Source organism: Coregonus lavaretus, assembly GCF_964263955.1.
Source record: "Coregonus lavaretus genome assembly, chromosome: 17".
Classification (NCBI taxonomy): Eukaryota; Metazoa; Chordata; class Actinopteri; order Salmoniformes; family Salmonidae; genus Coregonus; species Coregonus lavaretus.
The window spans coordinates 31,281,211-31,425,389 of record NC_140004.1 but is presented as its reverse complement, the minus strand read 5'-3'; the positions used below and the strand labels follow the sequence as shown (position 1 = coordinate 31,425,389).

The following is a 144,179-nucleotide window of genomic DNA, read 5'->3' as shown; positions in this document are numbered from 1 at the left end:
TACACGCATGCACATGCACACACACACACACTTAGTGGACATCTCATCTGTTTCCCTGACCTTTAATGACAAACCACTGGTCAAACAGGCTGGAAGTCTGCTGAGTAATTATTACTTTGACTGGTTTACAACGTTTGTCTGTCTGGGACAAGGACAGGTACACCAGTAGCTCAACAACTTAGCCTGAATTTAGTCTACGTTGTCCATTCAGACATGCTATTTTGAGCACACTAATAGGGGTCCTACCTCCCCCATTGTTTTGTACTAAACAATGACAATGGTATAGCCTGGGTACCAGTCTGTTTAGCTAACATTCCACTCCTTGTACTCTGTGTCATATGCCAAAGATGTTTAGCATGACAGGAGTGGCAAGGAGTGGAATGATAGCTAAACAGACTGGTACCCAGACTAACAATGGTAAGCTGTTACTAGGTAAACATAGGTGAGTTTATGGATAGGTAAGATGAGGTGTATGTGTCATTTGGGTGGACTATTCCTACAGCCAGGCCTTGGGGTGATGCCTGTCCAGACCTGACAACTAAATAATGTCCAGGGTGGATCCAGACAGGGGCTTTAACGTCAGTTTGTCATGACTTAGGTGGTCTGATGAAAACCTAAGACAGCCAGCTACATGCACTTTAAAATATGTCTTTGTCAAACTCAAAAAGACAAGTTTGCTGTTTTTAAAAGAATGTGATTAATCAGTTATGGAACACAAATACATTCCTCCTCTGCTGTGGTACGTCCACATATTATCTGTATACAAAACTAAACCTATAAACCCTTGAATGTTTAAACTGTTAAATTGATATGTGTCATGACATTTACATTTTAGGGCCCTATATCTTAGAGAATAAAGATGTACAACTTCAATGTCCCTCAACCAGCTCCAACCAGTCTCACACTGACCTAGGAGAAATAGCCACTGGGAATATATCATGAAAATGTGTGTTAGTTAGAAGTTTGGTCAGTCATTTCCACTCACCTCCCAGTCCTTCTGTCCCTTCATCTTCAGCTGGTCACATTTACGCAGCTTACAGATCTGCTTCCCAATCTTACGGTTCATACAGTTGCTGCAGGTGCCACAGTTCTCCTTCTGCATACAGGGGCCACACACGCCGCATCGCCTCCTCTTCTTACCCTGGGGGGCCACAAGGTTCTCTCCATGGGTAGGGGGCCCGAGGGAGAAGAGACACCCCTGCTGGTGCTCAGTCTGGATATACTTGTAGTGAGGGGACAGGGGCATTCCCAGGCCCTCCATGGCTTTCCCCGGGCCCCGCAGAAAGGTCTGGGTCCCAGTCTCGTCACCGTCCAGGGAGAATTCATAGATGTCCTGTAAGTGTCGGGGGCCAGGCCCTCCCTTGGCCCTGTGCATGCTGACAGACAGTCCAGTCTAAAGCCTAGCTGCACTGGTGGCAATGTGAGGGATAAAAACAGAACAGCACAGCAACACAGAGTAGTGTAGTCTAATGGTCTGGAGTTCTGGAGTTGGGGAGGTAGTTGTTGTAAGAGCTGAGAAGGGCTAAGGAGTATGTTAGTCCATGCTGTCCTGTCAGTCTCCTGGTTGGGCTGCTGGATGAGATTGGTCGTTGGCATCTTTCCCAGCTACCCAGAGGGATGGACAGGGGTCAGCCATAACCACGACAGGGGAGGAGGTGTCAGAGGAGCCATGGTCTGGTCTCGCCTGTCCAGCAGTAGCCTACCTGGGTGCTGTCTGAAAGTGGGAATAGAAAGCATGGGAGAGAAAGATGGATGAGAACATTTAGGCCTACTTACAATGGACAATTTCAATGTGTCTGTTCATAGCTGCGGGAAGATGTTTTGAGTTGGGGGTGATAGAAAAAAAATCCCTTTTATAATAATGTATTGCATGCATCTATAATCGCATTTGCTGATTACATTTACGTCATTTAGCAGACGCTCTTATCCAGAGCGACTTACAGTTAGTGAGTGCATACATTGTTTATACTGGCCCCCCATGAGAATCGACACCACAACCCTGCCGTTGCAAGCGCCATGCTCTACCAACTGACCTACAGGATGCTATGGCATACAGTTGAGCAGACACATTTTTGGGATTTCCACACACTGGATTTATTTGTTGTTGCATGGTCTGGGAAAAACATGTGCCTTTTATAAACACATTTCTACGTCCATAGCAGAATATGTTTTTACACCACACAAATGGCCAAATGCAGGCTACTGTACAACTCACTATTCAGGTAGGATGCAATATAAAAAACAACAACCTTTTTTTCGTATTTATAATCATTATTATAACAATAATCTTTATTATTATTATTGTATAACATTGTTATTATTGTAAGCCTATTTATTAATTTAAACCAGTTCTCTAAATATGCAAAACGTGTTTAGTTTCATTCTGTTGAGGCATTTTCGTTGGCTAAATTAAGTTTGATCTTTCTTTTTAATTGGGTGCTCTGTATTTAGTTTAAGATAGGCCTTTTATAAATAAATATCATTAGCCTATTGCTGTCATTTGTTGGGTACGGTAGCCACTAGCCTTTCTTGGTAATTGCTGCAATCTAACTTTTGTGAAGGTTTAACCAGTTCGCAAGTGTTTTGTTTCATTCTGTTGAGCCATTTTCTTTGCCAAATGAAGTTCCAACTCTAATATCCTGCTTGTAGTTTCCCTATAAACAATGGCTTGACTTACTTTTGATATTACCCTAACACAATTTAGAAACTTTTATGAAGGTTCGGTGTGGTGTGGCTATCAGCCTATTATACTGCTGACCTATGATATGAAGGCAGTGCGCACCGGCACTCCAACTGACTCCGACAGTTAGGCTAGGCCTAAGCTTCTCTTCCAATATATATATATTTTTTAATATACATTTTTCTAACGGAAACCCTAATATAAATCTAACCAAATCGAATCAAATTGTATTCGTCACATGCTTTGTAAACAACAGGTGTAGACTAACAGTGAAATGCTTACTTATGGGCCGGGCCCTTACCAACAATGCAGAGAGAAAGAAAATAAGAAATAATAGAAAAGTAAAACAGGTAATTATGAAAGTAATAATAAATACACAATGAGTAACGATAACTTGGCTTTATACTCAGGGTACCAGTACTGAGTCGATATGCAGTGGTACGAGGTAATTGAGGTAGATATGTACAGTTGAAGTCGGAAGTTTACATACACTTAGGTTTGAGTCATTAAAACTTGTTTTTCAACCACTCCACAAATTTCTTGTTAACAAACTATAGTTTTGGCAAGTCGGTTAGGACATCTACTTTGTGCATGACACAAGTCATTTTTCCAACAATTGTTTAGAGACAGATTATTTCACTTATAATTCACTGTATAACAATTCCAGTGGGTCAGAAGTTTACATACACTAAGTTGAAAAAAATTTGAACTGTTTGGCCATAATGACCATCGTTGTGTTTGGAGAAAAAAACATCTCAAGACATCAGTCAGGAAGTTAAAGCTTGGTCGCAAATGGGTCTTCCAAATGGACAATGACCCCAAGCATACTTCCAAAGTTGTGGCAAAATGGCTTAAGGTCAACAAAGTCAAGGTATTGGAGTGGCCATCACAAAGCCCTGACCTCAATCCTATAGAACATTTGTGGGCAGAACTGAAAAAGCGTGTGCGAGCAAGGAGGCCTACAAACCTGACTCAGTTACACCAGCTCTGTCAGTAGGAATGGGCCAAAGTTCACCCAACTTATTGTGGGAAGCTTGTGGAAGGCTACCCGAAACGTTTGACCCAAGTTAAACAATTTAAAGGCAATGCTGCCAAATATTAATTGAGTGTATGTAAACTTCTGACCCACTGGGAATGTGATGAAAGAAATTAAAGCTGAAATAAATAATTCTCTCTACTATTATTCTGACATTTCACATTTTTAAAATAAAGTGGTGATCCAAACTGACCTAAGACAGGGAATTTTTACTAGGATTAAATGTCAGGAATTGTGAAAAACTGAGTTTAAATATATTTGGCTAAGGTGTATGTAAACTTCCGACTTCAACTGTACATATAACTAGGAATAAAGTGACAGATAATAAACAATAGCAGCAGCGTATGTGATGAGTCCCAAAAAAAGATAGTCCGGGTAGCTATTTGGTTAACTATTTAACTAACTATATAAACTATATAGTCTTATGGCTTGGTGAGGGTAGAAGCTGTTCAGGGTCCTGTTGGTTCCAGACTTGGTTCATCGGTACCACTTACTGTGTGGTAGCAGAGAGAACAGTCTATGACTTGGGTGGCTTAAGTCTTTGAAAATTTGTAGGGCCTTCCTCTGACACCGCCTGGAATAGAGGTCCTGGATGGCAGGGAGCTCGGCCCCAGTGATGTACTGGGCCGTACAAGTACACTCTGTAGCGCCTTGCGGTCAGATACCAAGCAGTTGCCATACCAAGCGGCGATGCAGCCATTCAAGATGCTCTCAATGGTGCAGCTGTAGAATTCTTTGAGGATCTGAGAGCCAATGCCAAATATTTTCAGCCTCCGAGGGGAAAGAGGCGTTGTCGTGCCCTCTTCACAACTGTGTTGGTGTGTGTGGACCATGATAGATCCTTAGTGATGTGGACACCGAGGAATTTGAAGCTCTCGACCCGCTCCACTACAGCCCTGTTGATGTGAATGGGGGCGTGCTCGGCCCTCTTGTTTCCTGTAGTCCACAATCAGCTCCTTTGTCTTGCTGACATTGAGGGAGAGGTTGTTGTCCTGGCACCACACAGCCAGGTCTCTGACCTCCTCCCTATAGGCTGTCTCATCGTCGTCAATGATCAAGCCTTTCACCGTCATGTAGTCGGCAAACTTAATGATGGTGTTGGAGTCGTGTGCGGCCACGCAGTCGTGGGTGAACAGGGAGTACAGGAGGAGTACTAGGTGGTGTCAGAGGAAGGCCCAAAACATTTTCAAAGACTCCAGTCACCCAAGTCATAGACTGTTCTCTCTGCTACCGCACGGCAAGCGGTACCGGAGCACCAAGTCTAGGTCCAAAAGGCTCCTTAACAGCTTCTACCCCCAAGCCTTAAGACTGCTGAACAATTAATCAAATGGCCACCTGGACTATTTACATTGACCCCTCCTTTGTTTTTACACAGCTGCTACTCGATGTTTAATATCTATGCATAGTCACTTTACCCCTACCTACATGTACAAATTACCTTGACTAACCTGTACCACCGCACATTGAGTCGGTACCGGTATGACCTGTATATAGCCTCGTTATTGTTATTTTATTGTGTTAATTTTTATTAAATTTTTTACTTTAGTTTATTTAGAAAAATATTTTCTTAACTCTACTTCTTCAACTTCAATTGGATTTGATTTTGACTAAGCACGCACCCCTGTGGGGACCCAGTGTTGAGGGTCAGCGTGGCGGATGTGTTGTTGCCTACCCTCAACACCTGGATGCGGCCCGTCAGGAAGTCCAGGATCCAGTTGCAGAGGGAGGTGTTCAATCCCAGGGTCCTTAGCTGAGTTTGGAGGGCACTATGGTGTTGAACGTTGAACAGCATTCTCATATAGGCGTTCGTCTTGTCCAGGTGAGAAAGGGCAGTGTGGAGTGCAATAGAGATCTGAGGATCTGTTGGGGCGGTATACAATATGGAGTGGGTCCAGGGTGTCTGGGATGATGGTGTTGATGTGAGCCATAGCCAGCCTTTGAAAGCATTTCATGGCTACAGATGTGAGTGCTACGAGATGATAGTCATTTAGATAGGTTAGCTTCGTGTTCTTGGGCACAGGGACTATGCTGGTCTTGTTGAAACATGTACACTACCGTTCAAAAGTTTGAGGTCACTTAGAAATGTCCTTGTTTTCCAAAGAAAAGCAAATTTTTTGTCCATTAAAATAACTTCAAATTGATCAGAAATACAGTGTTGACATTGTTAATGTTGTAAATGGCTATTGTAGCTGGAAACGGCTGATTTCTAATGGAATATCTACATAGGCGTACAGAGGCCCATTATCAGCAACCATCACATCAGTACTGTGTTCCAATGGCACGTTGTGTTTGCTAATCCGAGTTTATCATTTTAAAAGGCTAATTGATCATTAGAAAACACTTTTGCAATTATGTTAGCACAGCTGAAAACTGTTGTGCTGATTAAAGAAGTAATACAACTGGCCTTCTTGAGACTAGTTGTGTATCTGGAGCATCAGCAATTGTGGGTTCGATTACAGGCTCAAAATGGCCAGAAACAAATAACTTTCTTCTGAAACTCGTCAGTCTATTCTTGTTCTGAGAAATGAAGGCTATTCCATGCAAGAAATTGCCAAGAAACTGAAGATCTCGTACAACGCTGTGTACTACTCCCTTCACAGAACAGCGCAAACTGGCTCTAACCAGAATAGAAAGAGGAGTGGGAGCCCCCCATGCACAACTGACCAAGATGACAAAATATTAGAGTGTCTAGTTTGAGAAACAGGCGCCTCACAGGTCCTCAACTGGCAGCTTCATTAAATAGTACCCGCAAAACACAAGTCTCAACGTCAACTGTGAAGAGGCGACTCCGGGATGCTGACCTTCTAGGCAGAGTTGCAAAGAAAAAGCCATATCTCAGACTGCCCATCTTAATCTTTTATTTTTATTGGCCAGTCTGAGATATGGCTTTTTCTTTGCAACTCTGCCTAGAATGTCAGCATCCCGGAGTCGCCTCTTCACTGTTGACGTTGAGACTGGTGTTTTGCGGGTCCTATTTAATGAAGCTGCCAGTTGAGGATCTGTGAGGCACCTGTACAGGCCTCCTGTAGCTCAGTTGGTAGAGCATGGCACTTGCAACGCCAGGGTTGTGGGTTCGACTGTCACGATCATCGGATACAGAGGACCAAGGCGCAGCGTGGAAGGTGAACATACTTATTTATTAAATGATTACACGAACAAAACAACAAATCGATACGTGACGTCCAAAGGTGCAAAACACAAACCTACACAGGAACAAGATCCCACAAACACTGTGGGAAAACAGCCTGTCTAAATATGGTTCCCAATCAGAGACAACCAGCAACAGCTGACACTCGTTGCCTCTGATTGAGAACCACTCTGGCCAACATAGATAGACATGAACTAGAATAAACAAAGAACACTCACACCCTGGCTCAAAATACAAGTGTCCCCAGAGCCAGGGCGTGACAGTACCCACCCCCAAAGGCGCGGACTCCGACCGCGCCAACCAAATACCACAGGGGAGGGACCGGGTGGGCACTCAGCCTTGGCAGCGGATCCGGCTCCGGGCATGATTCCCACTCCCTCTCCAACCCCCCAAAGTACCCCTGGTCCGGTCTGGCCCTGCTGGCCGGAGCTGGACTGAACACCGGTGGAGCAGATTTAACACAGTAAATTCATCAGGCTTAAGCCATGTTTCAGTCAGGCCAATCACATCAAGATTATGATCAGTGATTCGTTCATTGACCATAACTGCCTTGGAAGTGAGGGATCTAACATTAAGTAGCCCTATTTTGAGATGTGAGATATCACAATCTTTTTCAATAATGACAGGAATGGAGGAGGTCTTTTTCCAGTGAGATTGCTAAGGCAAACACCGCCATGTTTAGTTTTGCTCAACCTAGATCGAGACACAGACATGGTCTCAATGGGGATAGCTGAGCTGACTACACTGACTATGCTGGTGGCAGACTCCACTAACCTGGCAGGCTGGCTAAAAGCCTGCTGCCTGGCCTGCACCCTGTCTCATTGTGGAACTAGAGGAGTTAGAACCCTGTCTATGTTGGTAGATAAGATGAGAGCACCACTCCAGCTAGGATGGAGTCCGTCACTCCTCAGCAGGCCAGGCTTGGTCCTGTTTGTGGGTGAGTCCCAGAAAGAGTGCCAATTATCTACAAATTCTGTCTTTTGGGAGAGGCAGAAAACAGTTTTGTATGTACGTACGGTCACTTTGGGGATGACGTCGTTGATGCACTTATTAATGAAGCCGGTGACTGATGTAGTAAACTCCTCAATACCATCGGATGAATCACGGAACATATTCCAGTCTGTGCTAGCGAAACAGTCCTGTAGCTTAGCATCCACTTCATCAGACCACTTCCATATTGAGTGCATCACTGGTACTTCCTCTTTGAGTTTTTGATTGTAAGCCGAAATCAGGAAGATAGAGTTGTGGTCAGATTTGCCAAATGGATGGCGAGGGTGAGTTTTGTATGCGTTTCTGTGTGTGGAGTAAAGGTGATCTAGAGTTTTTTCACCTCTAGTTGCACAGGTGGCATGCTGGTAGAAATTAGGTAAAACGGATTTCAGTTTCCCTGCATTAAAATCATTGGCCACTAGGAGTGCCGCTGGATGAGCCTTTTCTTGTTTGCTTATGGCCCTATACAGCTCCTTGAGTGTGGTCTTTTAGTGCCAGCATCGGTTTGTGGTGGTAAATAGACAGCTAAAAAAAAAAGTATGGTCTACCAGCACTCAAATTAAAATCTGGACCTCAACGCCAGGTCCATTGCTTTTTTCATTGTTCCCCTCTAATCACGGACCGATTTAGACCTGGGACACCAGGTGGGTGCAATTAATGATCAGGTAGAACAGAAAACCAGCAGGCTCCAGACCTCGTAGGGTAAGAGTTGAATATCCCTGGTCTACAGCTTATCATATCGTATTCTAACTCAGGCGAGCAGAACCTCGAGACTTCCTTAATATTAGAGATCGTGCACAGGCTGTTGTTAACAAAGAGACACACACTTTCGCCCTTGATTTTACTTGTCGCTGCCGTTCTGTCCTGCCTCTGTGTAGAAAAAACAGCCACGACTCTGAGAAACATAGGATATTACAGTTCTTCAGGTCCCGTTGATAGGATAGTCTCGAACGGAGCTCGTCCAGTTGTTCTCCAGTGATTGTACGATCGCCAATAGAACAGAGGGTATAGGCAGCTGATGTACTCATCAACGTAGTTTTGTCAGGGTGTCCGCACGTCGACCTCTCTTACACCGCTTTCTTCTTTTCAGAGTCTCTGGGATTAGGGCCTGGTCCGGGTTGACAGTATGTTCTGCGCCTCCAACTCGGTGAAGTAGAAATCTTCATCCAAATCGAGGTTAGTGATCGCTGTTCTGATGTCCATGCAATCTCCAATTACAAACATTGGCAATAGAATGGCCTTACTGAAGAGGTCAGTGACTTTCAACGTGGCATGATCATAGGATGCCACCATTCCAACAAGTCAGTTTGTCAAATTTTTGTCCAGCTAGAGCTGCCCCGGTCAACTGTAAGTGCTGTTATTGCGAAGTGGAAATGTCTAGGAGCAACAAAATCTCAGCCGCGAAGTGGTAGGCCACAAACACTCACAGAACGGGACTGCCGAGTGTTGAAAAGCGTAAAAATCGTCTGTCCTTGGTTGCAACACTCACTACCGAGATTCAAACTGCCTCTGGAAGCAAAGTCAGCACAAGAACTGTTCGGCGGGAGCTTCATGAAATGGGTTTCCATGGCTGAGCAGCCGCACACAAGCCTAAGATAACCATGCGCAATGCCAAGCGTCGGCTGGAGTGGTGTAAAGCTTGCCGCCACTGGACTGTAAAGTTTGGTGAAGGAGGAATAGTGGTTTGGGGCTGTCTTTCATGGTTCGGGCTAGGCCTCTTAGTTCCAGTGAAGGGAAATCTTAACGCTACAGCATAAAATGACATTCTAGACGATTCTGTGCTTCCAACTTTGTGGCAACAGTTTGGGGAAGGCCCTTTCCTGTTTCAGCATGACAATGCCCCAATGCACAAAGTGAGGTCCATACAGACATGGTTTGTCGAGATCGGTGTGGAAGAACTTGACTGGCCTGCACAGAGCCCTGACCTCAACCCAATTGAACACCTTTGGGATAAATTGGAACGCCAACTGCGAGCCAGGCCTAATCGCCCAACATCAGTGCCCGACCTCACTAATGCTCTTGTGGCTGAATGGAAGCAAGTCCCCGCAGCAATGTTTCAACTTCTAGTGTAAAGCCTTCTCAGAAGAGAGAAGGGGGGACCAACTCCATATTAATGCCCATGATTTTGGAATCAGATGTTCGACGAGCAGGTGTACACATACTTTTGGTAATGTAGTGGTCGAGTATATACAGTTGAAGTCGGAAGTTTACATACACTTAGGTTGGAGTCTTTAAAACTCGTTTTTCAACCACTCCACAAATTTCTTGTTAACAAACTATAGTTTTGGCCAGTCGGTTAGGACATCTAATTTGTGCATGACACAAGTAATTTTTCCAACAATTGTTTACAGACAGATTATTTCACTTATAATTCACTGTAACACAATTTCAGTGGGTCAGAAGTTTACATACACTAAGTTGACTGTGCCTTTAAACAGCTTGGAAAATTCCAGAAAATGATGTCATGGCTTTAGAAGCATCTGATAGGCTAATTGACATCATTTGAGTCAATTGGAGGTGTACCTGTGGATGTATTTCAAGGCCTACCTTCAAACTCAGTGCCTCTTTGCTTGACATCATGGGAAAATCAAAAGAAATCAGCCAAGACCTCAGAAAAAAATTGTAGACCTCCACAAGTCTGGTTCATCATTGGGAGCAATTTCCAAACGCCTGAAGGTACCACGTTCATCTGTACAAACAATAGTACGCAAGTATAAACACCATGGGACCACACAGCCGTCATACCGCTCAGGAAGGAGACGCGTTTTGTGTCCTAGAGATGAATGTACTTTGGTGCGAAATGTGCAAATCAATCCCAGAACAACAGCAAATGACCTTGTGAAGATGCTGGAGGAAACAGGTACAAAAGTATCTATATCCACAGTAAAACGAGTCCTATATCGACATAACCTGAAAGGCAGCTCAGCAAGGAAGAAGCCACTGCTCCAAAACCGCCATAAAAAAGCCAGACTACGGTTTGCAACTGCACATGGGGACAAAGATCGTACTTTTTGGAGAAATGTCCTCTGGTCTGATGAAACAAAAATAGAACTGTTTGGCCATAATGACCATCGTTATGTTTGGAGGAAAAAGGGGGGCTTGCAAGCCGAAAAACACCATCCCAACCGTGAAGCACGGGGGTGGCAGTATCATGCTGTGGGGGTGCTTTGCTGCAGGAGGGACTGGTGCACTTCACAAAATAGATGGCATCATGAGGAAGGAAAATTATGTGGATATATTGAAGCAACATCTCAAGACATCAGTCAGGAAGTTAAAGCTTGGTCGCAAATGGGTCTTCCAAATGGACAATGACCCCAAGCATACTTCCAAAGTTGTGGCAAAATGGTTTAAGGACAACAAAGTCAAGGTATTGGAGTGGCCAACACAAAACCCTGACCTCAATCCTATAGAACATTTGTGGGCAGAACTGAAAAAGCGTGTGCGAGCAAGGAGGCCTACAAACCTGACTCAGTTACACCAGCTCTGTCAGGAGGAATGGGCCAAAGTTCTCCCAACTTATTGTGGGAAGCTTGTGGAAGGCTACCCGAAACGTTTGACCCAAGTTAAACAATTTAAAGGCAATGCTACCAAATACTAATTGAGTGTATGTAAACTTCTGACCCACTGGGAATGTGATGAAATAAATAAAATAAATCATTCTCTCTACTACTATGCTGACATTTCACATTCTTAAAATAAAGTGGTGATCCTAACTGACCTAAGACAGGGAATTTTTACTAGGATTAAATGTCAGGAATTGTGAAAAACTGAGTTTAAATGTATTTGGCTAAGGTGTATGTAAACTTCCGACTTCAACTGTATAAATATATATATATACTATCAGTCAAAAGGTTTGGACACACCTACTCATTCCAGGGTTTTTCTTTATTTTTACTATTTCCTACATTGTAGAATAATAGTGGCTCAGCTGGTAGCTCAGCTGGTAGAGCACGGTGCTTGTAACGCCAAGGTAGTGGGTTCGATCCCCGGGACCACACATACACAAAAATGTATGCACGCATGACTGTAAGTCGCTTTGGATAAAAGCGTCTGCTAAATGGCATATTATATTATTTATGAAATAACACATATGGAATCATGTAGTAACCAAAAAAGTGTTAAACAAAGGGGAGGTATACAGAAGATAGCCTATTTGGTAAAATACCAAGTCCATATTATGGCAAGAACTCAAATAAGCAAAGAGAAACGACAGTCCATCATTACTTTAAGACATGAAGGTCAGTCAATACGGAAATGTTCAAGAACTTTGAACGTTTCTTCAAGTGCAGTCGCAAAAACCATCAAGCGCTATGATTAAACTGGCTCTCATGAGGACTGCTGTCAAGGGTGTTGAAATGGTGTGGTGTGGAATCAGGCGCAGAAGCAGAGGTACAGTCCAACAAGACTTTACTTGAGCAAAATAATCCAAAAGGCGGCCTGAGGCCAAACAGACGCTCACAGGCGTCACACACGAGCGCACAAAACACAGAGCGCAAAACTCTCCTCAACCGAGGAGGAAGCTAATAGATTAGGCGTACCGAAAACACAGGTTACGCACATACACCTGACACGAAACAATTACACACAACACTATACACACAAACAGGGAACTAAATAGGGTGCATAATGATACCTAACACAAAACAGGTGTGGCTGACAGACAAAACTAATCAAACAGGAAACACAGAACATAGAACGGTGGCAGCTAGAATTCCGGAGACGACGAACGCCGAAGCCTGCCCGAACAAGGGAGAGAGGCCGCCTCGGCCGAAACCGTGACAGTACCCCCCCCTTGACGCGCGGCTCCAGACGCGCGCCGACTCCGGCCTTGGGGACGACCCGGAGGCCGCGGCGCAGGGCGCGTCGGATACCCCCGATGGAATTCCGTCAGGAGCGACGGGTCCAAAATGTCTCTCCTCGGCACCCAGCACCGCTCCTCCGGACCGTACCCCTCCCACTCCACTAGATACTGAAGACCCCCCCTCCGACGTCTAGAATCCAGGATGGATCTTACAGTGTACGCCGGTGCCCCCTCGATGTCCAACGGGGGCGGGGGAGTCTCCAAGATCTCATGTTCTTGAAGTGGGCCCGCTACCACCGGCCTGAGAAGGGACACATGGAACGAGGGGTTAATACATTTATACTCCACTGGCAACTGTAATCTATAACAAACCTCGTTCAACCTTCTCAGGACTTTAAATGGCCCTACAAACCGCCGACCCAGTTTCCGACAGGGCAGGCGGAGGGGCAGGTTTCTGGCAGAGAGCCAGACTCGATCTCCAGGTGCGTACACAGGCCCCTCACTGCGGTGTAGGTCGGCGCTCGTCTTCTGTCGACGTATGGCACGCTGCAGATGGACGTGTGCAGCGTTCCACGTCTCCTCCGAGCGCCGCACCCACTCATCCACAGCGGGGGCCTCGATCTGGCTCTCATGCCATGGTGCCAGAACCGGCTGGTACCCTAAAACACACTGAAAAGGGGTTAGTTGGGTGGAGGAGTGGCGGAGAGAGTTCTGTGCCATCTCGGCCCAGGGCACATATCTCGCCCACTCCTCCGGCCGGTCCCGGCAGTATGTTCTGAGAAACCTGCCCACATCCTGGTTTACGCGTTCCACCTGCCCATTACTCTCCGGGTGGTAACCCGAGGTGAGACTCACCGAGACCCCCAACCGCTCCATAAAAGCTCTCCAGACTCTGGAGGTGAATTGGGGACCCCGGTCAGCCACAATGTCCTCGGGCACCCCGTAGTGCCGGAACACATGAGTGAATAGTGCTTCGGCGGTCTGTAGGGCAGTAGGAAGACCCGGCATGGGGAGCAAACGACAGGCCTTAGAGAACCGGTCCACAACGACCAGGAGTGTAGTATTCCCTTGAGAGAGGGGAAGGTCAGTTATAAAATCCACCGAGAGGTGGGACCATGGTCGTTGTGGAACGGGCAGGGGCAGTAACTTACCCCTAGGCAGATGTCTAGGCGCCTTACACTGGGCGCACACCGAGCAGGAGGAAACATAAACCCTCACATCCCTGGCCAACGTGGGCCACCAATATTTAGCACTAAGACAGTGCACTGTCCGGCCGATACCCGGATGTCCAGAGGAGGGTGACGTGTGAGCCCAATAGATCAATCGATCCCGACACTCGAGCGGAACATACTTCCGACCCTCCGGGCATTGTGGTGGACTAGGGTCGGTGCGTAATGCCCGCTCGAGTTCAGAATCGAGCTCCCACACCACCGGTGCCACTAGACACGACTCCGGCAGTATGGGAGTGGGCTCCACGGACCTCTCCTCCCCGTCATACCGCCGAGACAGCGCATCTGCCTTACCGTTTTGTGACCCAGGGATGTAGGTGATCTTAAAAGAGAAACGGGTCAAAAACATACTCCATCTAGCCTGTCGAGGGTTCAGCCTCCTCGCTGCCCGGATGTACTCCAGGTTACGGTGGTCCGTCAAAATGAGGAAAGGGTGTTGAGCCCCCTCAAGCCAGTGCCTCCACACCTTAAGGGCTTGTACCACAGCTAACAGCTCCCTGTCCCCTACGTCATAATTTCGCTCCGCCGGGCTGAGCTTCTTGGAATAGAAGGCACAGGGGCGGAGTTTAGGTGGCGCGCCTGACCGTTGGGACAGCACGGCGCCAATACCGGCTTCCGACGCGTCCACCTCTACCTGAAATGGTAAAGAGGGATCCGGATGCGCCAGCACCGGAGCCGAGGTGAACAGGTCCTTCAGCTTCTCAAACGCCCTGTCCGCCTCGACTGACCACTGCAGACGCACCGGGCCCCCCTTTAAGAGAGACGTGATGGGAGCTGCCACCTGTCCAAAACCCCGGATAAACCTCCGGTAGTAATTCGCAAACCCCAAAAACTGCTGCACCTCTTTCACAGTGGTTGGTGTTTGCCAATTACGCACGGCTGACACTCGGTCTACCTCCATCTTCACCCCTGACGCAGACAACTGATACCCCAAAAAGGAAATCGACTCCTGGAAAAACAGACACTTCTCTGCCTTCACATACAGGTCGTGCTCCACCAGCCTCCGCAACACCCTGCGCACCAGGGCCACATGCTCGACACGGGTAGGTGAGTACACGAGAATGTCATCTATGTACACCACGACTCCCTGTCCCTGCATGTCCCTGAAGATCTCATCCACGAATGATTGGAAAACTGACGGAGCATTCATCAACCCGTATGGCATGACTAGATACTCGTAATGGCCCGAGGTGGTACTAAAGGCTGTTTTCCATTCATCATCCTTCCTGATGCGCACCAAGTTGTACGCGCTCCTGAGATCTAATTTCGTGAAGAAACGCGCCCCATGCAACGACTCAGTCATGGTCGCAATCAGCGGGAGTGGATAACTATACTTCACCGTAATCTGATTGAGACCACGGTAATCGATGCACGGACGCAACCCCCCATCCTTCTTCTTCACGAAAAAGAAACTCGAGGACGCGGGGGAAGTGGACGGCCGTATGTATCCTTGTCTCAGTGATTCGTCTATGTAAACCTCCATAGCTTTCTTCTCCTCCTGAGACAGAGGATACACATGACTCCGTGGGAGCGCAGCTCCTGCCTGAAGGTCTATCGCACAATCCCCCTGCCTATGGGGTGGCAACCGCGTCGCCCTCGCCTTACTAAAAGCGATAGCCAGATCCCCATACTCAGGTGGAATGTGCAATGCGGGCACCTGGTTTGGACTTTCCACCGAGGTAGCCCCTAAGGAAACGCCCAAACATCTACCCACACACTGAGCAGACCACTCCATCAGAGCCCTCTCCTGCCACGAAATAACGGGGTTATGGGTACTTAACCAGGGCATGCCCAGCACCACCGGATACGCAGGAGAGTCAATCAGAAACAGTTGAATTATCTCCTGATGACTCCCCTGCGCACACATCCTAAGTGGCGCCGTGACCTCCCTGATTAAGCCCGTACCCAACGGACGACTATCTAGGGCGTGAACGGGAAAAGGAACTTCCACAGGGAGAAGGGGAAACCCTAACTCTAAACAAAACTTCTTATCAATGAAATTCCCAGCCGCGCCTGAATCTACCAGCGCCTTATACTGGGAATGAGGTGCCACCTGCGGGAAACACACAGGCATACAAAAATGGGCAACAGTGAGCTCTGGGTGAGTGGGGCGCCTACTCACCTGGAGGGAATCCCCAGTGCGGGACCTGTCGTCATCTCCCCGAGGAGGCCATCCCCAGCACCTAGCCGCGGTGTGTCCTCCCCGACCACAGTTGGTGCAGTGGATGGACCCCCTCACCTGCCGACTCCTCCTACCTCTAGCGCCAGCGCCCCCGAGCTCCATGGGACACGGCTCGGATGCGCTGGAGGGTGAAATGGACGGACCCCCCTCAGGACGTCCGCGGGTGGCCAATAGGTTATCTAACCTGATTGACATGTCGACCAGCTGGTCGAAAGAGAGACTGGTGTCCCTACAGGCCAGCTCCCTACGGACGTCCTCCCTTAGGCTACATCGATATATATCGACGAGGGCCCGCTCATTCCACCCTGCGTCAGCCGCTAGAGTACGGAATTCAAGCGCGAACTCCTGAGCACTCCTCCTCCCCTGCCGGAGGAAGACCAAACGCTCCCCCGCCGCTTTCCCCTCCGGGGGATGGTCGAACACCGCCCTAAAGCGACGGGAGAACTCGTCGTAGGTGATACTCGCGACGTCGATCTTCCTCCACTCCGCGTTGGCCCATTCCAACGCCTTCCCGGACAGGCAGGATATCAGGGCAGACACGCTCTCATGCCCCGAGGGGGCCGGGTGTACGGTGGCCAGGTACAACTCCACCTGGAGGAGGAATCCCTGACACCCAGCCGCAGTTCCGTCGTAGGCCCTCGGGAGAGCGAGTCGGATACCTCGGTGTTCTGGCGCTGGAATGGGCAGGCTGGCCGATGGTGCTGGCTGGGCTGGCGGTGAGGAAGGTGGTGGAGGTGCGCCCCAGCCTCGGAGCGTGGTGATTACCTCCTGCAGGGCGGTACCCATCTGGAGGATCTGTTCCTGTTGCTCCCGAACCTGGACCTCCAGTCTCGTCGGCGCTGCTTCGGCTCCCGCTGATTCCATGTTTAAGGTGTGTAATTCTGTCAAGGGTGTTGAAATGGTGTGGTGTGGAATCAGGCGCAGAAGCAGAGGTACAGTCCAACAAGACTTTACTTGAGCAAAATAATCCAAAAGGCGGCCTGAGGCCAAACAGACGCTCACAGGCGTCACACACGAGCGCACAAAACACAGAGCGCAAAACTCTCCTCAACCGAGGAGGAAGCTAATAGATTAGGCGTACCGAAAACACAGGTTACGCACATACACCTGACACGAAACAATTACACACAACACTATACACACAAACAGGGAACTAAATAGGGTGCATAATGATACCTAACACAAAACAGGTGTGGCTGACAGACAAAACTAATCAAACAGGAAACACAGAACATAGAACGGTGGCAGCTAGAATTCCGGAGACGACGAACGCCGAAGCCTGCCCGAACAAGGGAGAGAGGCCGCCTCGGCCGAAACCGTGACAACTGCGACAGGAATGGAAGACCCAGAGTTACCTCTGCTGCAGAGGATAAGTTCATTAGAGTTACCAGCCTCAGAAATTGCAGCCCAAATAAATGCTTCACAGAGTTCAAGTAACAGACACATCTCAACATCAACTGTTCAGAGGGGACTGTGTGAATCAGGCCATCATGGTCGAATTGCTGCAAATAAACCACTTCTAAAGGACACCAATAAGAAGAAGAGACCTGCTTGGGCCAAGAAACACGAGCAATGGACATTAGACCGATGGAAATGTGTCCTTTGGCACACTTAACCAGCATGGCTACCACAGTATTCTACAGCGATATGCCATCCCATCTGGTTTGGGCTTAGTGGGGCTATCATTTGTTTTTCAACAGGACAATGACCCAACACACCTCCAGGCTGTGTAATGGCTATTTTACCAAGAAGGAGAGTGATGGAGACACTTTTTTGTTTACTACATGATTCCATATGTGTTATTTCATAGTTTTAATGTCGTCACTATTATTCTACAATGTAAAATATAGTAAAAAATAAAGAAAAACCCTGGAATGAGTAGGTGTGTCCAAACGTTTGACTGGTAGTGTGCCTAATACAGTGCATTCGAAAAGTATTCAGACCCCTTGACTTTTTCCACATTTTGTTATGTTACAGCCTTATTCTAAAATGGATTAAATCGTTGTTTTTTTTCATCATCAATCTACACACAAATTTTGAAATGTTTGCAAATGTATAAAAATTAAAAATAAACTGAAATATCACATTTACGTAACTCCTGAGTGACGCAGTGGTCTAAGGCACTGCATCACATTGCTAGCTGTGCCACTAGAGATCCTGGTTCGAATCCGGCTGCGACCTGGAGACCCATGCGGCGGCGCACTATTGGCCCAGCGTCGTCCAGGGTAGGGGAGGGAATGGCCGGCAGGGATGTAGCTCAGTTGGTAGAGCATGGTGTTTGCAACGCCAGGGTTGTGGGTTCGATTCCCACGGGGGCCGGTATAAAAAAATAATAATTATGCACTCATTAACTGTAAGTCGCTCTGGATAAGAGTGTCTACTAAATGACTAAAATGTCATAGTTTTAATGTCGTCACTATTATTCTACAATGTAAAATATAGTAAAAAATAAAGAAAAACCCTGGAATGAGTAGGTGTGTCCAAACGTTTGACTGGTAGTGTATATATACAGTGCATTCAAAAAGTATTCAGACCCCTTGACTTTTTCCACATTTTGTTATGTTACAGCCTTATTCTAAAGTGGATTAAATCGTTGTTTTTTTTTATCATTAATCTACACACAAATTTAGAAATGTTTGCAAATTTATTAAAAATAAAAAAAACTGAAATATCACATTTACATAACTATTCAGACCCTTTACTCAGTACTTTGTTGAAAACACCTTTGGCAGAGATTACATCCTCCAGTGTTCTTGGGTATGACACTACTAGCTTGGCACACCTGTATTTGGGGAGTTTCTCCCATTCTTCTCTGCAGATCCTCTCAAGCTCTGTCAGGTTGGATGGGGAGCATCTCTGCACCGCTATTTTCAGGTCTCTCCAGAGATGTTCGACCGGGTTCAATCTGGGCTCTGGCTGAGCCACTCAAGGACATTAAGAGACTTGTCCCGAAGCCACTCCTGCGTTGTCTTGGCTGTGTGTTTAGGGTCGTTGTCCTGTTGGAAGGTGAACCTTTGCTCCAGTCTGAGATCCTGAACGCTCTGGAGCAGGTTTTCATCAAGGATCTCTCTGTACTTTGCTCCGTTCATCTTTCCCTCGATCCTGTCTAGTCTCCCAGTGCCTGCCGCTGAACAACATCCCCACAGCATGATGCTTCCACCACCATGCTTCACCGTAGGGATAGTGTCAGGTTTCCTCCAGACGTGTAACTTGGCACTCAGGCAAAATAATCTTGTTTCTCATGGTCTGAGAGTCCTTTAGGTGCCTTTTGGCAAACTCCAAGTGGGCTGTCATGTGCCTTTTACTGAGGATTGGTTTCCGTCTGGCCACTCTAGCATAAAGGCCTGGTTGGTGGAGTGCTGCAGAGATGGTTGTCCTTCTGGAAGGTTCTCCCATCTCCATAGAGGCACTCTGGAGCTATTTCTGAGTGACTATCGGGTTCTTGGTCACGTCCCTGACCAAGGCCCTTCTTCCCCGATTGCTCAGTTTGGCTGGGCGTCCAGCTCTAGGAAGAGTCTTGGTGGTTCCAAACTTCTTCCATTTAGGAATGATGGAGGTAACCGTGTTCTTGGGGACCTTCAATGCTGCAAAAAAATGTTGGTACCCTTCCCCAGATCTGTGGCTCGACACAATCCTGTCTCAAAGCTTTACAGACTATTCCTTCGACCTCATAGCTTGGTTTTTGCTCTGACATGCACTGTCAACTGTGGGACCTTATATAGACAGGTGTGTGCCTTTCCAAATCATGTCCAATCAATTGAATTTACCACAGGTGGAAGTTGTAGAAACATCTCAAGGATGATCAATAGAAACAGGATCAATTTCGAGTCTCATAGCAAAGGGTCTGAATACTAATTTAAATAAGGTATTTGTCATTATGGGGTATTGTGTGTAGATTGATGAGGAGGGAAAAAATAATTTAATACATTTTAGAATAAGGCTGTAGCGTAACAAAATGTGGAAAAATGTAAGGGGTCTGAGAGGGAAGGGGTCTGAATACTTTCCAAATGCACTGTATTAGGCGCGCATGCTGCCCAAATTGTGTCCTTCCCAACAAGTGCTTGTGATTCAACTTTTTTTCAAAGCTATTGATCCTCTGTAGCTAAATTAGGAGTAATATCATTTTTTTGGGGGGGGGGGGGCTAAATTTGGCAAAATTATTTCAATTTATCAGCACACCTACTTCCCGTGTCTGTTCCATTTATGCCTATACATTCTGGGAAAATATGTCAAGCCATAATAACAATACAAATTCACCTGTCATTTCCCCCCACAAATCTTAATCAACAACTGCTTTATTGGGAAAGACATGAATCTCACCTAATGACAGTTATTAGTAGTCTAGACCTGTCATCACAAATGGCTGGGTCTGGGGATGCCAGACAGATGTCATGCACATGGGTCGATATGGGAATATGCTGAGTTCTATAATGGCGAGTCCTCCCACGAGGAGGGGGCTTTGTTTTCCCTCTCTCTATGAATGAGAAAGTGGGTCTCGTTGATCCTACGACGGCGCTCTTTGTATCGCAGTCAGAGACTCCAGTCAGCTGTCAAATAACTAATATGTTGTTTTAACTGTGCGGATAAACCCGCCGTAGCCAACTTGTTTCCCCATGGCAGCTGCTGTGCATATATAAAAGACAGGCTACACTTAGAGATACAAAGATACACTGAAATATGTATCATCAGACTTTCTAATTGAATGAGCTCTAACGACTGATAAAGCCTAGTTATTATTAGGCTCACTAATATTCTGTATACTGTCAACGTGTCTGAAATTCGACTGACATGAAGAAGATGCTTTTTATGCTTCGTAAATCGTAAAGGTTTCAGTTGTGCAAATCGCCATAGAGAACCGACAATTTACTTTCTTACTTTATTATTGCAATATTGTCAATCTGCCCAAACATTGTTTTTAAAGTCGTTATTTTTGCTACTTACTTTCTTAGTAAAGTCTTGCGCAGAATCAGTCAGATGCAATGAAACGTTTCCACAATGTAACCACGCTCAGCTACCCTTCCCAAATAAGCACGTGGCTTATTTAACTATTTATAACAGGTCCTTTAGCTGGCGGCAACGCTACGGCTGCACAAGACTGTTACAGTCCCGTTATTACATAAGTATAAAACCATTTTTATATAGTTTACAGAAGTGTCCGGTAAAGGGGGGGGTCTATTAAAGAAGCCCCCCTAGACTTTCAAAACATCACCCCAGCAAGCAAAATAGACAAGAATAATTATTAAAGGATAAAAGTGAGAAAAACATCAGATAAAACAATACACAATTAGATGGGATCATCACATTTACTCACCCTATTATCTGTCAGATAGAACACGTTATAAATCTGTTAGGGCATGTGTTAAGTCACACAACTAATAATGGAGTTTATCAGTGGCCCCAATGTGTATTTGACTAATTGCTTTACTGGTGAGAAACTACTCACTTTCACTAGGCGAAATAGCCTACACATCCAGATTTCTTTTGACAACAAGCTCTTAGGCTGTTAGAAAGGCTGATGGTCATAGAAAGTAAAGGAAATAGAGAAATATCTCGAGAGATTTGATACATACCACGTTTGGTGGGTGGTTCTTTAAATGCCTCGACTTTCAAATGTGAGAAAAATAAAACAGCAAAAACTCCCTCATCAAAGACTTAGCAAATGTCTAGATACTAATATTGAAATGTTATTCGAAGGTGAATTATCATAATGAGAAAAGTTATACAAAATTGCAATGGACAAGTAACTTAAAAAGCAACTCAACTCAAGTCCCAGAATAAAAACAAAACAACCAATAACCCAATAAGTGCTCAGATGAAGAAAACAATTAGAGATTGTCTTAAAATTATTTTAAACACTATTTCCCTTATGACTCGTCGAAAGTCTGAGGTCTGGTTAGAGTTAAAAGAAGAAGAGGAGGAGGAAGAAAAAATTAGAAGAAAACGTTGTGTAGAGGTTAAAGTGATCAGCAAATTACGGAATGGAGTTCGATAAACGCAGTGGAACAACAGGGTTAACTCTTCGCCCTCTGGGACGACGTCATTCTCATCTTAGACAGGACACATTTTTAACGTTTTACACAAACCTTCAATAAAATTCAAACATGAAATGGCATCAGTTATAAATCATGGCATTAGTTTTCAGATGCTAATTTAACAAATATGAGATGGGCTATGTCCTCCTGATCAAATGTATGAAAATGTTAATCAAATAAAAATAAGTATTTGCCATGATGGCATTATTCATAGATGGCCTAGTATTAGTAATTGGCGTGGGCCATTTGTCTAATGTTAAGACAATAATTTGAGAGTAATGTTCATTGTAGCCTATGCAGGGGTGAACGTAGATTTCATTTCTTACGGGTACAGGACACCCAAGTGTGCGCACGCGTTTTCTTTAATACTACAACAATTACAGGGTAGCCTACTCTGCTGACACTGACAAACAGGTCAATAAAAACGATGTTGTCTGATCCATATAATTGGCTTTCAAAAAGGGGAGTCACAAATACAACATGACTTCCATATAACCTGGAGGAGGACATTATTGTCCTAAAATAAACAAAAGTTACTGATCCAGGGATATGGCCGATGTTCTCAGCTGGTGCCAATAGTCTACTGTTCGCTCAATTAAGCAGTGGTGGAAAAAGTATAGCTAGGGGCACACTCCAACACTCAGACATCATTTACAAATGAAGAATTTATGTTTAGTGAGTCCGCTAGATAAGAGGCAGTATGGATGACCAGGGATGTTCTCTTGAGTGTGTGAATTGAACCATTTTCCTGTCCTGCTAAGCATTCAAAATGTAACAAGTAATTTTGGGTGTCAGGGAAAATGTATGGTGTAAAAAGTACATACTTTTATTTTGGAATGTAGTGAAGTAAAAGTAAAAGTTGTCAAAAATATGAATAGTATGGTAAAGTACAGATACTTCAAAAAACTACCTAAGTAGTATTTTCAAGTATTTTTACTTAAGTACTTTAGACCACTGCAATTACGTTTTGATAACTCAAAGACAGATTGGAGTCTTTTCATTGTCATCTCTTTACAGCAATAGCCATTTGCTTTCCAAATAGTTTTTCCGCGATTGTATTTTTAAATATTGCGATATGCTGGATGGGTCTCCGCTTTTCATTGACCAACACAATCTCAATTTAAACAATCATCTATTTGGTATTTGCAGCGCGCGCTGCCTAAATTACGGGCCCTTCCGACTGTAGGCTATGCGATTTAAAACAATCCACAGCTTTTTTTAAAGAAGCTAATGATCCTCTGTGGCCAAATCATGCTTTCTGGTGTAGTAGCCTATTTTGAATGATTTTTCTTTCTTTCTGTATAGACAGGACTAAGCTAATTAGGCAAATTAATATTGGCAATTTAATTCAATTTACTTTAAGGAAAGCCTTATGGACACGCCATCCATGCCTTTTAATGTGGCATAAACACAACCAGTCATGATGTTTTCATCTGATTGTCAAACAATCACTTAACAAAGGCGCTCCTGTAGGCTAGCTGCGCACATTCGTTCATTCACAAAATAATTTCAGCATCCAAACCCCAATAGTGCACTGTGCACCTGCAATTTGATGAATGGAAAGAGACATCAGTTACAAAACCACTACACTTGTAGCTAGCCTGAATTGATGCATCCACTGTTGTCCACGCGCGCCTCGGTGTCAGCCACTCGTCTCTGCCTTGACAAAATGTATATGTTCTCAAACCGTAATTTGGAGCGTATACCACCCGGTTTCCAGTCAATTTGCTAATTTGTCATGCGGCTGACATGCAGTAATGTTAAATAATGGTGTAATAGTTTTTTGGTCATGTTGTATTAATTGTGATAGCCTCACGTTTTACCAGTACGGCGTACCCCCACTATTTATTTAACCTGGATGCAGTACCTGACCATGCCACCTTACTTTCACCCCTGAGTCTATGATGTGCGGTAGAAAAGAAACAGCTATAGCATATGGCCGGCCAGCCAGTAGTGGTCCACCGGGCGTTTTGCTCATCGTTTTTCCAGCGGACCACCAGCGGCAGCCGCCACTTTTCCGACAGAGGTCTGCTACTAGTACATAGTAGTATTTGTTGGCGGTCCATGATCTGTACACCGTATCAGTATCTCTACACACAGTAATGAATTCAAAATAATGTACACCACTCTAAAAAATCGTTGCAAATTTATTGTAAAACACATTACAATATAAAAATATCTACATTAAATACATGGTAACGATGAATATGCATTTTATATATGATATAATTAAAAACAATAAGTATTATACAATTAGTAATAGTAATAAAATAAATAAATAAATACATAAATATATATATATATATATATATATATATATATATATATATATATATATATATATATATTAGGCTTTCTAATTGTTATTACACAAAATCATGTCCTGGACTATGAAATAATGAGCATGTACAGTACAATACAATAAACACAGACAAACAGAAAATTGTTTCTTGAGCCTCCTCAATTTGCCTGTCTTTCTTTCCTACCCCCTTCACTGTCAGCAGCTCCCTTCAGACATTTTGCGACCACCTATTGGAGGTTCCTCTCTGTTGCCTCTTTTGTAGAGGGGTTCTTTCTTATTGCTCCTGAAACAACAGAAAAATTCTTATCAATATTTGTTCTTCATGAGCGAACAAGGTCAAGAACTATTTAAACACATCATGTTTCAGATTCAAAACTGTCCCCAGGTTTAATCAAAGATATCTATATTACCAGAAAGTGAATTCATATACTAATAAAAACGTACTGTAAACAATGCTTTTTAAAGCTAGCTGCCTGAAAGAGATCTTATGTCCCAAGCCAGTCCAGTTACAAAGCCTGAACAGGTCGTTGGAGAAAAGGCAGGCAAACATCCTCCTCACTGAGTCTTAGACGGACTTGCCCCCTTTAGCAGCCAAAAACCTAACCTGTAAAATAAATTGTCCATTGTTAGTGGTCTAAAGAGCAGTGAACCATACAGAAACTACAGGTCTAAAGTCCCTCCAAAGAAACGCAGTTGGGAGCTCCTCCGAGTCACAGACTTCATAAGCACCCAATTACTTAACATGTACAATACCCCAAGAGTCTTTACTTTATTTAATCCCATAGACAGAGCCCTAACGATGATAAAAAGTGTCGCTACCCAAAAACCTCTGGTGTTAACTGTATGTAGTGTGATAACATATTCTTGCCAATTACCAATTTCTCCTGAAGCTCCTCATTCCCAGCAAGCCGATGTTCAAACTCCTCCAGCATCACCTAGCTAGCAGTGAACTTTCCCAGTTGGACAACGTTTTGATTGCAAGGATTCCCTTTCAACAACTTGCTAGCAAAGGTAATGAACACTTTCCATTAACGTTACATTTTCTGTCACATTTCTCCGTTATTTCTATATCCTACTTGTAAAAATTTTTGGGGAATTAAATCTAACTAATGGTTTGTGTTGATAATCGTTGCATGAAAGCAATAATTATAGTGAAACACACCCGTGGTAACTTGCTGACATAAGATGTGTGTTTTATTTATTTATTCAAGATTAACATTGTAGAGCATTTCTCCCTTTACACCTCGGATAATATGATGGGCAAGATCAGGTACCTTCAGATTGGTGAGCAGCTAGCCCCCGTGACGAAGAGGACTGAGGACCTGTTCAGATCAAAGTTAAGCATAGTTATTTGTTCTATACATCTGAGTTCACAGCCAAACTATTTCAGCATTCCTTCAAAAAACACATTATAACATTATTAGTTCTTAAGCATAATGTTATGTGATATACTTAATTACATTCAGTACGTAAGAGGCACTTACCCCCAGCAGAGAGTGACAAAGAGGGTCTAGAAGATACTGTTGCAAATTGTGCAAATGAAATGCAGGTTGTGAAAATTAGACTTATACTTTGTATGAACAATTCATTGCCAAGAAATGAAATCTTGCATATACTTTTTTTGTGTGTGGAATCATCCCTTTTTTGGGTGAATTTGGGGGTCTTTGGTGCTGGTGGGTGCTGGTTATGATCAGCGGCAGACTCCTCAGTCGGTCTGATGAAATTTTGGATTTCGCCTGTGAATGACAGCAAGCATGAAGTTTTTAGAGTAGTAGTGTAGTGTTTAGATTCCTTTAATTTCAAACACTAAATCTTACCTTCTCTTTCTTTGGTGAGACTCTGGCTCTGTTTCCAGGCTTGAGCCTTTTTCTGCCCGAACCAGGCACTCATGGGCTTTCTCATATGAATCTGAAAACATCACGAAACAGGAACTTATCAGTTCATCTGTAAATGTCTGCAAACAAGACATTTAGTATCTTAATATTCAGTTAAAGTACTCACTCTTTGTCTTCAGTAATTGAATTGAATACACCTCCCATGTATCAATGTCCGGCCGTTCATGCGACATCACTGCCTTCCTTGACCTCTCTTGGCTCTTCTATGGAGGCCAATAACATTTGTCCTTGGTGCAGCAGGTTTTTGAGATGACAGCTAAACTGTCATCTTCGTTCAGGAAATTAACCACAGCTAACATGGTACTGTGAACAAAAAAGCAAATAAGGGCACTCAATTAGATTAGTTTACTCAAACATTTCACAATAGTAACATCTAATTGTAGGAGTTGAAGAAAATCCCTTCAAGTAAATAATTAATTTTCTGTAATGTATTTACTGACAATTTACCTTGAAAGGAGATACCGGGAAAACAGAAAAAAATAATATTGGTGCTTTGTATCCTACAAATGGAGTAATGGCATCCCAGCAAAGCCCTCTTTGCACGGGAGTAGAACAAACTTCTGTAGCACATTTGTGGCTTGAGTGAAAATAAGTTCATCCTTCAATCCAGAGAGATGGAAAATTTCAAGCAGTGATGATGACACAGACTTGTTTTGCTAGCACAGACTTGTTTTGCTAGCACAGACTGGAATATGTTCTGGGATTCTTCCGATAGCATTGAGGAGTACACCACATCAGTCACTGGCTTCATCAATAAGTGCATCGATGACGTTGTTCCCACAGTGACTGTACGTACATACCCCAACCAGAAGCCATGGATTACAGGCAACATCCGCACTGAGCTAAAGGGTAGAGCTGCCGCTTTCAAGGAGCGGGACTCTAACCCGGAAGCTTATAAGAAATCCTGCTATGCCCTCCGACGAACCATCAAACAGGCAAAGCGTCAATACAGGACTAAGATCGAATCGTACTACACCGGCTCCAACACTCGTCGGATAGGGCAGGGCTTGCAAACTATTACAGACTACAAAGGGAAACACAGCCGCGAGCTGCCCAGTGACACGAGCCTACCAGACGAGCTAAATTACTTCTATGCTCGCTTCGAGGCAATTAACACTGAAACATGCATGAGAGCATCAGCTGTTCCGGATGACTGTGTGATCACGCTCTCCGTAGCCGATGTGAGTAAGACCTTTAAACAGGTCAACATTCACAAGGCCGCAGGGCCAGACGGATTACCAGGACGTGTACTCCGAGCATGCGCTGACCAACTGGCAAGTGTCTTCACTGACATTTTCAACCTCTCCCTGTCTGAGTCTGTAATACCAACATGTTTCAAGCAGACCACCATAGTCCCTGTGCCCAAAAACACTAAGGTAACCTGCCTAAATGACTACCGACCCATAGCACTCACGTCTGTAGCCATGAAGTGCTTTGAAAGGCTGGTCATGGCTCACATCAACACCATTATCCCAGAAACCCTAGACCCACTCCAATTTGCATATTGCCCCAACAGATCCACAGATGCTGCAATATTGTCCTTTCACACCTGGACAAAAGGAACACCTATGTGAGAATGCTATTCATTGACTACAGCTCAGCGTTCAACACCATAGGGCCCTCAAAGCTCATCACTAAGCTAAGGACCCTGGGACTAAACACCTCCCTCTGCAACTGGATCCTGGACTTCCTGACAGCCACCCCCAGGTGGTAAGGGTAGGTAACAACACATCCGCCACGCTGATCCGCAACATGGGGGCCCATCAGGCGTGCGTGCTCAGTCCCCTCTTGTACTCCCTGTTCACTCATGACTGCATGGCCAGGCACGACTCCAACACCATCATTAAGTTTGCCGATGACACAACAGTGGTAGGCCTGATCACCGACAATGATGAGACAGCCTATAGGGAGGAGGTCAGAGACCTGGCCGTGTGGTGCCAGGACAACAACCTCTCCCTCAACGTGATCAAGACAAAGGAGATGATTGTGGACTACAGGAAAAAGAAGAGGACTGAGCACGCCCCCATTCTCATCGAAGGGGCTGTAGTGGAACAGGTTGAGAGCTTCGAGTTCCTTGGTGTCCACATCACCAACAAACTAATATGGTCCAAGCACACCAAGACAGTCGTGAAGAGGGCACGACAAAACCTATTCCCCCTAAGGAGACTGAAAAGATTTGGCATGGGACCATCAAAAGGTTCTACAGCTGCACCATCGAGAGCATCCTGACTGGTTGCATCACTGCCTGATATGGCAACTGCTCGGCCTCCGACCGCAAGGCACTACAGAGGGTAGTGCATACGGCCCAGTACATCACTGGGGCCAAGCTTCCTGCCATCCAGGACCTCTATACCAGGCGGTGTCAGAGGAAGGCCCTAAAAATTGTCAAAGACTCCAGCCACCCTAGTCATAGAATGCTCTCTTTGCTACCGCACGGCAAGCGGTACCGGAGCACCAAGTGTAGGTCCAAGAGGCTTCTAAACAGCTTCTACCCCCAAGCCATAAGACTCCTGAACATCTAATCAAATGGCTACCCAGACTATTTGCATTGCCCCCCCACCCCTCTTTTACGCTGCTGCTACTCTCTGTTTATTATCTATGCATATTCACTTTAATAACTCTGTTTACATACACTTAGGTTGGAGTCATTAAAATGTGTTTTTCAACCACTCACACATTTCTTGTTTACAAACTATCGTTTTGGCAAGTCGGTAAGGACATCTACTTTGTGCATGACACAAGTAATTTTTCCAACAATTGTTTACAGACAGATTATTTCACTTATAATTCACTGTATCACAATTCCAGTGGGTCAGAAGTTTACATACACTAAGTTGACTGTGCCTTTAAACAGCTTGGAAAATTCCAGAAAATGATGTCATGGCTTTAGAAGCTTCTGATAGGCTAATTGACATCATTTGAGTCAATTGGATGTGTACCTGTGGATGTATTTCCAGGCCTACTTTCAAACTCAGTGCATCTTTGCTTGACATCATGGGAAAATCAAAGGAAATCAGCCAAGACCTCAGAAAAAAAATTGTAGACCTCCACAAGTCTGGTTCATCGTTGGGAGCAATTTCCAAACGCCTGAAGGTACCACGTTCATCTGTACAAACAATAGTACGCAAGTATAAACACCATGGGACCACGTAGCCGTCATACCGCTCAGGATGGAGACGCGTTCTGTCTCCTAGAGATGAACGTACTTTGGTGTGCGAAAAGTGCAAATCCATCCCAGAACAACAGCAAAGGACCTTGTGAAGATGCTGGAGGAAACAGGTACAAAAGTATCTATATCCACAGTAAAACAAGTCCTATATCGACATAACCTGAAAGGCCGCTCAGCAAGGAAGAAGCCACTGCACCAAAACCGCCATAAAAAAGCCAGACTACGGTTTGCACATGGGGACAAAGATCGTACTTTTTGGAGAAATGTCCTCTGGTCTGATGAAACAAAAATAGAACTGTTTGGCCATAATGACCATTGTTATGTTTGGATGAAAAAGGGGGTTGCTTGCAAGCCGAAGAACACCATCCCAACCGTGAAGCACGGGGGTGGCAGCATCATGCTGTGGGGGTGCTTTGCTGCAGGAGGGACTGGTGCACTTCACAAAATAGATGGCATCATGAGGAAGGAAAATTATGTGGATATATTGAAGCAACATCTCAAGACATCAGTCAGGAAGTTAAAGCTTGGTCGCAAATGGGTCTTCCAAATGGACAATGACCCCAAGCATACTTCCAAAGTTGTGGCAAAATGGCTTAAGGACAACAAAGTCAAGGTATTGGAGTGGCCATCACAAAGCCCTGACCTCAATCCTATAGAACATTTATGGGCAGACCTGAAAAAGCTTGTGCGAGCAAGAAGGCCTACAAACCTGACTCAGTTACACCATCTCTGTCAGGAGGAATGGGCCAAAATTCACCCAACTTATTGTGGGAAGCTTGTGGAAGGCTACCCAAAACGTTTGACCCAAGTTAAACAATTTAAAGGCAATGCTACCAAATACTAATTGAGTATATGTAAACTTCTGACCCACTGGGAATGTGATGAAAGAAATTAAAGCTGAAATAAATAATTATCTCTACTATTATTCTGACATTTCACATTTTAAAAATAAAGTGGTGATCCAAACTGACCTAAGACAGGGAATTTTTACTAGGATTAAATGTCAGGAATTGTGAAAAACTGAGATTAAATGTATTTGGCTAAGCTGTTAAACTTCCAACTTCAACTGTACATGTACATATTACCCCTAATTACCTCGACTAACTGGTGACCCCGCACATTGACTCGGTACCGGTACCCCCTGTATATAGCCTCGCAATTGTTATTTTTACTGCTGCTCTTTAATTATTTGTTACTTTTATTTCGTATTATTTTATATTGTATTTTTTTGTGATTTTTCTGGGGGGTATTCTTTTTTTTAACTGCATTGTTGGTTAAGGGCTTGTAAGTAAGCATTTCACTGTTGTATTATGCGCAAGTGAAAAATAAAATGTGATTTGATTTGATTTGAATGTTTTGTACACAATCAAAGTGTTTCCATGTTCCTCCACCAGCAGGGTTTGCACTTGGACAACCTCCTTGTTCCTCAACTGGACACAGTTATTCCCAGTGGACATCTGCACGGAGAAGTGAGTGAACTGCATTTTTTTATACTGCTCTTTCACTGTTAGACCATTTGGGACTGGGCCATTGTCATGCTGCTTTTGTAGTGTTTTCTCTGCATCTGACTGTGTTGCTCTCATGGCCTCTCTTTCTGACAGCCTCCGTATAACCTGCTCTAAAGGCTTGTTTGGTTTTCTTATCATTATTTTTAACTGGCCAAGAAAGTTCTCGAAGGGGAAGCAAGAGATATTGTAAAGAACACCAAATGCTTGATGACTGAGATGGGTAAGGCAATGCATGTTATGTATTCCTTCCCATACATTTAAGTCATTTAGCAGACACTCTTATCCAGAGCGACTTACAGGAGCAATTAGGCTTAAGTGCCTTGCTCAAGGGCACATCGACAGATTTTTCACCTAGTCGGCTCAGGGATTAGAACCAGCGACCTTTCGGTTACTGGCACAACGCTCTTAACCACTAAGCTACCTGCCACCCCAGGCAGCTGTAGTGGTCCACAAACAAAACCAAGAGGTTTCCGGCATAGTCTGCGTGGTCTGCACACAAGGATACATTTAGAAAGATGGTCATGGCAACTGCAAGCAACATGAAGTTCTCATACATCACCCTTGGAATATTCCCTTTTAAACAGACAGCCCAGTATATAAGAGAAATGTACGGAACTCAGTTGCCTTCCAACGGTCAGACTCATTCAGTGATCTGGGTTTTCTGTAGATTTCTGATGGAGTGTGAGGTCAGTCAGCTGTGAAGGTACATTTCTGACAACAGCTGGACCAAACGTGTTTTCAGTGGCCCTTTCTGCCGCCATAGAGTTATCCGTTTCCGTGTAATTCCCAAAAATTCCAGGTGTATGTAGTCAAGAGGAAACGGTGTCACCAAACCAATTGACAATGATCCTAAAGGTGTTGTCCCACTGTAATGCGAGTCATCAGTCAAATCATCAAAAGTGTCGTGGTTGGACCTCAGAGGGGCTATTGTTTCTGGGAAAGTCATATGATTCAGGTAGTAGACTCCCTTTTGATGGCATTTGTCACAGCCATAGTAGCCATTGTGACCATTTCATTTCTGACAAAGGCCCTTGCTGGTGCGTCACAAATAATGGTAGAGATTTGGACTTTAAGATTTCTGTCTCCAAAAAAAAACACCTTCAGTTTCCAGCTGCTGCATTTCCTCAACAAAGTCATGCAAGAAATCAGCCCTAAGATAGGCCAGAATTGAGCGTTTGAGCTCTTGTATAGAGGAAGGCCATCAATATTGATTTGGAGGGACACTGACTCAGACAACCTTGTATGAACAGATGTTGTAAGGTGGGACAGCACACCATGTTTAATGCCAGCGTGGAAATAAGTTCCCCCAGAGACTTCTTTAGTTTCCACCACTGGAAATCTTTTGGTAGGCCTAATTTGGGTATTTTCGTGGATAGAATCTTGAGTAGTTCAGTTAATGATGAATGTGGAATTTGTTTCCTAAGAGCCCAATCCGAAAGTAACTTTCTGATATCATCCTCCTCATCTGTACTTTCATCAATGCTCTCCTCTGTGCTCTCAGTGAAGCTCTCGTTAATCCCACCCTCACTACCACTTAGTGTGCCAACATCAGCTGGCTCAGCCCTACTATGTGACTCCTGCGTTGGAAGAGCCACTTGCATTAAATTGCTTATGCCATTACAATCATGCCTCTCTTCCCTTTCCACAGATCCTGACTTTAGTTTTTGCAAATCTTGTGCAACTCCCCTCTGAATTTTTCTACGTTTACTCCAGTAACTGGACATTTTACCTGGAAACTTTCGGTATATAGACTGGATATCTGCAAAGAAAATCAAATGATACAATCAACGCTGGAATGTTTAACATCACTTTAAGTCAATAACAAAACAATGCAAGATTGGTCACTGGTTATCTAAGAAGGGCAACAACAGGAAAATTACATGTCAATTAATGTAGTTTACACCAATCTCCATGGTATGTTTCTCTGTGTGTGTGTCTAAGGATGGTGGACAATTTTTACTCTGTGCATGCAGATAATACTACACTGAATGTATAGCACCAATACTAGACTGATGTAGTCCTAATTAATGACTAAATATATCATTGAAGTCACATGAGGGCTGAGTATTTCCCAAAAAAATTGCTTTAGTCAGTATATTCACTTTATTGTTGTATACACTTGACAATTGTAAACAAATTAAAATGCATCAGCTGATTTCGTGGACATAATTGTAGCACATCAATTAGTCAAATACTGTATGTAGGTTAGACCTGATGTCACTTGTTTAGTGCATTTTCTCAGAATATGATGTTCCCACAGTTTTGTGGAGCTAAAAAATATATATATTTGACATGAGCTGGCTGATCGCAGAACAGTGTTAAAAATATTTACAGTTAATTCTATTGGTGCGTAAACCGGTGAAATGGCGATTATGATTGGTGCTCATTTTTGTTGACCACATTACCTTTTACTCGGTATTTAAATATGCGTGTCTGAGCGCTACGTTAAAGCGACACGGAAGAGCTATGCTACAATTGTATAAACGTGATGAGCTACAGCTAGCTTTGAGGTAAGTTAGATAAAATAAGGTACATTTGATGAGCGAACATAGCTAGCTAGTTAATTGTAGCAATCATTTTAAGTAACCTAGCTTTAAGGTTGCTCTTTACAATTTAGCAGAGCTAACGTTACAACAAAGCAGTTCCAACGGCCACTCACCCTGCAGCTTGCTAGTAGTTTGTTCTGAAGAACATCTCGCGACCCCGAAGGACGGTTGACTAGCTATTGAAGCTAGATAACTAAGCACATCGCTTTACTATTTTAAAACTTTTAGCTGGTTACTGTTTGTAGCTTGACAATGTTAACTTTCTGGCTCCCTTTATTGTTCTTGTTACCGGACAACTGTAGGGCACTTTTATTGTCCATGTAACGTTAGTTGGCCAAACCTAAAGTTGTCTGCCAACTTAGCGCTAGTCTAACGTTAGCGTCGGTCATCTAACTTGAAGTCCCTAACGTTAACCCTGAAGGCTTATTGACTTATTGACACATGACAGTTCCTAGTGTCCTTGTTAACATTAACCTTAGCCATACTGTTTGTCATGATATAACATATGTCGTAGTAAATATAAACTGTTATAGATTGATCTGAATATATGTTGTGTAAGATGTTGTGCAAGACCTATTAGGGTCAGGAGCTTGTTTTCAATAAATGCTGTTCCTATGCAAGAACAATGGACAGAGGACCATATCTTGTCACCAGGTGGCCAAGGACAACACCCACGCCACAGGCCACAATCACTTGTTGCTTCTCACTAGTTCCCTTGACACACACCAATATTTCATTTGCACGCACACTCATTCTCAGGCCTCACGAGTTCTTTGACACACACAGACATTTCACTGTGGACGCACACTCAAACTCCACTTCCTTCTACTGGTCGGGTGCCAAGGGCAGAGGACTCTGCCGTGCACCAATGGGGCTTCTACTCTGGACAGAGCAGACCCGCCTCCTACGCCTCGGGAACCAATCAAGGGACTAGAAGAAGGACCCCTTCCTTTATGTTACATTGTATAAAATAGTGCCGTAAACTCTGTTTATCCATCCTTCTCAACTGTCTCCATAAGAGGCAATTGATTGGGTCCATGCATGTTAATTAGCAGGATCCCATGCATGTAGCTTGAGCAGTACCAGCTATCTCTGTGTTTAATAAACTGCCTTTTGCTTAAGCAAATTCCTCTCTGTCTAGCGTCGTTGGTTTTGTACTCCCTCTCCTAATTATGTGTTCACCAACACATATCAAACAATTACCATAACTTAACAAACGTACTTTAATTTCTCATAACTTGCATGAATTTTGAGGTAACATCAACTGACCTCGGCGTTCTACTGGGACCACAGAGACACAGATTGGGTTTTTATAGAGACAGATGCGCGAGCAAGGTGATCCAGATGATGAGCTGTTCTCCAGAGGATTCCACAGGACAACGTTTATGTGGTACCACGCAGCAGGTAAGGCGCGCCTTTTTAATGGTGATTCGCAAACAACACAGAAGGTAAGAGGGTTTTTTAATGGTGATTCATAACCTTTTGAGAATTATGGTGTTGTATACAGTTGGTATGAGTACCTTTACCGCTTGATTCCACGAATATAGAAGTGTAAACACTGTACGACTTAATGTGAAATTCATGTAAAGCCTTATAGTCGTTCCGATACATATTTCGAGATTAGTCTTCAATTGCAGACCTGCACCCTAATTTTCAAAAGGTTATGAATCACCATTAAAAGGCGTCCTTTACCTTCTGTGTGGTTTGCGAATCACCATTAAAAGGTGCCCCTTACCTGTTGTGTGGTACCACAAAGGGGAAAATTCATATGTAAAACAATAATTGTGATGAAAGTCTATGGATCTTTAATTGTGGCATTTCTTCAACAGGACTTCTGTCTGGTTCCTGAAAGATGTTGATGACATCACTCACCCTCAAGCGCCACTAGCACATGAGCCCCTCAACATTAGACATGAAACCCTCCTGTCCATCTTCAATACCTTAAGCAACACACACAATGATATCCCTATAGACACATAGGGTGGTTTGTGCCCATATTCAGTTTAAATGCATTCCCCGGTTGGCATGAATCTTCAGTTAGAACATTTTACTGACTCATCTTCTCTGATCAAGTTATTCCACCAACAATTGAGAAATGTATCTTTTTTTTTTTTACTTGTTTATAACGTTTCCTAATGGAAACTGAAAACTAAGGAAGACTTTACAGAACATATTGCCTAGGGGCCTCTTAAGTCTAGAGCCTGCACTGTTTGTAAGTCTAACATCTATGTAAATACATTACATTGCAGTTTTGTGCTAAAGGTAGTATTGTTAAGCTATACCTAATAGAATAGCTTAATTTGTGTATTGTTGTAAAATAAAGATGCATTTCCTGTCACTTTTGTTCTATATTCACTAAAACTCCTTCACAATGCCCAAGATTAGTGAATAGGTTACTTAAAAGTGAAAGTATGCAAGCTATCTACTTGTAAGAACACACAAAGTAGTGGAACTTGCTATTACATTGAAATTGCATTATGCGATTACAAAATGTGGAACTTCATAATGGGCACTTTCCAGGCAAAGCTGAATGGTAAAGTTCAATTCTTGTCAAATCCGTGTGGTTTGTATTAAATATATATATTGTTTTCAGCAATAGTAGCAGTACTTAATCTATGAGAAGGTGTTACAGCAGGTCGCACGCACGGGGTCCGCATATCGACATGGCGACGTTCCTCCACTGAAGGTCAGACTTCCATCTAGCATTGTGGCTTGCCGCTCAAGAAACGCTAGTGGACCGATGTGCGATTGCCGACTATCCGCCAGCCGATGGTCTGCCACCGGAGTTCCGACCGCATCTAAAAAACGCTGGCGGAAACGACAGGTCATTGTTTGCTGCGAGACCCCATAACATTTGTTTCCAATTTTTGATGATACTGTACTTCAAGATAATTGTATTGAAATCAAGTGAAACTAAAACGGCTGGCATTAACCTTTAATCAAACCTCCCATACATCATCATAAATGGCCTCTTATAATACTCAAGATGATTTTTAGACAAATGTGTTGTTACAGATATGTAGACAAATTAGGTTATTTTTGTTGGTACAGCCACATTGATTAGTGGTTTCCTAGTATCTATCAGAGGGGAAGACAATGGACCGGATAATTCAACATATCACTTAATTCTTTAATGTCATACCATTGTAAAACTAAATTTGAATTCATTTGACAAACACACAAACAAAACAAAAGCTGTAAACCCAAACCTTGAACATTCTTGATAGGGAAACCCAAACAACAGTACCATCAAACTGCAGTATGGAGTCAGTCGGTATAGGGGGGCAGCATGTTTCATGTTATTGGTCTTCATGGTGCTCAAGCCTATGTAGAATTCACTATAGAGTAATAAAGATACATTTGAGCTGCATGATATGAGCTGGGTTATACAGTATACGATTTGGTGCTCGTATCAGGATTACATCATTGATCAATCATTGGTCAATAAATAATAATTAAAAAGGTCATCAGGAGGGATTAAGGTGGATAAAACATCAGGTAGGCCACAGCAAGGTGCTCGACCTGACGCCTTATATGATATAGAAAAAGAGAGAAAAACTAACGTACTGTGTCAAACTCATCCTACAACCGCTACATTGGATTTGGGAATGACATGGTTATGCCTACAGTATTAACTGTTGACAGAAATAGGCATGGTAGTGAATGATTCAGGCGGAGGGATTTCATGTCGCATTCTCAAACTCCAGTGTGTTGACTCCAGAGTTGATAACAGACAGAGACACAGAAATACATTTGGTTAAAGGACCGAAGAGAGAAATTCAGAAAACAGGGAGCATTGGAATAAGTAAAGGGAACAGAGAATTTAGAATAACATGTAATATAGGTAGAGCCAGGAACTTTTCAAGTCCTGACCATATGACCTGAGCAGAAGAAACTCTGGGTTTCCACTAGATAACACAACCACAAAGTCAGAATCTACATTTACATTTACGTCATTTAGAAGACGCTCTTATCCAGAGCGACTTACAGTTAGTGCATACATATATATTTTTTTATACTGGCCCCCCATGGGAATTGAACCCACAACCCTGGCGTTGCAAACGCCATGCTCTACCAACTGAGCTACCTCCCTGCCGGCCATTCCCTCCCCTACCCTAGACGACACTGGGCCAATTGTGTGCCGCCCCATTGGTCTCCCGGTTGTGGCCGGCTACGACAGAGCCTGGATTCGAACCAGGATCTCTAGTGGCACAGCTAGCACTGCGATGCAGTGCCTTAGACCACTGCGCCACTCGGGAGACATGGTTCGAATCCAGGCTCTGTCGTAGCCGGCCGCAACCGGGAGACCAATGGGGCGGCACACAATTGGCCCAGTGTCGTCTAGGGTAGGGGAGGGAATGGCCGGCAGGGAGGTAGCTCAGTTGGTAGAGCCACAAAGTCAGCCACAATGTCAAAATTGGCTGAAAAAAATAAGCTTTTTGGTCTTAATTTAAGGTTAAGCATAAGGTTAGCAGTGTGGTTAGGTTTAGATTTAAAATCAGATTTTAAGAAGATAAATTGTAGAAATGGGCGGGGTTTAGCCATAATTATGACATTGTAGCTGTGTTAACTCGTGATGACCGAAACTCTGGGCCATTGGTTATAAGGAATGGATGGGAGCATGAGGAGACGTACTAGCAGTAGACAGTAGTAGCCCACATTTGAGGGAAGCACACACAAACCGTTTTGCCTGCCATTCTCGCTCACAAAAGGAATTCAAAGGATAGCAACGAGATTGGAAAAGGAACCAGAAATAGCACAACAGAAAGACCAATTCCAGGCTTTAGCTTACTACAAAAGCTGTAGACACGTTTAGACGGATAGCCTCTTATCTCCACCCATTTGACTGTGCAAACAACTTCATTAAATAGGCTTTTGTGTGTCGTGTCACATTCTGTGGTAGCTAGTTCAGTTAGACAGCAGAGCCCACAGTTTGTGTGGATAAATCCTGAAATGCATTTACACTGGGAATGTACCATAGCCACTCCCTTCCTTATATTTTCTGTATTTATTCCCCACCATCTGTAGTAGTATTGGTGCAGAGGCCAGAGAGCGGCGAGCCGAGCCTCTATGTCCGCACCTGGAATTTGCCGGCCTTGGTCATGTACTTGATGCCTTTGAACGGTTTGTATTTCTCCCCGTACATATCCAACCGATTCACCTTCAGTCCTGGAGAAGAACAAGGAAATTAAAGGAGAAAAGGTGTCACATTGCTATTTAAAATGTATTCTACAGAAAGTCATATAAACCATTGGATTTGGACAATTCAAGGGAAGTAGCCTACATCCCTTTTGGAAACAGATGCAAACCTCTGTGGGGGATCAGATAAAACAAATAGAAATGGAGTATCTTGTCTCCATCTAGTGGTAAAAGGTGTCACTGTGAATAAGCTGTGTGGATGTAATGTAGTGTCTGCTGACCATGCTGTGTAATACGGAGTTAGTAGATAGAATATTAATATATGATCTAGGGTTAGATATTTATTTATTCCCTAAATTGATACTAGTTCAACGGCTAAGGAGCAACTGCTACTCTAGAGTGTAATAACCAATTCTGATAAGGTGTGTGTGTGTGTGTGTGTGTTTGTCTTACCTGAGAGGGCCGACTGTTGGATCTTGAACTGGATGTTGATGGTGGGGTTCTCGTCTGGCTTGGAGGCCCCTGCCTGCAGGCTCATAGAGCCCTTTAGACTAGGCAGCTTCTGAGGGTTGATTTTACCCACGTCCCATGACAAGAGCTGCATAGGGACAACACAGTAGCCTCCCACTGTTATTACCACACACAGGAAGAAGGGTATTGTTTTGAACGCAAACAGGTGGGTGGGAGGCGGAATTAACCATCCCTTGAAACGTAAGATTATATACCCTTTTGTATGTTTACAGCATTCACCAAACTGGTCGGATAAGTCCCTGTCTGCATACACACACAGTCGCACGCACACACAGTCGCACATACACACAGTCGCACATACACACACACACAGTCGCACGCACAGATGGACAGACTGTCACTCCGTCTCTCACACTCACACTCCCTTTCCAACCACCTTACCTTAGTGACAGGGTCGAAGGTGTATGTCCCCTGGGAGGGGTTGAGGTTGGTGTTGAGGACTCCTCTGGGTAGCTGGCTGCTGATCAGAACAGCCTCTAACCCCTTCCCCATGGTCTGCTTGGGGCCCAGGGTCAGCTCAAAGCGGCCCTGAGAACTACCCTCCCTAAACGTGATGTTGTGCTTGACGTACACTGGGATGGCCACCAGACTGAGGGGCAGACACAGAGTGTCAGAATAACACAGGTAGGACGGACACAGAGACAGAAACAGCACAGAGCACACTGAACACAAAGTGTGCAAGTAAGTAAGTGAATAATCCTGAAAGTGAATCATTTTCTGCACAGATGTCAGTTTGTTACATTGTTATTACAACTTTCAAACGTGAAACTTCAAACAAAAAATTTTGATAATGTAAACGTCAGGACCATTACCATAGTGGCATTGCTGCAAAATATTGTTTCTGGGTTTTCCCAAGCCAAACCACAAGGGAATAATGATCCAATCTATACCAATAAATGTACAGTACTGACACTATACTATTGTACTTACATCTAATGCTTTGCCAAATGGATGTTTTGTGAATAAAAACATCCATTTAATTATGAATGTAACGTTAAACCAAACACAGGTCTTCATCTAGCTAACGTTTTACAACAACTCTAGTTTTAGTTCGAGCCTAAACTACAATGTAAATTTACTTTGAAATACCTTGTTGACCTTTAATGGGTGGAGACTGAATTAAGACAATGACAAGAAAAAGCAAACATTCAGATACTGTGTGTGTGTGTGTGTTTGAGTTATGCCTTGAGCACATAACATGATGTTTAGCCTCTCTTTGCAGAGGTAAAGAGAGCGCAGTACTGACTTCTGGCAGCTGACGTGGTAGGAGAGCAGCCGGAAGTTTCCGTCTGGAGGGATGAAGGAGAGGATCCTCTCAGCTTCCCAGCGCTTGAACCTCACACACGGGTGGAAGCTCACATCATCCAGCAGACGAGGGTTCTGTGACAGGATCAGACAGGTGTATCAAGACAGAGAGAAAGAGAGGGGAAGAGACAGAAACAGACAGGACAATGTTGACACAGTTATTCAGTACAACAGTTAAAAATCTGGTATCAAGACAGAAGAGAAAGAGGGAGAGAGAGAGAAAGAAAGAGTGAGAGAAATGGACAGGAAGTCTACAGTTATACAACACAGTTCAAAAATATTAAAAATATTAATTATTTCATATGGAGAGGCAGAGAGGGAACGGTTATTTGCACAGGACAAGAGTAGATAAACTATTGGCTAGAGCACAGGTGGGCAAACTACGAATCTGGCCCGCGAGCCCATTCAATGTGTTAAAAAAACACTCCAGGCTACTCTTGAACATCTAAAATGAGATAGAAAGTATGTTGAAATTATAATGGACATATATTTTCAAATAACTGCCCTTTTTCTGGCCATTAAATTGCTTTTGACAAAACAAGTAGGTCTGGAAGAAAGAAAAAAAAATCGTCCATCCGCTGAATTTTGAAATCCCGGTATGGCCCTCGAGCCTAAATTATCGCCCACCCCTGGGCTAGAGAGAGAGAGAAAGAGAGGACTCACCATGAAAGAGAGAGTGAGGTCAGGCATGCCTGTCAGTTTCACACAGGCATCAATCACCCCCTGGATCTCTGCTGTGATAGTGGAGCCTAAGAGTGTGTTAGAGATATATAGAGAGATATAAATATACATATAGAGAGATATAAATATATACACTACCGGTCAAAAGTTTTAGAGCACCTACTCATTCAAGGGTTTTTCTTTATTTTGACTATTTTCTACATTGTAGAATAATAGTGAAGACATAAAAACTATGAAATAACACATATGGAATTATGTAGTAAGCAAAAAAGTGTTAAACAAATCAAAATATATTTTATATTTGAGATTCTTCAAATAACCACCCTTTGCCTTGATGACAGCTTTGCACACTCTTGGCAATCTCTCAACCAGCTTCATGAGATAGTCACCTGGAATGAATTTCAAGTTAATTTGTGGAATTTCTTTCCTTCTTAATGCGTTTCAGCCAATCAGTTGTGTTGTGACAAGGTAGGGGGGGTATAGTATAGTGCAGTCACAAAAACCATCAAGCGCTATGATAAAACTGGCTCTCATGAGGACCGCGACAGGAATGGAAGACCCAGAGTTAACTCTGCTGCAGAGGATAAGTTCATTAGAGTTACCAGCCTCAGAAATTGCAGCCCAAATAAATGCTTCACATAGTTCAAGTAACAGACATATCTCAACATCAACTGTTCAGAGGAGACTGTGTGAATCAGGCCTTCATTGTCGAATTGCTGCAAAGAAACCACTACTAAAGGACACCAATAAGAAGAAGAGACTTGCTTGGGCCAAAAAACACGAGCAATTTACATTAGACCCGTGAAAATGTGTCCTTTGGTCTGGAGTCCAAATTTCAGATTTTTGGTTCCAACTGTTGTGTCTTTGTGAGACGCGGTGTGGGTGAACGGATGATCTCCGCATGTGTATTTCCCACCATAAAGCATGGAGGAGGAGGTGGCTCTGTCGTAGCCGGCTGCGACCGGGAGACCCATGGGGCGGTGCACAATTGGCCCAGCGTCGTCCAGGGTAGGGGAGGGAATGGCCGGCAGGGATGTAGCTCAGTTGGTAGAGCATGTCGTTTGCAACGCCAGGGTTGTGGGTTCGATTCCCACGAGGGGCCAGTATGAAAAAAAAAAAAATAATGTATGCACTCACTAACTGTAAGTCGCTCTGGATAAGAGCGTCTGCTAAATGACTAAAATGTAAATGTAAATGTGTTATGGTATGGGGGTGCTTTGCTGGTGACAGTCTGATTTATTTAGAATTCAAGGCATACTTAACCAGCATGGCTACCACAGCATTCTGCAGCGATACGCCATCCCATCTGGTTTGGGCTTAGTGGGACTATCATTTGTTTTTCAACAGGACAATGACCCAACACACCTCCAAGGCTGTGTAAGGGCTATTTTACCAAGAAGAAGAGTGATGGAGTGCTGCATCACATGACCTCGCCACCACAATCCCCCGACCTCAACCAAAGTGAGATGGTTTGGGATGAGTCGGAAGGCAGAGTGAAGGAAAAGCAGCCAACAAGTGCTTAGCATATGTGGGAAAAGCATTCCAGGTGAAGGTGCTTTATAGAATGCCAAGAGTGTGCAAAGCTGTCATCAAGGCAAAGGGTGGCTATTTGAAGAATCTCAAATATAAAATATATTTTGATTTGTTTAACATTTTTTTGGTTACTACATGATTCCATATGTGTTATTTCATAGTTTTTATGTCTTCACTATTATTCTACAATGTAGAAAATGAATGAGTAGGTGTTCTAAAACCTTTGACCAGTAGTGTAAATATATAAATATAGAGAGAAAGAGTCAATCAGAATGTCAAGTTCTGTGTTTCTGTTGCTTTTAATGGGTCAGGACAGTTTTACCTGACAGCATGATGGGGCAGTGGGCCAACTATACCTGATTTATCAATGATGGCATCAATCTCCTCCACTACATCAAAGTAGGCCTCGTTGTTGGTGTACTTGACTCCAGTGCGTCGCCATGGCACTACAGACAACTGCCCAGTAGGGAGCTGCTCCCCTACATTGGTGCTGCCTACAGACAACAGAACAGTCAAATATGACACAAACATTATGTACACATTCAGATAGTTGTGTACAGTGACATGGGTCTAAATGCAACGTTTAAAAACATATAGTATCATAGCCAATGCTGCCAATAATGTGTAAATAATTATGATGAATAATTAAGAAATAATGTAAATAATGATGAACACACGTCATGACTAAGGGCCTGTTTTTCCTGGTCAGGTTATGTGGTATAATACTAGGAGGTTGAGGTTTTTAATAGTCAGGAAAAAAGTGATGACATAGTGACCGTGTAGAGGCAGACATGGTAATCTTCAGGTACCTGTGATGGTGTTGACCACTGTGCGCAGGATGGTGGGTGGCTTGATGAGCTCTTTGAGGATGTTGGACTCTGTGGCCAGGGGGAAGCCATTGTCCAGCATCTCCTCTAGCAGCTCATATACTACCACCACATTGTCCTTGATCGCTGCCTCCGTGCACACCCCAAAATAGTCCTGACAACAGGGCGGGATCAGTATATTTTGATCAATGACTTACGACATCCTTTAAAAAGTAAAAACATTTGGTAACTTAACAATAAGACATTCAGTAACTCAGAGAGAGTTAGCAGTTGTAAGACTTTAGACCGCTGGACAGATCACATTGCAAGGTAGACCTAGGTGAAGAAGAGCCTGAACAAGTACAAATGAAAGTGAATGGATGAAAAGTGAGTATACCAAGTCCAAGTACAAACCTGGAATGTATCAACTACCCTGTGTAGGAACTCGATGACAAAGAGCGGCGGCACCTCGCTCTGGATGACTGCCACAAAGTAGATGCGGTGCCTGAGCACGCTGATGAGGTAGTGGTGGGGGGTCGGGATGACGGGGGGCACGTTCTCCGGCTCACTGGCGCGCTCTTGCGCCTCGAAGAAGTAGTCGCACACGGAGCGGCTCACAACGCTCTTCCAGTGTTTCTCAAGGAAAATATCCCCCGAGGAGTTCACGAGGAACAGGCTGTGGATCATTTTGGCTGGAGGCTGAGACAGGAAAATAAGAAGAATTTAGCGACTCTGAAATTGTTTTAGCTATACCATCCCATGCAGTTGGAACAAAATAGACAGTTGGAATAAAATTGAGTCTGAGTTACACAGTTACGCAAAAAAAATATAGACATACATCTATGAGCAGTGACAATGTTTCATGTAAGGTGACACTATTTCATTAAATATTCGGCCTGCTATCAAGTTCCGCAGTGGGCGGCCGTGCTACCCGTAGGTTCCCTGTACGCACACGAAGATATTTTACTTGAAGACAGGCCTGCATCTGTATCCCTACAACATCCGTGCATCAGACCCCCCTCCTCCCCCCACACGGTTGTCTTGTGACAGCAGGCGATCCCCGTCATACAGCGATGATGAATACAGAGAACGGAATTATTCATCCATTGCTCTGAATATTTTACTGCTATTCCGTCTTTTTAGAAAGTGTAATTACTTACCGAAGACAATCTATTGATGTTTTTGTCTCGCCTTTTCTCAATGAAAGATTAGAAAAGGCCGTCGCTTCTTCTCCGTTAGCTGGAACGGAATGAGGAGGAAGCAAACTTCAGAGAGGACCAATCGGAGACGAGAAAAAGCAAGAATGCCCTCCTCTCCCAAATAGTGATTGGTCCATAGAGCGGATGTTTGGGAACGTCAGACTCGGAACTAGATTGTAATTGGACAGTGTACAGGTGAACGCCAGATGAACATGCACCTTGATTGGCTCACCAACACGGTCGTGTCTGACATTTTGTGTCAAGACATCGTCCACGGATCGTATCAGATTTCATCTTGTGGATACATTTTGTGCATACAAAATAGATACATTATATTCATTTGAAATATAATATAAATTAATTTACCTGGTTAAATTGAAACCACCAGTGTATCAGATCTATTAGCCATAGCATAGCCCTGAGAGGGATACATATTTTAGTATTTTAAAATAGTGAAGGCTACTTGAATATATATTACACATAATAGGCCAATAATGTGACAGTTACATATGTGCAATAGAGACAAATAGGCAGTGGTGGAAAAAGTACCCAATTGTCATTATTGAGAAAATGACTCAATAAGAGTGAAATTCACCCAGCAAAATACTACTTGCGTAAAAGTCTAAAAGTATTTGATTTTAAATATACTTAAGTATCAAAAGTAAAAGTATAAATCATTTCACATTCTTTATATTAAGCAAACCAGATGGCACGATTTTCTTTCTTTCTTTCTTTACAGATAGCCGGGGCACACTCCAACACTCAGACTTCTTTACAAATGAAGCATTTTGTGTTTAGTGAGTCAGCCAGATCAGAGGCAGTAGTGATGACCAGGGATGTTCTCTTGAGATGTGCATTAATTGGACAATTTTCCTGTCATGCTAAGCATTCGAAATGTAACAAGTACTTTTGGGTGTCAAGGAAAATGTATGGAGTAAAAAGTACATTATTTTCTTTAGGAATGTAGTGGAGTAAATGTAAAATTTGTCAAAAATATAAATAGTAAAGTACAGATACCCAAAACAACTACTTAAGTAGTCTTTTAAAGTATTTTTACTTAAGTACTTTACACCACCGTAAATAGGCCAACTGTTAAATCAGTATATCATCTGTCAGTTTGATAGTTCCATATGTGAGTCTGTAAATGATACATAGGATAATAGAATCGCTCCCTCTGGCTTATATTGAAGATGTAGCAGGTGTCTTGACAAGTAGAAAGCTGTTTATGGGAGTGACTGGACATTTTCTTCATAGGGTTCCCTTGAATGGAAGCTGAATACTTATTTGCAATCAGTCTGACATTTTGCAGTCTCTTATCCACTCTTCTGTGCACTGGATCGTACAGTGCCTTCGGAAAGTATTCAGCCCCCTTGACTTTTTCCACATTTAGTTACACCCCCCCCCCCCCCCTTTCATTATAGACACAATACCCCATAACGACAAAGCAAAAACTGATTTTTTGATTGTTTAGCAAAAACTTTAAAAAATAACTGAAATATCACATTTATGTAAGTATTCAGACCCTTTACGCAGTACTTTGTTGAAACACCTTTGGCAGCGATTACAGCCTCAAGTCTTCTTGGGTATGACGCTATAAGCTTGGCACACCTGTATTTGTGGAGTTTCTCCTATTCTTCTCTGCAGATCCTCTCAAGCTGTCAGGTTAGATGGGGAGCATCGCTGCACAGCTATTTTCAGGTCTCTCCAGAGATGTTCGATCTGTTACAGGCTCTGGCTGGGCCACTCAAGGACATTCAGAGACTTGTCCCGAAGCCATACCTGCATTGTCTTTGCTGTGTGCTTAGGGTCATTGTCCTGTTGGAAGGTGAACCGTCACCCCAGTCTGAGGTCCTGAGCGCTCTGGAGCAGGTTATCATCAAGGATCTCTGTACTTTGCACTGTTCATTTTTCCCTTGATCCTGACTAGTCTCCCAGTCACTGCCGCTCAAAAACATCCCCACAGCATGATGCTGCCACCACCATGCTTCACCGTAGGGATGGTTCCAGGTTTCCTCCAGACGTGACGCTTGGCATTCAAGCCAAATAGTTCAATCTTGTTTCTCATGTTCTGAGAGTCCTTTAGGTGCCTTTTGGCAAACTCCAAGCGGGCTGTCATGTGCCTTTTACTGAGGAGTGGCTTCTGTCAGGCGACTCTGCCATAAAGGCCTGATTGGTTGAGTGCTGCAGAGATGGTTGTCCTTCTGGAAGGTTCCCCCATCTCCACAGAATAACTCGGGAGCTCTGTCAGTTACTATCGGGTTCTTGGTCACCTCCCTGACCAAGGCCCTTCTCCCCCGATTGCTCAGTTTGGCCGGGTGGCCAGCTCAGAAGAGTCTTGTTGGTTCCAAACTTCTTCCATTTAAGAATGATAGAGGCCACTGTGTTCTTGAGGACCTTCAATGCTGCAGAAATGTTTTGGTACCCTTCACCAATCGTGTCTCGGAGCTCTACGGAAAATTCCTTCGACCTCATGGCTTGGTTTTTGCTCTGACATGCACTGTCAACTGTGGGACCTTATATAGACAGGTGTGTGCCTTTCCAAATAATGTCCAATCAATTGAATTTACCAAAGGTGGGCTCCAATCAAGTAGAAACATCAAGGATGATCAATGGAAACAGGATGCACCTGAGCTCAATTTCAAGTCTCATAGCAAAGGGTCTGAGTACTTATGTAAATAAGTTGTGTTTTTCTATGTTTAATATATTTGCTAAAATTTCTAAAAAACATTTTTCACTTTGTCAATATGGTGTATTGTGTGTAGATTGATGAGGAAAAAATTTAATTTAATCAATTTTAGAATAAGGCTGCAACGTAACAAAATATGGAAAAAGGGGTCTGAATATTTTCCGAATGCACTGTGAGCCCGCTTCGCATAGCAATCTTTACAGGCTTTTTATCTGCAAAGAAGCACAAATAATGTAAGCATAATGAGTTTCTAAATAAAGTGCGAAAATATTATCACTGCAAAGGAGCAGCAATTTTTTTTAATCGGCAGGAGTCAGAACAAGAGATCCATGAAATACCATGACAACATAAATGGCTCAACATAATTTATTTTTGTTTTATGTTAAAATGTACAGAGTTCTTTGAAAGTACTTGCTAAGAAAGAAAAAAAAACTAATAAATGGAAATACATACAGGGACAAAGAAGAGAGACTGAGGCAGCCGGGCACTATCAACCTTCACAGGGCACCCAGCCCGCCCCTCCTCTCTATATCTTGCGCTCTCTCTTAGCTTACAACGCACCATGTACAATTACAAAGGATACAAAAAGGGAAGCGATATAAACAGACAAATATACTGAGCTCATTTTTACATGCCTCTTAAAATGTAAGGAAGTCGTCCTATTCACACACAAAAAAATCCAAACAAAAGAACGGCTAAGTGACCTTTAGATATTTGTTTTTTCCTTTTGTTTTAAAATAGCATTAATATACTAGACAAAGATAGAAAACTCTAGATGAGTGGAATGGAGAGGTTAAAGGCATCTTAAATTCACTAAAAGTGAGTGGTATTTTTTTTTTTAGTTTTGAATTTCTTAATAATATTACCTCAAGAGTCGAGCTAAAAAATATGTATTGTTTTTTTTTCCTGAAACTGAAGTGAAAAAAATGACAGTACCAATATCAACGTCAGAATTTCTTTTTTATATTATAGAAAAAACATTCCCTACAATAGGTTCTAAAGTCAAAAAGAGTCAGCTTGTGTCATAAAAGAAAGCTGCCCAGTCTGAGAAAATTCAGAGAAAATAAAACGAACAAACTAAAAACAATACACACAAATAATATATGAAACGTCAGGTCTAAGAAAAGTATCCTCATTTTGACTTTGAATACTGGAACACTGAGACAACTGGGTAAATTCCTCCTCCACCCTCCCCAACCTAACACAGTAACCATCCAGATGTCTGCGTGTGTGGTGGGCGTACACAATGCACAGTATTTGGCATTGGCCACCTCTCCGGATGCTGACGGTCCATAGAGCTCAGACATCTCTACTAGTCAATGGGAGTGCACTGTAGACTTGCACATATTAACTTGTTTTAACAGAAAACACCCTTCTGAGAGGATGCCTGTCACTAACACTTAACGAAGCGGCTCAGCTGATATGCAACAGCTGATGTTCCTTAAAGCAGTGAGTTCGACCTCAAATCTCTGTGTATTTATTTATTCCATAGAAGGTAAACTGCATGGGGCTGACAGACGTACAAGGCCTAATGGGTAAAAAGGCCTAATAATAGCTTTCTGTGGAGTGTGATGAAAAATGTGCGAATGCTGCAATGTCTTCAGCCTGCCACAGAGGGGAGACTGACGGACTGTGCTGTGAATCAACAGGAAGTACCAGAATATTTACATCTAAACATTTCAGAACAAACAGCTACAGCATCCCGTGGGTGATGCTGAGGACACTACTGGTTTGTTTATTTATTTATGGACATACTAATGGACAGTGACCCCTCGTCTCTCCTCCATCACTGTATTCTTCTGTTCTGGCCTGATACACACCGCCCTACCAGGAAGACCCTCCAGACACTTGTTACTATGTTGTGCTCCACTGGGGCCCCATATCTGAGACTGAAATGCCACGGCTCACAAAGAGGCAATGGAGTGTGTGTGCACTTGAGCGTGTGTGTGAGAGAGTATGTATTGGAGCTAGAGGGTGAACCACCATTCCAGTATGCCACATAAAGACCAAAGCATAGAAAGGTTGGACTGCACAAGTTACTTTCAACGGCTGTCAAAATAAAAACAAAACGAAAGTACTCAAAATTATATAAAAAAAACAAAAACAAGAGTCCATCTACAATTCTAATCATCGTCTCTTTTTTTAAATGTAAGGCTTCCTATGTCAATTAAAAGATTGTGTGCATGGTTTCATATATTTAGTTAACCACTTTTTGTTTTTCCCTTTCTCAGTTTTGACAATGTAAGGTCCTCCAAAGTCCATCTCTCAGCCCATCTTCCTCTTCCACCTCCTCCACTCTGCCAGGTAAACAGTGGAGAGGAGCCTTCCGTTAGCGTAGAAACTGTGCCAAAGAGGAGCATGTCGTTTAGGTCTGACTAGACTAGAGCAGTCTGCCATACAGTACCAGAGGACCATTTAGACGTTATGTATCGCCCCAGCTCTGCCAGCTCACTCCCTACACAGCCAGCTTGGGGGGAAATGAGTCCAACTGAACGGAACAAAATGACAACATACAAAACAGGAAAACATAGTCCTCCCTCTCTCTCCTCACGCTCTCCCTTTGCGCTCGCTCGTTCTGGCTTTGGAGAGGGTGGATACAACAGTAAGTCATTCAGTAAAGAGAGGCAACAGCAGAGTCCCTCCCTCCATCAGCGAGTGTCAGGTCAGGTTGGAGAGTGTTCCTCCCATCTCTGTCTCTCTAGAGCTGCGGTGTTGTTCTTCCACGCTCTGCTCATCTGCTCATGTAAGGCGACTGTTTGGGGACGCCGGCGTAGCTGTGGTGGGTGGGGCCCGTGTACATCATGTTGCCGTGGTGATTGGGCTGCATAGGCTGCTGTGGGTACCCCTGTCCCCCCATCATGCCCATCTGCATCTGCATGGGGTACTGGGCGGGCTGGTTCATGTAAGGGGGGTTCCCGTGGTAACCGCTGTTCATCATGGGCTGTGGCATGCGGTAGCCGGCCGACATGGCGTTGAGCTGGTTCATGTTCATGGTGTTGTAGCTGGCTGGCGTGGGCATGAGGTTGGGCATCATGCCACGCTGTACGGCCAGGGTGCGGGGCGAGCCTTGCATGGCCACGGCCCCAGAGCTGCGGCTGTACAACTGCTGCTGGTGCGGGGAGGGAGCGGGGGCCAGCTGGGCCTTGGAGCGGATGGAGATGTGGCCCTTCACTGTGGCCATCTGGCCCTGCAGCCGCTGGGTGTGGGGCGGGGGAGGAAGGCCGATGTTGCTGGTGGGCATGTTGCACTGCAGCGAGCCCAGGTTCATGGAGCCAGAGCTCAGTTGGGGAGGTGGGGTCATGGTGGCCTGGCCCTGGGCTAAGGGAGGGTGTGGGGAGGGGGAGAGCTGGGCCAGACCGGGGTTAGACAGAGAAACACTGGTGGCGTAGGATGTGACGGAGGCCGAGTGAGAGTAGGGCATGGCGTGGGGGTCCATGATGGTGTTGGTGAGCTGCTGCAGCTTAGCCAGGCTGAACGTGGCCGAGGGCTGGGGGTAACCCCCTGCACCAAAGTCCTGGCCCATCCGCTCGTACAGGCTGCGGCCCCCTCCCTGGGAGGCACTCTCAGGGATCTCCATGATCATAGGCGTGGAGCCAAAGCCATTCCCCATACTGCACTGGGACAGAGGTTGCTGCTGCTGGGACGGGTGGGGGGTTGGAGGGGCCGAGGGCAGGGGGTGGGGAGCCTGCTGCTGCTGCTGAGGGGGCTGATGCTGCACCTTTTTCTGGGACTGCTGGCTGGCGCTGGGCGACCTCTCGATCACACAGCTCTGAGGGGACTTGATGCCTTGGTGGTTGTTGGCAGACGGGGGACGGGGTGGCGGTGGGGGAACGCTGTTGTTGCCACCCGGCCCGTTATTGGGCCCTGGTCCAGTTTGTTGGATGAGACTGCAGCTGCCCATGGCGAGTTGTGATGTCACTGTGCCGCTGGAAGACGTGAGGCCGGGCGCAGGGATGAAAGAGCAGCTGTTGCCCTGTGAGGAGGGTGTGGCCGAGCTGGAGGAAGAGGAGGAGCCCGTCGACGACGAGGAAGAGGCGGCCGCAGTCACCACTGCATGGTTACCGCCATTGTTCCCTCCCCCGTTGCCCCCGCCACCCATGGTGGAGTCGTAGCTGCTGGGATTGTCGTAGTTCTCTGTGGTGCTCTCGATGCTGCCCAGGTCGCTGAAGCCACTGTCCACCACCTGCTGGGAGTGGTCCGACACCGACGGAACGTCCATCATGGGACTGGTCTCCATGTTCTGCTGGGACGGGGCCGACAAGGAACTGGGGTGCTCAGGAGTAATCTGGGTGTACCCCCCTCCTCCTCCTCCTCCCGTTGCCCCTGTTCCCCCAGTAGGGCCTGGTGTGCCCCCTCTTTGCTGCCCCAGCCCAGACTCCATCATGCCTGCTGGGCTGTTGATGGAATGGACTGACTGGCTGGGTAACGGGGGCATGGGGGGGTTGGTGTGGGGCAGGGGGCTGCTGTGTTGGGAGGCTCCACACTCCTCCACCAGGGCCAGGTGTGTAGCCTCCTCCTCTGCTTCCCCGGCGTGGCTGTAGCTCTGCAGGGTGCGGCAGGCAGCCAGCGTCTCTTCACAGTCCTGGTAGGCTCCGTGGGAGACCCCGTGGCTCTCTGGCTCCTCGTCCTGGACCTCTCCCTGGGTCAGAGACTGGACCGCCTGCACCGTCTCCAGGTCCAGCTCGTTGCTGTGGTGATGCTGACCGTGGTGGGACCCGTGGTGGTGGCTCAGCTCCTCCTTGAAGGAGTCGGGGTGCAGGTTGGGTTGAGGGTGTGGGTGCTGGGGCTCCATCAGCAGCGTGACAGCCTTGTCCTCGGGGTGCAGCAGCTGCAGCTCCAGGGGCTCAGATGGGACTGAGATGGCTGTCACCGTCTCCACCGCCGCGGCCGCTGCTGCTGACTCCTCTGCCTCCCGCCGCCTTCTCTCGTCCTGTGCCGCGTCCAGAGGCCGGCACTTCACCTCCTGCAGCTCCTCCGCCTCTTCGTCCTCCTCCTGCTTGCTGACGTAGGAGTCTCTGGCCTGCACACTGCCCTGCATGTCTAAAAAACCTTCCCCGCCCTGGGGTTCCTCTTTGACAGGTGGAGAGCAGGTGGGGGAGGCAGGTTCTTCCTCGTCGTCTTCATCCTCCTCCTCCTCCTCCTCCTCTGAGTCCTGGCTCTTCTTCTTTTTGCAGCTACTGTTACTCTTGTCCTCCAGGTGTCCGTCTCCTTCATCGTCTGCATCGTGGTCGTCGCTGCGTCTGCTGCCCGAGCCTGGCGTGGCCGCCGTCCTTCTACTGCTGGTGTCCAGGATGGCACACTCTTCATCCTCCCTCTCCTCGTCTTCCTCATCCCTGTCAGCCATGACTCTGTCCGTGTCTGGCCTACTGGGCTGGGGGGCCCTGGGGCCTCCGGTAGAGGACGGAGAGAGCAGGGAACGGGACGGTTGGCGGCTGGGCTTGTCCTCTACCCAGCCCCTCTCTGTCTCCTCCTCCTCTTCTGGCTCTGAGACAGTGGGCTGCTTTGGGACGGGTTGTTGTAGCAAGGCTGGGTTTTTGGGAGGTCTCCCCCGCCTCTTGGGGATTCTCTGCTCCACGGGCTTGGGGAGGTAGTCATCCTCTTCATCAGAGTCTTTGCGTTTGTCGTTGTCGGTAGCTGCGGCTCTGGAGGCCCTCTTGCATGCTCGGTCCTCTAGCTGCTGGGGGGGCTTGTCTAGCTGCTGCCCCCCTCCCAGACCCAGCCTCTGTCTCTCTGCCTCCTGCCTCTTGGCCTCCTCCTGGGCCCGCTGTAGGTACCAGCTCTGGGGCTTGCGGCCTGGCTTCATCTTGATCTTGGGGGGTGGAGGGTCCCCTGAGTTGGTCAGACTGGTGTCCCCTGCGTTCTGCTTGGCTCCGCCCGGCCGTTTCTTCCAGTGCATGGGCTTACGGGGCTTGCCCTTGGGCCAGCCTTTCTTCTTCTTGATGGGGGCCTCCGTGTTGGCCGCCGGGCTCTCTGCTGAGGCCGTGGGCTCTGGGTTCCGTAGGAAGGACGCTGGCTTCAGAACAGGAGTGGGTTCTGTACAAGAACAGAGAAGGGGAGAGAAATCCATTGTTACACATGCATATCTACTCAAGCAAGTACTGTATATCAACGCCTAGCGAACATACAGCTCTGCTCCAACATTTACTATACACCAACACCTTGGTATATAAATAACTGCTCTGTTAGCCCTAAGGACTCCTGTGGCCTCACCATCCTCCTCTGACTCTGTGAGGTTGGCTCGTTGGGCTCTCTTGGGCGGTGTCTCTGTGTGTCGTAGGACGGAGCGGGCCGGGGGGTAGCACCTCAGGGGGTGTCCCAGGGGGCTCTCCTCCTCCAGCCGGGGCATGGGCCTCTCAGAGTCAGAGTCTACGAAGGGCTCGTCCAGCACCTCGGTGGTTTCAGAGATGGTTTCTGTCACCACGCTGCTGTGAGCGTGGCTATGGCTGCGCTGACGCATGCGCCTCTTCCTCAACGGCTTCTGGGGAGATATGGGAAAAGCTATTGAAATATAATGCAGACACATTTTGTAAACAAGCAGTAAGTGGTAAGAAAAAAAAAGAAGATCCTTATCCTTTCCTCTCACCTTGCATTTGAGCCCTAGGGTGGGCTTTGTGAGGATGGGTGGTGAGTGAGCCCCCCTCTCCTCGTCATCATCATCCTCCTCCTCTTCCTCGCTGCTTTCACTGAAGCAGCTCCGTCTGACTGGAGGCGGGTCGCTGAGTCTGGGCGCCAGGGGCAGCTGGGGCAAGGCTTCCCCGGGACCCTCACTCAGCCTGCGCTTGGGGCCCTTCTTCTTCCTGGGAGGGCGCCCTCTGCTGCGTGGGGGTGTGACAGTGGCGTGCCTGCCAAGCATCTCTAGGGGCCTGAAGGTGCCTGTAGACTCAGCCAGCTGTCTGTCTAAAGAGAAGAGGGAGGGTGGGCTGCTGCCGGAGGTGGGGCTGACTTTAGTGCCCTCAGCCCTGTCCTCATCCTGCACCTCCACCCGTATCTTTGGAGGTCGTCCCGGTCCCAGCCTCCTCTCGGCCCGTGGCCTGTCCTTCACCTTGCCCCAGGGCCAGTTCTTCGGCGGGCGGCCCCTGCCCCTGCGCTCTCCGTTGGCGGGGGGAGGGGACCGGTGTTCGGGGACGGGCGGGGGGCAGTGGACTGGGGAGGAGGCCGGAGAGCTTTGGCTGGTTGGGAACCCCGGGAAGCACTTTATCATCATCTCCTCCTCCTCCTCCTCCTCTTCCCCCTCTTCTCCTCGGACGAGCCAGGAGAGTGGAGACACCTTGTGGCTAGGCTTGATCTGTAAAAAAAAATTACTCCATTTACCACTAATCCATTCAAGTCATTGTTATGTCTTTCTTCTGAAATCTAAAATAAACTGAAGCATCATTGTCTGCACCTTCTTGCAGGTGTCCTCTCCCTCCTCCTCCTCCTCCTCCTCCTCCTCCGACACCACGGTGTTGGTGACGATGACGGGGGTCCAGCGGAGACAGTCCGGGTCCACCTCTAGCAGCCGGGGCCTCGCGGTGAGACGAGCCATGTGGGTGGAAACCAGCATCTCCTTACGCACCAGGACTAGCCTACAGGACAGGGGGACAGAGAAGGTCAGAGTGTGGTGTTCAGACAGTTCAGTTATCCCTACAGGGAGGGAAGAACTACTCTGAACAAATGACGGCTGCCAAACAGACATGTTCTATGCTGTAGAATCGTTTCATCAGCTTTCAATGGCCTTGTAGTCAGCATGCTGTTGCTAATTTCTGCATCGTTGAATTTGTGTTGTCATCCTGATTATGCCTCTGTGTGTGCATGTCTCACCGCTCCTCTCTCTGCTCCAGCATGTTGAGGTGGTGCAGCGTGGCGGTGATGTCCTGGGGGCAAATGCCAGTGATCTTGCTGAGGCGTCGGATGGTGAGCTGGCGGTCGCGGACCTCATGGAGACACTCCAGCACCACACTGCGCCAGTAGGCCATGTAGGACAGACGACCCAGGTCTGACAGGGGCTTCTCTGGGGAGCCAGGCTGGCCCTCCTGCTTGGACAGCAGGTAGCCTGGAAGGGAAGGGAGAGAGAGGGGAGCGGGGTGAGAACAAGGTCAATTGTAAATCGGTAGGATATACAAGGTGCATTTACATTGGTGGGCAATTTAGCCTATGACTGTTGGTGTACACAATTCAGTCGGACTGTGCATTATAAATAAATGCTACTATTTCTACCACAACCTGTTCTACTACTACATGTTAGTGGTTCAGCTCCCTCAAAATAACCTCCACCTTCTAAAGCATCCAATTCAAACAGCTAAGCAGAGTAGGAAGGGGTCAATGCAGTTTCAGTTCTTCAACTCAACAAGGAATTGGACCGGACATTATACATTACAGCCACTTTGAATCAGATCCCAACGCATTGCTAGTTCAATTCAATGGGATTGACTGCTATTCTGTTGGCATTGATCCAAAACCCTACAGCAGCTTAGAGCCACCAGCACAGCATCAAAGAGGTCTGGGAAGCGGAGGTAAAGCTGAGCCTGAGAGGAGCTCCTTACTGAAGTCGATGAGGAAGCGACCGTAGCCCTTGCGCTGGTACTGGGGAAGAATCATGATGCAGGACACGTTGTACTTCTGTTGACAATGCTTCTCCTGGAGAGGGAAAGAGAGAGAGAGTGTGAGAGAGAGAGAGAGAGAGAGAGAGAGAAAGATTCCAATGAGGGGGGAAAAGGCATGGAAATGTACTCGGAGCAAGACTGTACTAGCACAGTAGGAGTCTCTGTGTGTGTGTGTGAAGATCATTGCTGTGTTTTGGCAGCCAGTCTGTATGTTAATAAGAACACCTGCATCCGTACAGGCAGACAGGGGTGAGACAGAGCATCAAAGCAGCAGAGGTTTCTCTGCATACTGAGGGATTCACTAGAGCATAATGAAGGTACGTCCAGACACTGATCTAAAGACAGCTTTGTGCAATTCCACGCTAATGGTTAAGGTTAGGATTTAGGGAGGGTAAGCTGATCCTAGATCTGTCCGTAAAGGCAACTTTAGGGTTTAACCGGATGTGCTTATTTACAGATGTGTTAATTTGGATGATTTGGTGGTTAGATGTACCTTGGAGAAGTAGCCCACCAGGTGGCAGCCCTTGCTGTCGTTCTGTGTGAGGACATAGAAGAGGAAGGGCTCCACGTCGTAGTACAGAGTCTTGTGGTCCAGGAACAGCTTGGCCAACAGACATAGGTTCTGACAGTAGATTGTGCTCACGTTCCCATCCACCTGTGAAAACAACACACAAACACACCATGAATAAATTAAATGAATGAAAACCCGAAAGGAATTTGATTTACACGTCATGAGCACAGAGAGCAACCACCAAGCTGCCGAGGCAAACGTGCATTTGAATATAACAAATACAAGTATTACACATGAGTTTGACTACAATGATCCAAGTTCAAAAGGGCAGTCTTGACAGAACCATTCAGCCTGTTTCCGAACCTTAAAATCAGTAACTATGAGACAGACACATGTGGGATATGGGAGGAGGTGAGTTGTCTCAGACCATAATGCCAATGATGTGAGCCATGGCATCTCTGGTGTCCCTGGCTGGGAGAGAGAGAGGCTCCCTGGCACACAGCCAGACATCCCAGCTATTCCACTCTGCTGCTGAGTGAGGACAGGAAGGGACGAGTCAGGACGGGACGGGCTGCAGAGGCAGTGAAACCAGAGCTGCAGACACCATCCTACCAGACAGACGGACTGCCCCTCAATTAGGATGCGTTTACACAGGCAGCCCAATTCTGATCTTTTTTCCACTAATTGGTCTTTTGACCAATCACATCAGATCTTTTCACATCAGTTATTTTTCAGTGCCGATCTGATTGGTCAAAAGTCCAATTAGTGAAATAAATATCAGAATTGGGCTGCCTGTGTAAACGCAGCCTCTGAGGCTTACAGTATGTAGCTTACTGGTGCAGTGGTTCTCAATTCTCAGCCTTCAGTCCACAGAGAGTCTTTGTGACACTGACACTGAGCACAGGATGTGGCAGGAGCGGTGTGGCAGGGCGGTGGCCTCCGTCTGCTTCTCTCTATCTCTCTCTTTCCAACTTTCTCTGTTTGTATCCCTCTGTCTCTCAGCCTGTCTCACCTCGAACACGGAGACGCCATCCTTCCTGTAGATCTCATTGGCTGGAGGGTGGAACCAGGCACACTTTCTCATGTGCTGGAAGAGGATGCTGCGACTCTTCATGTAGCGCAGGCAGAACTCACACAGGTAGAGCTTAGGCAGTCTGGGACAGGGAGAGGAGATTGAGGAAAATTGAAGAGGACCAGACAAGAGCAAAACTGACTTTAAATCATTAACATAAATTATACAAACATAAACTAACAGTGGACTGACTCGGAGTGGAGCGTGTGAAATGTTTGCGTTTGTTTACCTGCTGTACTCTTGTGGGTACGGAGAGGAGTACCAAGTCTGGATCTCAAACTTGCCAAACTCGATGACAGACGGGCAGCGCATTTGGGGATCTGGAGGGCCGGTCACCCCCACTTTCTGCACACAGACAGACAGACAGATAGATAGACAGACAGAGAGAGAGACAGAGCGAGAGAAGAGAAGGGGGGTTCAGGTTTGTAGCTCCAGTATAAAGTGAAGGCCATGTTTTCCAACAGGGAATTAAGAAAATAACCTGGATCAGACTGAGATTACACACCAGGGATTACTGGGCCTCTGACTGACCCCTGCCTAACCCAGCACGGTATGCCCGACACACACACTAAGGCCTGGCACGCACCGGCACTCAAACACACCATACACACACACACACTCAGTGACAGAAAGACATACACACACCAAGGCACACCCACACAGGCACAGTAAAACAAACAAGCGCACACACACACACACCGGCTCCTGTGCAGCTGGCACCCTGACGCCTGCTTACATGATTATTATCAGCTCTCTGGTCTGTCTTGAGTGGAAACTCTAGGCATCTGCCATTGGGTTCTGTTGACATGCGCTGGTAACCACACACTCCGAAACACACACACCTAAGGCCCCTCACCCCTGCCTACAGAGTCAGATCTGAGTTTAATTTTTTTCACTGACTGCCGTGAGAGGAGAGGATCAACTCTCAGAGGAACACAAGCAGTTCAACAATGTGTCTAGTCTACACTGTAATTGTAAACAAACCACAAGGCAACAGGAAACCATCAAACGCTGTGCTTGTACCTCTACTTTTCACCAGCCTTTCCTATTCTCCTACTGACCAAGACTAGAGAAAACTCAGTGACAAAATGTCAAGACAAGCATAAAACCCAGCGTTGGCATAGAGTGTTTCTCCTGTGATATATGGCAGTGATCTGAAGCTCTGCTCTGTCTGTGCCAGTGAGGGATTGCAACAGAATAGACACAGATAGATCAGCTCTGCTCCGACAACGCACTGAACCACAGTGCCCCCCTCACACACACACACACAGAGACAAACACTTTCTTTCTTTGTCTCAGTCTTCGTGGTTACCTGTAGTGCCAGCTCCTGGATGTGCCTGAAGAGTTCCACATCTTTCTCCGTCAGGTTCTCGTGTCCTGGCAGCTTGTCCTCGTCCTCACGCCAGTCACTACTGTCCTGATTATCTGTGGAGGACAGAGACAGAGGAGGACAGTAGTCAGTGGGACACTTAGAGAAAGGGGACAGTACATTCACATTTGAAGGTTCTGACTGTGTGGCCAGTGGGCCAGTTCTCAAAGACCAACAACCACTATGCAGGTGTTGAGTCTGTCTGAAGGACATAGTATGAAGTGCAGCTTTTGACTGATACAAATACAGCCACTACAGCCTCTCGTTCACCCTCAGTATTCAATGCATTATTCAGCCTACCCTCCTCACCTGTCCTGTCGTCCCCCTCTCCCTTGCGTATGGCCTTCTTGCGGATGCGGTATTGCTGGGAATAGTCCACCTCGTGCTGGGCCTTGCGTCCGTCGGGCGAGGGCGTGAAGAACTTTGTGAGGGCGTCAATCAGGCCCTTGGTCTTCTTGTTGAAGCGAAGGCCGCCCTGCTCCGACGAGTCCTCCCGCAGGGAGAACAGCAGCCGGTCGTCGCCAGGGTAACCCTCGCAGGACGAGCTGGACGACGAGTGCGGTGAGGAGGAGCCCTGCGAGCGACGGCCCCCCTTCCGCCTGCCACGCCCACCCGGCCCTCGCAGCTTCTTGAATGGCCTGCCCGGTCTGCAACGGGAGATGGGATTATTCAGACACCCACCAGCTAATAGCAACACACTATATAGACTAAGGCCTGGTTATTTGGAAGCAATTTACATAGCAACAAGAGCCACTGAAGACAGCCAAAACAAAACAGATAAATTAACAATAGTTTGTACAGATTGGCATTTGTGTTTCCAATGATCAAGTAGTGTCAACAAAAGACATCAAGGCTAGGTCCCCCACTCCCCACATTAAACAGCTCCATTTGGTTGATCAGTGAGTTTCAAATCAAATCAAATGTTATTTGTCACATACACATGTTTAGCAGATGTTATTGAGGGTGTAGCGAAATGCTTGTGTTTCTAAATCCAACAGTGCAGTATATCTAACAATTCACAACAATACACACAACCTAAAAGTAAAAGAATGGAATATTAGGATGAGGAATGTCAGAGTGGCTTTGACTAAAATACAGTAGAATAGAATACAGTATATACATATGAGATGAGTAAAGCAAAAATATGTAAACATTATTAGAGAGACTAGTGTTCCATTTTTAAAGTGGCCAGTGATTCCATGTCTATGTATATTGGGCAGCAGCCTCTAAGCATAACCCTGCACCTTAGAGCTAGATTCTATAGCTAGATTCTATGCTCCAAAGAAGCGTAATTTATGGCATGAAACTCTGGTATTTTTATCCTAATAGGCAGTCATTAAAAACAGTCTGTAGTCATTAGAAATAGTCTGACTGGCCAGTGAAACTCTAGTGGGGCTGATCTGAAGTGACCCACTGTGTTTTACAGGTCTAGCACCGTGCCGTGCTGAGCTGCTAGCTCCCAGACGATGCTGCCAAGCAGCCGCTCTCTCCATGTTGTTACCAACCTGTTCTTGGGTCGTCCCAGTGGTGCGTTGTAGCGCCGTTTGATTTGTGCTGCCTTTTCATGCAAGAGCTTTCTTCCCTTTTTCCTGGGCTGACAGATCTGACAGATCCACATGCCTGGTGGGAGAGCAGAACAGAACAGATCAGAGCAGAAGAGATCAGAGGAGTGTATTAGCTTAGCTGGCCTGAAATCGCTTCTTCAGTTCTACCACCATTCACTGACATGCACTACACAGTACCACCAGCATTAGAACCACAATAAAGATCCATTTCATTACACTGGGGGAAAGAGGTCTCTTCTTGGTTTGTGGTCCTTCGGAGCTTTGTCATTTGTTCTCAATTACCTCATGGCCATAGTCGTTTAGATGTACAGTGGATCCATTTACTGCACAGAGGCAGGTATTTCCCAGGACAGTGTATGTTTAAGTGGATTTTATTGGGTACATTAGGAGGGTCAGGGGTAGGAGAGGGAGAGAGGAGAAGTAGTGGAGCGGGGGTTACCTTTTGGCATCCGCATCAGTGGGGGGTCACAGCACTCCATGTGGAAACCCCGGTCACAGGAGTCACAGAACAACATGTTCTCCTGCACGCACACACACACAGACATCAGTAAACGTTTGGTCACTCCCTGCCGTCAAGTTTACATAGTTGACATTTCCACCATTTGCATATTTCCCTCCAACCAGAACTGTACTTGGCAGGTCTGAGGAGAAAGAGATAACTATCTGCAGCAGCTGTCTAAAATAGTTATGTTTGTTGAAAAACAACAGATCTGATTCCTACGTACTGAGCTGAAGTACAGGCAGGCACACTGGCTGACACAGAGATACACAGAGACAAACACTCACCGCGTTTTTGCCTTGATCTTGACAGTTGCTGCAGGTCTTGCATTCGATGCACTGCCACCACAGAGCTTTGACTCGTACAGTGAGCTCTGGTGAGAACTTTAGACAGGAGGGGTGGCCTAGGGGACACAGATCAACAGCGTCACACACACTCACAATCCAGACAACCAAATGACAACACCACCTCACAATAGAAAAAAGTGCCACTCAAAAAGCCATATAGATCCAAAATCAACCATGACAACAAACTGACAAATTCAGACATCTACGAGAACTAACAAATCAACCTGTCACATTATAACTTTAGTTTGACAAATCAAAACAAATAACCTAGTATTCAAATGAAACCTAAGACAAGTCCAATAGAACAAGGTGCAGGCAGAAGTAGCAGGCAACGCAGCCTTGACGTCTCAGCGTATAGAAACTGTGCTGCCACTGTGCGACTCACCGCTGTTGCCACAGTCTGCACAGGAGATGAGCTCCTCTGGCTTCTTGTCTCGGTTCGACTCCTTGGTGCCCAGGCAGAAGCTGCAGATAGGGATGGGCTCTGCCACAGGCTGAGAGATAGAGAGAGGGAGAGCGAGAGAGAGCGAGCGAGCGAGCGAAGAGGGACACAGAGGGAGAGTCACTTATTAACAGCTCCATTCAACTGATCCATTGTACCAGACAGAGGGGTAAAAAAACAACAAGAGCATCGTTGTGTCCACATTCAGATCATGGTCAATGAGCCTGCTGTGAGAAGGTTTGAACCAGCCACAGAGACAACAGTTACAGTTCAATCAGACAGGAATTGAATACAGTAAATTTGTCAGTGAGATTAAGTGAATGGCAGAGGCAGCAGACTCTTCCCTGGTGAGGATGTTGTGATCTAACAGATGACCATTAAAGGCTATGATGATGATGATGAGAGCCTGCCTATACTACAGAAGATCAGGGCCCATATTATTCATAAAGTGTCTCAGAGTAAGACTGAGGACCTAGGATCAGTTTAGCCTTTTAGATTATAATGAACGGACACGGGGGACCTGATCCTAGATCAGCACTCCAACTCCAACATAGGTAATAGTTACTACAGTACCCAGAGGTCTTGGTTCTGCTCCTGACTGACTGCTTGATCAGATCAGATCTGATACTAGAGCATATCGCATGACCTGAATGAACCGTCCCTCCCTTGACTCAGCTTGGATGGCTGCTTAACATTCCCATTTAATTTCCAGAGCAGAGCAGCACTGCGCTGTGCAGTGTGAGTAGGGCCGGGACGATACCACCAGTATCGCGTTACTTGTTAGTATTGTGGCAAGGAAACAAAACACGAAGCAGATTCAACTTCTTTAGGAAAACAGCCCTAATGTTGGAAACACCATTATGTTGTCATCCAGAGTCACATGTATTTATTTTCAAAACTATAGCACACAATATTTTATATACAGCAGGTTTTTAAAAGGACCAAAGAGTAAGGTCTGCTTCGTGATTTCATTTCTGACATGGAAAAAAATATTGTAATACTGGTATCGTCCCAGCCCTAAGTGTGAGAGCCACTAAAGGCCATGTTCTGTTTTGATGCTTATACTGTAGCACGCAATCTGACATGTGCTTCTGGGATGCCATAAATCATTCAGCATGAGCGGGAGAAGAGGAGAGCCACCCAGGACCCTTTCTCTGAGAGACACACACACACACACACATCCTCACACATTCATATCAACAGACACAGGGCAGCTACACAGAGTGAGTCACACACAATTGTCTTCCCTGCACATACAGAGGGGATAGAAACAGGAAGAGGGATGGGATGGTTCTCCTTCAATGTACCTGGAGCCTTGGAGCCCAAGGGAGTAGTCAGTGGTGGAGGGAGGCTGATGACTAAAGCCCAGGGGGCTGGGAGGTAGGGAGCCTGGACTGGGGTCGGGGTTAGGATATAGGGCTGGCGGAAAGGGTTGGGTCTAGGGTAGGGTGCTGGGGTAGGGGGCTGTGGCGAAGGGGTGAAGGCCAAATTTCCCTCCCCAAAATATCATTTGGATAATAATGCATTTTATTCATTGATGGAAAAAGTTGATGTGCTCCAACGTAAATATATTTCATAGGCTAATACATCCTCAAGCTGCTGGGAAATTACTGTCGCGTGTCTCTTTCTATTTTGACTCAAGCAAAAGACAAGTGAGTGTACGCCGACTGGGCAAAATTGGCAAAGATTATGTTGATTATCCCCGTTTCCAGTGCGCCCGCCAAGAGGGGATTCTTTCTACAAAACATAGTAAAAGACGGCCTCAAGATTGCGCCTTCTTGAGGACAAAGTAACGAGGCTGATGCACATCTCAAGCTGCTCCAAGGAGTTGGACCATTTTGACTTCCCAACAGCAGCGGCTCACTTTGAGCAGGTCAAGGTCTGCCGCAAACTCAAGCAAATTAGAGGCATATTATTGTGTTCGTCAGGCCCGGTCTTAGAAGTTCCGCTGCCGCCCTAAGCAAGATCAACATATGCAGCCCGTGTCATGTATAGTATAAAGATTTGTAATGGATAGACTAGAGTAGAGTAATAATGTGTATCATGCACAATTGGTGCATTTCAGTTGAGCTTATTCCGTAGCACTTGGAAACGACACATCGTTGAAAACTATTCATGTCAGAGAGTTACAATGTTGCAATCACTAGGCAGCCAACTGCCTATAGTAGGAAACAGAGTTATCAATAAGCCATTATCACATGACGCGAGTCACGACCCCACGATAGTTCAAATTACAATAAACATAATATTTATTAACATCATCCAGTAGAGAAAAAAAGTGTAAAAAGTGCTTTCATAAATGCATGACACAGGCCTCCTTTCACAGGAGCATTGTAAAAATAAGCTTTCTCTCAATGAACCAGCCTTAACGAATAGTTTATTTACATATTGAATTTGATTGTCCAACACCAGTTTTATCATTTCTTCATTTTGTGGCCTCTTTCCACTGCTGTGGTGCTGAATGGCAGCGGGAATGGGAAGTGGGGCGGGCCGGCCCTGGTGTTCGTAGACAGCCATGTTTTGTTATTAGGCTAATTAAAATGTTAATGCCCGGGCTAAATTAAATTAGAGAGGCCTCGATTGTATATGAAAACATCTGTGTTTTGTTATTTATTAATTAAAATATTCATACAAATAGCCTATAGGACAGGTCGTTCGCAAATTATATTATACAAATATATTTTGAAGTTGTGTTTTATTACTGTGTAGGCAACTTGTTCAAGGCTAAATGTTTTTTTTCTTCTTTTTTTAAATGTTAATGTAAATATTAATTTATGATTTATAGCAGGAATGAATACAACCTGTCATGTTGGTATAAGAACATCGTTCTACTGTATTTTACTACAACTTTACAGGCAAATTTATATTTGTTAAGATGAATTACAATAATCTAAATGTCATTTTGAGCACCGTGGGTGGACGCCCTAATGCGGTACGCACCCAATGCATATGGATGTCCGGTAAATTTCTCAACTGTCCGGTAAATTAAAATATTGCCAGTCACGTGGTCTGGCGCCAAATTTTACTAACGGAAACCCTGCTGGGTAGGATAAGGCTGGGGGCTAGGGGCTGGGGCAGGTGCAAAGACATTCCTGGCTGACTGCACATAGCTCCACGCAGGGAGGGAAGAAGCAGGTCCAAGCAGGGGAGAGAGGAGAAGAGACAGGCTGAAGAGCTTGATTTATTGGGTTCATTTCCCTCTTACTCAGGCTCCTGCTTGCATGCAGGGACACCTCACATTGAGACACAGAGAGAGCTAGAGACAGAGGGGGGGGGGGAGAAAGCGAGAGATGGGGGAGAAAGCGAGAGATGGGGAGAGAGCGAGAGATGGGGGAGAAAGCGAGAGGGGGGAGAGAGAGAGAGAGAAAATAGAGAAGAAAAGAAATAGGAAAAGAGAAGGAGGGAAAATAAGGCAGCAGTCCTTTGTGCAGCCTCCCAGAGACCAACACCTCAATCATTCCTGCCAGTTAACACCTTCCCTCCCAGTGGAAGTTTCCCTGTGTGTGTGCTCACTCACTCGCATGCTCTCTCCACACTCGAGCAGCTAGCGCAGGCAGAGCACAGTCATCAGGTTTCATACATACACATTACAGTGTGGGGTTTCATTTGTGATATGACTCAATTACTGACACTAAAGAGCTAAATCAATTTCCAAGACAATGTGTGTGGGAGAAATGGAATACATGTCCCTGATATTCCTCATGGAGGCATGCCTTCTTTTTTAAAAGCCAAACTTTTTTTATGGTCACATACACCAGATAGGTGCAGTGAAATGTGTTGTTTTACAGGGTTGTTTTTATAGTAGTACAGCGCCCCTGGAGCAAATTAGGGTGAAGTGCCTTGCTCAAGGACACATACTGATTTTTTACCTTGTCGGCTCGGGTATTCGACCCAACGATCTTTCGGTTAATGGCCCAACTATCTAACTGCTAGGCTACCTACCGCCCTAACCTTCTGTAAGGTTAGCCATACATTTCCCTCAAGAGATAGTATTTTCTACTTCATTAGGCATAAACTTACTGACTGGTGAGTCAGTCACGTGGTTGGCAGACGGTGACATTCTAGTCCAGGATTCCCACAAATGTGTTGTTGACCTGTATGCTACTATGTACACACTAAATAAGAAAGCAGGAAACGTTAGTCACAACATAGACACACCTATAACTCATCTCACCATGTCAACACAACAGCAGCGTAATCTCTACATGCTTGAACAGACAGAGTCCAGACCAAAACATGTCCTTCAGGTTAGAGAGAGGGCTCAGGCCCTTTAAATGGAGACAGAGAGGGAGAGTAACCCTATCCCTACTCTGTCCTGACATCTAGCCCTCTGTCTTACTAAGGCCAACACTTGAGCAAAAACAGAGCCTAGTTAATAAGGATTTATAGCACAGGCCTAGATTTTCCACGTCCCATTATGAAAGATACACTAGCTCATGCTACGGTACCTTGAAATAGGTTGTCTCAGTTGCGATCCAATATTCGCATTGCGATTTTTTTTTGTTGCCAAAATGCAATCTGAAAAACTATGTTTAATGCTGTATTGATAGTAAATGTACCAATTATATGATAAGGGAACAACAGTCCCACCATTTTCATTGTCAATAATTTCATTTTGCCAATATTGTTGATGCAGAATGTTAAGCTCACTGGTTTGAGACCACAAAATCAACCAAATCCGCTAAATAGCGCTGCTAATAATTCTATATTGAAAATACTGTGATTGAAGATGTTTTTTAAAACTCCATGAAATATAAAAAATATAGGTTCATTATCATTTCTACACACTTTCTACCTGGTTTTAGATGTTTAAGATAAATCGCGAACCATTCAAAACCTCCTGCGACCCAAATTTGGGACGCGACCCACCAGTTGAGAATCGCTGGTGTACAATACACTAGCTGAGAGACGCGCTGTGAGAGTGGCCTTGTTTCTCCTTGTCCATTTGCAATGGCACTGGGTGTAATAGAGAAGGGACAAGTGAATGAGAGAGGACAGAGGAGGAGAATGAAAGAGAGAACAATGAAGAGGACGAAAGGATAAGGATGTAAGGAGGGGGGGAAATAGGATAAGAGAGAGAAAGAGAGGGACAGGGAGAGAGAGGGAGAGAGAGAGAAAGAGAGAGGGAGAGAGAGAAAGAGAGAGGGAGAGAGAAAGAGGGAAAAGATGCCCTGTTGTCCTTGTCTCCTCTCAAGTCAAGGTTCTCATTAACATGTGAAACCCATTTTACCATCCAACCACCAGGCAGCGCTGGGCTGCCCCCCCCCCTCCCCAATACAGACCCAGCCCCCTCACCACAACCTCATTGATCACCGTTACAGGCCGCTCGCTCCGCAGCACACGCTCGGCCGCTCGCACACTTTCGTCACGAGGAACACACACAAAACACATGACCTCCAGGCCATAGCAGGAATATGGAGTGGGAGTGGATGACTTAACATAGGGGGTGGAGCTAGATATACATCTTCCGATGGCTCAAATGGTTGGAGAATGGTGTTCGGAACACCCGAGCAGTGGGTTTGACTCCTGTATGGGCCAGTGGACCACATATCCTGAATAGCTGTATTACTGGCTTTAAATCCATTTGTATAATAGCATTACCTAAATGACCGTATTATTACATGCGTTGGGGTTTCAGTTCAAATAGACGTGCTTCCTGCCGGTCTAGCTGTTAGAAGCAGTGAAGCATCGTACAGTAGGGAGGTTAAAGAGGTAACAAGGCTGAATCAGTAATCACTATATCAAAAAGGTACAAGTTGGCTGTGTGTGTGCCAGCTAAAGACTTCCCAGATGGAGAACACATTGGCCCCATTTGCTGGGTTATGGTTCTACATAGCCCTGCAGTCATTCTACGCCAACAATCATTTTCATCACTCTCTCCCTCCGTAGCCACCTTAACCCCAGTCAGCCTGATAATGGCAATCCACCAGACTACTGTCCAGATACTGTCTATGTCTCGTGTGTGGTGTGTGTGTGACTCATACACCTCTGGTGTCACTAGGGCAAATGGGAACACCTGGCCAGTGAAATATGAGCTCTGTTAGATTTCATTAGTGACACACCAACATTAACAACCTGTTCACAATACAGCCCTATTTAAAAGGCCAAGCGTAGGCTGAATACGTCCATAACCTGAGTGAAGTATAGGTCAATGGACGAGGCCTTTGAGCACAGAGTAGAAGCAAATTCAAATGATGTCTCCTATCTAATGACTCCAGGTGATGCATTGGGTTAAATGTAAACAATAGCTGCCACCAATTCAAATCTACCTGAACTTTCCCAGACTCCACACTTCACTATAAGATGGTTTAGTCTACTAACAAATAATCAGCCCTGTATTGTCCGTCAATACTTTCCTAAACCCTACTTGATCCATTGGTTTAGCAGACTGCTAACAGATATCTGCTCTCTCTACTGCAAACCTGATACTCAACGGGCTTCAAAGACATTGTCATCATGACTCTGGGATATGGCCCTCTCTCTGGACCCCAGTGGTGTCCACTGTCCACTACTGAGATAAATGTCTCACTCCTCCGTCCAGACACCTCTCTAACCTGGCCAGCGCCTCTCTACGGTCACAGAGACACTGCAGACACACACAGAGCAGATGATGCAGTGGTGGGGGAGACTGCACTGATGATGCAGTGGTGGGGGAGACTGCACTGATGATGCAGTGGTGGGGGAGACTGCACTGATGATGCAGTGGTGGGGGAGACTGCACTGATGATGCAGTGGTGGGGGAGACTGCACTGATGATGCAGTGGTGGGGGAGACTGCACTGATGATGCAGTGCAGTCTCCCCCACCACTGCATCATCAGTGCAGTCTCCCCCACCACTGCATCATCAGTGCAGTCAAAAAGAAAAAATGTATGCACGCATGACTGTAAGTCGCTTTGGATAAAAGCGTCTGCTAAATGGCATATTATTATTATTATTATTATTATGCCTTTACTTAGCAGATAAAAAAAAAAAAAAAACACTAGAGGGTTGTAATGTTAGCTAAAAGGCGAGGGGGAGCTAATATCTATGTGAGAAGTTTCAGTAACTAGCCTACACAGGGTGAGCGGTACATGCGTATGCCATTACGGTTTGAAAGTGACCGGGATAAAAATACAATTAGGTTCCAATTAGGCCTACAACTCATTCATAAGCAGACAACCAACCTGCTAGAACACTGAACAGAACTAATCAGGTCAGTGAGAACACTACACGGTCACCCCAATCCAAGCAGTTCAGTTGCTAATATTTTCTCACATCCCTCCCCTGACACAGCAACATCAGTGAGGAGAACTCTGCTTCACCCGGGTCCAGCTGCTGTGAAAAGGGCAAGCACAGGGCCACGATCGCTCTTCACCTCACCTCCCCGACGCCACAACAATACCCATCCTATCCCCGTCCCCATCCCCTAGCCTCCTAATGGCCCACTAGGCTCATAACTACGGCTGGCTCCGGGTGGCTCAGCTCAGGAAAAAGCTCAGGAAAAGCAATGAGGTTTGCTATCTATACATCTGTGACCCTTGTATGACTCCACACCCCCCTTGCCTCCCCCAATATGGCCCAGTAGTGACCCCCTGTTAGGGGGAGAGAGTGGGTCTGCAGTAATGTTTGAATGGAGCTGTGTGACACAGTCATTCGGTGTCGAGTACACAAATCTCCCCTGCAATGGGGTCAAAGCCGGTGCTTGTCCATTTGTTTTGCTTTTTCCCCCCCCCTCCCCTTCCACCTCTCCCCTCACCCACCGCTCCCTTTCTAAATCACAACCACTAGCAATCATGAAGCCAATATGGCACTGATGAGCCTTCGCCTGAGTGAGAGAGAGAGAGAGAGAGGGAAGAGGGAAGCGTGAGCGTCACACCCCACCAGTCACACACACACACACACATAAACACAGTGGGGCTTGCTAGAGGACAGGAGGCTGAGAGAGGCTCTATGGCAGAGACATGGTGAGGCAGCTACTTTAATACTGCAAATAGCAGCATAAGAGGAACAGAGTTGTCTGGTCTGGAGGTTGCCTGAATGCCAAAGAGAAACATTCAAATAACTCCCAGCCAGCAAGGAAGCTGCTTTAGTAGCAGTACACCCAGAGTTCACCATGCAACGCCTCCAAACAACAAATGAACACCACTACACTACTACGAATGAGCCTGTTTACTCACTATGAACGGCATTGAACTAAGTCAAAGAGGGATCACCGTCTTAAAAGGATAATTCACACCACTAATTCCTACGATTAACAATGTTAAATAACACTAATTAGGACTGGGAATTGCCAGGGACCTCACGATATGATATTATCACGATACTTAGGTGCCAATACAATATGTATTGCGATTCTCACCATTCTATATGTATTGAGCTTTCGATACTGTGATTTTATTGAGATTCGATGTTCCAAACATATTGCTCACCATATGTTTGCTGCAGAAGGCCAAGAAAGCCATGAGAAAATTAGTTTTGATCAGTCATGGAAATAAAAGTGCTGGGCCGAGTTATAAAAGTTGGCTGTCAGAAGTATTACAATGTAAATGTACTTTTAATCCGTCTGTCTGCATATTCTAAGACATGGCATATGGGGGTGCAGTGAGACACTGTTTTCATCAATCATCTTGACAAAACGTATACTTAACTTGAAAATCAACCAATCCACTGTCGTTAACACAACGAAAAGTTCAAATGCTTTATTATCTAAATGTTGAAATTGCGTGGGCAACGGAGAGAAACAAAATGGTGCAGTTTGAGGCCATGTGGCGGAGAGAGATGCAGGCGCCGTGGGTCTGGGCAGGTGTGATGTAGTTGACGTTTGTGTGATGTCGTTTGTACAGTGCATTTGGAAAGTATTGAGACCCATTCCTTTTTCCACATATTGTTACGTTACAGCCTTATTCTTAAATGGATTAAATAAAAAATCCTCATCAATCTACACACAATACCCCATAATGACATAGCGAAAACAGGTTTAGAAATGTTTGCAAATGTATGAAAAATACAAAACATAAATACCTTATTTACGTAAGTATTCAGACCCTTTGCATTGTGCCGAGGCACAGATCTGGGGACGGGTACCAAAAAATGTCTACAGCATTGAAGATCTCCAAGAAAACCGTAGCCTCCATCATTCTTAACTGGAAGATGTTTGGAACCACCAAGACTCTTGCTAGAGCTGGCCGCCCTGCCAAACTGAGCAATTGGGGGAGAAGGGCCTTGGTCAGGGAGGTGACCAAGAACCCGATGGTCACTCTGACAGAGCTCCAGTTCCTCTGTGGAGATGGGAGAACCTTCCAGAAGGACAACCATCTTTGCAGCACTCCACCAAATCAAGCCTTTATGATAAAGTGGCCAGAGGGAAGCCACTCCTCAGTAAAAAGGCACATGACAGCCCGCTTGGAGTTTGCCAAAAGGCACCTAAAGGACTCTCAGACCATGAGAAACAACATTCTCTGGTCTGATGAAATCAAGACTGAACTCTTTGGCCTGAATGCCAAGCGTCACGTCTGGATGAAACCTGGCACCATCCCTACGGTGAAGCATGGTGGTGGCAGCATCATGCTGTGGGGATGTTTTTCAGCAGCAGGGACTGGGAGACTAGTCAGGATCGAGGGAAAGATAAACAGAGAAAAGTACAGAGAGATCCTTGATGAAAACCTGCTCCAGAGCGCAGAGGACCTCAGACTGGGGCAAAGGTTCACCTTCCAACAGGACAACGACCCTAAGCACACAGCCAAGACAACGCAGGAGTGGCTTCGGGACAAGTTTCTGAATGTCCTTGAGTGGCCCAGACAGAGCCCGGACTTGAACCCGATCTAACATCTCTGGAGAGACCTGAAAATAGCTGTGCAGCGACACTCCCCATCCAACCTGACATAGCTTGAGAGGATCTGCAGAGAGGAATGGGAGAAACTCCCCAAATACAGGTGTGCCAAGCGTATTGTAGCGTCATACCGAAGAAGACTCAAGGCCGTAACCGCTGCCAAAGGTGCTTCAACAAAGTACTGAATAAAGGGTCTGAATACTTATTTAAAACTGTATCGATTCCCCCCCCCCATCACTAACACTAATATGTGAAAACAATATTTTTGGTGAACAAATGTTTCATTTTGTAGTTAGAACAAGGTTCATGTGAAAATCGTTGTGGAAATCGGTTGCAGCTCAAGTCGACTACAAAATCGCTAATGCAATGGCAGCTACCAACAAACGTAGCTACACACAATAATACCAAAGTCAATATCAGCATGTGAAGTACAGTAGCTAGCTACCTGTAAAATCTCCTAAACAAACTGCACTATAAATTTAAGAGTCTCACCAAGTTCAACTTGCAGTTCCTCTCTGCCCAGAGTGCAGAGTACATTGCTATGGCAACAATGGCCCACAAGACGCATTGCGAGATGGTATTTGAAAGAGAAACTGAATTTAATCATTGGGTACACTGTTTAGATTGAGCACATCTAAGCAAAATATATACTTTGTCATGACGATTTAAATGGATGTGTTCTAGACTAGTATGCCCATACCATCTATTGGCTGATTTGGTGATCTGGAGCGCAGGTAATTGTTTTAAAAGCATTATGAAATGTGATAGTGTGTTATCCCCTATCTCCAGTGAGGAGAACCATGTACAGTAGCTATGATGCATTCCTACTCGACTTCCTGATTTTACATATGGACCACATAAAAGTTAAATCATGGGGAATGTTTTTATTTTACCCACTGAACATAGGCTTTCACCAAATGACAGTAGTTTCATATTTTTTATTTCTGGGGGTGGATTATCCCTTTAAGTGGTGGCCATCTGGGCCAGTAGTGTGTTAGCCTACATACCCAACCCTCCAGCCGGTCAGTCAGTCAGCCAGCCAGGCAAGCATGTGACTCCTGGCTGCTCCCACCACTCAGCAGTGCTTATCCTAGTGTATGTCCCAAATGGCACCCTATTCCCTATATAGTGCACTACTTTTGACCAGGGCCCTTAGGTCTCTGATCAAAAGTAGTGCACTATGTAGGGAATAGGGTGACATTTGGGACACATCCCTGCAGTATGAATGGAAAGCCTCACAAGACAAGCCCCCTTGTACGGCAGAGAAGAGTAGAGTAGAGATGTACTACTCACCCAGTCACAACAGTCTGGCTGGAAGGATCTCTCTCTCTTTCTCTCTCTCCCCCCATCCCATCCTCCCATCACCTCCCTTCCTCCCATCTCCCGACAGGGAGCAGCCCTGCAGCTGGTCACCAGTCTCTCTCTCGTCCTGGCAGGACACTCACTGGGCGCCACGTGACTCTTCCCTCTCCTCCTCCTCCTTCTTCTTTTTCCTCTCTTTCTCCTCCTACTGCAGGCCTGAGACAGAGGGCTGGAGAGCAGCACTTGCCCTTGGCAGCTGCCCACAGAGCACTAAGCTCACCGCTTGGTACAGCGCTCCGCTCACCCTGCTGCCTCCTGGAGTACACACCACCACTACACCCAGACCCGGCACCCTGAAAGAGACACTGAAAACCCTGGTACTCTGTCCCCAAGCCAGGGCTCCGAACACACACACGGGTCAAATGGACACACTGACTGCCACAGCGATGCTACGCTGGTCGTCTCCCCCATGGTGCTACTCTGACCTGTGGACTGACCTGTTCTACCTAGGGTTTCTCTTTCACAGCTCTCCAACTGTCTGTCTGCTGGTCAAAGGCCAATTTGGCTAAAACGTGTTGCTTTAGGTCAGTCATGTAAATCACACAAAGACATGCAACACAGCTTAGATCTCTTTGTCAGCTACGTCCCCTGCTTATATTCACAAGCCAATCTTGAAAATGATTAAACCATTTAAGTGCTCTACACTGACCTTTTTTTTTTTTACAAGGAACGCGTGTGCACCTAAGTTGAAAAATGCAGGCAGACACAAACATTTAGGAACACAAGGAAAAATATTTTACATATTAAAGCTAGAATACTTAATTTTTCTAGACGCGCTGCCGAATAATGTCAATTCACACAGCAAAATATTTAGTTGCATATGCGAGTATAATGGTTGCACTGTAGAGCCCTGCATTTGACAACACTCACTCCAACAAAGACATTATCAATCAAACCACACTATGCAATAAATGTGTAAGTTAATGCCCTGGAAGGAGTGAGAGGGATTTTGTTTGTATACTGTGCACGGACTGGTTCAAAATGAAACTCAGTTCAAGGTTTGACATTGTGGCTTGCCAAACTCTAATGCATGGCTGTCCGACCTGTCTACTAATTGCATGTGATAAAGTTCCCTTTTTGGCATTACGTCTTCCCTGGCAGCCCTACAACCACATGGGAAAACACTTTTCAAAAGATCATTCTAGCTCTGCTAACATTGATTGTGTGGTGGTCGTGTGCTGCCTTCAGCCTTCATTGTTTGTTTACTTCTACATGATCGTCACTAGACTTCAACCATCTGCCTGACTACCTTCCTCTGATCAAGCCATGAACTGTCCCTCTCCATCTTTAGAGCATGCATGCACTCAAAGACTTGGCCTCTATTGGTTGACCTAACTATGGCTAGGCTACTCATGATGTATCGCTTGTTTGTTTTTTTTGCTTTTGAAGCACTTTGAGATTTTAATAAAAAGCGCTATAGAAATGTAATTAATTACCACTTATTATTCTTTCCACTGCCACAGGAGACAAAGAAATTACGGATTGCTCTTTTAACAGTTAACCCTTTACACTTACACTGTAGGTTTACAGAGACATTACATTGTGTTTATATTTGAGAAAGAGAATGTAGGTGCATGTATGGTATGGTGTGTGGCTTACCTTGTCCTTCTCGTGTGGCAGCAGGCGGACAGGTGGCAGGGAGTCGAGCGCCACGGTGCCCGTCCCGTCCAACTGGGAGCTGCGGCTGATGAGGTGGAAGAGCGGCCCGTTCTTGGCCACCCTGCCGTGGGCACACGCCCGCTTTAGTGCCACCCTCAGCTGCTGGTGGAACAGCCCAGGCCCCATGGAGCCGCTGCCAGACAGGTAGGCCGCCACGTCCCCCTGGCATTTGAGGAAGCGCTCAACACTCTTTAGGGTGGAGCCCCCTGGCTCATGGAGCCCCTCCAGGGAACGCTTGATCAGCTTGTTCCAGTCCAGCCCTGGTTTCTTCCCAGAGCGATGGTGGCTCCCGCCGTGGCCCACATGCCCATGATGACCACCCCCTCCTCCTACTCCTCCCCCACCACCGCTGCCCAGGCGGGGCTTGGGGAAGGCCAGGCGGCCGGGGTTCTCTGGATCCTTGTAGGAGTTGAGCCCCTTGTTAGAGACTTTGAGGATGGTTCCATCCTTGACACTGAGCTCCAGCTGTTCCAGTACAGTCTTGCGGTCCAGCCCGTGGGACATGGACACAGCGTTGCATATCCTCTCCTCCGACGGCCGCTGCTTCTGCTTCTTCACCTTCTTGATGGCCTCCAGGATCCAGGTGGTGTACATCGGGTTGGCCAGCTTCACCATGACTGCGGCTGGAGGTCGCAATGACGACACACACACACACACACACAAACACGCCCGTAGCGGGCAAAGGGTAAGAGTCCCGCGGCCTACGCCGCCTCCTCCTCCTCCTAGCCCCTCTGTCCGAAGACTATCCTTTGTCCCGGGGCCGCACAGAGCGTCCCTCAGAGCCTGGTCCTGAGCAGCACGGCAGGGAACAGCTCACCATAGCATAGGCCCCCCCCCGCCAACCCCCCCAATAAAGCCTGGTCCACCCACTTCCCTCTCCCGGCAAGTTCAGTTAGCCTGGGGGTGAGCAGTGTCGTGGATTAGCAGGTACTAGACTAACTCTGTGGAGCTGTGGTAGACCCACTCACACTACAACAATAACACTGAGGTTTCTCCCACTACTGCCTGTTGCAAAGGACAGAGGGGCAAACAGATACAACCTGATGATTCAGTCTCCCCTCAATGTAAATAAGAGGCTCTCAATGTGATGTGGAAACCTTGACCGTCATCTTGAGTTGAAGATCAGTTGTAGTGTTTGGGTAGTGTCAGGACAGCGGGGAAAAAACAATGTTTTCTGTAGATTATTGGAATAAACTATTTTGCAGGAGGATGTAAATGTATTTCATCTGCGCGGCTCCACTCCTCTTCCCTCTCTCCTTCTCTCCAGCGGTATCCACTTGTTCTCAGGTCTGGAAGGGGACAGATATCTCACCCCAAGGAGCAGCGAGGGCTGATCACCTTCATGCCTATTAAACTTCAGCAAGAAACGCACCCTGCAGAAACAAAGGACACACACACGGAAGGGTCAGAGAAACAGTGTGCAAGAGGAACAGCAGCAAGACGGTAACATTCTGCAGGCAAAACCGTATTAGAGTTGAGGTAATACTGCCGTTTCAAAACATTTGCTTCCTTTTATGCCTACTGAATGTAACCCTCAGAAGACACATGTACAAAGACACTCCTCAAACAACAGCATCATGTAATCAAAGTCATGCTTGGCCACTAAACACAGACACACAGTTATATAGCACACATCTTGTATGAGATGGATACATGCTGCCTGAAGTATAGATCAACATTACCTGACATGAGCAGCGTTTATAACACTGAACATGACAAAAACATTTAAGATGGGAAGAGAAAACCCTGAGCAGAGGGCATATACCCAGATCTAAACATCATCTTCCTTCACCCAGTTAGCTCAGAAGGACAGTGCCAGACTAACATCAGCCACTGTGATGATCTCTAATGTAGCCAGATCTTTAGTCTGTTCTCTCTTTTTGTGTAAATCCAGATTATTTAAACCACAAAACCAGAGCAACTCTCATAACTGAGTAAACACTAGTGAAGAAAGATCTACCTCCTTTATTTACATGTTATAGTATATTATTTTTATATAGCTAAGATTTTCACAACATGGGCTCATGAATTGGGAAAGAAAACAGACATTGATTAAAAGGTCATACATAACACAACAGCCCAGATTATGGCGAACGGGACACATTCTTGTTGAATTCTTGATATTAGAATTTTGCCAAGCCACATGGTTCTCACTTTGAACAGCAAAACAAATAAACTGAAATAGCTAAATAAACAGAACACCAGCTATCCATGTCTCATGTTTTCAGTGCCTTGATATCAGCAAGCATGCTAACGTTAGATAGCTTTTCTATTCAATGCACAACAAACATGATCTTGGATTAAATTTGTGCATTAGCTGATTAAGATATATCGTTAAAAAAAACACATTTTGTGACCTAAGGTAGCTAGCGGTGTTCGTTATCTGGCTAAACATGTGTCTCGGTACTGGTAGCTAGCTAACTATGTTAACGTTAGCCATTTATTTCAAAACAGATTGGTGTTACTGTAGTGTTAGCACAGTTAACTAACAGTAGTTAACGTTAGCTAGCTATCCAAGCAATAGCCAAGTGTCTCACTTTCTCAACCTACTCTTCTGTTTACTCTCACTGATATGATAGGCAATTAGCTATGTTGCTACAAACCTTCCCGCGAACTGATATAGCTAATTTGCTTGTTAGCAGTAACGAAATAGCTCAGAACAGTAACAACGTGTAGCTAGCTAGCTGTCTGGAAACCAGTGCTTTGACACAATCAACAATGACAGATTCCTACAACGCCCGAGGTTTCAAACAATAACACAGGCAACAATCACAAGGAATAATCTAATTTAGAATGTAATGGATAATATTCACGATGAGATCGCGGACTGCAAATGCACAATGTAAGTTGTAAATGGCCATAACGGCTATCGGGAAAGTGCCAAAATGACGACTTCATAGTGGATAATTTTCCAACGTTACAATATATGTTCTATGGCCGTTCGGCCTCCTTCTCCGCCTCGGCTCTGGGTGAAAATATTTCCCCGCAAGACGCGTCCCTACGGCTACCTATCCCTCACCTTTCCCTACTTCCTTCCTGCATGCATTACCTTTCCCTACTTCCTTCCTGCAACACCCACCCGCCCACATAGTGCCTGCGGACTGCGGTGCCGTGAAGACAAGGCCGTTGGAGCGAAGTAGGCCTCAACTCGCTCGCTCGCTCACCCCCCCTCCCTCCTTCCAACCCCCCCTCGCGATCTTCATCTCCCCGTACCCCGTTCCCTCTACCTCTCGCGGTTTCCAGAAAGCTAGGACTGGTCCAGTTCGGGTTTCAAAGGGAAGCTCGGAGACCTTGTAATATCCTCTCCCCACTAGCCACTACTCACCGGAATTTCGTGTCGAGTTGCCGAGGAGAATGTGCCAAAAATCCTTCGAATCCGAGACAACAACAAGCCAAAAAATGCAGCCAGAGACCAGAGGCTCCAAAGCTGACGCCATCTTTGAGTGAAACAGCAGCTCAGCTAGTGGGGGAGGGGGGAACAGTCGGGGCCAGGGACCGTCTGCATCGTTCAAACTGCAAAGCCGAGTGGACAGGAAAACTCACTGCAAGGGGAGAGGGGGGACAACGGAGTTGTAGCTGTGAGGGGTGGATAGCGTTTGAACACATGAAATGGAAGAAAGGGAGGGACAGATGGTGGAGCAGAAAAAAGGATAGAAAGGTGTTCTTGCTTTCGCCACTGGGCGCGCGCGCACACGGATAGTGTCATTTAGGGAACGTCTGAATGTATTAATTTTACAGCTGGCTCGTGAGAGAAAAATCAAAGCAACGGAGTGTGGTTTTAAATGAGAGGGTATTTAAAGATCAAAGCGAGAGCCCTCTCTCTACACAGCCGGGTAGGTTCTGCAATCTATTGTAGCGGCTCAGTTATCTGTTAGAGCAGGAGAATGAAACAGCAAAGATACAGTGCCTGAAATAAATATCGGAGCTTTGTTACTATGTATCCGACTACGCTAGGATCACTCGACAAAGTTTATCTGTTTATGTTGATCGCTGGTTCCCCGGCAGTCAGATTACGATAGCTAATATTATCCTCCCACAAAAAACGATTATGTTAATTGAGCGCAATGACGAGCAACAGAGAACCACACCGGCAGAAACAACCATAAATTGGAATTGACAGGTGAACCTTGTAACACCTTTTCCCGCTCATTAATGTTCTGCATTTCAGAAAGGGAGCTGTTATCAAACAATATGGTATTTTGACATTTAGGCAACATTTCTTGATATCTCACTACACGATCTCTGAATCTACAAGTGCCACATTAATTATGTGCTAAGTGCATTATGTCTTGTAGGGATACATCATGCATGGATCAGTTTAATGTCACATCAGTGAGTGATCCTATTTATACGATTTCATTTGATCATATCAACAATGTATAATACATGAAAACTGTTTTACATATTAAATCTGTCAATCACATCCCACTGGGCACAGAGGTCAATTCAACGTCTTTTCCACGTTGGTTCAACATAATTTCATTGAAAGAACGTTGATTCAACCAGTGTGTGCCCAGTGGGATGGAACTGAAGAAATGAATTACATTCTTTAGTTTCCTCTTTGTTGAATAAAAAACAACACCACCTGCCTGTATATCAACCAGAGACCATCCCTCCCTATTAGAACTCCCTATTCATGATGATCTTATGATCTCCCTGGATGCTAAATTAAATTATGTGAAGCTTTGTTTAAAATGATTAGCACCCTGCAGTCCTCAGAGAGGGATTATCAAGTCATAAAGGGAGCAATTAGATCATAGGAGGTTTTCCCTGGTTAGAAAAACCATATGAGACAAAGCATATGCACATTGAAGTAGCTACCCGTATGACACGGTAGGTAGGCAGGCAGGCTATGGTAGTAGCTTTTGACAAAAGATAAATAAAGAAGATAAATATGAGTTCAAAAAACATTCTAAGCCAGCATGAAACTACCATCATCACATCACATCAAATCAAATTATTTATGCATAGTCACTTTAACTCTACCCACATGTACATATTACTTCAACTAGCCGGTGCCCCCGCACATTGACTCTGCACCGGTACCCCCCTGTATATATAGCCTCCCTACTGTTATTTTATTTTATTTCTGCTCTTTTTTTCTCAACACTTTTTTTGTTGTTGTTTTATTTTACTTTTTTATTTAAAAAATAAATGCACTGTTGGTTAAGGGCTGTAAGTAAGCACTTCACTGTAATGTCTGCACCTGTTGTATTCGGCCAATAACATTTGATTTGATTTGATTTTAAATTGTATTGGTCACATACACATATTTAACAGATGTTATTGCAGGTGTAGCGAAATACTTGTAAATGGCATACATCTTAAAATATTAGAAAATGGTATCTCTCAAATATTTCAGTGATTATAAAATGAAACTGAACATAAGTTTGTTGAGATATGTATTGAGAACATAACCCCCCAAGTGCACAACATAAACATAAATATATAGCAATCAACATCAATTAATAATGCCATGCACTATGACAGAGATCTATGACAGAGATCATATCAAATAATGCAGAAGTCTGGTTGAACAAAAACAGTGGAAACACCCCCTGGATGTGAGTAAAAGGAAGTATGGTTTTCTGCCAGACAGATCAACAGTTTTGGTCCATGCTGCTGTTTACACACTGGCCTATGAGGGGTTCAGAGAGGGCATTATATATTCCGGACTCTGACATTGCTCGTTCTGATATTTCTTAATTTCTTTCTTTTAACTTTTTGGATTATGTGCGTATTGTTTTGTAAAAAAAAAAATCCTAGGTATTATTACTACACTGTTGGAGCTACAAACACAAGCATTTCACTGCACCTGCTATAACATCTGCAAATCTGTGTACGTGACCAATAAACTTCGATTTGATTTGATCTTTACAGACAGGCAGGGTACACAGACAGGAGGAGAGGCACTAACCACTAACTGTTGAATGTTAAGAGGGAATGGAAGAAAAGCCTTGGCAGCTATAAAGACGGTCAGACAACTGGATTTTGAGCAGTAGAGAAAGACAATATCACAGAGTATAAAATAACGAATGAAAACATAAGGGAACTTGAAAAGAAAATCCTATGCCTGTTGCATTTAGTCAAAGTGTATACTTTGTAAACACAATGAAGACAAACACTGCTGACATTAAATACATGCATTCATGTGTAAAAAGGATTGAATAGTCAGTGCAGCTGTGAGTAACTGACTGCAGTCAATCGGTGCAGTGGTGCAACCAGACCCATATAACTGTGCAAAGTTCCTGTTTTGGGGGTTGGGTGAGTGAGGGCTGTTGAGTCCTGCACAGATAACTAGGCAGTGGCCAGGACTGCTTTTGTCTATGTGAACTAGCAAGCTTCCTGCTGTGGCTGGCTCCTAGCCAAGTCCCAAAAACCCACAGCTCACACCCCTCCCATCCTGGAATGGGCTGCTGAAACATAAAAAGGAAATTTCCAGGCCTGTCCGGCAAGAGCATGCCCCCACCCATCCCAACCCCAATGCCCCCACCCATCCCAACCCTCATGGCCCCCACCTATCCCAACCCCCATGGCCCCCACCCATCCCAACCCCCATGGCCCCACCCATCCCATCCCAACCCCCATGCCCCCACCCATCCCCACCCCCATGGCCCCTATTCCCTCCCCTCCCTCAATCCAAAGGGGACAGAGAGCAGCTGGAAGGTAAAGTGCAGCTTGTTGGAAACCCAGAGCCAGGGCCCCGCCTGACATGACACACTCCAGGAATTGAGGGTTGAATTTAAAGTCAAGCCAGACACCTCTCACACACTCACAAAGTGGTGGAAAACTCTTTGCACTCTTTCCTTTTTCTGAAATTCAGCTGAAAACACAAACTCCTCTGCTAGTAACTTAAAGTACTTTTAAAGTGCCTTGAAGTACACTTCTCTGTCATAGACATTGCCCAATTGAAAGATAAAGGAAGCGATTGTTTGAAAACTCAGAGGTTTGACAAATCAATTGTCTTGCTGACTGTGCCTTGCAATCCTTTCAGTGTGAGTACATTTAGAGCTGTGCCGCTGACAAGGTAATTTACATTAACAACTCATTCTGACTCTAATATAATTAATCCTAAGTGGAGGAGTTCTGTATTCAGTAACAATGACAGACAAAAGATCTACAGTACTGACATATCTATGACAAAGAGCTTTGTCAACTGTAACAAATCCGCAGGAACCTGTTGGTTAAAAACAGGAAGATTACTCTGTCATAATGTGAGGCATTACTGTGAGATACTCATTGTTGTACAGGCAATTTGGGTCCCTATGGTACTGCTACCATAGCCAAACCCTGTTGGAGAGAATCCATTGGCCAAGGCACCATTCCAAACCACTGCCAGTTTGCCATACCACAAAATCACAGAATTCTCAGACAAGTCTAGACCTTACAGCGGGATGCATGTCATAATTTAACGCCTCCCTTTTCATGTGTTAAGAGAGGAGCATTATTGAAGGTGGTAAAACACATTTGGTGGTTTAACTCTGGCTTAGCTCCATTTCTGCCATAGGCATGTTCCTAGGGGGATAAACAGCCCCCAGTCCATTCAGTGTGTCGTTGGACCCCCTATGTCTTTCCCAGACACAAACTGGGTTAAGGCTAGGACCCTCCCCTGGGGCTATAGTCCCTGATACACAGTCGTACCACATGCTGCTCTGCCTGAGAGGAGTCAGCCAAGGGATATCGAGGCCCCAAGTTGTCTTTATCCGGAAGGTTCTGCATACAGAGAAGAATGCTGCAATATCCTGGATGATCAGTGTTTCTGTAGCCATTTACATATTTATTTAGATTATTTCAGAAGAAAAAACAAACATTACACACAGACAAAGTTACGAGATTGGTGTACCCCACGTGATTTATGTCTTCTACAGTATGTCTTGTTCCTAGAAAAAGAAGCTTGAGTATTCCCATGGACCAGTCAGTATATAGACCTTGAGTTGTAATGTGGAGTCTCATACACTGAGTAGGATCCACCTCAGACAACAATGCCCCCTCCAAGACCCTTTCGCATTCCTGTGGGCCCTATTGGCGGGCTGGGGACTTAACCTCTGGAGCTCATTGTCTGCACTGCTTCTCTGCAGAGTCCCGTAGTATATCCCTATTTTCTCCCGCAACTCAATAATCTCCTTCACATAGGCCTTCTCAAGAACTAGTATCACCACTGCTTCTGCTTTATTAGCTTCATTATGAGTTGGGATGAATGACTACTGGGGGCATGTGGGTTTGTCAATTAATTAACCTATAGGTAATGGAGAGTTCTTTGATATCTTAAGTGTTCTGTGGATATGCCTCTCTCCTTGAATACTCCCGGTTAATATCATTGATACGTATTCAAGATTATGACCCATATGACATTTCGACATGGATTACTTTTAAGTTGAGCCCTTCCTTATGTCATAGATCGAATTAAACACATGATGTAAGTCCTTGATAAGTATTCTTTGATCCTCAATATTCATTGAGCCATTCAAGATAGCACATAATTAGGATCAGGTTTGTGTACAGATCAGTATGTTTGTCTCCCTCCTGTGTCGACCAGGGGAAACTAGAAAGATCGGGGGGAAATATGTTTAGAGCATACTTTTCCCATAAGATGCATTAACGTCTTCCATAATGTACTATAACCATGATGTCAAAGATAGTATAATTGTTCAAATAAACATGAAATTGGCATGAAAAAGCTAATCTACAGGCTCTCTGTCCGCTGCCACATGCCCATAGAAGACCATTGCCTGTACTTCCTCTATAAGGTCATCAGCCCGCCACAACTTAACCTTTCTACATCACAGACACAATTTACCTCCAGGCTAAGTCCCACTCCCTCCCGACCCCTTGGAATCACAACAACCCCTTTTACTGCAGACAGCCAGCCAAGGCCTGGAAGTCCTCACTGATACCACCGCAAACAGAGAACGCTTTAAGGTCATCAATAATGACTCCATTTTCTTAACACCGACTCAAACACCTGCTAATTTATCATGGTTGACGTCTGTCATGAACAGAGTCAGACCATTTCTCACAGTCACAACCCCACAGTTCATTTCTACAGATTCAGATCAGGGGCATATTCATTATGGCACACAGTAGCAAAAACTAATGCAACAGATAACCAAAATGAGCGTTTGTTATTGGACAAATTCACGTAGTCCATCCATCTCTGTTTCAGACTGTTTTCTTCTGTTTGGTGCCTAAGGAATACGACCCCAGGACATTTTTTTTGCAAGCCTTCCTGGGTAGCCTACTTCTATTATCTCTTCAAGGTCACACAGCGTCTAGTTAGTATCATCCCTGTGGTGGGTTAGTCATCTCTGATATGGAGACTTGTCCAGTGTCATGTTTATATTGACATTTTAGCCATTTAGCAGATGCTCTTATCCAGAGTGACTTACAATTAGTGCATTCATCTTCATTAGTGCATTCATATGGTTCTGAACCACAGGAGGCTGGTGAGGGGAGGACAGCTCAAAATAATGGCTGGAATGGAGTGAACGGAATGGTATTGAACACATGGAAACCATGTGTGATGTGTTTGATACCATTCCATTCCAGCCATTACTATGAGCCTGTCCTCCTCAATTAAGGTGCCACCAGCCGCCTGTATTCTGAACCATGATTAAGTTCTCCTCTAGGTTCTCCACATCTAAAACCTTATGCTAAACTCTGCAAAAAAATAAATGTCCTCTCACTGTCAACTGCATTTATTTTCAGCAAACTTAACATTTGTAAATATTTGTATGAACATAACAAGATTCAACAACTGAGACATAAACTGACCAAGTTCCACAGACATGTGACTAACAGAAATTGAATAATGTGTCCCTGAACAAAAGTAACAGTCAGTATCTGGTGTGGCCACCAGCTGCATTAAGTACTGCAGTGCATCTCCTCCTCATGGACTGCACCAGATTTGCCAGTTCTTGCTGTGAGATGTTACCCCACTCTTCCACCAAGGCACCTGCAAGTTCCCTGACATTTCTGGGGGGAATGGCCCTAGCCCTCACCCTCCGATCCAACAGGTCCCAGACGTGCTCAATGGGATTGAGATCCGGGCTCTTCGCTGGCCATGGCAGAACACTGACATTCCTGTCTTGCAGGAAATCACGCACAGAACGAGCAGTATGGCTGGTGGCATTGTCATGCTGGAGGGTCATGTCAGGATGAGCCTGCAGGAAGGGTACCACATGAGGGAGGAGGATGTCTTCCCTGTAACGCACAGCGTTGAGATTGCCTGCAATGACAACAAGCTCAGTCCGATGATGATGTGACACACCGCCCCAGACCATGACGGACTCTCCACCTTCAAATCGATCCCACTCCAGAGTACAGGCCTCTGTGTAACGCTCATTCCTTCGACGATAAATGCAAATCCGACCATCACCCCTGGTGAGACAAAACCGCTACTCGTCAGTGAAGAGCACTTTTTGCCAGTCCTGTCTGGTCCAGCGACGGTGGGTTTGTGGCCATAGTCAACGTTGTTGCCGGTGATGTCTGGTGAGGACCTGCCTTACAACAGGCCTACAAGTCCTCAGTCCAGCCTCTCTCAGCCTATTGCGGACAGTCTGAGCACTGATGGAGGGATTGTGCATTCCTGGTGTAACTCGGGCAGTTGTTGTTACCATCCTGTACCTGTCCCGCAGGTTTGATGTTCAGATGTACCGATCCTGTGCAGGTGTTGTTACACGTGGTCTGCCACTGCGAGGATGATCAGCTGTCCGTCCTCTCTCCCTGTAGCGCTGTCTTAGGCGTCTCACAGTACGGACATTGTAATTTATTGCCCTGCCCACATCTGCAGTCCTCATGCCTCCTTGCAGCATGCCTAAGGCACGTTCACGCAGATGAGCAGGGACACTGGGCATCTTTCTTTTGGTGTTTTTCAGAGTCAGTAGAAAGGCCTCTTTAGTGTCCTAAGTTTTCATAACTGTGACCTTAATTGCGTACCGTCTGTAAGCTGTTAGTGTCTTAACGACCGTTCTACAGGTGCATGTTCATTAATTGTTTATGGTTCAACCAGGGTATGTTCTTCACCTCATCCCAAAGACACACCTTGTCAGATTGCGTCTCATCTAGTCCAGACCTCTTCCCTTATACAGTGAGGGAAAAAAGTATTTGATCCCCTGCTGATTTTGTACGTTTGCCCACTGAAAAAGAAATGATCAGTCTATAATTTTAAATGGTAGGTTTATTTGAACAGTGAGAGACAGAATAACAAAACAAAAAATCCAGAAAAACGCATGTCAAAAATGTTATAAATTGATTTGCATTTTAATGAGGGAAATAAGTATTTGACCCCTCTGCAAAACATGACTTAGCACTTGGTGGCAAAACCCTTGTTGGCAATCACAGAGGTCAGACGTTTCTTGTAGTTGGCCACCAGGTTTGCACACATCTCAGGAGGGATTTTGTCCCACTCCTCTTTGCAGATGTTCTCCAAGTCATTAAGGTTTCGAGGCTGACGTTTGGCAACTTGAACCTTCAGCTCCCTCCACAGATTTTCTATGGGATTAAGGTCTGGAGACTGCCTAGGCCACTCCAGGACCTTAATGTGCTTCTCTTGAGCCACTCCTTTGTTTTTGTGTTTTGGGTCATTGTCATGCTGGAATACCCATCCACGACCCATTTTCAATGCCCTGGCTGAGGGAAGGAGGTTCTCACCCAAGATTTGACGGTACATGGCCCCGTCCATCGTCCCTTTGATGCGGTGAAGTTGTCCTTTCCCCTTAGCAGAAAAACACCCCCAAAGCATAATGTTTCCACCTCCATGTATGACGGTGGGGATGGTGTTCTTGGGGTCATAGGCAGCATTCCTCCTCCTCCAAACACGGCGAGCTGAGTTGATGCCAAAGAGCTCGATTTTGGTCTCATCTGACCACAACACTTTCACCCAGTTCTCCTCTGAATCATTCATATGTTCATTGGCAAACTTCAGACGGGCATGTATATGTGCTTTCTTGAGCAGGGGGACCTTGCGGGCGCTGCAGGATTTCAGTCCTTCACGGCGTAGTGTGTTACCCATTGTTTTCTTGGTGACTATGGTCCCAGCTGCCTTGAGATCATTGACAATATCCTCCGTGTAGTTCTGGGCTGATTCCTAACTGTTCTCATGATCATTGCAACTCCACGAGGTGAGATCTTGCATGGAGCCCCAGGCCGAGGGAGATTGACAGTTATTTTGTGTTTCTTCCATTTGCGAATAATCGCACCAACTGTTGTCACCTTCTCACCAAGCTGCTTGGCGATGGTCTTGTAGCCCATTCCAGCCTTGTGTAGGTCTACAATCTTGTCCCTGACATCCTTGGAGAGCTCTTTGGTCTTGGCCATGGTGGAGAGTTTGGAATCTGATTGATTGATTGCTTCTGTGGACAGGTGTCTTTTATACAGGTAACAAGCTGAGATTAGGAGCATTCCCTTTAAGAGTGTGCTCCTAATCTCAGCTCGTTACCTGTATAAAAGACACCTTGGAGCCAGAAATCTTTCTGATTGAGAGGGGGTAAAATACTTATTTCCCTCATTAAAATGCAAATCAATTTATAACATTTTTGACATGTGTTTTTCTGGATTTTTGTTGTTGTTATTCTGTCTCTCACTGTTTAAATAAACCTACCATTAAAATTATAGACTGATCATTTCTTTGTCAGTGGGCAAACGTACAAAATCAGCAGGGGATCAAATACTTTTTTCCCTCACTGTAGGTGTTCTATATACTTCAACTGGGAAGCAGCACAGCTCTTCAGTTTAATGCCTGTCCCTCACTCAGAACATATTGTTTGTTGGTTTGGCTTGTTAACATACCTCAAGTCACTTGTCAATCAAGTGACCACAACAACTCTATTATACTTAACCTTCTATTCAAATTAGACTTGTATTTTATTTACTAATAAGAGCCCTGGGGCAAGTCACCTGCCAGCTAACACCACTACAGCCATAGCAGCAGGACAGATCAGGAGAAAAACACAAATAGATTGGACGAAACCCACTGAGCCAGACGTCAATTCAATGTCTATTCTACGTTGGTTCAACGTCATTGTATTGACATGAAGTGGAAACAACGTTGATTCAACCAGTGTGTGCCCAGTGGGAGGGGCCCTAGGAGCCTTTGGTGTTGCAGTAGTCCCCTCCACTCTTTGTTGCCCTCATCCTTCTGCTGTACTTAGCTTTATAGGAAACCCATGCAGAGCTGAGGGAGAGTGACACCACGGAGCATGAATAATAGAGCACAGATCCTCATCCTACTATAACACTAAGGTCCCGAGGAGCAGATAGGAACAAAACTGTTAACACCATTCACCTCCTTAGAAGAGAAGGGATGTGTTGTGTAGAATGTATGTAACATTACATAAATCAAGTGTTATCTTGTTATTAAGGAAAGTTTTCTTTTGTTGGAGTAGCTTTTGCACAATGTGTAAAAACAGATGTACTGTAAGATCTTGTAAATCACTCATAAGTATCAATGACCCTATTGGTGAATGTCATTGTTCCATGAGCAGCAAAGAACAATTGTGTGAATTATCACCTGGTGTCACATTCACTTTTTATTCATAAGGATAGGTCGGCCAGCCAGGCCTATACAGTATATTAAAACCTGAGATCATAAAGTGGACCTATCCAGCAACAGTATAACATATAGGCCTACTACACACACAAACATACACGTTGATGATTGAGAGAGGGAATGATAGAGTAGACAAGGAGAGGTTCAGTGGAAAGAATGGACTCCATTTTTGTAACTCTCCCGCTCCAGCTGTCAGCCTGCTCGCTATCCCATGGGGGGTTGCCACGGTGACAGGAGGCCACATGTCTTGGGGGCGTCTTTTTTGGTCAAAGGACTCCATTGTTCTTGTGTTAAGCCGTATTCTCTATGCCCGTCTGCCAGGCCCAGGGACAGGGGCTTCACACCCCGACACTCACACCACACACCACACACACAGCCCCACTGAACCCATTAAGTAGTAGGAGGCCACACATTCAGCCCTATACTGCAACACATATCACTTTTATAGACAGAAATGAAGGAATGAAGCCATTTATATGAGTCCAACTACAAGGATAGAACGAAGACAAATTGGTCAATGACTCAGATTCTATGAATAATGATCTTATGCAAGAAAGACAAACTTATAACAAATAAGAATGTGTGTTGTAGTATTTCTTAGAGTGTCTTTAAAATGGCAAATTATTCCACATAGTAGTACAAGGGCAAAATATCCAACGATGCATTGAACGTCAAGTAGTTGAGTAGGCGTGATGAATTGTTTGATGTGTGTATTGTCCTACTGGCTCCACCAGATGGTGACATGTACCCACCTAACCAAAAAAACAAGCGGGATCTTGAAATGAAATAATAGGTAGAAAAATCACTGCTTTACCCTTAGTTTACACACTTGACATAGCCATAAACTATATTTGTCCTGTAATACAGGAAACGGAGGAGCGAGCACGCCCCCATTCACATCGATGGGGCTGTAGTGGAGTGGGTCGAGAGCTTTAAGTTTCTCTGTGTCCACGTCACTAAGGAATTAACATGGTCCAGACACACCCACACAGTTGTGAAGAGGGCACGACAGCACCTCTTTCCCCTCAGAAGGCTGAAGATTTGGCACGGGCCCTCAGATCCTCAAAAAGTTAAACAGCTGCACCATTGACTGGCTGCATCACCGCTTGGTACGGCAACTGCAAGGCACCTGACCTCAAGGCGCTATAGAGAGTGGTGAGTACGGCCCGGTGCATCACTGGGGCCGAGCTCCCTGCCATCACTGGGGCCGAGCTCCCTGCCATCCAGGACCTCTATACCAGAAGGTGTCAGAGGAAGGCCCAAAACATTTTCAAAGACTCCAGCCCCCCAGGCCATAGATTGTTCTTTCTGCTACCGCACGACAAGCAGTACCAGTGCACAAAGTCTGGAACCAACACGACCCTGAACAGCGTATACCCCCAAGCCATGACAGCTAAATCAAATGGCTACCCAGACTATATGCATTTACCCTTTTTGCACTTACTCTCCTGCACTGACTCTACCCACACACTCAAACATATTTACACTGACTACCCAACACCCATACAACATATGCCCACACATAACACGAGCACACATGCATACTGACGCCACACACACTTTCACACTCACCACATACGCTGCTGCTACTGTCTATTATCTATCCTGTTGCCTAGTCACTTTACCCCTACCTATATGTACATACAGTGTGGAGAACAAGTATTTGATACACTGCCGATTTTGCAGGTTTTCCTACTTACAAAGCATGTAGAGGTCTGTAATTTTTATCATAGGTACACTACCAAAAATCCAGAAAATCACATTGTATGATTTTTAAGTAATTCATTTGCATTTTATTGCATGACATAAGTATTTGATACATCAGAAAAGCAGAACTTAATATTTGGTACAGAAACCTTTGTTTGCAATTACAGAGATCATATGTTTCCTGTAGGTCTTGACCAGGTTTGCACACACTGCAGCAGGGATTTTGGCCAACTCCTCCATACAGACCTTCTCCAGATCCTTCAGGTTTCGGGGCTGTCGCTGGGCAATACGGACTTTCAGCTCCCTCCAAAGATTTTCTATTGGGTTCAGGTCTGGAGACTGGCTAGGCCACTCCAGGACCTTGAGATGCTTCTTACGGAGCCACTCCTTAGTTGCCCTGGCTGTGTGTTTCGGGTCGTTGTCATGCTGGAAGACCCAGCCACGACCCATCTTCAATGCTCTTACTGAGGGAAGGAGGTTGTTGGCCAAGATCTCGCGATACATGGCCCCATCCATCCTCCCCTCAATACGATGCAGTCGTCCTGTCCCCTTTGCAGAAAAGCATCCCCAAAGAATGATGTTTCCACCTCCATGCTTCACGGTTGGGATGGTGTTCTTGGGGTTGTACTCATCCTTCTTCTTCCTCCAAACACGGCGAGTGGAGTTTAGACCAAAAAGCTCTATTTTTGTCTAATCAGACCACATGACCTTCTCCCATTCCTCCTCTGGATCATCCAGATGGTCATTGGCAAACTTCAGACGGGCCTGGACATGCGCTGGCTTGAGCGGGGGGACCTTGCGTGCGATGCAGGATTTTAATCCATGACGGCGTAGTGTGTTACTAATGGTTTTCTTTGAGACTGTGGTCCCAGCTCTCTTCAGGTCATTGACCAGGTCCTGCCGTGTAGTTCTGGGCTGATCCCTCACCTTCCTCATGATCATTGATGCCCCACGAGGTGAGATCTTGCATGGAGCCCCAGACCGAGGGTGATTGACCGTCATCTTGAACTTCTTCCATTTTCTAATAATTGCCCCAACAGTTGTTGCCTTCCCACCAAGCTGCTTGCCTATTGTCCTGTAGCCCATCCCAGCCTTGTGCAGGTCTACAATTTTATCCCTGATGTCCTTACACAGCTCTCTGGTCTTGGCCATTGTGGAGAGGTTGGAGTCTGTTTGATTGAGTGTGTGGACAGGTGTCTTTTATACAGGTAACGAGTTCAAACAGGTGCAGTTAATACAGGTAATGAGTGGAGAACAGGAGTGCTTCTTAAAGAAAAACTAACAGGTCTGCGAGAGCCGGAATTCTTACTGGTTGGTAGGTGATCAAATACTTATGTCATGCAATAAAATGCAAATTAATTACTTAAAAATCATACAATGTGAAGTGTACCTATGATAAAAATTACAGACCTCTACATGCTTTGTAAGTAGAAAAACCTGCAAAATCGGCAGTGTATCAAATACTTGTTCTCCCCACTGTAGCTACCTCAATTACCTCGTACCCCTGTACATCAACTCGGTACTGGTACTCCCTGTATATAGCCATGTTATTTTTACTCATTACAATTTGTAAGTCGCTCTGGATAAGAGCGTCTGCTAAATGACTTAAATGTAAATAATTCACTGTGTATTTATTCCTTGTCACTATTTCTATATTTTTTTAAATATTTACCTTTAACTCTGCATTGTTGGAAAAGGACCTGTAAGTAAGCATTTCACTGTTAGTCTACACCTGTTTACATATGACAAATAACATTTGATTTTATTATTATTGGATGGGTTAGATAGATGTAGCCAGAGCCATATATTAATTTAGAAATACATACATGGCTCTGGATGTAGCCAGTTATATCCCTCTACATAATTATATGGTCACCTCACCCAGTTTTAAAAATATGGATTTCTCCAAAAGTTCTTTCATGTACATACAAGGCCAATATTCAATCTACATTTCTGTGGTTCTGTATTTTGTTGTCACTGCACTTGTCTTTGGGATTTAGATGAGGGGAGAGGGACCTCTACTGGCCAACTATCAACATACAGCATTAACTATTAAAATGCAATACATGACCAAAAGTATGTGGGCACCTGCTCATCGACCATCTCATTCCAAAATCATGGGCATTAACATGGAGTTGGTCCCCCCTTTACTGCTATAACAGCCTCCACTCTCCTGGAAAGGCTTTCCACTAGATGTTGGAACATTGCGGCGGGGACTTGCTTCCATTCAGCCACAAGAGCGTTAGTGAAGTCGTGCACTGATGTTGGGCGATTAGGCCTGGCTCACAGTCGGCGTTCCAATTCATCCCAAAGGTGTTCGATGGGGTTGAGGAGGTCAGGGCTCTGTGCAGGCCAGTCAAGTTCTTCCACAACGATCTCGGACCTCGCTTTGTGCATGGGGGCAATGTCATGCTGAAACAGGAAAGTGCCTTCCCCAAACAGTTGCCACAAAGTTGGAAGCACAGAATAGTCTAGAATGTCATTGTATGCTGTAGAGTTAATATTTCCCTTCACTGGAACTAAGGGGCCTAGCCCGAACCATGAAAAACAGCCCCAGACCATTATTCCTCCTCCATCAAAATGTGCAGTTGGCACTATGCATTGGGGCAGGTAGCGTTCTCCTGGCATCTGCCAAACCCAGATTTGTCAGTCAGACTGCCAGAAAGTGTGATTCATCACCCCAGAGAACACATTTCCACTGCTCCAGAGTCCAATGGCAGCGAGCTTTACATCACTCCAGCCGACACTTGGCATTGCACATGGTGATCTTAGACTTGTGTGCGGCTACTCAGCCATGGAAACCCATTTCACGAAGCTTCCGCCTAACAGTTCTTGTGCTGATGTTGCTTCCAGAGGCAGTTTGGAACTTGGTAGTGAGTGTTGCAACCAAGGACAGACGATTTCTACGCGCTACGTGCTTCAGCGGTCCCGTTCTGTGAGCTTGTGTGGCCTACCACTTCGTGGCTGAGCCGTTGTTGCACCTAGACGTTTCCACTTCACAATAACAGCACTTACAGTTGACCAGGGCAGCTCTAGCAGGGCAGAAATTTGGCGAACTGACTTGTTGGAAAGGTGGCATCCTATGACGGTGCCATGTTGAAAGTCACTGAGCTTTTCAGTAAGGCCAGTCAACTGCCAATGTTTGTCTATAGAGATTGCATGGCGGTGTGCTCGATTTTATACACTTGTCAGCAACGGGTGGCTGAAATAGCCGAATCCACTACTTTCGTCCACATATTTTTGTATATATAGTGTATATGACCCCTGGAAGACTATCTTTTAAATCGCATACATTAGTCGCCTGCTATTTTATTTATTTCTGCATTTACCGTATCTTGTGTATCCATATGTAGAGCGCAATGTTTTCCTTTCCATTAGCTAAAACATCCATTCCATAACTATACATATTAGGGTGAAAAAGCATGATTCAGTTTAGGCTCTCTGTAATAGCCAAATTAGAGTCAAGGAAAAACATGTCCTGGCCAAAGGGGAAATTAATACCAGTAAGACTAAATACAGTGGTATTTAATGTTGACATTTAATATTCACTGTGACTACCAATTGAGTGAGTTAGTATTAATTGGTAGGTCAGTAGATAGTGTTTATATTGAGTAGCTTGGTTCGGGAAACCAGCTACAGATCACTGCAGTCTAATCTATTGTAGGAAATAACTAGAATAAAAAATATATATATTTCATAATTTAACTTTTTAGACATGTTAGTAATACATTTGTATTTCAAGAGAGGCCTGTATAATGTTGACAATTAATAGTTTGGAAGATCCCCATTTTATTTAATGAATACAGGAGGTATACATTCGAAGAGTAAAACATGCACTGTCTGTACATCTCCAACTCCCATGAGCCTTGGCAAATTACAAATTAACTGCCAAACTGTTAAATCACATTAAAAGGAAGATCTTATTCTATTTACACTACTTAATTACTAAAAACCAAAACAGTGCTTTATAAAACTCGAATAGCTTTTCTAACAGAGTATCAAAGGCAGGCGTGCATCCGAAAATGGCACCCTATTCACTATAAAATGGCCAACCCTGGTCAAAAAAGTAAACGACCTACGTAACGAATAGGGTGCCATTTCATTCACAGCCAGAGTGTCCAGGTAGCGGACAGGCTAGCATTAGTGAGTGGCTCATAGGTCAACGTGGTCCACTTCCTCCAGGGGAGGGTGTAGTAGAGCCTGGATGGAGCTGCGCCTGCCCCTGGTCTTCCTGCGGACGGCCCTGAGGGAGTCCGGAGAGGTGTGGGGCAGCCAGGCCAGGCCGGAACCGCTGTCCTCCAGGGTGCTGCTCTGGCTCTGGTTCCTCAGACTGCGGCGGACAGAACGATGCCCCCTGCGAGGGAGAGGCCGCAGCACGTCATCGATGCTGAACTCTTCCTGTGCCCAGGGGGGTAGGAGGGAGTCTGGGTAGGAGGTGGAGGCCTGTTCTGTAATGTTACCCAGCTCCATCTCTGACCCGTGGTTATCGTTCTCTACTTCCTGCCCTCTCTCCTCCACTGCCTCTGGCCCATTTGACTGGGGTGCCTGCTCCTCCTCTATGACTGAGCTGGTGTATATAGAGCTCCTTCTACCCCTGGAGCGGCCCAGGCCCCGAGCTGCTCCTCTCTGCCCGCCTTTGTTTGGACTCTGTTCTACATGGCTCACTGCCTCCTGCTCTGAGGGAGCCACTGTGGTACTAACCTCATCTGGAGGAGGGCAGGGTGTAGTAGCATCAGTGTCTGCTCTAGCCGGACTATCCCCACTCCTACCTGCATCTGGTAGTGTGCCAGTGCATTGATCTGTATCTGTATCTACACGGGCTGAGGTACAGTGTGTATTAGGTTCACCCTCTCTGTTACCAGGTACTGTGTGTTTGGCTGGGCTGGACACTGAAAACTGAGTTGTTTCCGTTAGGTCTTGTTCTGCATCAGTGTTCTCTACCTCCTCCTCTGTCTCTTCACTGAGACAGTCATCAACAGGAACACTCACCTTCCTGCCCTTCCCTCTACCTCCTCTGCCTACTCTAATAATACTCTGCTCTTTGGTTCTGGAGGTCTTTGTTGGACCTGGCCGTCTTCTCCTGACCTGTGCTACTCTTCCAGTCCCAGAGCTGTCTGTGGTGGTGGAGCCCACAGGGCTCTGGCTGTCTACTGAAGGCCCATCAGAGGGCTCTGCAGCTGGGGTGGTGTCTTCTGGTGAGTCCTCACTGGCCGCGGGGCAGAAGCAGCTTCGCCTCAGGGCTGCAGCCGTGACCACTCCGGTGATGGGGTCACTGTTAATGTAATCTTCTAATAGGATGGAGTCTTCTTTGGCTGTGGCGGGAGGACACACAACATGGCTTACTACTGAACATGAAATATGTTAGAACGTTAATTAAATACCTTCAAATCACCTATAATTTCCATTCTCAGAACGTTAATAAAACCTCCCAGGAAAACTTTCAGCGAACCATAGTAAAATGTTCTCAGAACCTCCATGCAACCTGAAAAATGAAAGTTCCCAGAACAGGCAACATCTTAAAAGGGCGGCAGATAGGCTAGCAGTTAAGAGCGTTGGGCCAGTAACCAAAAGGTCACTGGTTTGATTCCCCGAGGTGACTAGGTGAAAAATCTGTATTCGTGGGGATACTTGGGAGCAGATTTCCTTAATTGTTGTTGTTTTTGTTGCTGAATTCCTGGTGATTTTAGTCTTTTTAGACCAACAATTAATTCAAAAAAAATTTGTAAAAACTTTGGGGTACCAAAAAAATTGAATCGCTTGCGGGCCGGTTACCGACCCCTGATCTAAAGTATCTTCATAAGTGAGTGTGGGTGTAGTTCCTTGAGGTATACAGTGAACTCAACAGTGGAAGCCTGGCTCTCACCAATCATGTTAGATCAATGATTAGTTCATGGAAGGAATGATTCTTCCTGGGTATTCGAACAGAGCCTAACAGCTGTGTGCTTACCTGTGCGTCTGCAGTTGTGGGGGTGTTGAGGAGAGTGGCTAAGGGAGGACAGGGTCTCCGTGATGGGGCTGAGGGTGGGGTTCTTGGATGCGTAGTCTCTCTTCCCGTACAGAGAACGGTCCACTGACTTCTTCCCAAAGCCACGCTTTGCTGAGTTCTAGAGAAACACAAACACAGTGAACACCCAAGCCGGTTTGTCCCATCCTTACAACCTTGCACCTCTCCTTGTTTACGTTTGTTTATTCATTGTTTTACTGTCATCTCTGAGGAATACAGTTATTACAACAAGTGTAGCTCAGTTGGTAGAGCACGGCACTTGTAAGCCAGGGTAGTGGGTTCAATACCCAGAACCACCCATACGTAAAATGTATGCCCACATAACTAAGTCGCTTTGTATAAAAGCGTCTGTTAAATGGCATATCCATATACTACAGTGCATTCGGAAAGTATTCAGACCCCTTGACTTTTTCCACTTTTTGTTCCGTTACAGCCTTATTCTAAAATGGATTAAATAAAAAATTGTACTTAATCTACCCACAATACCCCATAATGACAAAGTGAAAACAAGTTTAGACATTTTAGCAAATTTATCAAGGACAAAAATACCTTATTTACATAAGTATTCAGACCCTTTGCTATGAGACTCGAAATTGAGCTCAGGTGCATCCTGTTTCCATTGATCATCCTTGAGATGTTTCTACAACTTGATTGGAGTCCACCTGTGGTAAATTCAATTGATTGGACATGATTTGGAAAGGCACACACCTGTCTATATAAAGGTCCCACAGATGACAGTGCATGTCAGAGCAAAACCAAGCCATGAGATCGAAGGAATTGTCCGTAGAGCGCAGAGACAGGATTGTGTCGAGGCACAGATCTGGGGAAGGTAGCAAAAAATGTCTGCAGCATTGAAGGTCCCCAAGAACACAGTGGCCTCAATCATTCTTAAATGGAAGAAGTTTGGAACCACCAAGACTCTTCCTAGAGCTGGCCGCCAGGCCAAACTGAGCAATCGGGAGAAGGGACTTGGTCAGGGAGGTGACCAAGAACCCGATGATCACTCTGACAGAGCTCCAGAGGTCATCTGTGGAGATGGGAGAACCTTCCAGAAGTTAGGGCTGTCCCCGACTAAACAAAAAAATATTTGGTGACCGAAAGTCGTCTGTTCTTAAGACCAATCGACTGCTCAAAAATGTTAACTGTGTATTTTTCTATATATAGGGTGTGTCTATGTGTTTTAATAAAATCAATTATGTGCATTGAGCTTGTCTGACACCTCAAGAGGGCGCCAGAGATCTAGATTACCAGAAGAAAAAAATCTTAACCTGACCCAACTATTCTCCTCCCGCTCCTGCTGGCTTTCGCAGATTCTGCCATTACTCTCCTGAAGTTGCAGGTAATAGGCTACACGAGGAGTCGGCAACCTTTCTCATGTGGAATGCCAATTTATCTTACCATTTCTACCCATCTGCATGCCAGTTAAAGTTTCATATGCACATTTTCGTGAAACAGTTTCATTTAATATCTCAAAATCATTGTCATGTGGTTAATTCGAATTCTATCCAAATTTAAATGAAAATGATACAAACCTAAAAAGTAACTTCTATTGCCATTGCCAAATAGGTAAAAATAGCCTACATAAAGCCAACAAATAAAAACATTGTAGCCTGCTGGTAGAAATTATCCTGATTAAAAATAAATATCCTATGAATCACATTGGCTACACATGGCCCGTCTGCATCGAACTTGAAACATTGTATCAACTATTAACTGGGTCTGGCCCAAAGCTTGAGCTAGTGAACTTGCAATATTGTATAAAATATTCTGGGTCCTCATTTTCCCACACCAGTGAGCTCGGGACAGAGACAGCTGTAGGCTATTTGAGCAAGGGATAAGAAGCAGTGCTTGACTTGGGCAGTAACTCACCGGAGATGAGTACCAGCTCCTCAAATGTTCTACTGCTTGAGTTCCTGTTCCTCTTATAGAATATTAGCTCAAAAGTATTGTGGAGCTCCTGCCCCTATAAACAGTACCAGCACCCAAAATGAGTACCAGAACCTATTTCAGTCCAAGTCAAGCACTGATAAGAAGCCTATTTTATGACGTTTCCACTGGATCAGAGCATGACATTTTCCCCTTTCACGCTGAGTGGTTATCGAAAGGGAGAGAGCTGGAAAGAATTTTCAAATACAGTGAGGAACGATTGTAATTCTCAATGGATGTAAAAACAGACTTAATTTGCTTGCTGTTTGAGGTGAAGAAAACATTACTTTGAGAAGCTCCACAGGTCATTAGAGGTGGTGCGCTAAGCCAATCAGAAATACTATCAGATCCCCAAATGGGTACATTTACAGTTGAAGTCGGAAGTTTACATACACCTTAGCCAAATACATTTAAACTCAGTTTTTCACAATTCCTGACATTTAATCCTAGTAAAAATTCCCTGTCTTAGGTCAGTTAGGATCACCACTTTATTTTAAGAATGTGAAATGTCAGAATAGTAGTAGAGAGAATGATTTATTTTATTTCTTTCATCACATTTTCAGTGGGTCAGAAGTTTACATACACTCAATTAGTATTTGGTAGCATTGCCTTTAAATTGTTTAACTTGGGTCAAACGTTTCGGGTAGCCTTCCACAAGCTTCCCACAATAAGTTGGGAGAACTTTGGCCCATTCCTCCTGACAGAGCTGGTGTAACTGAGTCAGGTTTGTAGGCCTCCTTGCTCGCACACGCTTTTTCAGTTCTGCCCACAAATGTTCTATAGGATTGAGGTCAGGGTTTTGTGTTGGACACTCCAATACCTTGACTTTGTTGTCCTTAAGCCATTTTGCCACAACTTTGGAAGTGGGCTTGGGGTCATTGTCCATTTGGAAGGACCATTTGCGACCAAGCTTTAACTTCCTGACTGATGTCTTGAGATATTGCTTCAATATATCCACATAATTTTCCTTCCTCATGATGCCATCTATTTTGTGAAGTGCACCAGTCCCTCCTGCAGCAAAGCACCCCCACAGCATGATACTGCCACCCCCGTGCTTCACAGTTTGGATAGTGTTCTTCGGCTTGCAAGCAACCCCCTTTTTCCTCCAAACATAACGATGGTCATTATGGCCAAACGGTTCTATTTTTGTTTCATCAGACCAGAGGACATTTCTCCAAAAAGTACGATCTTTGTCCCCATGTGCAGTTGCAAACCGTAGTCTGTGTTTTTTATGGCGGTTTTGGAGCAGTGGCTTCTTCCTTGCTGAGCGTCAATGTCGATATAGGACTTGTTTTACTGTGGATATAGATAATTTTGGACCTGTTTCCTCCAGCAACTTCACAAGGTCCTTTGCTGTTGTTCTGGGATTGATTTGCACTTTTCGCACCAAAGTATGTTCATCTCTAGGAGACAGAACGCGTCTCCTTCCTGAGCGGTATGACGGCTGCGTGGTCCCATGGTGTTTATACTTGCGTACTATTGTTTGTACAGATGAACGTGGTACCTTCAGGCGTTTGGAAATTGCTCCCAAGGATGAACCAGACTTGTGGAGGTCTACCATTTTTTTCAGAGGTCTTGGCTGATTTCTTTTGATTTTCCCATGATGTCAAGCAAAGAGGCACTGAGTTTGAAGGTAGGCCTTGAAATACATCCACAGGTATACCTCCAATTGACTCAAATGATGTCAATTAGCCTATCAGAAGCTTCTAAAGCCATGACATCATTTCCTGGAATTTTCCAAGCTGTTTAAAGGCACAGTGAACTTAGTGTATGTAAACTTCTGACCCACTGGAATTGTGATACAGTGAATTATAAGTGAAATAATCTGTCTGTAAACAATTGTTGGAAAAATTACATGCACAAAGTAGATGTCTTAACCGACTTGCCAAAACTATAGTTTGTTAACAAGAAATTTGTGGAGTGGTTGAAAAACGAGTTTTAATGACTCCAACCTAAGTGTATGTAAACTTCCGACTTCAACTGTATATGCCTACATTTGCGCGCAGGCTAGGTAGCCTATAGGCCTACTTCTATGCGTGCGCGTCCTTTCTCAACATTGACAGGAGCGCTCCAAACAAAATACTAAATTGACAGAACACCTAAATGGAATTAAATACACCAAAACTTGTTTCTCACAAGTGTAGCATACAGTGAGGGAAAAAAGTATTTGATCCCCTGCTGATTTTGTACGTTTGCCCACTGACAAATAAATGATCAGTCTATAATTTTAATGGTAGGTTTATTTGTACAGTGAGAGACAGAATAACAACAAAAAAGTCCAGAAAAAACGCATGTCAAAAATGTTATAAATTGATTTGCATTTTAAATTAGGGAAATAAGTATTTGACCCCCTCTCAATCAGAAAGATTTCTGGCTCCCAGTTGTCTTTTATACAGGTAAAGAGCTGAGATTAGGAGCACACTCTTAAAGGGAGTGCTCCTAATCTCAGCTTGTTACCTGTATAAAAGACACCTGTCCACAGACGCAATCAATCAATCAGATTCCAAACTCTCCACCATGGCCAAGACCAAAGAGCTCTCCAAGGATGTCAGGGACAAGATTGTAGACCTACACAAGGCTGGAATGGGCTACAAGACCATCGCCAAGCAGCTTGGTGAGAAGGTGACAACAGTTGGTGCGATTATTCGCAAATGGAAGAAACACAAAATAACTGTCAATCTCCCTCGACCTGGGGCTCCATGCAAGATCTCACCTCGTGGAGTTGCAATGATCATGAGAACAGTGAGGAATCAGCCCAGAACTACACGGGAGGATATTGTCAATGATCTCAAGGCAGCTGGGTCCATAGTCACCAAGAAAACAATTGGTAACACACTACACCGTGAAGGACTGAAATCGTGCAGCGCCCGCAAGGTTCCCCTGCTCAAGAAAGCACATATACAGGGCTGTCTGAAGTTTGCCAATGAACATCTGAATGATTCAGAGGAGAACTGGGTGAAAGTGTTGTGGTCAGATGAGACCAAAATCGAGCTCTTTGGCATCAACTCAGCTCGCCGTGTTTGGAGGAGGAGGAATGCTGCCTATGACCCCATGAACACCATCAAACATAGAGGTGGAAACATTATGCTTTGGGGGTGTTTTTCTGCTAAGGGGGCAGGACAACTTCACCGCATCAAAGGGACGATGGACGGGGACATGTACCGTCAAATCTTGGGTGAGAACCTCCTTCTCTCAGCCAGGGCATTGAAAATGGGTCGTGGATGGGTATTCCAGCATGACAATGACCCAAAACACACGGCCAAGGCAACAAAGGAGTGGCTCAAGAAGAAGCACATTAAGGTCCTGGAGTGGCCTAGCCAGTTTCCAGACCTTAATCCCATAGAAAATCTGTGGAGGGAGCTGAAGGTTCGAGTTGCCAAACGTCAGCCTCGAAACCTTAATGACTTGGAGAAGATCTGCAAAGAGGAGTGGGACAAAATCCCTCCTGAGATGTGTGCAAACCTGGTGGCGAACTACAAGAAACATCTGACCTCTGTGATTGCCAACAAGGGTTTTGCCACCAAGTACTAAGTCAGGTTTTGCAGAGGGGTCAAATACTTATTTCCCTCATTAAAATGCAAATCAATTCATAACATTTTTGACATGCGTTTTTCTGGATTCTTTGTTGTTATTCTGTCTCTCACTGTTCAAATAAACCTACCATTAAAATTATAGACTGATCATGTCTTTGTCAGTGGGCAAATGTACAAAATCAGCAGGGGATCAAATACTTTTTTCCCCTCACTGTAGGTTGTGCACTCTGCAAACAATGTGTCCACTCCGGCAATGAGAACAGGAAGACTGGAATAATAATATTGAATGCATTAAAATAAATGGCCGTAACCAAAGTAACAAACATATATACAGTGGGGAGAACAAGTATTTGATACACTGCCGATTTTGCAGGTTTTCCTACTTACAAAGCATGTAGAGGTCTGTAATTTTTATCATAGGTACATTTCAACTGTGAGAGACGGAATCTAAAACGAAAATCACATATGATTTTTAAGTAATTAATTTGCATTTTATTGCATGACATAAATATTTGATCACCTACCAACCAGTAAGAATTCCGGCTCTCACAGACCTGTTCGTTTTTCTTTAAGAAGCCCTCCTGTTCTCCACTCATTACCTGTATTAACTGCACCTGTTTGAACTCGTTACCTGTATAAAAGACACCTGTCCACACACTCAATCAAACATACTCCAACCTCTCCACAATGGCCAAGACCAGAGAGCTGTGTAAGGACATCAGGGATAAAATTGTAGACCTGCACAAGGCTGGGATGGGCTACAGGACAATAGGCAAGCAGCTTGGTGAGAAGGCAACAACTGTTGGCGCAATTATTAGAAAATGGAAGAAGTTCAAGATGACGGTCAATCACCCTCGGTCTGGGGCTCCATGCAAGATCTCACCTCGTGGGGCATCAATGATCATGAGGAAGGTGAGGGATCAGCCCACTAAGCAGGTAGCTTAGTGGTTAAGAGCGTTGTGCCAGTAATCTAAAGGTCGCTGGTTCTAATCCCCGAGCAGACTAGGTGAAAAATCTGTCAATGTGCCCTTGAGCAAGGCACTTAACCCTAATTGCTCCTGTAAGTCGCTCTGGATAAGAGCGTCTACTAAATGGGGGAAAAAAAAAATAAAAATAAAATAAAAAGCAGGACCTGGTCAATGACCTGAAGAGAGCTGGGACCACAGTCTCAAAGAAAACCATTAGTAACACACTACGCCGTCATGGATTAAAATCCTGCAGCGCACGCAAGGTCCCCCTGCTCAAGCCAGCGCATGTCCAGGCCCGTCTGAAGTTTGCCAATGACCATCTGGATGATCCAGAGGAGGAATGGGAGAAGGTCATGTGGTCTGATGAGATAAAATTTGAGCTTTTTGGTCTAAACTCCACTTGCCGGGTTTGAAGGAAGAAGGATGAGTACAACCCCAAGAACACCATCCCAACCGTGAAGCATGGAGGTGGAAAAATCATTCTTTGGGGATGCTTTTCTGCAAAGGGGACAGGACGACTGCACCGTATTGAGGGGAGGATGGATGGGGCCATGTATCGCGAGATCTTGGCCAACAACCTCCTTCCCTCAGTAAGAGCATTGAAGATGGGTCGTGGCTGGGTCTTCCAGCATGACAACGACCCGAAACACACAGCCAGGGCAACTAAGGAGTGGTTCCGTAAGAAGCATCTCAAGGTCCTGGAGTGGCCTAGCCAGTCTCCAGACCTGAACCCAATAGAAAATCTTTGGAGGGAGCTGAAAGTCCGTATTGCCCAGCGACAGCCCCGAAACCTGAAGGATCTGGAGAAGGTCTGTATGGAGGAGTGGGCCAAAATCCCTGCTGCAGTGTGTGCAAACCTGGTCAAGACCTACAGGAAACGTATGATCTCTGTAATTGCAAACAAAGGTTTCTGTACCAAATATTAAGTTCTGCTTTTCTGATGTATCAAATACTTATGTTATGCAATAACATGCAAATTAATTACTTAAAAATCATACAATGTGATTTTCTGGATTTTTGTTTTAGATTCCGTCTCTCACAGTTGAAGTGTACCTATGATAAAAATTACAGACCTCTACATGCTTTGTAAGTAGGAAAACCTGAAAAATCGGCAGTGTATCAAATACTTGTTCTCCCCACTGTGTGTGTGTGTGTATATATATATATATATTTTTTTTTTTGTTACTGCTCGACTAAAACAAATCTGGGTCGACCAACAGCGTAACGACCAAACAATCGACCAGTCGACTAATTGGGGTCAGTCCTACCAGAAGGACAACCATCTCTGCAGCACTCCACCAATCAGGCCTTTATGGTAGAGTGGCCAGACGGAAGCCACTCCTCAGTAAAAGGCACAAGACAGCCCGCTTGGAGTTTGCCAAAAGGCACCTAAAGGACTCTCAGACCATGAGAAACAAGATTATCTGGTCTGATGAAACGAAGATTGAACTCTTTGGCCTGAATGCCAAGCGTCACGTCTGGAGGAAACCTGGCACCACCCCTACGGTGAAGTATGGTGGTGGCAGCATCATGCTGTGGGGATGTTTTTCAGCGGCAGGGACTGGAAAGACTAGTCAGGATCGAGGGAAAGATGAACGGAGCAAAGTACAGAGAGATCCTTGATGGAAACCTGCTTCAGAGCGCTCAGGACATCAGACTGGGGCGAAGGTTCACTATTCAACAGGACAACGACCCTAAGCACACAGACAAGACAATGCAGGAGTGGCTTCAGGACAAGTCTCTAAATATCCTTGAGTGGCCCAACCAGAGCACAGACTTAAACCTGATCGAACATCTCTGGAGAGACCTGAAAATAGCTTCGCAGCAAAGCTCCCCATCTAGCCTGACAGAGCTTGAGAGGGTCTGCAGAGAAGAATGGGAGAAACTCCCCAAATACAGGTGTGCCAGACTTGTAGCGTCATATCCAATAAGACTCGAGGCTGTAATCACTGCCAAAGGTGCTTCAACAAAGTACTGAGTAAAGGGTCTGAATACTTATGTAAATGTGATATTTCAATTTTTTTTAATACATTTGCAAACATTTCTAAAAACCTGTTTTTGCTTTGTCATTATTGGGTATTGTGTGTAGATTGATGAGGGGGAAAAACAATTTAATCCATTTTAAAATAAGGCTGTAATGTAACAAAATGTGGAAAAAGTCAAGGGGTCTGAATACTTTCCGAATGGACTGTATATATTATTATTATTATAATAACAATCACAGTAGACTAGCTTCTTTGGCCCCTCGAAATGCTAATTCCTGTCCTGTTCAGAACTAAAGCAAATCCCACAAGTACTCCAAACACCACCTTCTTGTAAATGAAGTTCAATTCTTGCAGAAATTTGAATAAAGTAACCACCCTTGAGCGTGAGAAAGGCAGATTGACTGTGGCTTACAATGAGGCAAGTAGCTTGGTGTATGTAATACCTCCCTGAGGCTTAGCTCACTGTACTACCCACAGCCACAGTCTGTAATAGTCTAAGTCTCTGTAGAGAAGGTAAATTGATGAGCAGAGCCCAGACTGACCTTCATCCTCCCACAGGCAGACTTGGCAGCCGTACGAGACGACCTCTTCTTCACAGGCTCACTCTTCTCCTCTGGTTGCTGAAAGAACAGAGATGGAGATAGATAAGAGATAGAGAAAAGTGAGATATATGAAGAGGGAAAAACATGAAGATACATAGATATACAGGTAGATAGAGAGAGAGATAGAGGTGGCATTAGGATAGGATCTATTTGGATACACTCACAAGCTCTTCCATTCATATTAACCCTAGATCATCAGATTAAGATAATATTTTTACTATGATAATATTGGTCCAGAGATAATCTTATCTAATTGATGTGTAAGTGGTGGGAATGAGGATATCCTGTTCAGTGAATGAGTGGTGTTACCAGACCTTTCTCTTTCTGCTGCGAGAGCGGGTTGTGGCGGCTGGTTCTGGCTCCAGGGCAGGAGCAGGCACTGGGGCAGGGTCAGGCACTGGGGCAACATCTACAGCAAACACACCTCCGCTCTCATTTGACCTCACTGACACCCCTGTAAACACTGTAAACCAATGACTTGAGGCTGAGGAGTAGAGGTGCTGTTACATAAGGGGAGAGTGAGAGGTGGGTGGAATAAAATCTGAAGTCTGACCCTGCGTCCCAAATAGCACCCTATTCCCTATATACTGCACTACATAGGAAATAGGGTGTAATTTGAGACGCAGCACAGGTCTGAACTGAAGTAACTAGATCTCACCTGGCATTTCCTCACAAACAGAGTCCTCCTCTTGAAAAGCTGAGGTCAGATCCAGAGATCGATTATCCAGCTCTGGAAATACATACAGCAAGTGACAACAATGTGAAGTTTTACACAGAGCATGACTAGAAACATAGCTTCCTCTCAGCAATGATCACTGTTCAACAACCAACCTGCATTGTCCATCCATGAACTGTCAACATATTCTTCCATTGAAGGGAAAGGGATCTGAGGGCATAGAGAATTACTGCATTATTTCCATGGTCAATAACTAACCCACATGCTGGATTACCAGAAAGAACATTGATTGGTCGTACTCATTAGGGAATGCTGTAGCAAAACGTTTGGCAACGGAAAACAAGCGTTTCTTATTGGAAGTTCAGGTAGTCCCTTCCTGTTTCAGTACCCGTCTGCTTCCATTTGGTGCCTAATGAATACGACCCTGGCCTCATCATTTTGGGGCAGGTCAATCACTGTGTTGGTGAGTGACAGGTACCTTTCCCTGAGTGTGGGTGCTCTCCTGTTCCCCACAGCAGGGCCCCATAGTGAGGGGTGGGGAGGCTCCAGTCAGAGAGGGGCTACTGAAGTCCGGCTGGGCCAGGGTTAGGGGGGTCCTCTGGGGGGTCTTCAGCAGTGACCTCAGCTGGGACCCACCGGCAGATGTTGGGGCGCGGGCCGGGGTTCCCCCCTTCCGTAGAGGGGTGCTGGGTGGCAGGTTCTTGTCAAAGAGCTCAGGTGGCAGCAGGATCCCGAAACGTACCTGCTTCTTCTTCATAGTGGAGTTAACGTTACCACCATCAGCTTCATCTAAAGGACAAATAAATATTGTTTACTCATCAACATCACTTGACCATCATAACAGCTTCATTCAACCTACTGCTTCTCTTACAGAAAAATGTTAGCGGGTGATGAATCATAAACAACAGCCGTTGCTGCTCTCAGAAACAACATTTTTCCTGCCTCAGTTTTTGCTTAGTCAATATTATCTGTAGTATGCTTAGCTTGCACTGTGCTTCAAAGCTTGATACAGATTAAAGGATAGGTTCCTCTATAACAACACAGAGGGGAGCAGCATATTTACCAGTGGGGTTCATCTCCAGAAGAGATGGCATGGGGAACAGCGGGGGCAGAGTTGTCCTGACTCGTCCTGAATGCAAAACCAGAGGTTGGCTGGGGCTGTGCAGTTCAAATGAGCACTCCTGTGGGGTGAGAGGGAACCAAAGATAATGTTTGAGAGCCAGGCAGGAACCTGGGGTGAGAGTAGCAGTTGTGTTGGCTGCAGAACTGTGAGGGCTTCACAGAGAGAAGAGGAGACTCGGGCCCTGGACCAAAGTGTTTTTTTTTTTTTTTACCCCACACCAGTTAAGTTGACACTACATAGGGAATAGGGTGCCATTTGGAACACAGATTGGTGTGTGTGTGGATGAGGCTAGATGAAATATTACCTGGTCCTGCTCCTCCTTGGTGGGAGTGCAGTGCTGCTGCTTCATAGGAGAGGACTGGGGCTGTGGCTCGCCCTGGGTGATCTGTGACACAGCATCAGTATGCAGGGCTGGTGACTGAGACACACTAGCAGGTTCTACAGTGAGAGCTGGCTGATGGTCCTTGTTCTGGACAACTGCAACCTGAGGAGGTGTTCATTATGGGTTAGTGGTTGTCAGGACATTGTGGTCACATAATAATACATTTAGTTTGGTTAATAATAATACATTTAGTTTATAACGACTTTTCAATATTTCTTACCAGTTGCTCAACATGTACACGCCAAAGTTGCAAAAAACACACCAACAGATTCAGAATGGTTTGCCAAGTTATATTAGTCATTTAACAGACAGAGAAATGTTTTTCCAGTGTGATGAGGTTACCTCCTTGTTCTGTTGCTGCTTCAATGTGGTGGCAGTGCGTTTGAGGACAGGAGTGGTGGCCTCCCTAATCTCTTCCACACACTCCCCCAGAGGGCGTGTTGTGCAGCGCCTCTTACTGGGTGGGGAAGTCAGAGAGGGATGCTGGCTCACTGGGGACTTGTTCTCCTTCCCACCACTGTAACCATCATAGCTCCACCCATCTGAGAGTTAAGACAACACCCATCAACAACTACAGCCCAGAATAGAAAACTCTTACAGAATATACTAAAAGGGTCAATCTGTAGTATCTGGATGAGACATTTTCAGGAGCTCCAAAAACATTACACACGAAAAAGTTTGGTTTCTCCATGCCCTCACAGAAGTATAACGCATACATTAAAACTTAAAAGCTGCTACACATAGGATTTTTATTTTTTGCATTGTAATTTCAGAAAACGTCCTTAATATATCTGCTGCTAATAGTGGAATGATAATGTTTCACAGTATTACTTACCGGCCAGTGTTGTGATTGAGAAAACAAGCACTGAATAGTGTAGACAATCATTGTACCACAAACTGAAATTGAGTGAACAGTGTAGAATTTTAGCAACCAGGAAATGACAGAACAGCTTTCCCAGTTTGACAACCAATTCCGCTCCTTTCGGAGAAATCAATAGGCGAATATCACAGCCAATCACAACACTGGTGGGTAAGTAATACTGAGAAACACTATCATTCCACTATTAGCGCCAGATACTGTATATTATGGACATTTTCTGAAATTACAATGCAAAAAATATTTTACAAATCCTGTGTGTAGCACCTTTAAACATTTTTTTGGGGAAAAAGTCCAGCACAATCACACAACTTTTAAATAGTATACTCAGACAAAGCACCAATTTCAGTTCATGTAATAATAAGTGATTAATAAATGATTTATCCTTTTTCATTGAAGCAGACTCACCACCAGACAGAACATCTCTTGTCTTGATGCATCCCCCTGTGTGATTGTCCTGTTTTGGCACTGCTTCATTCTCCTCCACATTCATAATGCTCTGGAAGATGGCCATCTTCTGCTTTAGAGTAGATGGGCCTCTGGGAAAGAAGGGGATGGCTTGGGTGTCCTACAAAGAGAGAGAAAAGGAGAAATACATGGTAAACACAAATGGTTTCAAATTTTGTGATGCAATTGGTTAACCTCTTTTCAACTACAGATGCATTGTAGCAAGAGAGACAGTTTATAGACTTGTCATAAATGTAATTGGCTCTAACTAGGAGCATTATAGCTCCAACTCAGATTAACACAAACAGTCTGAGTATGATCATGCATGAGCAAACTCATCTCACCTGTGGTGTTGTGGGGGGAGTTTTCCTCCTTCGATGGGCTATGTAGCGGATTAGGGAGTTGGTCTCTGGTGAACTCTGTACCCCAACATTGCACCTCCGCTTCGCCTTCAGCTGAGCCAGACAAGATTTTTCTGGGGAAAGACAATAGATGCACCATTCAACAGGACATTCTTGATTCAGAAAAACAAACAATGGAATTGTGTCTTGACAAAGCAATGTGTAGACCTAGAACATATAGCTAGCTACAGTGCCCAGATAAATATTTGTGTTTAGGGTTATAATAATGAGTTAATTGCAGGGTAAAGTCAGAAATAGCAGTGGACCCAGTGGAATGATGTCAACAGTCAACTAATTTCTTCTGTCTGAATTACCTTTGACGTTAGAAGATAGCGTGAACCTCTGGGTGGAGATACCCAGTTCGGAGGGTGTAAACTGGGAGAAATCCAAGCGTGATGTGATGTTGCTCATAGGAGAAAGACACGAGGCCTCCAGTAGAGTCAACTTTTCAGTTCCCTCAACGTTGTCCATTTTCAGCCCTGAACTTAACGTTAGCTACCTTCAACTGAAATTATTGGAAGCACCTTAAGAGGGATCTGTCATCTGAACCAAGATATCACTCAACTGTTGTCAATAACAGTTGATAAAATTGTGTCGATAATGCAAAAAGCAAGTAGGGTGACAGACCAAGCAACGACTGATGTTCACACAAAAGTTAAAACAAGTGCTTGCGAGCAGAGTTTATGTGACAGGCGTTTGTAGCTTGAAAGTTATTGAAGCTATGCATCCAACAAGCACATATTAAAACGTAGTTAACAAAGCCATTTAACACCTTTATAAACCAACTTTGACGTTAGCGAAATACAAGTTCACATTTACGTTACAAACTGGCAAACTAACAAAGCTAACGTTAGCTCAGAGTTTCTTGGCCAGCTAGCTAGCTAACGTTAACAATACATTCACTGAATCGACAAACATATTACCTTCTATTACGAATGTTTTTTTAAAATGTTATAATATCCACCCTTATGAATCCAACTAGCCCTAGCGAAATAGATCAGCGACCATAATAACAAGCTAGGTAAATGCACACCACTCACAGTAGCCGTGGCACGAATATCCTTCCGCGACTCAAATAAATGCTAAAACCTTGTTGAACGTAAACATGTCCTACAAAATCATTACATGTACGTTTAACAAACTCAAAAACAAACTAAAAAACGTTTGCATTCAAACATATCAAAATACTGAGATAAAGCGATAGTTATTGACATTTGGGGACTATTTCTTATGTCTACAAGAAGGATGTAATTTCATAGGAACTGGCCAATGAATGTGAAAACATATGTCACGTGTCTCTACAATATCCAATGAATCACATTTGATTTAACGCTCCAAAATTAGTCCCTAAGCGCTCTAAAGAAGTATGAACAGCTGAAGTTTTCCAATTTCTTCCCCAAAACAAATCAAAGCTAAAGAAACGTCACGATTGTTCAGAAATACAGTGGTATTTTCATGCACCCTTCTTTGTATTACAACTTAGTCTCACATAGCCTATATAATAACTCTAAAATGTCAAGAAATTGTTATGAAAACTCTGGATTGGTTAGATGAATTGGTCCCTCTCCTGATAGGCCCTACTCTGACTCGTCTGCTGCTACTCATACAGAGTTGTACTGTTTATTTCTCCTCAGTCTGTTCACAGTTGACTTGATAATTGCCTCCTCTAATCTGTCAGCCAGACAAACATCTTTATGCATTTACCTTCTCCAAACAGGGAAGGGAGAGTTTGTGTGCCTATCTCTGTAGTATTTGTCTGTGAGTACAAGACCAAGGAAGTGCAGGATTGTTGGAAGAAAGACTACAGAAAGTCTGATGTACTGTTTTCTTCCTTCCGCTCATTATCTCTCCCTCCGACCCTCCCTCTACAGCATATCTGTTAGATTAATTTGTATTTTAAGAATAATGACTAAAGGATTTCACCCCAAATACAGTATAAATGTGTGAACTGTGTTAGAATTATAATGTATTGTCAACCTACTAACAGAGGGGGGGCGGGACTAAACATTCCAGGGTGAAGGGGACTGAGGAAACAGGTTACAGGTAGCTTAGTGGGTAAGAGCGTTGTGCCAGTAAGCGAAAGGTCGCTGGTTCTAATCCCCGAGCCGACTAGGTGAAAAATCTGTCGATGTGCCCTTAAGCAAGGCACTTAACCCTAATTGCTCCTGTAAGTCGCTCTGGATAAGAGCGTCTGCTAAATGACTAAAATGTAAATGTAAAATGTTACAGGGGGCCTCCTAGAGGTGGGCGGAGCAGGGTGCCTTTGTGTGTCGAGGTATAAAACAGGAGTGAATGTGTTTTGGGCGCCAGAGCTCTCCATGAACAAAGATACAGATAATCCTTGTGGGTTGTGGACCTTGAATCATTTATGATTAAAACCAGAGCCTTACAACCTCTGGTAATGATTCAAGCTTAGGTTGAATTAGAGATAGAAATTCTCGTAACAGTGTGGTCCTTCGAGCCGGATCTTAAATACGTCTTTGTCGTTCTAGAAACACCGAAACCGTGCACGGGCGGATGATTGCATCCGTGGAGAATAGTCCTGGCCTTCGACGTTAAGGTTATAAACAGGCCGGTGATTACTCTTATGAACGATAAAGACGTTAACGAGTTTGAAAAAGCATTTAAATCCAAACTGCAAGGAAAAGGTCAGTAATTTTTATTCATGGATTTTGGTGAAATGATTTGAACTTCTATAAGAATAGTGATTCTTGTGGAGGGCAGAGAATAGTTACCAAAATTGCGAAGGAGAATAATTCTGGGAATTATTACTAAACAAGGAGGGTCCGTAATTGACCCTAGTTAAATAGCTATTACCAAAATAATCTAGTCCGAAATGACACGGGGTGAAAGGCCATCACCAATGTAAACTAGTTTTTATTGAGACTGTACTGGGTACAGTGCTACGATAAACAGGGAAAGGGATGATTTTTGTCGTGTGCTATGGATACATAAAACAGGTCAAAAGTCACGTAAACAACTGGGGATTTGCTAGAACTCTGTCTGTTTCATGAAACTGGAGCAGTTACGACCTCTAGGTTACAAATAGGTTTGGCAAATGATTGTATAATGTTGTGTACGTGTGAGACTTGAATCCATCGGAATACGTGATAATTGTTTCAAGGAAGGAGCTAAAAATAGGTTGCGTGAGAAAAAATGGTTATCTGACTCTTTTCATGAAACCGGAGTTTTAAATAAAAAACTCTGGGTTACGGGTGGATAATTTTAAATGGTTAATTACAAAAGCAGATCATAACATTGGCTCGAGAGACACACTAAAATAATAGCTCCTAGGAGAATAATTCTGGGAATTATTAATAAAGGGGGGGATTTTTTATTTTTCCACCATGGGAAATAAATCGTCTAAAGAGGTCCGAGAATTAACGGGGGATGAAAGATATATGTTAGGAAGAGATCGAAGAAATATGTTTTATGGATCCATTTGGGAGAAGAGGTATGAATTTATTGGGCATCTCGAAGTAAAAAAGTTAGAAGTTATATGATTAGGCAGATGCATGTAAACTGTGGAACGGATTTGAAAAAACTGCGAAAGGAGGGGCTAGAGACAGCGAGGGTTTTTTTAAGCGCGAAGGAGCGAGGAAGTGCTTTAACTGAAACAAAGGAATATTTGGCAAAAGTGTATGGCCCCGTGTAAATACTGTAACAGAACAAGTCATAACCATCGTGACTGCAGGGGTAAAGGAAAGGGCAGTGTCGGAGATAGGACAGTCAATTTTTTGGTTCAACTGGTATATGTTTGAAAAAATGATTCGTGTCGATTAAGAATTGGATAAAAACACCACGAAGCGATTATTTGAGAGGTACCTATAAAATTCCAACGATGCATATGTATGAACTTTCTCACTCAAACGTAGACATACGTCATGAGTGAGAAAGTAGAGAATATTTACATTTGCATTTTTGGTCATTTGGCAGACGCTCTGGTCCGGAGCGACTTGCAGGAGAGGTGGGGGTTGGGTGACTTGCTTGGGGGCACATCGGCGGATTTTTCGCCTGGTCGGCTCGGGAGTTGGAGCCGGCGACATCGGTTACTGAGACGGTGCTGTTGGTTACTGGGCTACCAGCCGGCGGGGATGAGTTTAAGGTTGGGCCGTTGTTTGATTAGGTGATAAGGTTTAATGGGTAATCGGACCATAACTAAAGTGGTTATAGAAGTAATGTATAAATAGTAGAGAGCCAATAGATGGTTCCATTGAACTATTATGTTGTGTTGAGCATTTGAATGGTATAAGGTGAAATATGTGTGTATGAGGGAATTCAACGGCGGGTATGAATGATAACCGGATACTACTTAGTATTTGGTTGGTTAAATGCTGAATAAAATATTTGAGGCGTGGTTATGGGGCAACTAGGAAGACGCACTTATTCGGTGGGGAATTGGTGTAGGGAGAGAGAGTTTTTACGTGTATTAAAAGTTGCATTAGATAGCTTTAGTAATATTCTAGATAGGTCTATGAAAATATGTTACAAGTACGAATGACATTATTTCCTAAGAAGGAAGATTGTAGGGAAGTTTCCCGCGCCTCCCCCATAATGTAGGAAGGAGCAGGAGAAGGGGGGGGGAGAGGTGAGAGACAGTACATAGTTCAGATGGTAGGAATGTCATTAAGTGTATGCTGATCAACGATATCAAGTATTTGTTTTATTGATTGGGGCCGAATCAGAGAGAACGGTTAAAGAGATTGAATAGCGAACTGAAATGGGTTAGCGGGAAAATACAAATAGTTGGACAATTTTAGAACGATAATTTATTTTCGTTATGGGGAAGCAAGTGGCATTGGCTGTTGTGCTGGGGGAATAGCGCCAGCCTGTGGTGGGTTCTGGATTTGTTATAAAGAAATGTATATTTTAAACTAAAGTGATGGAATAGACTACAATTATAACATCAGAAAAAGGGCACAATATAATTCGTAATAGTTATTATAATTATTATTGATAGTTATTGCAGTTATTATCATTGATTCAGTAATGATAGAAGGGTAGAGAGGAAATAGGCAGGTTAAGGGTAGAGTTAGATAGAGAGAAAGAGGCAGGAAGAGCTAGAGAAAGTAAACACAGAGAGTTTAAACACAGGGAGTTGAAGAGATTAGAATACTATAATAAGCCAGGGAAGAGAGAGTGGTTAGATGATGAGGAAGGGGATGACCAGTACCCTTTGATAGCCTTGCCGAACCCAAGGGCTGGGGAGGAGCATGCACCAGACACACTGGATGTATATAGGGCGTGGACACAGCGAGATGTAGTAAGAGCTATAGAGGGTGTAGTGCACCCTAAGAGAGGAGAGGGGTCAGAGGAACCCATTGATACGGGGTGTGAAGTGTTTGAATTGGAAACAATTGAATTGGCTCTGCAGCAAGAACAGAAACCATACCTCACCTTAACAATATTGGGGAAAAATATTAAATTATTGTGTGACACAGGGGCATGTCGAACAGCAATCTGTGTAGCCGACATACCCAAAACAATTAGAATTAATGGGGAAAAAATCATGGTACGCTCGGCCTCGGGCCATCAATTTATAGAGCGATTATCAGCCCCTGTGACTTTACAACATGAAGATTCAGGGGGAGAGGTATGCATACCTGTACTGGTATCAAGCCTGTGTCCAGTCAATTTACTAGGAAGGGATGCCATGACTCAGGTGAACGTAGCTGTGAAGCCTACGCTGAGGGGTATGAAGGCATATGTTGTAAGGGATAATATGGTATTGAGCGGGGAGGGAAAACCATGCTATTGGTATAGCCAGGATCTGCTAAGAGGGGGACTTACAGACATACCGAAAGCACTAATAGACCTAGGAAATGAGTTAGTGATTGGATCAACTAAGATGACAGTAGATGACTTACACTGTACATTATGGTGTAATGAGCACCCAGGCCCTAACCCAGATTATGAGGAAGAATTGGTAAAAACCACAGAAAAAACAATTGGGTTAAAATGGGTTCACTATGATAAAAAATGTGCAGCTGTAGAGGTGGAGTTGGGACCACAGAGCCAGAGGCTGTACAGAGAAAGGTGGAGCCCCCATGTTGCCCTAGTGAAAGAACATTCAGAGGAATGGTTATCACTAGGTAAATGGATAAAACAGGGGAAAAACATTACTGACTGGCAGAATACACCAAATGGGGATCAGTATAGCCACTCCACTGGGAGATATAGAAGAAAGTTGAATTGGAGAGCAAAAACCCAGCCCGGGGTCCACCTGGAGACAAGTTTTAACGGATGACAGGAAGAGATTTTCTTAACTCAGGAACAGGAGGCTGAGTTGGCAACAATTCCGTTCAAATTATGGTCACAAGGACCAGCTGATGTAGGACTAATTAAGGGGGTAGCTCCAGTACAAGTGATTCCTCGATCCGATCATAGACCATACCAAAAGCAATACCCTATGAAACCAGAAGCAATAAAAGGGATAACACCTACATTTGAGAATTTACTTAAGGGAGGGGTGATAATTCCTGGAGATGAGGCACAATGCAACTCTCCAGTATTTCCTGTTAAAAAGGCGGCACCTAGCGCCGACTGGAGGATGATCATGGACTTGCAGGGGGTTAATAGAAATATAATTCCCAGAGCTCCATGTGTACCAGATCCACATACATTGCTGAACCAATTGAAACCAGAGAACTCCTATTTTACAGTGATAGATTTAGCTAATGCTTTCTTTAGTATCCCAGTTCATCCGGATAGTAAGGGGTGGTTTGGCTTTACTTTTCAGGGAAGGAAATGGACTTACGCTAGGATGCCTCAAGGCTACTCGGAAAGTCCTACAATCTTTGCCCAGGCTATAACTAGGAATTTGGGAAAGTTTGAACCTCGGGAAGGAAGCCAAATATTAGTTTATGTAGATGATATTCTATTGGCTAACCCCACTCAGGAGGGATGTAAGAGGGATACAATCCAATTGTTAACCTTCCTGGCAGAACAGGGACACAAAGTGAGCAAAAAGAAACTTCAACTTTGGCAGAGCGAGGTCATTTACCTAGGACACACTATAACTCAGGAGGGGCGAATGTTAAACTCATCCAGGAAAACTGCTATACTTGAAGCGCCAAAACCGTTAAACAAAAAACAAATGATGAGCTTTTTGGTAATGATAAACTGCTGTAAAGCTTGGGTACTCCATTATGTACTGCATACGGGTAAATTAAGTGATCTTATCTATGGGAAGGCAATGGCAGCCCATGGTAAAATCATTTGGAACTCTAAGGAGGCATACATATATCAGGGATGTTATCCAAATGGTAGAGAGTAAAGAGGGATATGACATTGGTCGTGATTTAAAAATGATGAGGTTTTTTTGGTGGGCTATTAGAGATAACTGGGTTAATCACGAACATAGAGGTTTTTATTCTTTGTTGCTAGGCAGAAGACTTAGGTGACCTAAATATGGACTTGTCATGTCCAACAATCAGTCTTCAGGTCAAGCCCGGGAGAGCCTGGGTAGAACAGAGTTTGAACTAAACATACGTGTTTTTACAAGATAAGAGATTGATGACTGGATTACTAATTGATTCTGAACTGGATGAAAGTCGAATTTAGCTGCCATAAAAGACAAAGGAAGTGGGAGGAGCAATAAAGAAGCAAAAGACAATCTCAAAAATGAAAGGCATGGCAATTGGTTGATAAATTACCTAAGGGAATGTTTAGGTAGGTGGTAATATTGACACATGAGCAGAACTATGTGTCAAGAGGGGGGAAGAGGCTAATTGTAGGATTAAATAATATACGGACAAAATACTTTTAAGAAAAAACATTTTTTTAGATACAGTCTAGAAAGAGAATGCAGTCAGAAATTGATAGATTAATCGGAACATGTGTGAAGATAGTTTATTAACCACACCCGTATGTCAGAGGTTTTGTGCCCCACAGGTGAACTAAAGGAGAAGGTGACCCATTATCTAACCAGGTGACTGGTGAGCATCCAGTCACTAGAAGGAAAACTGGAAGCAGGCCTGTTGGGAAGGGCCCTATCAGGTTATGTTGGTCACCGCCTTGGCCATTAGAATAGCAGAGAGAGGAACCTGGGTCCATGTTACCCACTGCAAGAGGTAAGACCACATACAAGCACCACTTAGCACACACAGAGTTGGAGAGCAGAACTAGACCAATAGGGTCCGGGGATCACCTCTGTCAATGAAGATCTCCTACCCCGACCTATCATCACTGTAGTGTGTTCTTAGGGTGTGAGTATGGGGTGGTACCAAGCAGAAGGACTAAAGGCAGGAGAGGGTTGGCGGTTTTTGGGAATATGGGTGACCCTGAGCTGCATCATAGTCTCGGCAATAGTCTTGGTATGTCAAGATCCACCACCACCTCGCACCAATTATGCTATGGCCTTACCATTATTAAGAAATAAAAGGGAAGCGACCCGACATACTGACCGTCAAGGACGAGTGATCTACAAAATAGGAGTCAGAGAAGGGTGGGGAGTAAGATTCAAAATTAGGATTAGGGATCTTATCAGGACGAATAAGCAAGCAACGTGGGATTATAAGATCCCATTGTATTTATGTTCAGCTCCCTCTGCGGATTGTTCCTGGGCTCAGGTATTTAGAGATACTGGGGGACGGAGAGATGAGACGGGGGGGGGGGCTGGACGTCCAGATGGAGGATAAGAAGGTATAACGATATCCCCACAGAGATGGTAGTAACAATAGTAAAGGTCACTAGAGAGGACATGAAAATAACTTACTGGGCTTGCGCGGACGAATACGGATGGGATACTTGTCTAAGATTACATTTGATGGAGTTGAAAGATATGGAGGGCACAGGTACTGTCATTAATAGCAATAGACAGAGTAGATCAGTCAAGGGATGACAGAGTCATTTCGACTAACCCGTCCACTATGAAAGATTTTCTCCTCCAAGAATGGAACCAAGGGGAAGTGGAGGGGGTCTATGATGAGAATCTCGGGTTAAAGTGGATGAAGTACACCGCTAGGGCCTTGGGGGAGACCAATTGTTATGCATGCTCCATTGGGCGACCGACAATGTTGACCGCCCCAATGCCAAAGGCAATGTTTCCCTGTGTATTAGACCTGGGGTCCAATCAAAAAGAGCCAAATTGCACAGGGATTGGGCTGGCAAAATTGACATACTCAGCCAGCCCACCTAGATTCACTTTAACTCCTGGCGAATACCAGTGTTACAGACATAGAAATGGCACCCGTAACTTGGGTGATTTTGATGGCTGTAAGGAGATAATTAATGGGACTGATTTAGATAAGGAAGGGAGGGGAAAAATTAGGAACCGTACCATCCCTCTGACTGATGTGTGGTGGGCATGTACTAACAAAGGGAGCATTCGACAGACATTACCAGAAGGATAGGGGGTACTTGTGCACCAGTATTGTTGGTCCAAACCTGTAAGAATTAGTCATCAAAGACCAGTGACAGGAAGAATAATCAGGAGGAGGAGAAATATAGGTCAGGAAGGAAATAGCCCAATTTGGATAGATGGTATAGGCATCCCCAGGGGTGTTCCAGACGAATACAAAGCAATGAATCAAATATGGGAGGGTTTTACTACAACATTTTTCTGGTGGGTGACAATAAACAAAAATATGGATTGGATAAATTATATCTATTACAACCAACAACGATTCATTGACCAGACTAGAGATGCAGTAAAGGGGATCTCAGAGCGATTATCCGCCATCCCGCTCATAACTTAGTAGAGGTTGGTTCTAGATCAGGCAGAAAGGGCGGTGTCTATAGAATGATAAGCCATTGTTGCACATTTATCCCTAACAACACCACACTGGATGGGACAGTCACCAGAGCTCTTACAGAATTAACTGCACTAAGTGAAGAGTGAGCTGAGAACTCAGAGGTTAGTACATCGTGGATAGGGTGGTTTGAGGAAATATTTGGTAAATGGAAAACCATGGCGGCCACCGTCTTGGGAGCGGTCAGTGTTTGTATGGGTATTCTTGTATTATGTGGTTGTTGTCTTGTTCCCTGTGTCCGAGGATTGGTGAATCAGGCGTTGGTGAGGTGCAGTATCTGAACAATGATGAGAGATGGACTGACTCCGGACTCTGACCAGGGGAATGTGAAAAAAAAAACAATCCTCCAGGCTTGGTGGATGACGAGGATTTGGACCCTGAAAGACCGCAATTGGATGAAATGTTTATTAGTTCTGACGTGATCTCTGAGATTAATCATGCTTGTAAAATACATTTATCCTGAAGGTGAAGATATTTAGTCAAAGGGGTGGATTGTTAGATTAATTTGTATTTTAAGAATAATGACTAAAGGATTTCACCCCAAATACAGTATAAATGTGTGAACTGTGTTAGAATTATAATGTATTGTCAACCTACTAACAGAGGGGGGCGGGACTAAACATTCCAGGGTGAAGGGGACTGAGGAAACGGGTTACAGGGGGCCTCCTAGAGGTGGGCGGAGCAGGGTGCCTTTGTGTGTCGAGGTATAAAACAGGAGTGTATGTGTTGGGCGCCAGAGCTCTCCATGAATAAAGATACAGATAATCCTTGTGGGTTGTGGACCTTGAATCATTTATGATTAAAACCAGAGCCTTACAACCTCTGGTAATGATTCAAGCTTAGGTTGAATTAGAGATAGAAATTCTCGTAACAATATCTACCACCTAATTCACATCTGTAGATCAGTCTGCTTCCCTTCATGTCTTCTCTCTCTCTCTCTCTCGTTCTCTCTCTCTCTCTCTCTCAATTCAATTCAATTTAAGGGCTTTATTGGCATGGGAAACATATGTATACATCGCCAAAGTAAGTGAAATAGATTATAAACAAAAGTGACATAAACAATACAAAAATCAACAGTAAACATTACACTCACAAAAGTTCCAAAATAAAGACGTTTCAAATGTCATATTATGTGCAAATAGTTAAAGTACAAAAGGGAAAATAAATAAACATGAATATGGGTTTTATTTACAATGGTGTTTGTTCTTCACTGGTTGTCCTTTTCTTGTGGCAACAGATCACAAATCTTGCTGCTGTGATGGCACACTGTGGTATTGTCAAGGATGTTGTAAGTGGGTGTGGTGGTGGAATCAGGCGCAGGACGCAGAAGTATAGTTCCAAAGACTTTAGTGATATCTCTAACCGTGCAAGCACTAAATAGCCCGAAGGCGAAACTCCGCGCGCAGGCGAAACAAAACGGGCGCACAAACAGGTGCGACAAAACTCTCCAAACTATGGAGGACAGCTCTACCGAGCAAATAGTCAAATACATCCAGCAACAAAGCACGACAGTGAAAACAATCACACACAACACTAACACAAACCCAAGGAGAACTTATAGGACACTAATACACTAAACGAAAACAGGTGTGACAACAATTAGACAAAAGCAAACGAACATAGAAACATGCAACGGTGGCAGCTAGTATTCCGGAGACAACGAACGCCGAAGCCTGCCCGAGCAAGGAAGAGAGGCAGCCTCGGCCGAAACCGTGACAGTACCCCCCCCTTGACGCGCGGCTCCAGACGTGCGCCGACTCCGGCCTCGGGGACGACCAGGAGGACGCGGAGCAGGATGCGTCGGGTGCCCACGATGGAATTCCGTCAGGAGAGACGGGTCCAAAATGTCCCTCCTTGGCACCCAGCACCGTTCATCCGGGCCGTACCCCTCCCACTCCACTAGATATTGGAGACCCCCCATCCGACGTCTCGAATCCAAGATGGACCGCACGGAGTACGCCGGTGCCCCCTCGATGTCCAATGGGGGCGGAGGAGTCTCCCTGATCTCACTTTCTTGGAGTGGGCCAGCTACCACCGGCCTGAGAAGAGACACATGGAACGAGGGGTTAATACTTTTATATTCAACAGGTAGTTGTAATTTGTAACACACCTCGTTCAACCTTCTCAGGACTTTAAATGGCCCTACAAACCGCCGACCCAGTTTCCGACAGGGCAGGCGGAGGGGCAGGTTTCTGGTAGAGAGCCAGACTCGATCACCAGGTGCGTACACCGGTCCCTCACTGCGGTGGAGATCGGCGCTCGCCTTATGACGCCGTAGGGCCCGCTGCAGGTGGACGTGTGCAGCGTTCCATGTCTCCTCCGAGCGCCGCACCCACTCATCCACCGCAGGAGCCTCGATCTGGCTCTGCTGCCAAGGTGCCAGAACCGGCTGGTAACCTAACACACATTGGAAAGGGGTTAGGTTAGTGGAGGAATGGCGTAGGGAATTCTGGGCCATTTCGGCCCAGGGAACGTACCTTGCCCACTCCTCTGGCCGGTCCTGGCAGTATGTTCTAAGAAACCTACCCACATCCTGGTTCACACGTTACACCTGCCCATTACTCTCCGGGTGGTAACCCGAGGTGAGGCTCACCGAGACCCCCAATCGCTCCATAAAAGCTCTCCAGACTCTGGAGGTAAATTGGGGACCTCGATCAGACACAATATCCTCGGGTACCCCGTAGTGCCGGAACACATGGGTGAATAGTGCTTCGGCGGTTTGCAGGGCAGTAGGAAGGCCCGGCATGGGGAGCAAACGACAGGCCTTAGAAAACCGGTCCACAACGACCAGTATAGTGGTATTCCCCTGTGAAGGAGGAAGGTCAGTTAGGAAATCCACCGAGAGGTGAGACCATGGTCGTTGTGGAACGGGCAGGGGTAGTAACTTACCCCTAGGCAGATGTCTAGGCGCCTTACACTGGGCGCACACCGAGCAGGAGGAAACATAAACCCTCACATCCCTCGCCAACGTGGGCCACCAGTACTTGGCACTAAGACAGTGCACTGTCCGGCCGATACCAGGGTGTCCAGAGGAGGGTGACGTGTGAGCCCAATAGATCAATCGATCCCGAACCTCGAGCGGAACGTACTTCCGACCCTCCGGGCATTGAGGTGGACTAGGGTCGGTGCGTAACGCTCGCTCGAGTTCAGCATCGACCTCCCACACTACCGGTGCCACCAGACACGACTCCGGCAGTATGGGAGTGGGCTCCACGGACCTCTCCTCCGTGTCATACCGCCGAGACAGTGCGTCTGCCTTACCATTCTGTGACCCAGGGATGTACGTGATCTTGAATGTGAACCGGGTCAAAAACATATTCCACCTCGCCTGGCGAGGGTTCAGCCTCCTCGCTGCCCGGATGTACTCCAGGTTACGGTGGTCCGTCAAAATGAGGAAAGGGTGTTGAGCCCCCTCAAGCCAGTGCCTCCACACCTTTAGGGCCTGTACCACGGCTAACAGCTCCCTGTCCCCTACGTCATAGTTTCGCTCCGCCGGACTGAGCTTCTTGGAATAAAAAGCACAGGGGCGGAGTTTAGGTGGCGCGCCGGACCGTTGCGAAAGCACGGCTCCTATACCGGCCTCTGACGCGTCCACCTCTACCTGAAATGGCAAAGAGGGATCCGGATGCGCCAGCACCGGGGCCGAGGTAAACAGGTCCTTCAGCCTCCCAAACGCCCTGTCCGCCTCGGCAGACCACTGCAGACGTACCGGACCCCCCTTCAAAAGAGACGTGATGGGAGCTGCCACCTGTCCAAAACCCCGGATAAACCTCCGGTAGTAATTCGCAAACCCCAAAAACTGCTGCACCTCCTTCACAGTGGTTGGTGTTTGCCAATTACGCACGGCTGACACCTGGTCTACCTCCATCTTCACCCCTGACGCAGACAACTGATACCCCAAAAAGGAGACCGACTCCTGGAAAAACAGACACTTCTCTGCCTTGACATACAGGTCGTGCTCCACCAGCCTCCGCAACACTCTGCGCACCAGGGCCACATGCTCGACTCGGGTAGGCGAGTACACGAGAATGTCATCTATGTACACAACCACCCCCTGCCCCTGCATGTCCCTGAAGATCTCATCCACGAATGATTGGAAAACTGACGGAGCGTTCATCAACCTGTATGGCATGACAAGATACTCGTAATGGCCCGAGGTGGTACTAAAGGCTGTCTTCCATTCATCGCCCTCCCTGATGCGCACCAAGTTGTACGCGCTCCTGAGATCTAATTTAGTGAAGAAACGCTTCCCATGCAATGACTCAGTCATGGTCGCAATCAGCGGGAGTGGATAACTGTACTTCACCGTGATCTGATTGAGACCACGGTAATCGATGCACGGGCGTAACCCACCATCCTTTTTCTTCACAAAAAAGAAACTCGAGGACGCAGGGGAAGTGGAAGGCCGTATGTATCCTTGTCTCAGAGATTCGTCTATGTAAGTCTCCATAGCTTTCTTCTCCTCCTGAGACAGAGGATACACATGGCTCCGTGGGAGCGCAGCTCCTGCCTGGAGGTCTATCGCACAATCTCCCTGCCTATGGGGCTGCAACCGCGTCGCCCTCGACTTACTAAACGCAATAGCCAAATCCCCATACTCAGGGGGAACGTGCAATGCGGGCACCTGGTTTGGACTCTCCACCGAGGTAGCCCCTACGGAAACGCCTAAACATCGACCCACACACTGGGCAGACCACTCCATCAGAGCCCTCTCCTGCCACGAAATAGATGGGTTATGGGTACTCAACCAGGGCATGCCCAGCACCACCGGATACGCAGGCGAGTCGATCAGAAATAGCTGGATCATCTCCTGATGACCCCCCTGCGCACACATCCTAAGTGGTGCTGTAACCTCCCTGATCAAGCCCGCACCCAACGGACGGCTATCTAGGGCATGAACGGGGAAAGGAACGTCAACAGGTAGAAGGGGAATCCCTAAGGCTAAACAAAATTGCTTATCAACAAAATTCCCAGCCGCGCCTGAATCTACCAGCGCCTTATGCTGGGAATGAGGTGCTACCTGTGGAAAACGCACAGGTATACAAAAGTGTGCAACAGAGAGCTCTGGGTGAGTGGGGCGCCTACTCACCTGGAAGGACTCCCCAGTGCGGGACCTGTCGTCTTCCCCCCTAGGAGGCCATCCCCAGTACCTAGCCGCGGTGTGTCCTCCCCGACCACAGTTGGTGCAGGAGATGGACCCCCTCGTATTCCGACCCCTCCTCTCTCTAGCGCCAGCGCCACCGAGCTCCATGGGGCACGGCTCGGAAGCGCTGGAGGGTGAAATGGACGGACCCCCCTCGGGACGTCCGCGGGTAGCTAGCAGGGTATCCAGCCTGATGGACATGTCGACCGACTGGTCGAACGAGAGACTGGTGTCCCTACAGGCCAGCTCCCTACGGACGTCCTCACGTAGACTACATCGATAGTGATCGATGAGGGCCCGCTCATTCCACCCTGCATCCGCCGCTAGAGTGTGGAATTCTAAGGCGAACTCCTGGGCACTCCTCCTCCCCTGCCGGAGGCCGAACAGACGCTCCCCCGCCGCTTTCCCCTCCGGGGGATGGTCAAACACCGCCCTGAAGCGGCGGGAGAACTCGTCGTAGGTGATGGTGTTAGCGTCTATTCTCCTCCACTCTGCGTTGGCCCATTCCAACGCTTTACCGGAAAGGCAGGAGATCAGGGCGGACACGCTCTCGTGCCCCGAGGGCGCCGGGTGCACGGTGGCCAGGTAAAGCTCCACCTGGAGAAGGAATCCCTGACACCCGGCAGCGGTCCCATCGTAGGCCCTCGGGAGCGAGAGTCGAACTCCTCTGGGTTCCGGAGCGGGAAGAGGCTGACTTGCCGATGGCGCGGGCAGGGATGATGGTAGTGGAGGTGTCCCTCGGGTCTCCCAGCCTCTGATGGTGGTGATCACCTCCTGCAGTGCGGACCCCATTCGCAGGATCTGGTCATTTTGCTGGCGGACCCTGTCCTCCAGCGTCGCCTGCGCTGCTTCGGCTCCTGCTGATTCCATTTAAAGGTGTGTGATTCTGTCAAGGATGTTGTAAGTGGGTGTGGTGGTGGAATCAGGCGCAGGACGCAGAAGTATAGTTCCAAAGACTTTAGTGATATCTCTAACCGTGCAAGCACTAAATAGCCCGAAGGCGAAACTCCGCGCGCAGGCGAAACAAAACGGGCGCACAAACAGGTGCGACAAAACTCTCCAAACTATGGAGGACAGCTCTACCGAGCAAATAGTCAAATACATCCAGCAACAAAGCACGACAGTGAAAACAATCACACACAACACTAACACAAACCCAAGGAGAACTTATAGGACACTAATACACTAAACGAAAACAGGTGTGACAACAATTAGACAAAAGCAAACGAACATAGAAACATGCAACGGTGGCAGCTAGTATTCCGGAGACAACGAACGCCGAAGCCTGCCCGAGCAAGGAAGAGAGGCAGCCTCGGCCGAAACCGTGACAGGTATTTCACCCTCTCTCTCTCTCTCTCTCAATTTCTCTCTATCTCTCAATTCGATTCAATTCAAGGGGCTTTATTGGCATGTGAAACATATGTTTACATTGCCAAAGCAAGTGAACTAGATAAGAAACAAAAGTGAAATAAACAATAAAAAGTAAACAGTAAATATTACACTCACATAAGTTCCAAAATAATAGAGACATTTCAAATGTCATATTATGTCTATATACAGTGGTGTAACGATGTGCAAATAGTTAAAGCACAAAAGGGAAAATAAATAAACATAAATATGTGTTGTATTTACAATGGTGTTTATTCTTCACTGGTTGCCCTTTTCTTGTGGCAACAGGTCACACATCTTGCTGCTGTGATTGCACACTGTGGTATTTCATCCAATAGATATGGGAGTTGATCAAAATTGGATATGTTTTAGAATTTTCTGTGGGTCTGTGTAATCTGAGGGAAATACAGAGGGGAGAACAAGTATTTGATACACTGCCGATTTTGCAGGTTTTCCTACTTACAAAGCATGTAGAGGTCTGTAATTTTTATCATAGGTACATTTCAACTGTGAGAGACGGAATCTAAAACAAAAATCCAGAAAATCACATTGTATGATTTTTAAGTAATTAATTTGCATTTTATTGCATGACATAAGTATTTGATCACCTACCAACCAGTAAGAATTCCGGCTCTCACAGACCTGTTACTTTTTCTTTAAGAAGCCCTCCTGTTCTCCACTCATTACTTGTATTAACTGCACCTGTTTGAACTCGTTACCTGTATAAAAGACACCTGTCCACACACTCAATCAAACAGACTCCAACCTCTCCACAATGGCCAAGACCAGAGAGCTGTGTAAGGACATCAGGGATAAAATTGTAGACCTGCACAAGGTTGGGATGGGCTACAGGACAATAGGCAAGCAGCTTGGTGAGAAGGCAACAACTGTTTGCGCAATTATTAGAAAATGGAAGAAGTTCAAGATGACGGTCAATCACCCTCGGTCTGGGGCTCCATGCAAGATCTCACCTCGTGGGGCATCAATGATCATGAGGAAGGTGAGGGATCAGCCCAGAACTACACGGCAGGACCTGGTCAATGACCTGAAGAGAGCTGGGACCACAGTCTCAAAGAAAACCATTAGTAACACACTACGCCGTCATGGATTAAAATCCTGCAGCGCACGCAAGGTCCCCCTGCTCAAGCCAGCGCATGTCCAGGCCCGTCTGAAGTTTGCCAATGACCATCTGGATGATCCAGAGGAGGAATGGGAGAAGGTCATGTGGTCTGATGAGACAAAAAAAGAGCTTTTTGGTCTAAACTCCACTCGCCGTGTTTGGAGGAAGAAGAAGGATGAGTACAACCCCAAGAACACCATCCCAACCGTGTAGCATGGAGATGGAAACATCATTCTTTGGGGATTCTTTTCTGCAAAGGGGACAGGCCGACTGCACCGTATTGAGGGGAGGATGGATGGGGCCATGTATCGCAAGATCTTGGCCAACAACCTCCTTCCCTCAGTAAGAGCATTGAAGATGGGTTGTGGCTGGGTCTTCCAGCATGACAACGACCCGAAACACACAGCCAGGGCAACTAAGGAGTGGCTCCGTAAGAAGCATCTCAAGGTCCTGGAGTGGCCTAGCCAGTCTCCAGACCTGAACCCAATAGAAAATCTTTGGAGGGAGCTGAAAGTCCGTATTGCCCAGCGACAGCCCCGAAACCTGAAGGATCTGGAGAAGGTCTGTATGGAGGAGTGGGCCAAAATCCCTGCTGCAGTGTGTGCAAACCTGGTCAAGACCTACAGGAAACGTATGATCTCTGTAATTGCAAACAAAGGTTTCTGTACCAAATATTATGTTCTGCTTTTCTGATGTATCAAATACTTATGTCATACAATAAAATGCAAATTAATTACTTAAAAATCATACAATGTGATTTTCTGGATTTTTGTTTTAGATTCCGTCTCTCACAGTTGAAGTGTACCTATGATAAAAATTACAGACCTCTACATGCTTTGTAAGTAGGAAAACCTGCAAAATCGGCAGTGTATCAAATACTTGTTCTCCCCACTGTATGTGTCTCTAATATGGTCATACATTTGGCAGGAGGTTAGGAAGTGCAGCTCAGTTTCCACCTCATTTTGTGGGCAGTGTGCACATAGCCTGTCTTCTCTTGAGAGCCAGGTCTGCCTACGGCGACCTTTCTCAATAGCAAGGCTATGCTCACTGACTCTGTACATAGTCAAAGCTTTCCTTAATTTTGGGTCAGTCACAGTGGTCAGGTATTCTGCCACTGTGTACTCTCTGTTTAGGGCCAAATAGCATTCTAGTTTGCTCTGTTTTTTTGTTAATTCTTTACAATGTATCAAGTAATTATCTTTTTGTTTTGTCATGATTTGGTTGGGTCTAATTGTGTTGCTGTCCTGGGGCTCTGTGGGGTCTGTTTGTGTTTTTGAACAGAGCCCCAGGACCAGCTTGCTTAGGGGACTCTTCTCCAGGATAATCTCTCTGTAGGTGATGGCTTTGTTATGGAAGGTTTGGGAATTGCTTCCTTTTAGGTGGTTATAGAATTTAACGTCTCTTTTCTGGATTTTGATCATTAGCGGGTATCGGCCTAATTCTCCTCTGCATGCATTATTTGGTGTTTTACGTTGTACACAGAGGATATTTTTGCAGAATTTTGCATGCAGAGTCTCAATTTGGTGTTTGTCCCATTTTGTGAATTCTTGGTTGGTGAGCGGACCCCAGACCTCACAAGCGTAAAGGGCAATGGGTTCTATAACTGATTCAAGTATTTTTAGCCAGATCTTAATTGGTATGTCACATTTTATGTTCCTTTTGTTGGCATAGTAGGCCCTTCTTGCCTTGTCTATCAGATCGTTCACTCCTTTGTGGAAGTTACCTGTGGCGTTGGTGTTTAGGCTGAGGTATGTATAGTTTTTTGTGTGCTCTAGGGCAACGGTGTCTAGATGGAATTTGTATTTGTGGTCCTGGCAACTGGACCTTTTTTGGAACACAATTATTTTTGTCTTACTGAGATTTACTGTGTTTTTTGCCAATTTTACCCACACACTTGTTGTTTGTGTACATGGATTTTATAATGTCGTATGTTTGTATAGCAGACCCTCATGCCAAATTGAGTCAAAAGCTTTTTTGAAGTCAACAAAGCATGAGAAGACTGTCTTTGTTTTGGCTTGTTTGTTTGTCAATTAGGGTGTGCAGGGTGAATATGTGGGCTGTAGTACGGTAATTTGGTAAAAAGCCAATTTGACGTTTGCTCAGTACATTGTTTTCACTGAGGAGATGTACAAGTCTGCTGTTAATGATAATGCAGAGGATTTTCCCAAGGTTGCTGTTGGATACCATCAACACCACAGGCCTTTTTGGGTTGGAGGGTTTGTATTTTGTCCTGTAGTTCATTCAATGTAATTGGAGAATCCAGTGGGTTCTGATAGTCTTTAATAGCTGATTCTAAGATTTGTAATTGATCATGTATATGTTTTTGCTGTTTGTTCTTTGTTATAGAGCCAAAAAGATTAGAGAAGTGGTTTATCCACACATCTCCATTTTGGATAGATAACTCTTTGTGTTGTTGTTTGTTTAGTGTTCCAATTTTCCCAGAAGTGGTTAGATTCTATGGATTCTTCCATTACATTGAGCTGATTTCTGACGTGCTGTTCCTTCTGTTTCCGTAGTGTATTTCTGTATTGTTTTAGTGATTCACCATAATGAAGGCATATACTCAGGATTTCTGTGTCTCTATGTTTTTGGTTGGATAGGTTTTTCAATTTCTTTCTTAGGTTTTTGCGTTCTTCATCAAACCATTTGTCATTGTTGTTAATTTTCTTAGGTTGTCTGCTTGACATTTTTTGATTTGATAGGGAAGCTGAAAGGTCAAATATACTGTTTAGGCTTTCCACTGCCAAGTTTACACCTTCACTATTGCAGTGAAATGTTTTGTACAGGAAGTTGTCTAAAAGGGATTTAATTTGTTGTTGCCTAATTGTTTATTGGTAGGTTTCTCTACACTACTTTCCTTCCATCTATAGCATTTCTTAATATTGTGCAGTTCTTTTGGCTTTGATGCCTCATGATTGAGTATTGCTCTGTTCAGGTAGACTGTGAGTTTGCTGTGATCTGATAGGGGTGTTAGTGGGCTGACTGTGAACGCTCTGAGAGACTCTGGGTTGAGGTCAGTGATAAAGTAATCTACAGTACTACTGCCAAGGGATGAGCTTGTAGGTGTACCTACCATAGGAGTCTCCTCGAAGCCTACCATTGACTATGTACAGACCCAGCATGCGACAGAGCTGCAGGAGTTGTGACCCATTTTTGTTGGTTGTTTTGTCATAGTTGTGTCTAGGGGGGCATTTTTGGGAGGAAATACAGTCACCTCCAGGTAGGTGTTTGTCTCCCTGTGTGCTGAGAGCGTCAGGTTCTTGTCCAGTTCTGGCATTTAGAACTAGAACCTGTCCCTGGGCCTGGAAATGGTTGATCTCCCTCTCTAGGATGGAGAAGATGTCATCGTTAAAGTATGGGGATTATATTGGGGGGATATAGGTAGCACACATAAGGACACTTTTCTCTGATAATTTCCTTATTAATTTCTAGCCAGATGTAAAATGTTCCTGTTGTGACTAATTTAATAGAGTGGGTTAGGTCTGCTCCATACCAAATTAGCATACCCCCTGAGTCTCTTCCCTGTTTCACACCTGGTAGTTTGGTGGATGGGACTACCAGCTCTCTGTAACCTAGAGGGCAACCAGTGGGTCCGTCTCCTCTATACCATGTTTCTTGTAGGATTATAATGTCTGTATTTCCAATGTATTTGATGAAGTCTGGGTCCCTGCTCTTTAGGCCAAAAGCAGATTACCTCAGACCTTGTATATTCCAGGATGAGATAGTAAAAGCTTTGTGTTCCATAGTGTTGTTTTCATGTGGTTTAGGCCCGGACCATTACAGTAGGTGTGAGCAGAGCATGTTGAGCATCTGATACATACCTCTTAGGTCGCAGGATGGGACTTGCGGGGGTGCATTAGTGGGGGTTGGGCCAGTTGCTCTGCTCACGGCCTGGGCATATGTGCGGCTGTCATGTTCTCTCTCTCTCTTTCTGTCTCTCTCTTGCTCTCTTTATTTCTCTCTCTGTAGCCTGTGTGTGTGTGTGTGCATGTGAGATGAGATGAGTAAGAGCATACATAGCCATAGTTGGTGACCTATAAAGAGGAGATTAAAGCATTCTCTGTGGCCCAGCTGGTTACACTGTGACGTCACACTCCCACCCCTTCCTCACTCCCCACAGCTAGGTCTGTGTGTCTGGCACACTGAGAGCATGTGGCTTCGCTAGCACCAGGCATATGGGTAAGCAGCAGGTACAACCTGAACAGGGAAGAGGAGACTGGATGAATGCTAGACATGGTAATGCAGGCCTTGCATCTGGAGAGAGAATAGGCCTGATAGAATAGATGACTAGGACTTATATCATGCCTAATAAAATAGAATCAGGCCTATTAGAATATAGCCTTGGCTCCCAGGCTTTGCTCAAGGTGAGTTGAAAGCCTATGATAATATAATGACTTGACCTAATATCAGGCCTAATATAATATTATATTGAGCCTAATAGAATAATACAATTAATGACATGTTCAAAAAAGGACTCCAAAAGCACAGGGCCAGTAGGCCTCATTTAAGATGTTAGGGTGGCAGGTAGACTAGTGGTTAAGAGTGTTGGGCCAGTAACTGAAAGGTCACTGGTTTGAATCCCCTAGGTGAAAAATCTGTTGATGTTCCCTTGAGCAACTTAACCCAAATGTTGTGTTACTCTGTATAAGAGTGTCTGCTAAAATTGAAGTGTAATGTTACAAATTGGTTCAGTTTCTTTAGGAAGACCTTATATAACCATTATAATTCCCCTGTGTGATAAAGAATAATCTTTAATGAGGTATCTTACATGAGTTCCTACATGGGTGGGATGTTTGTGTTTCCTGTTAATTATAATTTACCCTTGGTAAAGCTCTTCTTTTCCCATAGCTACTTGTTTTAATTAGTGAGAGTATACGACTAGGCCTACATCCTTTTCACATTCTGCCTCTAATGCACTGAATGCCCAGGCTGTTATCTCACTAATGAGTTGAAGCTCACTCTGATTTTAATTTATAATATAATTTTGTACCCTTGAATGTTGGATAACAGGGATGTTTATGCTTACACCCAGTCTCTTGGTTTGATGGTTCCCATTTGCATGAACCCCCAGCACATACACACACAATTTGAGTAGATCTCTACTTTTATTCATGTATATATACACACATATAAAAAATAAGGACATATGTACAATGATAATAAATAGACATGTTTTTACAAGCAAAATAAGTTACTTAACACCCTTAAAAAAAAAAAAACAGTCAGAGGAACTTTTGCAACTTAAAGCCAAAAAGGAAATTAATAATAATAATAATAATAATGGTAATATAATAATATTATTGAAAAACAGCAGAATATGAAGAGCCTTAGGTGAGAAGATTGTGGAAAGCGTTGTTTTGACAGGCAGAGTATAATAACTAGCCTATGTAGATCCAGAATTGTTACACACAGGTCGCACATGCAGATATCTTTTTTAGATTGAGCCTTACATCACTTTTGTTTGATGGATAATTTTCTTCTAAGACAGTTTTATGACAAAAAATGTAATACATAATTGTAAGACAAATCAGTTAAATATCTATACCAATCTTAACAGCTCCTGTAGCTTGAATGTACAGCAATCTCTTAAGGGTAATGTTAATAGATTGTAAAGTGTCTGAACCAGTGCTTGGTAACATATTCAATCTATACATATTCAATGTATAAATATTTAAGATTTTATATCAAACCTCAGATCATGAAATCACGAGTTATCATTTGGTTAAAAGGAAGTTGCTTTGCTTGGTTGGTCCTATGACGTTCTGATGATTTGTTTACTTTCTCATGTGGTATGAAGTCAGGGATCGGCGTCAGTAGATTACTACTGACATCTAAACAGGATGTTGACCAGCCACAAGCTTGTTGCCTTCTGAAGAAAAAACTCTAAATAAAATATGCAGGAAAGTTCCAGAGATGAGAGTTCTTTGAAGTTTAGTTGGACGGATTGTTGAAACTTAAATATCGAAGTGGAATAATAAAATAATATCAAATAATACCCTTTTCAAAAAAGCAACTGCAGTCTACTTTGGCTTATCCGAAGGTGAAGAGGCACAACAAAAGAAGAAGATGTTAAGAAGATGGATGTATTCATAAAGAAGTCCTTAACAACTCTTAAGCATTAATTCAACTTTTTTTAGTAGAAAACATTAGTATCTGCAAAAGTTTGAAACATTATACACTTCTTTTACAATTCTGATCATGTCATCAGAGATGTGTACAGTACATTTGCAGAGAAGATCATGCAACACTAGGATGAACTAACCACTGATGGCCAAGTAAGTAAGTACCTCTTCAACCCAGGGATCATTACAATATTCTATATCCCCTTCAGCTGTCTCTAGTCTACATTTTGGAGAGAAAGAAATAAACATTGTCCTCCTCTTGTTCCTCCTTTGTGTTGTGTTGTTCTGGTCCCTGCAGATATGTCACAAAGCCACCCCTAGAAGACAAAGCACAGGAAGAGGAACAGGTTAGAGTGGGCACACATAGTGATATATAGTCCCTGGAGCAGTATATTTCATTGTATATGCAACGCTGTAAAACTTGATTGTGGCAGTTATTTTTCTGGCTAGGTCTTTGGGTGTCTCTTAGGCTAGTCCCAGATTTGTTTGTACTGTCTTGCCAACTCCTACGTCATTGTCACGCCAAGTCATAACAATGACCTAGTAGTTGGCATGACAGCACAAACAGATCTGGGATCAGGATAGGTGTCTGTAGGCTTTCAGAGAGCGAGGGAGAGCCATACCTCTGATTGATGAGCCTCTGATCGCTCTCTGGAGCCGTTGGTTCGTCACAGGCCATTCATCTATCTACCATCTGTTGTCTGCTTGTCCATCTAACAGCACAGGCATTGTGGGTTTACAGTTCAGTGTCCATCCTTCTCTCTGAATTCAGGCTTTCCACAGTAGCGCCAGGTCATTCTCTGGACATCGGTAGGTAGGTAGGGAGGTGGGTGGGTATGTGGGTAAGTGGGTGAGGTTTAGGGAAATAAGGGGATATTAAAGGGTGTGTCTAGGACAGGTACAGTGCTATGGCCCCGCCCCCTCCAGGACATACTACTACATCCACCAGGTTTGGCATTCAGGGCAGTGCAGGGGAGAGAGGGCTCCTTTTGGCAGTTCAACCCGCCACCACCCCCACCCATACACATACATATTATAAAGCACTTGTTGAGACATCCACTGCAGTCGCAACAGTTTGGTGAGAGTTTACCTACATTCCCCCGTGCCATCCCTACTACATGGCTGAAAGCAATGCCTTCATTTAATCTCAAATTCTGAATAATAAGTGAATGTGCTGTTGTAGATTCTGTTGTGGGATTATGTCAAACAGACATTTCCATAATCACATCACAAGGAAGTGTATAAGTATCTGAATGGGTTTAACTGAAATTCCCATTAACCACTTGTGTAAATGTATAGTGCAGTTATTGTAAAAGTAGTACTAAAATGTATTTACTAGTGTGGAGGTTATTTGGGGAGATATCTACTTTGTGCAGGGATAGGAGAGGTAGGTACGTGCTTCTCTCACATTCTCATTCACATAGGGGTGCTTTAAAGCCATTGGTCTCCATTTGTCGCTTCCGTAGTCCGTAAGACTTTGAAAAACAACACATAGAAATGTCTTAATTTAAATTGTCACAATATATCAATGTGGCAGGGGTCGAAGACTTTCTCAGAAGAAAGACTGACAACGTGAAAAAAGTACAAATTGAGCCGAGAAAGTCTAATTGAGAGTTTGTCCTTCATGTAAACCCCATGTCTTTCACGCAAAACTTCCTTCATTCTCTCTCTCTCCATCCCTTTCCTTCCCAGGTTTTACCCCCGGAGAGAGGAACGTGATTGTCGTCTTGCTTTTGAGATTAATTTGTCTTTTTATGTGACTCTCTCACTCCCTTTGCTCACAAATACAAAATAGACTCCCATACTCCCATGTTAAGTGCAACAAGCGAAAAAGTCCCCAACAGAACAGAAAAAAGGCAAGCCAGCTCCTCCATCTTTCAGTCAGTCAACTTGTGCTGCTTGACTATTGGATTATTGGTATAGCGCTGAAGCTACAACCTTGTCAGGAGTTCTTGGTCCTCTCTTATCATGAAGCAGTGCTCTCAGGAAACCTCTCCATTTGTTTGACTGACATGCTTGAGGTGTAGGCCCTCTGCGTTCAATTGTCTTTAAATACAGAATTTACACAGCTTGAGATTTGCACAGTGAAAGCAAGTTAAACTGCTGAAGAAGTTAAAATGTGACAGCCAGTGTGGCGTATAATAATAAAAATAATAACAGGAGCGGATGCTGATGTGTGTGTCACATCACATGCTGTGTGTTAAAAACGTCTGCCGCCAGTCACAGAGTCAGCCAAATGAGCATTGGCAGAAAACGAGAGAAAGCATGGAGTGAGAGTGGAGCTGAGAAAGAGTGAGAGGAGTCCTGTAAAGGAGGGAGGTAGGTTAGTTGATGTTCGTTGTCTCTTGTTTTGTTTTTTCATTATGACGGGCGCGTAGAAAGACTACACAGACGACTCTTCAGGGTTGGCATCAGGCAGCACGCTCCTCTGCTGCAGGGTCCGACGCAGCTCCTCCTTGAAAGGGCTGGAGTAGTCGTTCCCGCCCCCGCTAAGCCCCAGCCCTCCTCCCCCAGAACCACCCCCGCTAACCCTCTCCTCCACGGCCGAGCTCAGGTTGAGGCGGATGTAGCCATTGCTGCCGGAACCCCTGATGTTGGTAAGGCTGAGCCGGCTGGGTGAGTGGATGGGCTGGCCGGGGATGGTGCTGGAAGACGCCGTGGGGGTGTGGTGGTGAGACTGGCTGCTGGGGCCCAGGGCGTGGCCCGGAACAATCTTCAGCGAGCCGTCTGAGTAGTAGTAGTTGGCGCCCGTCTCCCAGAAGCGGTCCTCGTCGCTGGGCATTTTGCTGGGCACGAAAGTGGGTGGCTCCTTGGGCAGGGTGATGGGGTAGACCAGGGTGCTCTCCAGAGGCTTCATGTCTGCCCCTTTACCTAGGGCCAGCTTCAGACGTCTCCTCAGATACAGAGCTGCCACCAATAGTAATAAACAGGCGGCCCCCAGGGTGATCACTAACACCCAGAACAGACCCATGCTGCCGTCAGGGGCCCGGGCCGCCATGACCACAGGAGAGCTTGCCACCACCGACACCTGGTAGCGCTGCATCTGAAACTTTACCCCCTGCTCCTCGGAGTAGCACACGTAGCGTCCCGCGTGCACTGGCATGGCGTTAGGGACCACCAGAGCCTTCAGGGCCTGGTCGAAGCGTGGCCCCCCGGCCTCCTCGTCTCCTAGCTGCAGCTCGCGGTCGTTGAGGACCCAGGAGGGCTGGGCCAGGTTAGACACCAGCTGGCAGGGAAGCACCATGTCTGATTCTACCACTACTGTCACATTCCTCAGCCGAGAGTGGTCTGGGAGAGAGAGAGAGAGAGAGAGAGAGAGAGAGAGAGAGAGGTTATGTGTTAGCCAATGTTTAATTCCTGAACTCTAAGTTCAACTCATCTCATCTCAATTCAGTTCAATTCACTTCTACTCTATTAGATTTCATTTATCAACTCTTTGTTCAACTCAACAAAAAAAATGCTCAATTCTAAGTTTAACTTCATTCAACAACTCTATCAAAATTACTACAGCTGTAGTGACCACCTATTGCCACAAGGGGTCACCAGTCCAGTTTCTCTTTCCCACTCACCAGGGCTGGGGATGGCCACAGGCTTGTCAAACTTGGCTTTGCCCCTGCTGAATCTCTCCAGCATCAGATCTTGGGATAGGGAGGAGGTAGACCTGTGGGAACAGAGAGCACAGAGAACAGGTATTAATAACATGTCTTTCTGCTATACTGTCTAAAAGGCCTCCACTGAGCTGCTGCTGGCACAGGAAGACCCAGCCCACTGAGCAGGGGCAGAGGGGAGAGGGGGAGGAGGGAGGGAGGGAGCGAAGGGGGAGGCAGAACCCCTGAGCAGGGGCAGAGGGGAGAGGCAGACATGCTCACCCGCGGTGGAGGTCGATTCGGACACAGGCACGGCCCTCGCTGTCCCAGGCGCAGTAGGGGTCCCGGGACAGAAGGCAGTCTGGCTGTGACTGATAGCGGCTGCAGTTAGCCAAGGGCAGCTGGAGCACCTTTGAACGCGAGCCAATGTATAAGTACTTCTGCAGACATAGACAGAGAAAGAGGGAGAGAGAGGGGGGGAAATAGAAAAATAACAGAGAGGGCAGCGGAGATAATAGGATAATCACTTTAAATTACAATAACATTTTGTTCTGCTAGAGAGAAAAGCTTGTTATGAAATCGCTGGCCATGAAAAGCCTGGTTTAATTAGATAAGGATCTGCATGAGTGTAATGCCAGTCAACATGTGAGTGTAATGTCGTAAAACAGAGGTGATGAGTAGGGCCAGGAGTCACATGGTCATCTGAGGGGATAATGGTGATGAGTAGGGCCAGGAGTCACATGGTCATCTGAGGGGATAATGGTGATGAGTAGGCCAGGAGTCACATGGTCATCTGAGGGGATAATGGTGATGAGTAGGGCCAGGAGTCACATGGTCATCTGAGGGGATAATGGTGATGAGTAGAGCCAGGAGTCACATGGTCAGAGAAGACTCCTGTCTCCAGTGATTGTCTATGTGTAAGTAAGCCTTGTCCAAGCCAGAACGGCCCATAGGGAAGGACCCTATCTCCTGTTTCTGTAGTGTGAGGCAGCTTGATGCACAAGTACACAATGTTGGTCTGTCAATCTGTAAAGCTGGAGAAAACTCCAGACCCTAGAGACAGTCCATGATGGGGTAGAACCAGGGATACCTCCTGGGCCTGGTGACAGTCTACTATATGTAGGGCTGGGGGAAACTCCTATGCCTAGTGTAGGGTTGCAAAATTCCTGGAACCTTCAATAAATTCCCTGGTTTCACCAAAATTATGGTTGGAGTCAGGAGGGAATAAGCAGGAAATCCGAAATCCTCCAACCAGGATTTCTGGAAAACCAGGGAATTTATTGAAACCCTAGCCTAGTGTTGAGTGTTACCTTGGTGTGAGAGATGGTCAGGCTGTCCACTGGCTGGGGAGAATCAAACAGCTGTATCTCTTCAATCACATGGGCCTCCGAGCCTAGGATCACTACCCTCTGTAACCAGCCATCCGCTAGAGGAGGAGAGGAGAGGGGGAGGGGAAAAGGAGATAAAAGAGTGCAATGAAAGAGAGTAGGAGAAGAGAGGAAAGGTAGAGGAGAGAAAAGAGGGTAGGACGATAGGAGAAAACAGATGGAAAGAGAGGAGAGAAAAGAGAAGAGGGGATAAAGAGGAAAGGTAGGAGGAAGGATTAGGTAAGATGAGAGGAGAGAGATATATAATGTCAGAATATTGTACTGTAGTTTTCTATATGGGTAGTATTGTGATCAAGGTTACATCCCCTGCTTTGAAAGGCGATTGAGCTGCTGCTTCCGGCGGTGTGACATTGTGTGTCTGTCTGGGTGTATGAGGCTTTTATGAGCAGAGATGTGCTGTGTGTGCTGCGCCTGCCCTGCCTCCCGCCCTCACCACAGTGGGACTGTTACGGATAATGTGAGGGACTGACCCTGCAACCTACGGGAGCCTGGCACAGAGCAGAGCAACAACACACACACACACACACACACACACACACACATCATGCTCCTGTCTCGTTGTGTCAGGGCATTTCAGCTAATCCCCCAATCCCATCCTCCGTTTCTAAACGCCCTCGCCAGACTCGTTCTCTCCGCATAAGCTATCGTCCTGCTGCAGTTAATAGCTAATCAAGCCGGCAGCCTAACTGGCAGTGTGTACGTCTGCCAAGGGCCCCGTTGAGTTTGTGCTGTGAAGCACATCAGCAGGGGGCCTACCAGGCTACTGAGTCCATCGTCACTCTGACAGTTATGGGCCTCCAACACACCACAGGCACAGTAAGGGAAACACTCTACACTGCATTGCAGTGAGTGGAATTATAAATAGCTAGTAGGCTGCTTAACGGGAAGTACTGTAGTTGGAGTAGGATGAAGTTGTCTTGAAACTGCCTGAACACTGATCTCTTGTAAATTGTGGGTCTTCTTGAGGGTTTTCTTGGGATTAGGGGTAAAGTAAATTGTGGTTCAGGGCAATTTCTCTAGCATATTAGTGAGCATAAAGGTTCATCTGGGCCCTGTCAGAATGTACCATAAACATACCTACTGTATATTCATCATCGGTAGGTACCTACAGAGCATGTTGTATTCCCTGTCAGTGGTTACCTGTTCCTATGAACAGTATATAGTTGTACATAGTTATAGTGCCTTCAGAAAGTATTCATATCCCTTGACTTATTTCACATTTTGTTGTGTTACAGCCTGAATTCCAAATGGATTAAATATATGTTTTTTCTCACCCATCTACACACAATACCACATAATGACAAAATTAAAACATGTTTTTAGAAATGTTTGCAATTTTATTGAAAATGAAATACAGAAATATCAAGTATAAGTATATATAAGTATTCACACCCCTGAGTCAATATATGTTAGAATCACCTTTGGCAGCGATTACAGCTGTGAGTCTTTCTGGGTAAGTCTCTAAGAGCTTTGCACACCTGGATTGTACAATATTTGCACATTATTCTTTAAAAAAATATTTAAGCTTTGTCAAGTTGGTTGCTGATCATTGCTAGGCAGCCATTTTCAGGTCTTACCATAGATTTTCAAGCCGATTTAAGTCAAAACTGTAACTAAGCCCCTCAGGAACATTCAATGTTGTCTTGGTAAACAACTCCAGTGTATATTTGGCCTTGTGTTTTAGGTTATTGTCCTGTTGAAAGGTGAATTAATCTCCCAGTGTCTGGTGGAAAGCAGACTGAACCAGGTTTTCCTCTAAGATTTTGCCTGTGCTTAGCTCCATTCCGTTTCTTTTTATCCTGAAAAACTCCCAAGTGCTTAACAATTACAAGCATACCCATAACATGATGCATCCACCACTATGCTTGAAAATATGGAGAGTGGTACTCAGTAATGTGTTGTATTGGATTTGCCCCAAACATAACACTTTGTATTAATTGCTTTGCCACATTTTTTGCAGTATTACTTTAGTGTCTTGTTGCAAAAACAATGCATGTTTTGCAATATTTTTTATTCTGTACAGGCTTCCTTCTTTTCACTCTGTCAATTAAGTTAGTATTGTTGATCCATCCTCAGTTTTCTCCCATCACAGCCATTAAACTCTGTAACTGTTTGAAAGTAACCATTGGCCTCATGGTGAAATCCCTGAGCGGTTTCCTTCCTCTCCGGCAACTGAGTTAGGGAGGATGCCTGTATCTTTGTAGTGACTGGGTGTATTGATACACCATCTAAAGTGTAATTAATAACTTCACCATGCTCAAAGGGATATTCAATGTTTTTTTGTTTTTTGTTGTTGTACCCATTTATCAAGATGTGCCCTTCTTTGCGAGGCATTGGAAAACCTCCCTGTTCTTTGTGGTTGAATCTGTGTTAGAAATTCACTGCTCGACTGAGGGATCTTACAGATAATTGTATGTGTGGGGTACAGAGATGAGGTATTAATTCATAAATCATGTTAAACACTATTATTACACACAGAGTCCATGCAACTTATTATGTGACTTGTTAAGCAATTACGCACATTTCTACTCGCAAACCTATTTAGGCTTTCCATAAAAAATGTGGTTGAATACTTTATTTAGACATTTCAGCTTTTCATTTTTTATTAATTTTTACAATTTTCTAAAAACATAATACCACTTTGACATTATGGGGTATTGTGTGTAGGCCAGTGACTTAAAATAAAAATGTAAGCCATTTTAAATTCAGGCTGTAACACAACAACATTTTGAAAAGGTCAAGGGGTATGAATACTTTCTGAAGGCACTGTATCTGTGCCTATGAACAGTATAGTTGTATAGTTATATAGTTGCATATAGTTAGTTACCTGTGCCGATGAAAAGCATGTTGTATGCACGCTGGTCCAGGGAGCTGACCCGGTCCACTGCCAGGCGGGTGAAGTTGATGCCCTTGGTGAGCAGTAGGGGGCGAGCCTGGGCCTTCTCCTCCATCAGAGGGTGCTTCTTGGCAAAGTTGAGGGTGGCGTCTGGCAGCTGAAGAGAGCTGTTGTAGCCGTTCTCCCTGTGCCAGCTTGTAATGCACTGCACCGTGAAGAAGAAAGGAGAGACGAGACAGAAAGGAGAGAGAGAGGGAACAGAGAGAGGTGAGGGAGAGAGAGGAAGAAACAAGGAACGTTGTTAGTTGTGGGACAGGCTGGCATCGGTTGTTGGCTCTGATCGCTCTCCAGACTCCCTTCTCCCTGTCCAACTCTCTCCCTCCACCCTCCCTTCCCCTCTCTCCCTCCACCCTCCCTCCCTCCCCCTCTCCTCCCCCTCTCTCCCTCCACCCTCCCTCCCCCTCTCTCCCTCCACCCTCCCTCCACCCTCCCTCCCCCTCTCTCCCTCCCTCCTCCCTCCCCCACTCTCCCGCCACCCTCCCTCCCCCACTCTCCCTCCACCCTCCCTCCCCCACTCTCCCTCCACCCTCCCTCCCCCTCTCTCCCTCCACCCTCCCTCCCCCACTCTCCCTCCACCCTCCCTCCCCCACTCTCACTCCACCCTCCCTCCCCCATCCTCCCTCCCTCCACCCTCCCTCCCCCTCTCTCCCTCCACCCTCCCCCACTCTTCCTCCCTCCACCCTCCCTCCCCCTCTCTCCCTCCACCCTACCTCCCCCACTCTCCCTCCACCCTCCCTCCCCCTCTCTCCCTCCACCCTCCCTCCCCCACTCTCCAACCACCCCTCACTCCCCCACTCTCCCTCCACCCTCCCTCCCCCACTCTCCCTCCACCCTCTCTCCCCCTCTCTCCCTCCACCCTCCCTCCCCCACTCTCCCTCCACCCTCCCTCCCCACTCTCACTCCACCCTCCCTCCCCCACTCTCCCTCCATCCATCCATCACTCACCGCTCCAGGCCGTGGGCTGGGGACAGTGCCAGTGTATCGTCCCCATCTCTGTGAGCCCTCTCTGTACTCCTTATACGGGCCGTCAAACACCTTCTTCACCTCCCCTATCTGGTACTGACACACCGCTGACACATCCACATCCCCCCTGGGACAGGAGAGAGCAACAAAAAGATGGGTTTAAGATGATCAAATCAAATCAAATGTTATTTGTCACATGCGCCGAATACAACAGGTGTAGACCTTACCGTGAAATGCTTACTTGTAAGCCCTTAACCAACAATGCAGTTCAAGAAATAGAGTTTAGAAAATATTTACTAAATAAACTAAAGCAACAAATAAAATCAAAAGTAACACAATAAAATAACAATAACGAGGCTATATACAGGGCGTACCGAGTCAATGTGCGGGGGCACAGGTTAGTAGAGGTAATTTGTACATGTAGGTAGGGGTAAAGTGACTATGCATAGGTAATAAACAGCCAGTAGCAGCAGTGTCAATGTAAATAGTCCGGGTAGCCATTTGATTAATTGTTCATCAATCTTATGGCTTGGGGGTAGAAGCTGTTAAGGAGCCTTTTGGACCTAGACTTGGCGCTTCGGTAACGCTTGCCGTGCGGTAGCAGAGAGAACAGTCTATGACTTGGGTGACTGGAGTCTTTGACCATTTTTTGGGCCTTCCTCTGACACCTCCTAGTATATAGGTCCTGGATGGCAGGAAGCTTGGCCCCAGTGATGTACTGGGCCGTACGCACTACCCTCTGTAGCACCTTACGGTCGGATGCCGAGCAGTTACCATACCAGGCGGTGATGCAATCGGTCAGGATGCTCTCGATGGTGCAGCTGTAGAACATTGAGGATCTGGGGACCCATGCCAAATCTTTTCAGTCTCCTGAGGGGGAAAAGGTGTTGTCGTGCCCTCTTCATGACTGTATTGGTGTGTTTGGACCATGATAGTTTGTTGGTGATGTGGACACCAAGGAACTTGAAACTCTCGACCCACTCCGCTACAGCCCCGTCGATGTTAATGGGGCCTGTTCGGCCCTCCTTTTCCTGTAGTCCACGATCATCTCCTTTGTCTTGCTCACATTGAGGGAGAGGTTGTTATTAGCTAGGTGTGTTGTTTCTGTAGTCATTTTACATTGTCTGTTTGTATGACATAGGATATGAAGAAATAGGATGATGGTTGTGTTTTATTAGGAGAGAATAACTTAATTTTCTATAACAGAATTGGAAAAGTCCATCACAGGAGGTTGGTGGCACCTTAATTGGGTAGGACGTGCTCGTGATAATGGCAGGAGCAGAATTAGTGGAATGGTATCAAACACATGGTTTCTATGTATTTGATGCCATTCCATTAGCGCCGTTCCAGACATTATTATGAGCTGTCCTCCCCTCAGCAGCCTCCACTGAAGTCCATATATACACAGAGAAGACACATTAGCTGACTCAAGGCTAGTAAAACTGTAATTTCGGGTATAAAATAATATCTTCAAAATAATTGTAATAGTTTATAGACTTAGAAGTCACGCTAGGCCAGTGTTAGCAAAAGTGCTAAATTGGACAGAGAGTGCCTATTCTCTTTGGCACATCTAACTCCCTGGCAGTGCTATTGTGTCTGTGTCCCAAATGGCACCATATTCCCTATATAGTGCACTACTTTTGACCAGGGCCCACAGGGTTCTGTTTAAAAGTAATGCACTATTTAGGGAATAGATGCCATTTGGGGAAGCAGACAAACGCTATTCTCTTTGGCACATCAAACCCCCTGGCGTTAGTGTTATTGTGACTCACCATTGGGCGTGGAAGATGCCATAGAAGGTGGTGGTGCGCCAGTCGGTGCCTGGCAGGGTGAAGACTTCCCGCAGGTTGTTGAAGGTGACGTGGCGCTCAGGGAGAGAACACACCAGCCTGGCCTTCTGAAAGGTGGTCCACTTCTTCTGCAGGGTCCTGGTGCCCCCCAGATCACCCTGAGAGGAGAGACACATGGTCAGAAAGAGTAAAACGGAAGTGTGTGTGTCTCAGTGTAAATAGCCAGTTAGCAGTTACTTACCAGTACCCACAATGTCCTAACAATACACCACAACGTCCTAACAATACACAACAATGTCCTAACAATACACCACAATGTCCTAACAATACACAACAATGTCCTAACAATACACCACAATGTCCTGACAAAGTAGGAAAACAGGACTTTTTTTCTTTCATGTCCTGAATTTGTTAAAATGCTATTTTAGGCTTAAGAGTTAGGTTTAGGGTTTGAGGTTAAGGTAAGGCTTAGGGTTAAGGTTAGGGTTAGGAGTTAGGTTAAGGGCTAAGGAAAATAGGATTATTTTTACTCCCAAAAATGTCCTGAAAATTAACCATATATGCGTGTAGCCTACCTTGCAGACACGGGCCACCCTGGCCACAATGAGCTCTGTGTCACAGTCCAGCTCTACAGCTCTCTCACTGAAGAAGAAGTAGATCTTGTCATCGTCCCCCTCCTTACTGCCACTGCTCTCCCTCACCAAGGCCGAGCCCACAAAGTCGGGCTCTAAGAAGACAACACACACACACACACACACACACACACACACACACACACACACACAGGAGCATGAGAGACATGAACACACACACGCACGTATTCCCACAGTCACACACACACACACACAGGTACAGATTAAGGATCTTAATTTGAGCCAGTTTGCTACAGCAGGAAAATAATCCTACAGAAACAGGAAATGTGAATTATTATGTGGATTATAATGAATAAACTTTTTTGGGGGGAGGGTTTGATATTTTTTTTTTAGGACAAATCATTTTAAAGTGGAAATTACAAACTTTGGAAGCCTTTTTAAACCTTGAATACACTACAAGTTTGCATTTCCTGCTGTGCAGGAAAGTTCTCATGCAATAGGGTGATCAAATGAAGATCCTACATCTGTATGTCCGCACGGTCACACTCATGCGCACACACAAACACATGCACGCACTTACACACTGCCACCTCCACTCCCCCTAATCTCATACCCTCTCACATGAACTAATGTTTTACTCTCTA

The 144,179-nt window shown here is 45.2% G+C and overlaps 4 protein-coding genes across 7 annotated transcripts in view; all 4 read right to left on the bottom strand.

Moving 5' to 3' along the window:
- Nucleotides 1-36,627: 36,627 nt before the first annotated feature.
- On the bottom strand, nt 36,628-44,769 carry LOC311144902 (AP-3 complex subunit mu-2-like). 2 transcript variants are annotated; one of them, XM_084181076.1, is made up of 10 exons: nt 44,674-44,769; nt 43,928-44,212; nt 43,517-43,688; nt 43,064-43,201; nt 41,157-41,242; nt 40,435-40,568; nt 39,570-39,777; nt 39,111-39,255; nt 37,914-38,687; nt 36,628-37,605 (listed from the first exon to the last, which is right to left on the bottom strand). In XM_084181076.1, the coding sequence occupies exons 2-9, from the start codon at nt 44,198-44,200 to the stop codon at nt 38,587-38,589; spliced, it is 1,257 nt and encodes a 418-aa protein (XP_084037202.1). In that variant the 5' UTR covers nt 44,201-44,212; nt 44,674-44,769; the 3' UTR covers nt 36,628-37,605; nt 37,914-38,586. The 2 variants fall into 2 exon arrangements, with proteins under 2 accessions (XP_084037202.1, XP_084037203.1); XM_084181077.1 differs by lacking the exon at nt 37,914-38,687 and having other exon boundaries at nt 36,628-37,609; nt 39,178-39,255; nt 44,674-44,761.
- Nucleotides 44,770-47,748: 2,979 nt separating this feature from the next.
- Nucleotides 47,749-75,428, bottom strand: kat6a (K(lysine) acetyltransferase 6A). 2 transcript variants are annotated; one of them, XM_084180967.1, is made up of 16 exons: nt 74,556-75,428; nt 61,729-61,837; nt 61,284-61,399; nt 60,937-61,018; nt 60,438-60,552; nt 59,233-59,579; nt 58,876-58,988; nt 57,793-57,908; nt 57,504-57,645; nt 56,474-56,635; nt 55,921-56,014; nt 55,199-55,430; nt 54,783-54,963; nt 53,982-54,683; nt 53,609-53,876; nt 47,749-53,431 (listed from the first exon to the last, which is right to left on the bottom strand). In XM_084180967.1, the coding sequence occupies exons 1-16, from the start codon at nt 75,228-75,230 to the stop codon at nt 50,130-50,132; spliced, it is 6,756 nt and encodes a 2,251-aa protein (XP_084037093.1). In that variant the 5' UTR covers nt 75,231-75,428; the 3' UTR covers nt 47,749-50,129. The 2 variants fall into 2 exon arrangements, with proteins under 2 accessions (XP_084037093.1, XP_084037094.1); XM_084180968.1 differs by having other exon boundaries at nt 59,242-59,579.
- An 18,210-nt stretch (nt 75,429-93,638) lies between these two features.
- Nucleotides 93,639-109,841, bottom strand: cdca2 (cell division cycle associated 2). Of its 2 annotated transcripts, none has more exons than XM_084180804.1 (14): nt 109,716-109,841; nt 109,107-109,297; nt 108,736-108,866; nt 108,353-108,512; nt 107,410-107,609; nt 106,990-107,169; nt 106,626-106,743; nt 106,041-106,351; nt 105,718-105,772; nt 105,545-105,616; nt 105,201-105,340; nt 104,827-104,904; nt 95,816-95,972; nt 93,639-95,180 (listed from the first exon to the last, which is right to left on the bottom strand). In XM_084180804.1, exons 2-14 carry the CDS (start codon nt 109,261-109,263, stop codon nt 94,021-94,023), a joined length of 2,919 nt encoding a protein of 972 aa, XP_084036930.1. In that variant the 5' UTR covers nt 109,264-109,297; nt 109,716-109,841; the 3' UTR covers nt 93,639-94,020. The 2 variants fall into 2 exon arrangements, with proteins under 2 accessions (XP_084036930.1, XP_084036929.1); XM_084180803.1 differs by having other exon boundaries at nt 105,201-105,349; nt 109,716-109,835.
- A 21,532-nt stretch (nt 109,842-131,373) lies between these two features.
- sema4c (sema domain, immunoglobulin domain (Ig), transmembrane domain (TM) and short cytoplasmic domain, (semaphorin) 4C) overlaps nt 131,374-144,179 on the bottom strand; it is a 72,398-nt gene continuing 59,592 nt past the window's right edge. The window contains exons 8-16 of the mRNA XM_084180747.1: nt 143,518-143,669; nt 142,925-143,100; nt 141,135-141,279; nt 140,121-140,334; nt 137,216-137,331; nt 136,188-136,345; nt 135,888-135,979; nt 132,942-135,606; nt 131,374-132,635 (exon numbers count right to left, since the gene is read on the bottom strand). Coding sequence (XP_084036873.1) covers nt 134,702-135,606; nt 135,888-135,979; nt 136,188-136,345; nt 137,216-137,331; nt 140,121-140,334; nt 141,135-141,279; nt 142,925-143,100; nt 143,518-143,669 — 1,958 coding nt within the window. The 3' untranslated portion in view covers nt 131,374-132,635; nt 132,942-134,701. The remainder of the gene's footprint in view (nt 132,636-132,941; nt 135,607-135,887; nt 135,980-136,187; nt 136,346-137,215; nt 137,332-140,120; nt 140,335-141,134; nt 141,280-142,924; nt 143,101-143,517; nt 143,670-144,179) is intronic.

Bases quoted from the DNA above. Each gene is read 5' to 3' on its own strand.
- LOC311144902 (XM_084181076.1), bottom strand. From the start codon at position 44,200: ATGATCCACAGCCTGTTCCTCGTGAACTCCTCGGGGGATATTTTCCTT. The intron at 40,569-41,156 runs GTGAGTCCTCTC...ATCCTGTCACAG, and splicing joins ACCTCACTCTCTCTTTCATG to AACCCTCGTCTGCTGGATGA. The intron at 39,778-40,434 runs GTCAGTACTGCG...TCTGCCCCTCAG, and splicing joins TACCACGTCAGCTGCCAGAA to TCTGGTGGCCATCCCAGTGT.
- kat6a (XM_084180967.1), bottom strand. From the start codon at position 75,230: ATGGTGAAGCTGGCCAACCCGATGTACACCACCTGGATCCTGGAGGCC. The intron at 61,838-74,555 runs GTAAGCCACACA...TCTATCTCTCAG, and splicing joins TGCCACACGAGAAGGACAAG to CCTGTGGCAGAGCCCATCCC. The intron at 59,580-60,437 runs GTTGGTAACAAC...CTCCCGTTGCAG, and splicing joins CTGGGACGACCCAAGAACAG to ACCGGGCAGGCCATTCAAGA.
- cdca2 (XM_084180803.1), bottom strand. From the start codon at position 109,263: ATGGACAACGTTGAGGGAACTGAAAAGTTGACTCTACTGGAGGCCTCG. The intron at 107,610-108,352 runs GTGAGTCTGCTT...CTTAACTCTCAG, and splicing joins AAGAGATGTTCTGTCTGGTG to ATGGGTGGAGCTATGATGGT. The intron at 95,973-104,826 runs GTCAGTCTGGGC...GTGTTTCTCTAG, and splicing joins CTGCCTGTGGGAGGATGAAG to AACTCAGCAAAGCGTGGCTT.